The sequence below is a fragment of the Artibeus jamaicensis genome, unplaced genomic scaffold (assembly GCF_021234435.1).
Source record: "Artibeus jamaicensis isolate MK-2021 breed Jamaican fruit bat unplaced genomic scaffold, CSHL_Jam_final scaffold_1964, whole genome shotgun sequence".
NCBI classification, from domain to species: domain Eukaryota; kingdom Metazoa; phylum Chordata; class Mammalia; order Chiroptera; family Phyllostomidae; genus Artibeus; species Artibeus jamaicensis.
In genome coordinates, this window is record NW_026522030.1 from 59,847,148 (window position 1) to 59,991,326 (window position 144,179).

A 144,179-nucleotide genomic window follows, 5' to 3' on the forward strand; every position below is an offset into this window, starting at 1 on the left:
CGGTTATTAATCAGAGCTATAGAATGATGTAAGCATTCAATTACCCAAACATTGCAACTAGGCAATGAAAGCATATCTCCCTATAAAAATTATTCATCAAGGAATATTTGAAAGCTAACTAATCAGATGGTATCCTTCAAAAAAATTTTTGCACATTCGACTTCAATTTACATGCCTTTTGAAATTTTTACTCTCCACAACACTACTTGCGACTAACGCTTTGACGGAACCTCTTTTCACTCAAGAGAGCGAGTGTATATTAGACTGAGCACAGGAGCCCCCAAATGTGTATAAAGACCTACTCACCACACTGATCTTTCCCTTCAACTTTGTTTATTGATGTACTGAACATGAAAAAGTACAAAGAATCCAAACACAAAAGAAAACATGTACAGCCTCTTAAATACTCAACAGAATATATTTTCTATTCCAACAGATGTGAATTAAGTCATACTGTACAACTTCAAATAAATACCAGCCTTACATTTTATTAAGTGCTCTGATAAACACTGTAAAGTGAAGCACAATTTGCATGCCCTCTCATCAATGCCTCGGTTTGCTACAGTAGTATAGGAAAGAAGCATGTAGATGCTGTTTTCCCGTGAGGGAAACCTTATTTTTTTTTAAGTATATACATGTATTTTGTTTTTTAGCTTTTTAGTTTTTTTTTTTTAACGCAGAAGGTTAACTCTGACAATCTAAATGCACCTAAGGATATGAGAAAGTGCTAAGCCAATTGATTTCTGAATAGCATTGAGTGGGTCAGCATGGAAACTCGCTTATTCACTTTAGCACGCGCCTCACAGTATATGTACTGTACTATACTGAAAATTTTTATAACTACAAGTTTAAATAATAAAAAATAAAACTCAACGCAACTGCAAAGATAATGTACAACTATGTTATGCATAGCACATTGCCTGTTCTAAGGGGAAGCACGTGAGCATCTCAGTTTATACAAAAAGCAGGACGTAACTATATAGTTCTCAGTGCATCCTGATGAAGGCATATTGGCCTTCAGCTCTTTTGAAAATTTATTATAAGCTAGATGCTAATCAGAAAATATTTTGTATTTTTTAAAATTTCTTCCATACATGGTAAAGACTTATTTTATTATTTCCCCAAATAGTGGTTTAAGCATCATACAAAGTTAAATTTCAATAGCATACAGATATTTATGATTTTTGTATGAAAAATGTAAGGAAATTTGTTCAAAACCTATGGTTATACTCGTTTTTTTTTACCACAAACATATTTATAAACGAAAATGTAGCATCACCATAAACAGCTGAAGCTAGACTATCTACAGACAAAATCAGCAACAAATCTGATGCACTGTAAATTCAAGTCCTCAGGACAACAAAAGTGATTAAGCAAGACCTCAAGTAACAATGTTAATGCCATTTACAAAGGAAAAAACTGATACAAAAACATTCAAAACCTGAACATCACTTGGCATGTAAGGGAAAAAAAATCAAATTAGCTGAAAGGGTCATAAACACAAGGTCTTATTTACATTACACAAAGCTCAGGTGTTAGCCTTGAACATAACTTTCAAAATACCTTCAAATATATCCAGCTCAGATCACGCTTGCCGATCTGCTGCAGTACATATCATGTGCAACATCTTTTTTCCTTAAGACAAAACAATTCTTCAAACAATACTGCAAGTACATCACTAAACACCATGAGCTCTATCTGAAGGGATTTCTTTAGGAAGAACAGATTTTTTCCCCCATCTCTTGGTAATTTAAATTTCTTGCCTGCTCTTATATATTCTTTTGTAAATTTTTTTTATGTGTTTCAAAATCACAAATCAATGTGAGCCACCTAATAACCAGGATGATCAGACACTCCACTGGTGATTACAAAAACGAAACCAGCAGTGTTTGTTTCCCCCAGTGATTCTATTCCTTTCATACAAAGATCTCAAAAGTATTTTCTACATCATAAATCTTTCTAAATTTTCCAACCGCTGCAAATTTCCTGGTAAATTTTAAAAGCTCACTAGGTGTCATATGAAGAGATTTCTCAAAGTATTCAAGTCAAAATATTTGTTCCAGGACCAGTAAAAAGTTTCTCCAAATTTTCTTTTTTATAAAAATAGATGCTTTTTTTAAACCCACATCAAAGAGGCTCTTATCTCTTTGGCAAGGTACTGCTTTACGAAAAGTTCTCCAGTATTCTTACAATAAGCGTTTATAATGTAGCCCCCCCTTCCCCAACCCAAATCATAATTATAAAATAAATACTGTTTTAACTCCATAAATAAAAATGTAAACTTCAAAATACTTTTCTTAGACATAACAGCAATGCTTTAAATGTAAACAAAACACAAAGCTAATCAGAAAAAAAGAGAAAAAGGGGGGAAAAAGACATAACCAACTGAAGAATTACAACACAAAGCCTCAATATTTACTCACAGGTTCAAGGCAGTTATGTAAAAAGAAAAGAAATGTCTTCCCTTAGCTGAAACACTTTAAAAGGTCCACCTTCTTCAAAGAAGGCAATAGAATGCAATGTGACAGGTAAAAACCCTGTACCTCTTGTCCATATTCAAACATAAAAGATATTTAAGAAGTTTTAATTCAAATACTAGCAATAAAAAATCTCACATATTTCTTAAGATGCTAAGTAGTCGTTTTATCCCCATCTCAACACTGACTTACAAAGACATTTACTAATGTATAAAGTTTCTCTTAACTTGCCTTTGTTGTATAGTTTTCATATATAAATGGACTGAGGACAAGAGCGCATTAGGCTTTGTGCGTTTTGTTGGTCTTAAAGGAGACCTGCAGTACTCTGTCTCCCAGACGGTATCCATTGAGGCTAGCTATTGCCATGGCTGCCTCATCATAGTTTGTCATAGTCACAAATCCAAAACCTTTGCATTTATTGGTGTTAAAGTCACGGATGACCTTCACGTTGGTGACAGCTCCAAAAGGCCCAAACATTTGCCACAGGATACTCTCGTCTGCATCAGGAGCCAGGTTGTACACAAAGATACACCACCCTGTTCCTGGGTGCCCGGGGATATTAATTCCAGCCAGACTGGTCATTCCATCAATGGTCATTGGAGAAAACCTACTGAACAGAACAGGAAACAAGAACACATACACACAAACACACACGACAGAAACATGACGGTTACGGCAATGGACTGGCTTTCTTTCCCCTTTCCCATCCCTGAGTTTTACAGCCCCTCGCCCCCCACAGAGATGTATATAACTATGTATTTGATGATTCAATTGAAGTCTGTGTGTGGCTTGCAGTGACATGCTATACTATCAAGGCGTTAATAAGTTATGAAATGGTCATTATGTGCTGTACTGATTCTCCACAATAACAAAAAATATTACTTAGAACTGGCTTATGGATCTAAGCAGGATTAGGGGGAGCGGTGCAACACATATGTAAACATGCTGTAACGTCGCAATGCAATATAAAATAAACATGGATTTTTAAAGACCGCGTGGCATCCAGTGATAGAGAGATGTTCCTTGAGTCGACCGTGCTTCGAAAAGCAGCCTTTCATTAGGTTGTACATGCAAAAGAAAACCCAACACAAACTTATGAAAGGGGTCACTCCCCAAATCAAAGAAACCAATCACTGATAGGAAGGGGTTATGAGTATCGTGAACCTCTATCATTACCTCTTTACTCCATAAGCCATATTGAGCAGATTGTCCAACCTGCAAAACACACATTTAGCAAATTTCAGTTTTTAATTTTCCCCCTTGATGTCCAAGAAAGCTGGGCTTGTTACTGCCATCTTCCAAGGGGATATCTGTATGTTAGTTGTAATGTGAAGTCAAAAATTGGGGTTTTTCACAGAGAATGGGCACCTGATGCCGTAAGACACTAACTCTTCTGAGGAATACCAGTTTATCTCTACAAGGGTCAGTGTGACGCAGGGAAAATACTGGTGGTCATCCGAGGAAGCCTTTCGGCGAGGCGAGGTGGAGCTTCTGGAAGAGTTAACATCTGGGTCCTCACCTTTCCCCGGCAAGTCCTAAGTGCTACACATATACCCAAATGTCCTTAATACTATTTTAACTCTTGTAACTCTATTGGTTCCTGAGTACACTAAGGCACACAGTTTAAGTGACTTGCCCAAGACCACAGGACTAATTAAATAGTGGTACTCTGCAGTTCACAGAATTCCCTAAATTTCCCTTCAATCTCCCAACTCTGGAGGACTTCTATGTCTTAGAATCAAAGTAGGGCAACAGGTAGAAATAACCTTATACACAAACTCAGCTAAACCTCTCATTTATCCATGTGCTCTGCTAAGGTCCGGAGAAAGACAAACGGCTGGCTCCCCGCTCCAGTGAGCGACAAAGGGAGTTTAGACCTCAAGCCTGATGCTTATTTTAATTCAAGAAGGGTAGCCCTACTCGAAGTGTAAGAAGCCAGGTAGAAACAAACAGATCAACTTGACCTTCTCATACATTTTTTTAAAGTATTTGGGGTGGGCTGGTAGGTACTCTTTTCCTACTTCAAAAATAAAATTGATTTTATAGTACTTGATTGATCAGTTTCAGAGAGTTCCAAATCTCCGCACTACATACCAACGAACTGCATGTGTTTCGAGAGGGTGGGCATAACGTATACATTGCCCCTAGGACCACCATTAACTGCCGCAATGTTCGACACTCTCCAAGTAAGACCCAGGGGTCGGGAAACAATTTTTCTCCCTTTTAATCTGTATGTGAAAAGTGAGTTTGAAAATTCAATGCTTCAGCCTCATAATCTAACACCTGTGGCCTCAAGCAAAGCTACAGCACCCTTTCTGATTTTATAAAAGCCAAAAACACCTTCCAGGTCTTTCAGAACTGGGAAAAGAATCTCCGACACTCCCATCCCCAGTCACCCCTGGGACTTTGCGTGCTTTATAAAAATGTAAAGAAAGAACTGGGCTGACGTAATGCAAAGTGTAAGGGAACAGAACAAAGGATCCTGGTCTGTGTGCAAATCCTTCGTGTCCCACCGCCCTCCCAGGAGCAGGTTTACACTAAGCATCTCCTGACTGAATACAAGCACCGAGGTAACCAACATTATCTTTAACTGCTTAATCCAGAATAAAAGCTATCAGGAGAGCCGGCTGGGGAGACTGTTAGCACATGCGTGCTCAGTCTACACAGGGAGGGGGCTTTGTTTCCTACAGAGGTGATGACTATAGTCAGAGATGCCACGTCTTTATATTCCTAAGTAAAGGCCACAAAGAGTGCAAATAAAGATGTACACAAATTATAAGACCAACCATAAATAAGACGCAGATAGTTTCATAAAACTGTTGGAACGATCAATACAGAATGCATTTGGCATATGACACCTGTAGAACAGAACAGCAAATTGAGATACTGAAGTCTCCTTCCAACACGCTGACAGGTTCAGAGGCAGAGGCAACCTTGTTAATACTCCAAAATAAAGTTACACGACCTCTGCTCATTAATTTGGACTGGGGGGGGGCGGGAATGACAGACTCTGCCTCCAGAAGCTTAGACACCAACCACAGTACAGAGATAAATCTCCTAAGCAAGTTTTCACTATTTTCAAGAGAAGGTGGAAACCTTCTATTCTAAGAAACAACTCAAACTGTGACGAGACTCTGAAGGGAACCAGAATTAGGCAGAGCATTCCCATTTCAAAGCTAGGTGTTTACTCTAAGTACAGAATGAAATGAAGTTACCTGCCTCCTTTCCCAGAAATTTAGCTGACACACTATGGGGACAAACACTCTGACACACAATGACCCGGGGGCAAGTGAAAAAGAAAGTGTGAAGTCAATTCAAGTCAAATAAACATATAAACAGAGATTACTGCTGAAAAAAATAAAACTGTAGACTCCCAGAATAACGGTTCTCAAAACTCCTCCAAAGCACTGACCAAGATCTGCTTGAGATCGACAACTTACCCCCTTATCCAATTAGATGGTATCATCTGTCCTCTGAGAGAGAGAAAAATTATTCAGAATTGACGCCAGTTTCTCCCCCAAGGAAACTGTGGCCATGCAACCAGCACGTGCCTTCAATGCAACTCAAGTGCTGATTTAAAAGGCTCCTTGAAAACTCAAGGTTCATTGAAGCAGGCAAAACAGGCCATTAGACTAGATCACATTCAATACAATTAGAGCTGCTCCACGTGAAGAGATAACAAAAACTTGACTTAAAGTTTAACTCAGATATCATGTCCCACAAATAAACTTAAGGAGCTTAAATGACACTATCCACCAAAATAAATAAGAATGGTTTTATTTGAAAAACTGCAGTCAGTTAAATAACCATGTTCAATCAGTAGTGCTCATGTTAATTCTCTAATTATTCTTATGAGTTGACTGAGTCATAAATTTCACAAGCCCACTTTTAAACTTAACTCTGATTACATAAATTTTAATTTTTTGACTTTAAAAGATGCACATTCCAAGAATACTAAAAGTATCTTTAATTATTATAATTTGTGTTCTCCAATTTCTCTCAATTCCAAGGGTACTGTAACAATGTATAAATCAAGTGAGAAATGTCCTAAGTGTCCACTGGAATGTGACAGACTCAAGGCTAAGAGCATTAGGACAAAGATATTAGGGACAGAATATTTATGAAATGACCTAGACTTAAATTAACAGAGAAGAACAAAATACCAACAAAACAAGCAAGTCCTTAATTCAAGAGTCTTTATATGGTAAAAGAAGATTCAATCTTAATTTAACAGGAGGTGGGGGGGGGCAGAGATTGAGGTAATGCCAGCCAAGTTTGTAGAGGCATCTAAAAAAAGCAACCAAAACCACGTCAGGTTAAAACTGAACTAGAGGAATGAAGACTGCCAGCTTCTTCTAACACTCAGTCTAGACCACACTCCTTCACTGAACTCAAACCAGTTTGAAACTTCCTAGATGGACAGAGATGTTGGTAGGAATGTGAAGTGGAGAATGGGTACAGCGGTTAGGAACCTAAAAGGACAGTAAGACTCTTCCCTATTTTCTTAAACCGAATTTCCCTTACAACAGACAACTTTTATTCTCCCCCCACAAAACAGAATGACAGGAGTTAAGAAAAGGAAGAATTCCTAGGTAAATAACACATGGAGCTCAAAGGTAAAAGTACAGAATGGGCACAATATACATATTTTATAAGCTATTGGATTCAACCATTAAAACATCCTGTAAAGCTTTTCCCAACTGCAAATAAAAAGCACAGGTAGTAACCAGAGGGGAGAGGGAGGGGGATTATGGGGGGAAAATGGGGAAGGGTCATCAAGGAACATGTTTGGAGGACACATGGACAAAGGGTTCAAGGGATGAGTTCAAGGGTGGGAGTTGGGGATGGGAGGATGGTCAGGGGGGGAAATGGAGACAACTGTACTTGAATAACAATTAAAAAAGAAAAAACACAGGTCATGCCAGGAGCAGGGGCTAGGTCAAGGTTGAGAGCAGATACTGTGGTTATCAACAACCTGATAGATAAGTGAGCCCCCGACACGCCTTGCCATTTCAAGGAGAAATTCCCGTGAAGATCCTGTCCCATTTCAGTCCCTTTTTCCAGTCTTCCTGAGAACTCAACCTTAATTCTAAAAATAATTTTACTTAATGGGTTACTCAATTAATTTACTTGTTAATTTCACTTTAACTACCATAAAACAAAAAGCAGAGCTTAAATCAAAAACAGCAAAGTAACAATTTAAACTACTATAGCTTTCCACTAAAACTCAAACTTTTTATACTTTCACAGTGTTAAAATCAACAAGTTCCACAGAACTTTCCTCTATCTAAGCCCCAAAGAGCTCTGCAGTGAGAGATAGCTGGTCTGCCTAGGAAACACATCCAGAATTCCTTCGAGCTTGTCTGTGCTAAATTTGCAGAAAGTTATTATTCACTTAAGATTCCACAGATGAAACCTACAGGCATAGCTAAAAAAAAGAAAAACAGGAAGAAAAAAAGGACTCTGTGGGGTCTCTGTGCAGGGCAAGGTTCAAGCAGCCCCACTCTGCTCTCCCTGTAGCCCATCACACCACCGCCAGCCCATTCCAGTCAAGGACAGCGGTGCTCCCTTTCTGCCATTGGTTTTTTTTTTTTTTAACCTCACAAAGTTAGAGCAGAGCGAACACAAAGGCTCAGTCAACTGGTACCCCGTCATCCAATTCCAAATAGGGCCTTTTGAATGTATCACCTCTTCTCCCAGAGCAAAAACTACCCTAAATAAGAAATGAACACAATGTTTATGGCAAATCTCTTTCTCAGACCTTAGGGAACATAATTGAGTGTTATTTTTAAAGGGTAATATCTGACTGATTTTTATCCCCATTTTTTTAGCACTTTAAATATCTGAATAAAAAATGCATGTGATTTAAGCCCCAAAACACATTACTCCTTATTAAGCTGTATTTGTGATTATATTTTTTGATAATCATTCTGCCCCAAGCAAGGAAAGTTGATATGCACTTGTGATTAAAAAAAATTAACATGGGGTTAGATGGTATTATGGTTGAAGTACACCATATGGCCAAAAATGATCAAAAATGTTCTTGAAAATAAAAACTGAGTGATTTTGTTTTGTGCTCTGTGTAACATCTTAAAGTCAGTGTTCTTCTCACATGCAAATTAGGGATGTTTTTAAATGACTCAGTTTAGTTGTTACCTCAGGATTAGAATAGAACTTAAAAAACTGGAGTATTTATACCTATCTACAAAACAGATTTTTTTTAAATCTAAAGATGCATGGTCATTCTATGGACATACACAGAGGTCTGAAAACTACCACCCACAGGCTGAATCCAGACTGCCATCTGTTTCAGCCCAGCCCAGGAGCTAAGAATGGTTTTGTTTTTTTAAAGTTGTTTTTTTGTTTTTAGTTTTTTTTTTAAGACATATATGCAACGGAGATCATGACCCACAAAGTCTAAAATATATACTAGCTGGCCCTTTAGAGCGAAGGTTTGCTAACCCATATACAAATGTAAAAGGGGAGAAGGATTTGTTTGGAGAAATTTAATGTATTCAGATAGGTTATATACCCTTAGTGCAGCACCTATCATAAACCAAAGTAACCAAAAGCTTGACCTAAAAACTGAAGCAGGAAAATAAAATGTTATCCAAAGAAAGGAAAAAAGGGGAATTGAAAATTGAAAGCCCTGGAAACAGTTAAGAACGCAGCATCCTGTAGGTCAAGGTCTCTCCACCTTGGCACTACTGATGTTTGCAGGTGGATACTTGTCATTGTTGGGGGCTAGACGTACATTACAAGATGTTTAGCTGCATCCCTGGCCTCTACCCACTAGATGCCAGTAGCGCCCTCCACCCAAGTTACGCCAACATGACTGTCTCCAAACACTGCCAAATGTCTCCTGATGGGCAAAATTACACCCTCCACCCTCCTGTTCCCCTGCCCCATTAAGGTTCACTGCTGTAGGTTACTGTCCTTTTGTTCCCACTTTCAATATTAGCAAGAGACACTATCCCCCAAGTAGGTTTCCTCTGTGCCTGTAAGAAAAAGAAAGAAAACCACAATAACAATAATAGCAAACCAGAGATCCTATGAATAACGGCATTAGACAGTGAACGTGAGAGCTCTAAGTTTAATAGCTGGGCACGAGAATGAGACCAGACTTACCTAAAACGCTGTGCCTGCTGAGCTAATGGTCCTGGATACCTTCTGTTTGGAGACTGGTACAGCTGGGAGAGGATGGCCTGATTGGTTTTTTGGCTTGGATTATTAGCAAACTTTACAGTGATTGGCTCTGTGGCACCAGGAGGTTTCTGGCCATTTAGGCCTTTGATAGCTTCTTCTGCCTCAATCCGCTTGTCAAATCGAATAAACCCCACACCCCTTGATATGCCTATGGTAGATTTGGGTAAGGATTTGGGAAAGAGAGAGTGGAAAGGGAAAGGAGGAAAAGAAGAAAGGATACATTAATTGTTCCTTCTCAAGACTGTGTTTTCACTCACATACAACATCTGCCACAAAACCTGAGGAGGAGGAAAGTTTTACCTCACTCAATTTGGCGGTAATTAAGTCTAGAGTCACAATTTTGTATTGTTTTAATGCCTGGAGTTACCTATACAAATAGAATACACGTTATCACATGCCTACCGATAAGCTAAGAAGAAGAGAAAGCGCACTGGTATGTCCATGTTTTCTCTCTCCCGCCTTCCCTCCCGCCAGCCAGCACACTCTCTTTAGTAATGTCAACAGTGCGCCCGAGTTGCATCTCTTAAATTATGGCACTGGACAAGCAGCTCGGAAATGATGGACCCAGTAGCTCCCTTTCTTGTAACAAGAGGAGCAGACCAGGCATTTGCCAGAAAAGCTATGAGAAAAATACATGCACAGTGATAGAAAGATTTACTTCAGCTACATTTTTAAATAAAATTTATCTTAATAAAATCATATAGAACACTGGTCCTTCAAGGAAAATGTCTGAAGATTTTCTGGTTCCCTGAAGCTTCTCCACTGCTTTAAACCAGTTATACTTTATTAGAGAAATAGTATTATATGGAGGAAAAAAGGTAAAAGAGGATCTAGAGTTTAAAAGTAAAATGGAGCCCTGGCTGGTGTAGCTCAGTGGATTGAGCACGGGCCTGCGAACCAGACAATCGCAGTTCGATTCCCAGTCAGGGCACATGCCAGGGTTGCAGGCCGGTTCCCTGCAGGCCAGTTCCCAGCAGGGGACGCACGAAAGGCAACCATACATTGATGTTTCTCTCCCTCTCTCCTTCCCTTCCCCTCTAAAGATAAATAAATAAAATCTTAAAAAAAAAAAAAAGTAAAATGGAAGTCAAACCTCAACACTTTCTGGCAGCCCTTCCGACTGTGCAATGCCCTTCCCGGCCTCATGTTATTTCCACTCTGAGAGACAAGAGTGGGAAAGCAGAGGGATGACCAAATACCTGCCCAGCTTCTGAGAAATGGTAAAGAGAAACCCAACTCATTCCATTTAATTAAGCTTCACCAGGCCAGTGAGGCTGACCACAGCCGGCCACCATGAGACAAGCAGTACAGGGAAACACTTTTTGGCAAGCCAATGGATACTAGCAGTACCAGCTTGGGACTAGTGGCTAGAAAAATCTGCACGATTCAAAGTATGTCACTGAAGACAAGAATGAAAAGTTTTTGAGAAAGAGGGGCTGAGAAAACACACGAGACCATCATGATTTATAGAAACCTGAAAAAGGAAAAATGGCCCACCTGTTTTATAATGAATATTGTGTAAACTCAATTGCTTAGGACTTTATTCTAAGATAGGTTAAGAAAACATTTTCACACATGTTCATCTCAGACAGCCCCTATCATCTACTTTATCTTTCTTATTTAAGCTATGTCCCTTGCACGCTCTTACCACCTGATGTCTGGATAATAAAATTACAGGATTTTTCATTTCAGGTAGAGGGAATAATTTTGCCTTGAAAGCCATGAAGTATAAAGATGAAATGATGACATGACAGAAAATACATTCTTTTAGTTATCTATAAGCTCCTGTTAAGAACCAGTAACCCTGGAGAACTTCACTCTTCCATGAGGAAAGCATCAGTAGCAATGAAATGGCCTCTACACAGCCCGAGTCACCTAAACCAGCAGTCCTCCAGTCTGAGCGTGCATCAGATACCCTGAAGGGACTGGTCATGTGCCACCCTCAGAATTCTATTCATCCAGTTTGGGGAGGGGTCTAGGTATTCCCATTTGTAACAGTGTTCCAGGAGAAGCTGCAGGTGCAGGGCCACACTGGAGAACCACTGCCTAACCCAGTGGGGCAAGGCAGGCCCACCTGGCACCTGAGTACTCAGGAGGGACTTGCAGTGCAGACAAGAACTTTCTGTAACACAGGTGACACCTACTCTCAATTCACTGAGTCCTCACTGAACAGCATGAATGATATGAACAAAATAAAAGGACGCTTTTGTTGATTTAAACAAATCTATGTGGATTTTTAGGCCCGTATTTCTATTTTATGTGATTAGCAGCCTGTGTGACTGTGAGCGAATATGTGAGGAAGATTACGAAGTGCAGCTAAAAAAGACAAGACCATATTTGTACATACCCGACTAGACTAAAATTTTCTCCATATGGCAAAACCTGTAGGCCATTCTCCCAAGCATGTACCTGACGGCAGGTACCACTCTCCACAGAACTCTTTCGTATGGTGCTTAGCCACCTATGAGTCTAATTAGCAGCACAGAGGAGCATAACATGGTTGCTTCTGATCAAATTCAGATCAATGAATTGATCTTCACTTGAAGAATTAAAAGCTTGGCCTGATTTCATTCTGTAGCTAATCCATCCCTTTTAAAAACATGACATGCTACCACATGATGCATCTCTAGTGGTGTTATTATAAAAAAGCGAGACAAAGAAGAAACACGAGAGAGAAAGGACCGGAAGAATGAACGAGGGGAGAGAGAAGGAAGGAACCCCAGGAGAGAGGAACACCTGCCTGTGTCCTCTCTAAACACCCCCAGAATCTCAGCAACTACTTGAGTGCACGGCACTACAGGTGACTGTTCCCCCAATAGAAAAATCCAAAACCAAACCTGTATTGCTAGCTTTTCTTCAAAGGCTTTACAGAAAAGCTTCCTTACATACAAAAGTTTTAGTAAACATACTTGTCTTCTCACTTCAGTGTTGTTAAAAGTTAACACTGGGCATGAAATAAACGCTTCGCATTCAAAATTTCAAACTCACGCATGCTTACACAACACGGCACAGACCTGGAAAACAGCCTTAACAGCAACCAGCAGGGTAGCTGGAGTGTGAGCCTCCCTTGGAGAACTGGGCTGCATGATGCTGCATTAAACCATGCTTTTTATAAAAATAAGAGTGTTTATTAGCACTTTATGAGGAGAATGGGGGCTGTATTCACGTGGCAGCTTGGAAATGAAGATTGTAACATCTGTAAATTTATTACAAGCCATGAAACAGGCTTCGAACCTACACCTTCGGGGTGGAAATGATTCAAGCTCCCTCACTACACTCCACAGTCTATTTTTATCCATGCATATTTATGAACAATGCCAGCAGAAAATTGCATTTTCTGGCCCACATATACCTTTGATGTGTTCTAGAGGCAAGACCGCTATATGGGAAGGCAGAATATTTCACAATCTGCCAGTCAGGAAGTGTGAAAGATGATCCAGAGCAGCTGCCTACTTACCAGTGACCTGGTCAACAAGAATACGAGAAGTAATGATGCGCCCATATTGTGAAAAAAGCTGTTCCAACTCCTTCTGAGTCATCGTTTTCGGGAGCCCACTGACGTACAAATTTGCATCTCTGATAGAGGCTGAACTTGGGCGAGCATAGGAAACCTGGAAAAGGAAAATAAAACATCTACTTAAACTCGATTCTCTTTTGAACCTCAAAGACTGCCTCAAGTTAGTTGTAGCTTTTCCGTAAGAAGTCCACAACAGACAATGAAGTTTTTAAAGCAAGCTCCACACTAACTGTTTTACTCAATGCTGGAGAAATTCTAAATAAATGGGAAATGCCATCCCTTTGGGTGGAGAGAAGGGAGTATTTATCCCTAGATTTGTAAGTTTCCAAACAGACCAAGGATTCAGGCAGCATGGTGCCACTGGTGGTTAACACACTGTTCTCAACGGGGCCCCTTATCCAGGGGCCTGGAACCAATCTGATGGTTAACTTGAAAGACTCTAAATTCATCTGCTATTTCTGTGACCTGTTTTTGAGAGTCTCCCATCTCTGGGGGTGGTGGTGCCATATTTCTAAACAATTTACCCTATTATTATTAAGTATGTTCTTTCACCCCTGAATTCCCACAGATTTAAATAGGTGAATGAGCTGTATCCCCTATCGTCCTGTCTACTGTCTTCTTTAAATTAAAGTCTTTTTAAAATTAAATTAGGATGACACCGGTTCCTAGGGTCACACAGGTTTCAGGTGTACACTTCCATGGTACATGATCTGTGGACTGCACTGTGTGCCCACCACCCAAAGTCAGACTGTCTTCTGTCATCACGTATTCGATCCACTTCACCCTTTCCTTCCCTGCCCCCGGACCTCCTCGGTAACCACTACCCTGCTCTCTGTGTCTGTGAGTTTCAGTTTTATATCCCCCATATCAGCAAAATCATATGGTTCTTAGCTCTTTTCTCACTGATTTATGTCACTTAGCATGCAGTGGAATAGTACTCAGCCATAAAAAGATAAAACCAGTCTTTTTAATCTTGATTACAAAAGATCTTAAGTCTCTTTACTGGCTTTACTTACTACCATTTTATGTACCCTTTCAAAAAGCCTCATATCTTGGAGATACAGTATTCAAGTCTACAGGGATTAAGACAAAAATGAGTCCAAGCATATTGGTTTATAATTAATATTCTTTATATAAACTCCATGCAGGAAGGAACTACAGCAGTCTCTCTCATCACTATATCCTCCCCTCAGGCTCTTGGCACATTCTAGAAGCTAAAATATTTGCTGAGTAAAGTCAACCCAATAGCCCATGGACCCTGCAGGTCCACATCATCTTACTGGACCACAGCATTTAAGGGACAGTTCAGAAGCTCGTCTAGATCTTGCCCAAACTGGAATCCACTGCTCTCTGCCTGTAATCTATCCTTGCCAATTCTCAGCTAGCTCTGAGTCTCGTGCTAATAGCTCTGAGTGCTATTCCTGACCTCATTCTCTATGGTGTAACTGTAAACTCTTCTGGAATACCTGCAAAGATAAAAATTTCACACAATATATCCCCTCTTCCAGATCGCTCATAAAAAAAGGCAAATGGGTCTCATCCTAGACTGACCTAATGGGGTACCATTTTATGATAACTTCTGCCTGCTCATTTCATCTATTAGTACCCACTTTTAATCTACTTCACTGCTTACTTTTTTAAAGTTTCAATTTAAACAGATTTTTATATGAAAAATGCAATATTCTCTCCATGGTTTAAATCATACCCACAGCTCTTTGTGTAAAGGCCTTTCTTTGCTTCATCTCTCCCTCAGGAAAAAAAAAAAAGTCAGGTTGTATACTACTTTATAAAGGTCTTGCCATCTTTCGCCCCTTCCGGAATAGTGTTAACATTAAATACACGCCATTTATGCAGTAAGTTTGCCTATTAACAAGTGAAAATCCACCTGTTGCACCAAAGGCTATACTTGGAAGTCACATTAGCGTTATCCTGTGACTAAAAGGATAACAGCCAGAAGGAACTGGGAACAGTGGTAGAGAGACGATAGATAAGTACTCATATGTGACTCTTTCTTCTCTGTGCCTAAACCCTTGAGAACAATGAACTTAAGGAAAAATGAACTAGGGGAACTATTGTAAGTGAAAAGTAAGAAATGAAGGGAAATTCCAAGTGATCAATAAAACAACTGAAATGGGATCTAGTTTGGAGACAGCTATAGACTAATAAAAACATAAAGCCAACGAATCATTTATGCATTCAGTGAATGTGTACACATGAGGAGCCAATTTCTTTTCTAAAAAAACAAAACAAAAAACGATTCTGTTATTTGGGCAAATAGTCCCACTGCTGGGACTCCCTTGGCATCTAATGGACTTCAGGGCTTTCCTACAGGGACAGCAGCTCTCAGTTCCAGACCTTGTGAATGAAGTGTTCCCTTTATAAAGATTCACTTCCCATGGGCCGCAGAATAAGCATCTATACATTCTCAAAGTTAGAAGGTCAACTTCCAATGACCAATACACCAGGCAACAGAAGCAGGCAACAGAACCATGAGCTCAAACACGGCATGAAAACAGCATCATAGCAGTTAAAGGTAACAGCTCTTTAACCAATGTGCCTGGCCTCAAAACTACTTTCAATCCGTTAAGGTCTGTGAACTTGGACAAATTCTTTAAGTCTATTACCTCACAACTGTGCCATCTTTACATGGTTATTAGGAATAATAAAAAATCTCTAGTGCACATAAAATGCTGAGCACAGAGCCTAAAAATCTAGGTGACTATATTACAAATATTATTTATCTCTACATGCATCTGAAAAATGCAGGTAAGAACCCAGACTGTTAAACTTGAGAGTAACCTGAGTCCATTACTGTGCTCTAGAATAATGTACTCATGCAGTGACATTTACTGCTTTGTGCATTTCAGAGGGGTGTGGGCGGAGTGTTTTAAAAGATATCCTAAAATATATTTAGGAAAACAGGTTTATATTTAGTGCTTATATAAAGCTTTGAAAACACACTTGGGTCAGTTATGTTATCTGCTTTTATTTTTCCTTCAATGTCCAATCTTCATTCAGTTCATACTGCTTCTTTAATTCCCAACCTCTATTGATTACATTTTCTAATTTTTCTGTACACTTGATGCATGTAGGGCCCTGATCTTGAAGAGACTGCCCCTCCCGGGAATAGCTAATTCCTGGAGACTGTAAGTGACTCATCTGCCAGCCCACCTCTGACACACACACCAGCCAGTCCAGAGCCCACACTGCTATCTACTTCACCTAACTCCCACATAACGAACCCACACGTCCACTGCCCTAAACCACTCCAGGGCTAGGTATCAGACAACCGGGGACCTCCCCTATAGCCCAGAGCCCTCCAAAACTATTCAAAACAGCTAATGGTCAAATTACTCACCATACTCTACCCTGCGCCTCCTCCTTTTCTTCCCCAAAGAAAAGGAACCCCCGAACAAAGGGTCCGGGCCAGGCCCTGCCCTCTCCCCACCAACTCCTGACCATCCCTGGTGCTTCTCCACGTGGCCCTGCACGGAGGGCTGTGGCTCCTGTTGCTAGAGATTCATGAGTATAAACTTCCTCCTTCCGAACAATCATTTCCATGTCTGCATCTCTTACCAGACCTGATTAAGACAAATCCTGGGTACAGCCATATCACGAGGGCTCCAAGAACCAGTAACAAGTCTTCTAAAAACAGTGTTTCTCATTAACTTTGTCAACGAACTGGTTCCCATCACCACAGACAGGACAAAGGTACTAAATTGTAGGTAAACTCACAGAGGACAAACATATTTCCATTTGCCTTATACTCAGAGGCTTTTAAGGCTTCATTTGAAAGGCATTTTCACATACAACGTTTTGTCTGTGCCTCACAACAGCACTGTGAGGTAGGAGGTCACGCCTTAAGCTTTCTATTGCTGGGGAAACAGACAAGGTAAATAACATGCCTAAGTAATATACACAGAGTGTTGAACTCTTCATTCAAATTCTGATCTTCTGACTCCACGTTCTCTCTAGTCCAGTTTTTCTGCCACAGTACCGCCCAACAGTAACAGCCAGCTTAGCAGTGCGTTTGTTCTGAGAGTTTAGAAAAATTAAAATGCCTCTGGGTTTTTTTTTCCCTTAAACACACACACAGAATGAAATGAGCACAGCAAAAAACAAAATGGTACTAGAAATTATGTCAGCCAAAAGTTATTTTATTTTATTTTATTTTATTTTTTTAAAAAGTCACTTTTCCCAAGAAAAGGGTGAGTAACCTCTAATTGTGATTAACTAGAGAAACTGCACATCTTTATTAGAATTTTGAAATTACTTTTATTACTTTCTAACTTTCAGAATGTAATTACGTGAGTAATGCACCACCCCGCTCCGCCCCTCCCACTTCCTCCAAAACTTGTAAAGGCAGCTGCCCCTCTCCTAGACCACCATCCTGTGCCTCATCCCTGCAACTGTACTGATCTGTGATCAAAGCAGCTCCCTTTCCCTTGCTCTATTCCAGGGTATCTCTGTCACCAGCATCCTCCCTTCCAGGAAAGTATTTCTTTTTCTTCTTCTTCCACTTTGAATAATTATAAACAGAAAAAAGTACTAAGACCAAAGTAGGAAAAAGACTTGCAGTAGAATAAGAACTTGCACCTTTGGAGATCCAAATACGTTTCCAGACCAAATTTTGCATCTGGCATTTACAAGCAATCTTCAGCGTTCTGATTTTTTTCTGTGGATTTGGAGCACATACTGATGCCTTGCTTTAGTACTCACTTAGAGAACCACTTTTGGACTATTAAGCCTCCAAATATTAAGTCTATCTCTGAGTGGTTCTTCAAGACTAAAGTCCCTTGGAGAAGACTCAAGAGATGGCTGTTTTACATGAATTCTGTATTAGTAATACTTTAGTACAACGAAACTCCAGCATATGTCCCAGTGGGGTCAAAATAGCTACTCCTTCACCAAGTGCAAGCTGTTCTCCAACCAACAACATTCTCTGTATTAATAGATGGGTTTGAATTTTAAATTTTCATTGCCATTTAAACAGGTGAATATTTAATGCCTGAAAGCAAGGTTATGAAATGTCAAAACTACTAAGTGAAGGATCTAATTTAAGAGGCAGCAAGAGAGTCTGCAATTTAAATATTTAAAGATGATACAGGGAATACAACACTGAACACCAATGATAGCAATTTAAAACTGAGGTTTATGCTGGAATTTCTCACAACCTTACAAGTGAGATAATAAACAAAGACAAGCAACACTGAGATTACTTGGGTGGAAAGGAAGGCAGGCAGTTACAAGGACCAGGCAAATAAATGCTCTAGAGTCTAGCCAATGGCTTCTCAATCTATTCTTCACAAATAAGATCAGACTGGACAAAACAGAGATGAAAACAGATACATCAAAGTAATTAGGCATCAAAAATGGAATTGTTTGAAATAGTGTATTTCTCAGAATTAAAAACTCATTTCTTCATCAGCAACTAATACTAATTATACATTAAACATTCCAGGACCGGTAACACATATGAAGAATGAGCTATCAAAACACAAGTTAATCAAAGTATACAGAATTTAAAACAAGGGAAATATTTTTATGTGTAATAATTGGTGCTTTATTACATGTACCTAGTAAAATTTATAATCCCTGTACATCAGTCAATACAAGCCCCCTTAAATGCTTTTGTCCAAAAACCAATTGCTCTCTTTTCTATGATTCATCAATGAAGGATCAGTGACTGGACATTAATGCCAAGAGATTAAGGTGATGAGGTCTATAAACGAACAAAGCAATTCCTTCTTTATTAAACTAAGGGTATTTGAAAAACTCCCACTGGTGAGATCACCATTGAACAACTTCTAACACTTGTCAATTACTGACCTAGGACTACAAACATTCTGAAAATTAGATACTTGCCACTTCATATTTTGTTGAAAAGCTCCATTCAATCTCTCCAGTTGAAAGGAGTGGACAAGGTCACAGTTATGCCTATTTAAACTGAAAGTTAATTGCTGTTCATATGAAAAAATGGAGTCTTGATGGGGCTGCCTGAGAAACGACACTATCAGTAAATGGAAGTGAGCTCTGACTCTGGTAGGCAGTAACAAAGGTCTTGCGACCACATTAAGGCTTTATAGACAGGTGACTACCCTGGGTCCTCCAAAAGAGTGCAGAATAAAATACACAGAAGGTGGTGATCGCTAACCTCAAATCAGGCCACAGACTCCAGTATCACCCAAAAGAAACAGGTGTACTTGGGTCTTCTAAATGCAAAACCCTGGCAGGAACAGGATTCATCAAACACACATCAAGGCATATACATACCACAGCCTCAGATTAGGATTTTTTTTTATTTTATTGATTTTAAAAAGAGAAAGGAAGGGAGGGAGGGAGCAAGTCAGGGACAGGGAGGGAAAGAGGGACAAAGGGCGGGGTGGGGAGAGGGAGAAAGAGAAACACCGATTGGCTGTTGCCACTTATTTATGCATTCACTGGTGTTGTTCATGCCCTGACCCACAACCCATACATATGGGGACGATGATCTAACCAACTGAGCTGTCTGGCTAGGGCCCACGGTCAGGTTTTGCATAAAGACTGGCAGGTTTCACAAAGGGTTGCAAATGACTACACCTGATAGAACAGAGCATACGTAAATAAATCCATCAGAAATTAAAGACTAGCCCTCAAAGAGGTGTTAAAAGGAATAATCACACCTAAGAGGAGGCTTAGAGAAGGTATTATACAACAGGGTAGTTACCTTTAATATGCATTTCAAGACACAGAATTTAGAAAAAGTACATCAATGCAATATAGATACGGAACCTTCCATGTTATTGAGACTGGATCTGTTGACTTGTTAAAGTCTACATAAAGATGGTGTTAATTCAAGTGAGTGATTCAGAGATACCAAGGAATACAGTTGATCATGTTATGCTCTGCTTAAATTCCCTTAGGGAATGTAAGATTAATTTCAAATATCTTAGTCCTTTATGCTCAGGACACTGACTACATTTTCTGTATGAACACATCCAACCTTCAATGTTTCGCAAAGCTTTCTGCTCTCCCACTTCACCAGTTGCATCAAAAGACACCAAACAAAAACTTGGATGGAGGATTTGGGGACCTTAACTCTTTGTTCAGGGTTTCCTTTTATACCAGGGCTACAGCAAGCAGTCTGAAATCAGCAAGTTTCTAGCAAAATGACAGTTATTGGGAGTATGATCAGACGCTTACAAGGAACTACACCAAAAGAGATATTCAAGAAGGTAACAACCTTGGTTTTGCTAAGTACCTTCTTATACACACATAACAAAATCTGAAATAAATCAAAATGAATTATTCCATTATTTATGACAGTTACTATATCCCTTCTACTAGTAATGCCTGAGAATTATTTACATGTTTAAGAAAAATCTAATACTGGTGGGGGAGGGGAAGTTGAAGAGAGAAATATCTAAGAATCCTGAGACTGGTGCTTTACACCAATTAAAATAAAACGTACCTAGAATAGTACTCTCTTAGGTATTAAACGTGCCTGCTTTTCAAAAAATAAAATTGGGTACCATCTAACAAAGTGAAAAAGCAAGTGTCTGTTTTACACGACAGAGACTACCCGGCTTCACATCAAGTTCAAGCTTTAGTGCAACATATGAAAGAACCGTCAAGGCAGCTGCCTCTTATGTCCAGGTCAAAGATGGAGCTCAGAATAAATAACGCTGTAAGTGATCATAGGTGGCATTGTTAAAAGCAATACTGAACCTACAGAATAGCCATAGGAAAACAAAAGTATTCTGGATGAAAGATTTGTACTAAGCAAGTAATCATAAACTAGAGACTTGGAAAATTAGACTTCCTTTTTTTAACATCCTAAACTCAGCTTCAGAAAAATGACACTGAGGAGAATTTATTAAATGCTACCGAAAACAGTTTCATCCGTGTGTATCAATTAAATGAGAGTCCAAACAGACTACCTGGACAGACATCTTCATTTTTTATTGAAGCATGGTAGCATCGCAGACCATGTCTGCCTTTTTCATTGTTGCTTCTGCTTGGCTGCAGTACACATTCGGTTAAAAAAAGGTTCTCGTGCTTGGTAAAGGCAAACAGGGAGTTTATAAGAGAGCAACTCAGAGAAGCCACAAACGCCTTCTAAATTCCTAAAGACCTCTGCACGTAAAGAATTTAACAAAAAATAAAACGCATGTCTGAAGGAGGAGGGGTGGTGGTCAAATCAACCCACCACCACAGTGACTGTGGCGGTGGGTTAGTCCTTCCAAGGTCTGAGCAGGAATCTGTCTATCAACCCCGTTCCATATTCCCACTTCCAGACCCCAAACCATCACTTAGCCCATTAAAACGTTAGAAGGCGATGACACTGAAGTGGCCCCCACAAAAAACAGATGGGCGTTTCGGCCGCAACCAGCAGAGTCCACTCCCACCCTCTGTACCTCAGGCAGCGTCAGCAGTGGTTTAAGAAAGCAGACTCCTTTGCTTTTCACATTAAAAATGAGAAATGACCCTGTATTTATTTGGACAAGTAATCTTTAAAATTTTTAAACAACTGGAAATCATTATTACTGGTGAAGCTCTGGCTACAACAGAGTATACTACAGAGTAGGGGCCAGAAAGTGATGTTCGTAGGAGAGCCTCCAAAGCTAATCAGTGAAAACACGGTGGGTGGGGGTTGCAGCTCTCAGTCCGAGTCCCGGCTCTGCTGCTTACTCTTTATGTAACTCGGGACTAATTTCCTCAGGCCCTCTGAAGCCTTCATTCCTTTATTTGTAATTTGATGTTTGATAGTCCTTACCTCACAAGGACCTTCTAAGGATCAGAGTAATAAAACTGTTAAACAGAGCTGGAGAACCATACTAATACTTTAATCATCATATAATGATTTTATTAGATAAAATCGTAACAACATAGATAATGATAGCCCCTAATATTTATTAAGTGCTTCCCCTGTGCCAGACACTATTCTGGGTATGTTACATATACTAATTCAACTGCTCCTCATGACAAGCATATGAACTGGGTACTGTTACCAGCACCCCTAATTTACAGAAGAAAAAAAATCAAACATTATTATTGTCTCTTATATCAAGTAAGGGGACAAAGAAAGACAAAACCTGACACAAGGAAGATTCATCCTTTTAACAGAAAACAGTTCCAAGATGAAATAAAATAAGGCTTTTTCTAAACCCATGGCAGTTATTATCAAAATTACTTGTTATATTAATTATTGCATTACAATACAATTTCTAATTACAATCTTACAAAGCATGACAGTATTTTGTATGACAATGGAGGATGAGAGCGCACGAAAGCCTGAGGCCTGGCGGAAGCGGGAGGAAAAGCTGACTTACTGTCATGCAGAGGGTCACCACCCAGAGTCTCCAGGTGGGCTGATGCAGAAGGCCTGCTTAACTGCCTACCTGCACTCAAACTACCACGTGTGAAACCCTCCCACTTTCTCTGTCTGAGGTCCACTAGAGCCTAAGTGAGATGCGGGACGAGGAACAGAGGACACTGTTCTATGGAGATGGTAGTAGAAACAATCATTTATATTACTATTTCTTGGAACTTCATGAAATAGTGCCTAATTTAAGATCTGGAGCACACATATGTTTCTGAGTGTGGAATGGGCTACAGTGACCAAGCCCTCAGTGCCTAATGACAGTCTGACTGCACGGTGTAGAGGTACTATTGTAAATTCTTCATTTTAGACACTTTTATTAAATATACTATAAGGACATAAGAGCGACTGAAAGAAGAAGGGAAATCTCAGCACTCAGCGCTCAGATGCGTTTGGGCTGTTTCTACACTGCCAGAGCAGAAGACCACCTCAGTGCCTCCTCCCACGGTGAGAGAATTGCATTTCACTTACAAAGCTTTTAGATTACTACTAGGCTTTAAGCTCCTAGAGGGTATAACACTAACTCTCACATGTATGTCTTACGCACATACCCCAAGCAGGCCCTCCAACACCTGCTGAATGAAGATATTCCATGGTGTCCTGCAAGGCCATGCCTGAAGTACCTCGCAGGTACCATGATTAGAAAGTGCGAGACTTATCCAAACAACCTGGCTTTTTATACTTCGAGGGAAACAATGCAAGTTAAATTGGCTTGGGGGGGGGGGGCGGCGAGAATAGATGTACTCATCCAATTCTTTGAAAGACATTCTGCAGTAATGGCTCCTTAAGGGTTCTTTCAGGATGCTGAAACTTGATCAGGTGCGATCTCTAATGAAAGTCGCCTGTCAAGATACCTGCCACAACATTACCCCCGAAAATGAACTTAAAACATAACTTACGTAGTATTTGAGCACCTAGCATAGCTAAGGCACTGTCAACAGGTTAAAATGCTGAGTTAGGAAATTAAACTTAAAGAAGGACTGCAGGCTAGCCTGGTGTAAGTTGACTGGTGCTGCTTAAGAATAAAGCAACTAGTACTGGGTGCTAATGTACAGAAAAGAAAAAGGTTGTAAACAAGCCAATTTCAGGAGCTTCTGCAAACTACGCTTCCACCTGCTGCTCCATCTAAGGCTTGACAGTGAGTGAGGAAAAGACGCGAAAGAGAGAAAGATGAGAGACAAAGATACAGGCAGATGGACATTATGTAGAACATCACACATAAAGGGAGAACAACAGTTAAATCTTCATTTACTGTAGAAAATAAAGAAGGCTTGACACATCCTTCCTTTGACTTTATCTTCGATGAACAGTAATGCCTACCAGAAAGTGACAAAGTTACACTTCTAATTTTACTTAAATAGTGAATTTTTCCATCTTTGAGCATCTAGAACAGATTTCTACTATTTCTTACAGCAATGTAAAAAACTTTCTCATTCAGCATTTGTGAATAAAAGCCTAAGTATTCTTGGGAGGTGCACTGAAGACAAAGGTGCCTGTCCTGAGCAGCCCTCGGAGAGGAGAAATGGTCACGTGCAGGGAAAAATAAATGCTTTTATGACCAAATAAAACTTGGTGAACAATGACAATGGTACAGGCATAATGAACCAAGGCAGGAGATAAGATTTAAGTCTTGCATATTCAAGGATGAAGAGCCCAGCTGGGCCATGATAAAAATGTCTGTAGGACAGCGACTGCACTGGAACGGTGAGTGAGCTGGGGCAGCTCCCCGAGCCCTTAAATGCCAGCTGAAGCTGTCCTGAGCAAGGGAGCAGCAGTCTGCAAAAATGTGTGTGTCTTACAGCTGTGCAATACGGAGACAGTTCTCCCATCAGAAGCTAGGGGAAGGGAATAGTCAAAATCAGTGTGGCAATAAAAAGCTGATTTAAATACCATCTACAAGTTTCCTTTTTTTGTATAACTAGAAGAAAAACTGCTTTGCTACAATGTTCATTCAGATAGCTAAGTCTTCTTTGACCTACTTACATATACAGTGAAGGAACGGAATGACCCTTTATCTGTGTAGACCCCAAGTTTTCACAGAAAAATTTCTTTTCGATGCCATTTGTAAACACCTTAAGGGAGTCTCAGAGGTTGCCAGGGATCTTTCCAGAACAAGAGATGTGTGTCCACAAACAAATGAATCACCCTGCCCAAAATTCATTCCTATAGTTCTTCTTATAAATTAAATCTTCACTTAAAAAGGATAAATGTAAAATATGAGGCTGGGTTTAATCAAGTTTTCTCACCAATCATTTTTTTTGTAGAAGGTTACTACTCGATGAAGTAAGTACACTTTATAGTTTTCAGATGCAAGTTTCTTCCAAAAAGCACACAACACCTAAAGGCCTATGTGTGCCTTTGGATGAGACATTCCTTCGTGGGTTGATACCTTTCTTCTCCCTGTGCCTGATTAACCCGTTTGGGAAAACCCTCACCTCTGGGAGCACTGCAGAGGCCTCCCACGGCCAGTGACACACCCGCTTGCACCGCACTCCTCCCTCACCCAGCACACATCCAAACGATGGTCACACAGCAAGTGCTGTCTCTCCATCCACACAATGACATCGAGGTCCAGACTACATCTTGTCATAGGTTAGTAATGCTCCAACACTTTGCAAAGCTGCCTGATACAAACTAGATAGTCAAAATTCCTGGTGAATTATTTATCACAGATCTTCCCTATCCCAGATGGCATAACCATGAGTGCACAGACCTAAAAAGCAACTTGCAATTAAACATTTTTAACATTACCTTTTATATCTTTGCCCTTGTAGCGGGGGAGAGGAAAAAAAGTATTATGTATGATGGTCATTAATAACTACTAGAGCACATGGCCTCCTCTACAAACTTAAGACTGACCACTGGTTTTGTTCTGATTCCATATAAGGTAATAAGGCCCTAATGGGATGGGGGTCTTGGAGATGATAATCAGTTTTACTAAACCTTTAAAAGATATGTTAAAATACTATTCAAACTTCCAAAGGAAAATTTCTAACAGTCTTTCTCTTTTAAAGAGGGTATTTTATTTCTGTAATCCCCCTTTAAACACCTGTTATAAAACAGTCTGCAAACCATGCGTATACAGACATACCTCATGGATTATTGTGCTTTACAGATGTGGCGTTTTATATAAACTGAAGGCAAGACCCACCACTAGCAAAAAGAGTACTACAAATATTTGTACAATGGTGTGCAAACCCACAGTATCTCCGAGGCATGCCTGCATTACCAATAAATGACCAAAGCCAAGACTTAGTATCTTGACACAACTGTCAAGTTGTGCATATGCATATCTGTGCATATGCATGTGCATATCTGTGTATGTATATACACACACAAGCACAAAAATGTAGGAAACCAACTCACTTTCTTTTGAGGGCAGCCGGTCTTTGGTAAGCCCAACCAGCACAAACCATATACCATTAAAAAAAGAAATGCCCTAGCTGGTGTGGCTCAATGGACTGAGCACCAGCCTGAGGACCCAGAGGTCGCTGGCACAATCTCATCTCTCAAATAGGCCTAAATAAAAATTAGTATGTGAGATATATATACACGTATCTCATTATATATATGTATGTATCTATGTATAATAATAAAGAGAAAAATTATAATAAAAGTGTTATTATAACTCTCCCCAGAGCCAAAGAAATTTTACCTATACATATTTTCTGGACCTGACGAAAGTTATAAAATGATGAAATATTTATTCAATAGATAATTTAAGAAGGAATAACCCCTGAAATATTACTAAATGTTTTATAACCTCAAACCTGCCAAGATATTTTTCTCTCAACGTGATTAGACACTAGAGAATAATCACAGGGAAAGCTTTTTTAAACGAACTGATTTGCAGGACTAATAGTCTCATCAAAGACGATCCCTCATTCTCCAAATATCTATGAGACACCTGAGCTGTGCAGTCCCCCAAACAGCTTTCTTGGAAAGTAATTACTGTATTCCTACAGCCTTCTGTATGACAGTTGTGAAAATTTTACAAAAACGAAGGGTTTAAGGAAAATGCTGACACTGTGTCCGTCCTCAACTGGACACAATGAAGAGGCTGTGTCGTTCATCTGCCGCCATTCACAGAACTCCTCCAGAAATTTCGAGAGAGGCAGTAAGTAAGGAGGGGTAACCACCTTCACCTTTGTTGAAAAACAAAGTGCTCCCTGCTTCGGACGCGTGGAAGCACCTCACTTCATCTTCAGAGTCCAGTTCCGAGGTATTTAATTACACTGTGTTGGGAACACAAACGGTCTGGCACCATGGCCTTTCCCTGGGTCTTGCTGACTGATAGCATCAATAACATTCACTGGCTGTAATTAAACCGCCAAATAGTATCCCCTTTGCCACTTGGTAAATCAATGTTCTTTAATACTCGGAGAACAAAACACAAAGGTGAGAGGGTGTTTTTAGCCCTCACCTTCACAGTTCATTTGACTTTGTGCGCTAGAGTAGTTTGCAGACGATGCATATTTCACAATTCCCCCAAGACACTGGTTAACGAAGAAGAACTAAAGAAAATCCTCCAAGTTGGGGACAATTACTTACTAACCCGTTTTTGCAAATCTGAGCAGAACAGAGACATTATAAGCCATTTGGCAATAATATATGTGGCTTTCACATAACTTTGGGATAAAATTCAGTTTATAAGTCAAAAGGCTTATAAATTAAGGCAGCATATAATAATTTTTCTTTAAATATTAATAATATGCTCTGTGAGGGTACTGTTATGATAACAAAGCAGATTCCCATTTAGTCCCCTGACTAGAAAGTTCACATATCCAGATACTGGGGAGGGTTGGAAGATAACCATGGTTAGGAGCCTATAAATGAGTAAAAATTTAATTGCACGGCGAAAACAACTTCCATAATCTAAGGATCCACAACCTTCCCAGATCATATAATTCAACTCCCCATCTCCAGACCACAAAATACCCATTTTAAATAAATGGGCCCCAGAAGAACCACACTGCAAATTCCCCATTCTCAGAATCAAATATTAAACGATGTTTATGTACTTGTAATGATAAAAGTATTTGATATTCAAATGGTCTGAAAATGAGCAAATTATCCGTGTGTGTGCAGGGAATGAATGCATTTTTTAAGTAAATCGAGTGTATATTAGAAGTACATCTATTAATCATAAACACTACACATAGTTTATGATAGAACCCAAGAACAAAAATCTTTCTTACATATAGATTTGTTTTGAAACAAGAACCACAGACCTACCCGAGAGCAAATCATTACGGTCCACTTGTTCCCAGTTTTCAGATCAGGCCACTACATGTTAAGAACCACCTTTGGTAACTATTAAATTTCCTTGGTTTCACACTGCAGATAATCAGATACAGTAATTCTTAGTTTTTAAAGATTTCATTTATTTATTTTTAGAGCGAAGGGAAGGGAGGGAGAATGAGAGGGAGGGGAACACCCATCGGTTGCCTCTTGTGTGCACCCCAACTGGGGGCCAGGCCCAAAACCCGGGCAAGTGTCCTGACCAGGAATCAACCAGCAGGAGACCTTTCACTTTGTGGACCAATGACCAACCAACTGAGCCATCCATGCCAGTCAAGGCCAGATTCAGTAATTCCTGATTGGGGTCCAGAAACCAGCATTTTATCAAGCACTCCTACCCTGTGATGGTGATGAACATTCACATTTTGGCAGTCCCTTACGTGGAAGGATTTAAAACAGGTAATCCTCAGATTCTGTCGTGAATTTGGGTTCCCTGAGGAGCTCATAAAAATTACATGTGTCAAGCTCTCTGCCTCACCTCCCACCTCACCTTCCGGTATTGATTTCCTGGTTTCTTCTGAACAAGATAATTTCCCGTTGTCTTGAAAGTGTACATGAATATAAATCACCAACAAAGACAAAAATGTAAAAGTAAAACAAAGCTCACAAAATCAATCCAAAAATATTCTGGGTATCAGACTGGTTGGGTCTGACTCAACTGGATTAGGGAGCCCATCCTATTGGCCAATCTCTGCAAAAGGCTGCTGTGCTTGATTGATTCTGTGAGGCCAGAGCTCTCTAGGCATATGAAGCAGAGGGCTGTCTGGGCAGGGCAGGCAGGAACCAGTGAATTTCTGAACAGTCATTCAAAAAAATTCTGTGGAAAATAAAGAGTTTTCTCAACTGTTTCCAGAACCAGGCAGGTGCTCTGCTTTTCCTTGCCCTGCCTGCTGCTTGCCTGAAGGTCACTTTTAAGATTCATTAGCAGTCCCGGAACCTATGCAGGAAGGATTAAACTTCTCATTCCTATGGGAGAAGGTGACCTTATACTAATGACCACAAAACACATCACATTAGCATGACTTATTGATTTTTTTCAAAATCCACTTCTCTGTAACTCCAGGTCACTAATGTAATTTTTAAAATAGCCAACAAATAAACCAAAGAACTAAATACTGCGACTACTTTCTTCAGAATAAAAGTAGCTTTTTAATTCCTCCCCAACCGGGTTTCTAATACAACTTAATATAGAAGAGAAAGATTGAAAAACCACTGAACATTCTTGATCTTCTCCCCTCTAAAACTAACAGGTCAGCAAAAGTATTTCCACCTCCAGATGTCAAGCAAAACTTGGCAGAATAACTGTGTAGCTTGGTACCATCTCTGCCACTTTGTACATGAAAAAACTAGACCAGGAGAATAACAGCAGAACGCAAACCCAGCACTTGTGACTCCAAGTCCTGCTTCAGTTTTCAAAGTTCTTCACAGAAGGAAGCCGGGGGTGGAGGTAGGGAGGGGGAGCACAGACCAGTGGCAGATTTCCTGTGCTGTTTATAAAATACAGAGTACCCCCCTTCTCTTGCTTGCCCATAAATAGCATGTCAAGAAAGAAACTTCCCAAAGTAAAAACGCCATAGGTTAAGTAATTCTGCTGCAGCACTTATGTCCGAGACCTGACACCAAAGGTGATGCTAGGAAAATCTGGGAGAGGTGGGAGTAAGAGAAAATGCACCACACATGCTTTTCCCGAGTCCACACAAATTTAGAGAGAGACACATTTGCCGTGTTTTTTGAACTAGCATCTATTACCCAAAAGAACCTACAAGAAAAAAATCTTAAAAAATGAGTAATCTTCTATAAAAGAGATTCAGAAAGTTATAACTTTTACTGTTCAATTACCAGTAAAATACTTAAATCGATGTTAACTCACTGATGTGCTTAAATCTGACCTCCAGATACTTGTTTCCTCTCACACTGGAGGTCTGGCGGTCTCAAGTGCTCAGCCTGGAAGACGGCAGGGCTTTCCCAACCGCTGGGCACAGCCTCGCACCCTCGCACCTAACGGAGCTCTGACTCGGAGAGTCTCAGGACACTGAAAGCCCCCAAAGTCAGGTCCCGAAGAGAACATCCAGTGTGCCCCCAGTGGTATCTACAACCCAGTTCTAAGCAACACATTTGAATGCAGATAACGTGAAATGGAAACTAAAAACAATAAAAGCTGCAGGCATCAGCAACATTATATTTCCGGTCCCAGTAGTGAGTACTGTTAGCTCTATCATTTTCTGAACAAGTCCCTTAACCTGAGCTTCACTTCACTGATCAAAGGGAGTATTTGCCTACCTACAAGAGATGACTGTTTCTGAACCCAGACAAGTAAAAGGATAAAAGCCCTAGGAAAACACTACAAAAGCAGATACAGCAAGGAATTAAGTGCTCATTCTTCAGAAGTTAGCACACCTATTTTAACCTCTCAAGAAAGCGTGGCAGGACAGACTGAAGCCACCAAACTGAACTAGTCCTGAGTCATGAATGAACAACAGGTAAGAGCAGCAGGAAAATCAGGCAGGTAAGTGCTGACAGTATCTTCCAGAAACGCATCTGCTGATGCACTTTTATAAAACAGGCAGGAAAGGTGGAGGGATGCTTGGGTAATAAAATGATCTATAAACTCCCTCCAGAAATAAAAATAAAAAGATGGGTTTAGTCAGTGGCTGGGACGATCTCCCACCACCACCCTCCATGGCCTATAAGCAGGGATGGATGGGCGGGAAACAAGCGAGATCACAGCCCCCAGGAACCCTCCTCTGCGCAGGCTCGGCCTGTGCCAACGACTGGGACAAATTATCCACAGCCATTCAGAGAATGCCCAGTTGCTGCCCTCTAGGAACTTTCAAATGTCTCATTTCCACTTCGGTAGGAACAGGAGTAACACAACAGGCCAGAAGTTGAAGCATCCAAATTCCGGACCCTGAGAGGCCACCCGCCCACACTCTCAACCCTATCAGATGAGTAACGATCTCCAGGAATTTTTGTGTTAAAAAAAAAAATCAAAGCTAACAATGGAGCAGTCTATGAAACACATTTCAAATAAGGTCTCTGTAAACTGGACTCAAAAACAGGTAAGAATTTGCTCAGACTGGTGTGGCTCAGTAGACTGGGTGGTCCCAAGAACCAAGTGTTCATTGGCTCAACTGCAGGTTGGGGCACACGCCTGGGTTGTGGGCCAGCTCCCTGGCTGGCGGTACGCAAAAGGCAACTGATCTGTTTCTCTTGCACAGCAACATTTCTCTCCCTCTTTCTCTCTACCTTCCCCTCTCTCTAAAAAGAAGAAAAAGAGAAAAAATTAGATAAGAACATTGAAGGGTTTCTGATAACTAGATGTAGGAATATACTGTTAAACCTTGGCACATGGCTTTAGAAAGCTCCAGACCCTGTGTTTAAAATGAGGTTAGAAAAACATGCACTCGGTCTGTATTTTTAAAAAGGTAAAGAAATAGCTTATTTAAAGTTTCCATTTTTGCCTCCACTACTGATATGCACTTTGTATACATTTTTGTCCATCCATAAACAGAGCTCTGACCTGCTAAATAACAACTTAGGCTGAGATCTCAAAAGTTATTAGTTAACTTGAGACCTATCCTTCAGACTATTACTTCCAAATTTTCCAAATCTGGTCGAGGTAAAAGGGTAAAAAACGACCTATATGCAAGGTCTGAAATAAAGGGTACTTTATAGGAGATGCTTTATAAATGTGTGAAGCCCACACTTCTTCAGAAAGTATCTACACTTTGTACCTTCACAAAAATAACATCAATTTTATAAGCCAAAGGAACAGTAGGGTGGCCTGAGATGCTCAAAGAGATGGGGAGCTCAAATACAAAGCAGACCATTCTCTCCTCCCCAGTAAATTCTGGAGTCCAATTCTTCATCACTGCTGTGCTTGGAACTCTGGTGGTTTTGTCACCGACAGTATAAATCCACGGCTCCTTGCCGTGGTACTCCTACCTTTTATGATCCCTAATTGCTCTTGGGCTCATCGCCACATTACTCCCCAATCCTTGCTCTCTGTTCTAGCTAACTCTATGCGGTTTCCTTAACAGTGGCTTTAAAACTTCCCTAGAAAAGCATGAATTCTTGAGCTCACTGTTATTATCATATGCACTTATCTCAAACCCCCCAGAATGGTGCTGTGGATCTTTTAGCCGAGCATCCATCACGGGACAAGCTCGGAGCCTGGCTTCACCTGCCTTCCGCTTCCACACCCTCTCCTTCTCAGCATCTATAGGATAGTTACCAGTGATTAGAATTAAACCTTACAAAAGAACAATTTATACTGACAAATAAAAACCAACCCCATCCCCAATGATCCTGTACCAAAAAGAAGGCCGAGCTACAGAGGGGTTTCCCAGCACACATTTTACCCTGGCTGCTACGTTTCAGCAGTGGTGGAAGGAAACAGTTAAAACTATTATATCCTCAGGACAGGATGCTGCATTTCATCACTAAGTCATTCTATTTGATAAGCAAGAGTCTGTTATCTCAGTGATAAATAAATCCATTCATTTTATAGATCTAAACAGAAATTATAAATGGAGACCTAGGTCCTGCCCAAGATCACAGAGCCAATTAAATCACATTAGCACTGTCAGGAAGGGTAAGATTTCAGAAATTTAGCTCTATATTCCTCCTATATTAAAGATAAAGTCCATGCTAAAAGGAAAAAAAAGTCTGAGAACATGACATTTACTGAGAAAAGGACAGGCTAGGTAGAAAAAGGTCTAAATTTAACAAAAACTTAGTAGCTTAGAATAAAGGTTTATTAGCTTTAATTAATTTCTAACAAACTGAACACTTAACAAATTATTACTGTTTGTAACTGCTATTGCCCATTTCTTATACCAGAATTTCTCCTATGCGCTTAAATAGTGGTTTAATTCTTTTTATTCAAGAAATCTCCCGTTAATGTAGATCAATTTTTAATTACATGTATTGGGGTAACACTGGTCAATCACATACAATTTCCAGGTGTACACGAGACTGCAATGTGGTCGCCGCGTCCCCTGTGGCGAGCTCACCTCCGGACGCGCAGTTTCCATCTGTTACCACACTCGACGCCATTTCCCCACGTCCCCCGAACACGCCCCTTCTTCGCCCTCTGGTAACCACCAGTCTGTTGTCTGTACCTGAGTTTGTCTGGGTTCGTTTTATGAGTTTGTTTGTTACTTTTGTTCCATATTCCACATGAGTTAAACCATGCAAGGTTTTGTTCTTTCCATTTGACTTATTTCATTAATCGTAATACTCTCAAGAGTATCAATTAATTTTTAAGCAACGGTAAAATTTAGCCTGGTCTACATCTGAATGGTTTTTTTTTTAAGATAGATTTAATTAAAACCAAATTTAGGTGCTTTTTCTATGCCTGGAAGTACTTTCAGACAGGATTTTTTATTTTGAGGGGTAGGGAAAAGACGGGTTCAGAGAGGTAGTACCTATCAATAATGATGAGAAGATCTACTCCTTGAGATAATAGCTCCTACTTTCCAGATAAAATAGGCCCTTTTCCAGGAATATTAAGCTTTTCTAGGCCTGTGGTAGAAGACAGAAGAGTTGGGGGAGATGCCTGAGAGTGAAGGTGACAGTCACCTATTCACGGTGCCTGATATGGAAAAAAGTCTGCAGGTATTTTTGGAAAGGAATGATTTTATCTCCTAATCATAAGTTTAAGTTGGATACCATTAACCTAGGCAAAAGATCAAAAGTACTGGCTTTAAGCCATAAATGTTTCATGAGTATTTAGATTTTATCAACACTGTACTTTAACAATAAAACCAAAATGGGTAGAGAAATAATGTGCAGACTGAACGGAGCAGCCCCCATCACTGGCACCCCAAACAGGCACAAAAGGAAGGATTCCTACAAGGAACCAAAGGGCTCTGAGGAGACCCCCTGACCCCACCCCACCAGACAATTTTTGACACTGCCATGCGATGCTGCCCCACTGATGTCCAAATTGTACACATGCCACCTTTTCACTACCCTCCCTAGTATCAGAAAAACTTTGTAATAATTCACCTTCAGGCACCACCTCAGTATTAGGGGCAATACAAGAGGGTGTACCTGTCTTCAGCCTCCCATACAGTTCAGAGATGGTGTGATGTCACCAGCAAGGTCAGCTGCTGGGACATCACCCCAACCAGAGAACAAAGCTATCCTTAGTAGAAGACAATAGCCACCCTGAGACTTTATTTTGTTAAACACTTCTCCACATTAGGTGAACGTACTAAATTTTTCTAATTTCTAAGCCACATTTATAAAAAAAATGAAGACTGCATGAACTACTTTTTTATACTCTGAATGCTAAACTATCATTCAGCATGCTCAAGACAAAGCATGGTGGATATTCTTGATAAAAGAATTATGTACAAAAGGATCATAATAGTAAAAGCTAAAGACTGACTAAATTTTGCATGGAAAAGTATTGACTTTTTAGAAAATCTACCTACTATTCAAAAAAGGGTACATTTTGGTGGTTCCTAGATGCTGAGTCTTAGACTTGCTGTCACAGATTACATGGGAAGCATTTTAAAAGATTCCTATGTCTCACCTCTGAACACTGATCTAATAGGTCTAAAGTGGGTCCCAGAACCTGTATTACTCACTCACACTCCTTGTGATTCTGATGCAAGAGTTTCAAAGCGCCTGAGGGACTTTGCCCCACTCGTTGCAGAAATACTGAATCTCTGTCATTTATTCAGTACAAGATCCATCTGCCAAAACCCTACTGGGCTGATGCCATTAGGAAGCCCCAAGAGAAAGTGCTAAATAAACCACCTTTCATAGCATTTGATTCACTGTTTCAATATTTGAATAACTAGGAATTTCACCAAACACACTAAATGCTAGGTGCCTTGGAAAAACAACAGAAACTCGAGGAGTACACAAACACTTGAAATCTGTACGTAACGTGTACGTTTAATCTACTGCAGTTTTCTGTAAGAAGGCACAGTCCCATGGCAAGAGTTTTGGTGTGGGTATCAGAAGCCAAGGATTTGAGTCCCAGCTCTATCTTTAACTGCCTGATCTTAGCTAAATTATATGACCAGTCTCGACTTTTTCATTGTGGGCGGAGGGTAAGGCTGAAGTCTAAATTATACATGGGTATCTTCAATCCCTAAACTTGTGTGGTTTCTCATGGGTAAAGAGAGCGTATCTCAGAGAAGGACAAACACCACCCAAGTTGAAACGACCCAGCAGCAACTTCAAGACGTCAGATGGGCTCCCAAAGATGGGACGGCCACTATTAAAACTGCAACGGGCGGGAAAGGGGACGGCGGGAAGTGGGAGCTAGGAAAGCCTATGTGCAGGGGCCAGGAGTGAGATGGGCTTGCAAGTGAAGAGCCAGTCTGACTACCATGGAGAACAGCATGCGGTAAAAATGGTACACGCCACAGTTAAGCCAAAGGATATGGTAAAACAACTGGGAAATACAAGAGAATTTTGAGTGAGAAGTACTATGAGGAAATAGGTGTTTTTATAAGATTATCCTGATACCTTTCTCCAGAGTGGACTGAAGGAAGGAAAAAAAGAGTGAGCTATAGAATAGTGTTGCAGGGAACAAAAAGGAGCTTAAAGGCAGCTTCCCAAAGGTAACTTTGAACACTAGAAGAGAACTGGCTCAAGATGCTGGATAAGAACACAAAACATATCTAATAGAAAATAACAAAAAATACAAGAAAGAACAAACAGACAAAAAAATAATACTCTATAGATTTGGAAAAGGGCCTGCTTTGGCTCCCAGAGAAATCTGGGCCAAACTGAGGATACCAGCTGTTATCTGATATTTCTGAAGGAACTGAATGGGGGTGGGGAGAGAAGTAGCCTGCTGCTTATCCACCCCCCCCCCCCACTTCACACAATCAGAAGAGAAGCAGCAGATGTCACAGTGTAAAAGCCACCAGGCATTACTGTCCTTTCTCCCAAGCAGCCAGGCCCTGAAGAGAAGACCAGCAATGGATGGTCGGAGACCTGCTCTCATCAACTCGTCTTCCTGCAGGCAACAGGAATTCTATGGCCACCTGTTTTCCCCCGCATTTCTGCTTTGTTGTGGACTTTATGGCAAAACAACTGACTTCGAGCAAAACAACAGGCTTACTACAATAAAATAAGGGTGGTTATTTCTGGAATAGTGAAAAGGGTATAACTTGAAATGAGCCATTCCTATCACTGATTCCAATTCCTTAACCACAACCCAGAACCTCAAAATCATACTAAATTAGCAGCAATCCTGGACATGAAATCAAGTTGGGAGGCCCACGAAAATGCACAACAGGACAGAGAACACACAAAATAACCCAAAGGTAACCAAATAGTGAGTGTCTTTTTAAAAGAGTACTTGAATGCTAATTAACAATACTATTAAAAGGGTAATCTCTGTGACATAAATAAAAAGTATGCATAAAAGTATGAACAATTAGAAAAAGCAGTCCAGGCTGGAAAACCAACCTCAAAGCACACCTAAGCCTTTGTGAGCTTAGACTGTATTAGAAAGCTAATTTTTTCCTCAAATTTTGATAACATAGTAACCAGTTCATTTTCCAACTCAAGGGTGAAACTCTTCATACACAGGACATTTTATTCATCAAGAAATATGTAGAACTCTTGAACATCTTACATCCAAGTGTATTTGAGAGCCATCATGTGTATTTTCCTTTAGGTGAGTCACAGCGGGAAGGCATTTTTCCCGGGGGCTGATGAACATAAAGAATGAGATGTCAAAACTACCCAGGGCTAATGAAATACCTTAACCAACAATTCTGAGAGAAGCAACTTTTAAAGCATAAAGATGACACTGCATTTCCAGACGCCTGAAAAAAATGAGCCGAAATCCTCTAGACAAGTCTCTAAGCAAGATGAATGCCACAGTCAGCCTCGACTAACTTCCCCTCACCACTCCAGGCTATAATCTGAGCAGACTTCTTAAATCAAGGGTGGAAAATAGGTTCCAACTTGAGCCAATTGATTGAGGTTGTCTGGAACACTATTTTGAAAAATATTTGGGAGCCACATCTAAACCCAGGGAGAAAGACTGCTGTGATTGATTGGCAATGTCTGCACTGGGCAGGAGAGGAAAATTGATGGCACGTAACTGAGAGTTTGCCAAAGGCAACATCCCTTTTATTTTCTAAAGGAAAAGAAATCTACACTGCAAACTGGATTAACTTCTTATCCAGAGAGAATCTACATAAGAACTTCAAAAATGCATGGAAGCAGAAAAATATCCACAAAATTATAACCTCTGTGGCACATAAGCTCTTCTAGTCTATCTCCTCAAAGCAAGCTGAATCTGCTAGAGTCAAGTCAAAATACAGCCCAGGGACCATATCCAGCTGCCACCTGCTTTTTTTTAACAACCCATGAACTAAGAAAGGATTTTTTTGTATTTTTTAATGATTGGGAAAATAAAAAAGACTATTTTGTGATGCATAAACATTCCATGAAATTCAAGTTTCAGTGTCCATAAATAAAGTTGTACAGGATCACAGCCCCATCTGTTAGTTCATGTATTGGCTATGGCTGCTTTCAAGCTACCAGAGGAGAGCTAAGAAGTTGTGACAGACACTGTGTGGCCGGAAAAGTTAACGTATTTACTGCCTGACCCTTAGAGAACAGGTGTGCCAATGCCTGTGCTAGAAGGATTGGCCTAGAGTTTCCTCAAATTATGTGGCAAGTAACTTGCTATAAAGGAAGGAGATTTAATTCAGTAGGCTTCATAAAGTACGTACCTAAAAAAGTTGCTGCTATTTGTTAACACAGGACTGATTATACAGAGTGCTCCTAAATGCAGTTTCCCCCATCACGCGACACCACCACCAACAAAATTCCACTATTCCCCCCAGAGAAGTGTCTCTGTGGGCACAAGATGAATAAAGGAAAGAACTGCAAGTAGACCTTAAATTTGTTCAATGTTTTGCAAGTAGATATAGCAGATACTAAAATTTTTTATACATACTTTTATTGTTTTGGTTTGAAGTCTCAATCCATTCAGGGTGTTGATAGCTTTTTCTGCATCCTTCGGGTCAATGTAGTTCACAAAGCCATATCCCAAGCTCTGCCCTAATGAAAAGGAAAGGGAAAAAAGCACACATCAGTTCTACACTGCTGATGACAGAGATCCACTTTCCCTTTAGCATATCGTCTTGTCATTAACACCAGCAGATTTTCTCAGTGGTAAAAGAAGTTCACGTTAATTCTTCTAGAAACATGTATGTGATCTTTTTCATCTCCTGTCTACATCTGCAAGTTTAAACATCTGTTAAAACCCAGCAAGCTATGCCATTTAAAGACACACATCCCCCAGGAGTTCCAGCTTGCGGGTCCTGCCTGAGCCGGTGCACCCAGCAGCCAGGCAGCAGTCAGCCTTGGAAACCGTGGGTGCAAGTCTACACGGAGCTGCTGAGTGGGCTTCCCGGGCACGACTTTTTCTGCTTCAGTTCCCTTACCCATCAAATGGGAAGGTGGGAAGCATCAACCAAGAGTGTGTCAGTGTTCTGGGCACTGCATACTGACAAATTACCAACTTTACTAAGTACAATTATTTCAGAGTCTAAAATGGTGAAGAATGGCATGTGTGTGTATTAACATGTGTGTGTTGTGTCTGTGTGTGTATGTACTGGGGTGGGCAGAAGTAGGCGTAATACTGTAATACTGTACAAAGACATAATATGTTAATAAATAATACAAGAATAAGCTGCTTTGTGTAATCACAACTATAAACCTACTTTTGCCCACCCCTCTATGTAGAGAAACATTTATTTTAGAGGAAAGCTTCTTCAAATAAACTGAATCCAACCTTCTAAAAGGGGGTTGATAACCTAGCTGAAGAACACAAGGAGATAAGAACACAAGGATTTACACTAAGGCTGCCCAAGCCCATGAGAACGTATGGGAAAGGGGGAAAGAGCATAAACAAAAGTAACAGAACAGGACATTTCTGCAGTAAGACTTGCTTCAAAATAAGTCTTTTGATGTTGCTTTTCCCTATCATCTGAGCCTTCTCACCCCTGACGCAGTGATGTCCCATCTCTCAAAACAATAAGAAATAACAAGGGACTGGAAACATGAAATGCTCACACAATTAAAGCCAATCCTAAAGGCCTCAATTTTTCAACTAAGGGAGAGTTTCTCAGTCTGAAAATGTTAGAAACACTGGAGAGTAAATGACAAAAATGGACACAGAAAAGGTCAGTCTACTTAACGTCAAACCAGACTTATTGGAGAGTTTCCTGGAATATGCTCAATAAAGGTCCAAATGCTTTTAATTAAATACCATCTTTTATTAATTTCGTAACAAAGTAAGCAACTTTTTTTCCCTTTTAAGAGGTGCCTTAGGTCCAAGTGGCTATGAATACAGGTATTTGGGATAGCCATTCTGGTTACCCTAATGTGGTTCACTGTAACTATACCAAAAAGATAGAGGGGAGGGGGCAGTGGGATGAGGGGGAAGAAAGGTAGGGGCGCGGGGGGGGGGGGAGCAGGCTAAATACACTACCTAATAATCATGAACACTTGTGACTGTATTTTGGAAATCACTATCACTACGTGGGCTAATCACTGCTAGCATTTTTCTTGCATTTTTTAAAGGGGGAAAGCTAAAATTAACTTAGTTCATTATTTTTTGTCACACTAATCATATTTTGTTTTACACATGGTTCTATTTTTTAAAAGTTGCAGGGGAAACCAGTATATTTTTAAGCCTTCAGCCTTTTACTAATTCAACAAACATTTATCACATGTCTATTGCATGCAGAGTGAGTGCCTCCTTTAGAAATGGGCTTCAAATCTTTTATTGCCGAACAGGATTCAAACTGGCTGAACATATTAAAAATATTTGCTCAAGGAAGCAGTTTATGATGAAAAGAACACGGTCTTTGGAGCAAGGCACACGGGGGGTTCCAATCCTGGCTGTGCCACTTACCAGCTGTGTGACTCTGAAGAAGCTACTTAACTTCCTTATTTCTAAAATAAGAAGAATCCCTATCCAATAAGGTTGCGCTAACAGTGACAACAACATTCGCTACCAATGGAAGTAGATCGTTCTGCCCAAAAGATAAAGTGAGAAAAAAATTATGTGTTCCTCCTGTATATTAAGAAGTTTAATACATTCATTTAAAATTAATCAGGAAGATGTTACAAATACTACAAGAAAAGGAAAGGCAAGCCGAACACTGTACAGTTTTGTCTGTTATTCTATGACTAAATAAATCAAATTATCAGTAGTACCAGCATTAAGTGTCCATTTCTCCTATGTAATGACATTACCCTCACACCTGCATTTCAGCAGCTTCTAATCACAGTTCTTTCTCAACCTTGGCTACACAATGAAATCATCTACAAAGCTTTAAGGAAAAAAACCTGATGCATAAGACCCAGTTCCAGAGATTTTTATTTTATCAGTCCATTACAAAGTACTAGTACTAGGTTTTTAAAATCCTGGTGACTCTTAACATGAAGCCAATGCTGAGAATCACAGTTTTAATGGCGAGAGATAATCCAGGACTATAAATGAGGTTTCCAGGAGCCCTGCGAAGGGCCCGGTGCTGCTGGTCTGGGCATAGAATGTGACTCTGCAGAGAAGAGTGCCTTTTACAGATGTATTTTTAAGATGTAAGTAGACGTCTTCTAAAATCATCAAGTCATCCATCACTTCAGAGAAATGGTTTCTTGGCCAGCTGCGGTCACTCCTGAGTACAGCAGTGCCTACTGGAGTTGGGTCAATGGGTAAAGCAAAAAGCCTGTCTGGCCAGTCCTTGCTGCTTAGTGGTCTCCCAGGCTGGCCTCTGAGCTCTTACTCCCAGCCCACCTTGGGCACTCAAAAGCTTGCTAAATGAGAAAATGAGAAGCATGATGGTGCTGTGTATTTAACCAAAGGTATTACCAACATCATCATCACATGGCCCATCCACTTAATGGATCTTTGACCTGCCCCCCTGGAGCAATCAAGGCTAACTATAGTAATGATGAATCAGCCAATTTTCTATTGCTATTAGCTTAAGCAAAGTAAATGAAAATGTATCCGCTGCTAAAAGTCTACATTCCTAAATACACTCTCACAAATGCATTAAAATGTTGGCGTTGGAACACAAAGGAGTTAGAAACCTCACAGACTTTCAAAGCAATTCAAGCCAGCAAATATTTATTGGATGCTTAATAAAAATATCATGGATGATACACCGAGATAGGCAAGACTCTCCCCAATCTCCCCTTTCAGCTGTACAATGTTTTACGGTTTAAATTTAGCCTCCATCAACCATGTGTGATGCTCATAGTCTCCTGTAAGGTAGAAAGGAAATCTGGAGGCAGGCAAGGCCAGTCAGCAGCTTCAAACTAAAAAAGGAGGTAGCAAGTAGTGGTTGAGTCCACGATTCTCAAGTGTGACGGTGTTCTCCACTCAATTCAAACTAGTTTGTATCTGAACCTAGAACATCTTCAATATGCCTGAAGTATAATGAATGCAACAGGCTGGCATTTCCTAACAGGGTTCTATTGTCAAAAAAAGTTTTTTTAGACAGTTGTCCACTGTTTTTGAATTCCCGTTATTTCTTATGTAAATACTGGTTTCACTATACATGAGTTTGTATGCTTTTATTAATTTCTGTGATGAAGTAAATTTCATCTTATATAGTGCCTTATATATGTCAGGTTATTATTATAAGTGAGTACAGATTTTTTAAAAAGCAAACTGCGCCAAGTCAAACACCAATGAAGAATATGTATCTGGGATCTACTTCTTCTCACTCATATCCATCAGCTAGTAACAGTCATAAACCACCAGAGAAGGCTTGGAAACCAAGCCTCGTTTATCCATATCATCTAAATCTACTTTTCAAATCATTCTGAATTTAGAATGTGCATACTGACAATCCCAAAACCCAGAATCACTTCCTTAAAAAATTTATCAAGCTCTACATTTAAATTCCAAATATAACCATTATGGAAATCAACAGGAATATAAGAAAATTCCGAACAAAATGACAAAGCCAAGGCTCCACCACTTTAGGAAGCAAAAAAAAAAAAAAAAAAAGCCTCTGGTAAGTGAAAATGAAGAATACAGTCAACATTACTTGTGCCCACAAATTACCTATAGTCACAGGCTCTTGGGGATTTTGGCCCATTAAACGAAGCCTTGGTCCCTAACAGCCATGGGAGGGACTCATAACTTCCCTGTGGAACACGCTGTGTGAACAGTCACACAGCTGAAGACCTTCGCACAAGTACTCGAAACCCCAGGTCAGTAACTGCACTTCAGCATTTGTATTGTGTATGCCGTGTGTGAATGCCTTTTGTTTTGCATCCTCTTTTTTAACTAACACATTTGCAACAGAAAAGGATCCCTTTTCCCAAGAGACAGAAAAATCACTTATAAACTGCTCTTGGCATAAAGAAAACAGTTTCAGACAGACTGCTTCCATGGTCAAGTGATCTAAAGCACCGAGCTGAGATGCTCCGTGGGCCTCTCAATGGGACTGAGGCCCGTTGAAAGTCACATGGGGGTCAGAGCAGGAAGGGCAACACAGGAAGAGGATCGTGTAGTGACAAGAGTGCTAGTGGCAAACACAGTAAACTCCAATTTATCCCAAACTGTGCATAATTCAAACCAGCAGCAGTCCCTTGCCAACTGCATTGCTTTTAATAGCACACTTTAATTAAAATTTTAATTGCATATTTTAATTAAAAATACACAATCTTCTGAGCCCATTTAATTCAAAGGTCACTTTATTTAGTCTTTTCTATTTCAAATTACTACCAACGTACAGAATATCAAATTGTCCCCTCAGGTTTAAAGGTAGTGGCAATAGACCACCATAATTCTTGATTATAAACCTAGCACATTAATTTAATTTTATCCAACCAATAGTAAGTGAGAAGAACCCTCTCAACATGAAAGGGTGGAGAATAAAATTCTGTATTTAAGAAAAGGTCACACTACATATTTCTCACCAACACTTATTATTCATTTGCTCAACAATTATAGAAAGCCTACTTTTTGGTCATCCCTGAGGGACACAGCAAAGAGACAAAAAGTTCCTCTTCATAAAACTTATTATCCTGGTAAATGGGACAAAAGAACTAGCTCTCCAATGTACTGCAAGAAAATAATGAGCTAAGGAGGAAAAAACGAAGGAGATGAGAGAGGGGACTGAGGGGTCAAGGCTATTATTTAAATATAGTGGTCAGAGTGGGCCTCATCCTTTAAGTAATGCTTGGTCTAAGACTTGAAGGGAGTAGCTCATAGCCTAATGGGGAAGCTGCAGACATAGATTTATTTATTTCACTTCAAGTTCTACCATATAGGTATCACCTCAAGTCAAGTCTCCCAGCTAAATCTGCCCCTCCTCCCTCCTCTCTGTTTTAGCAAGAATCCTCCTGTATTATTCTAATTTGGATTATTGCTACAGTATCCTATATCATCACTCCTTCCCTAGACTCAACTGCAAAACCAGTCATCCTCCATCATAATGCTGTCCACTGATCTTTCCAGAAGACAAATGTGATTGTGTCCTGGTTTCGGAGATCATCTTCGCCTTCTTCCTTACACCTACTACTCCTACACATATACCCTAAAATGCACATTCAGTTTTCCTGTGCCTGGAACACACATCATAAACTGGCCAATTCCCACACATGCTCCGAGAGACTTTCTCTGAGATCACTTCCTACCCCAATTTGTCCCACTCCTTATACACACGGTTTCCTGTTCTATCTAGTCCTTTATGGCCCTTATATCATTATACCTTTATCTTAGTACATATGTGGGAATCTAGTCAATCTGAATGCCTCCCCTTTAGACTCTTGAGCAAGACCAAGCTGAGCATAGCTCCTGACACAGAACACCCTATGACAGATTATTAACTACGTGGCCACTGAATAAATGAGCGAACGAATGAACGAGCAAGCTAATGAACAATGAACAAAGAAGCAGCCATCTGCCTTCCAGGAGCTTATGGTTTAGAAGAGAGATGCCCTTATAAACATGCTCCTCATGTCCCTACATTGTACCAGATGGATTACAGAACAAAGGAAGACAAGATGCTCAGATGTTACAGTATTCTGTTTTTACAAGGGAGTGTTGTGAAGTATATTTTTTTAAATAGTTCCTATAAAATTTTTCATGTGAAAATTTTCTACAAATACCATTTAAATGAAATCTCAATTTAAAAAAAATAATGCCATCTAGAGTAATTTGATAGATTTACATAAATCTGTTTCACAAATCTGTAAGTATGAATTATGGGATGTCAGCATATAATTTTGTTGAAAGTGCTTTCTCTCTAATATAATTAAGTCTGCCGAGACTATTCAAGTACAAGTCAAATAAAATGCAGAGTGAATTCTGTAAAAACCTGGTAGTTGAATCAACATTAAAAGGTGACTACACTGATTGATGTGTATCTATTATTTCATTTAGAGCAGTAGTAATGCTTTATGAAATAAAAAAGGACAAAAGCAGCAGGACTCTTTTTTAAATGCCTTGTTAGCAGGAATAAGTCACTATGGACCTCTTTGACAAGCAAGAGTATTTGCAACCTGGGGTCTAATTAATCTAACGCTTGGGTGGGGGTGGGGGTCGGGGGGAAGAAAATTGAGAACATTTACTGTGTCCAAACACAGCCCCTGTATAAAACTTCACCCCTTAACTAAATAAATAATAAAAAGAGCAAATAATTTGATTTAGAACAGCAAGTTCTCACTTCAAGGGGTGGGGGTAGGGGGTAGATTTTAAAGACAGACCACCCCTTTCCCCCATTTTACCACCTTCCCCCACTCCTCCCCCAAACATACAACAAAGCTGCAAATGTGTTATCTTTTTCAGATGGACTTTCTGTTCTTGGGCACTCGTTTTGTTTGTCTGTTCAGACAGGCTGCACACTGCAACTCTGGCATCAGGACAAGTTACACCAGACTTTACAAAGGAGCTTTTTCAGTATCTTATATCTGATATGTAACAAAACCATGTGGGTATCACATATCAGGAGAAAGGTTTGAGAGAATCTTAGAACAGAGGGAGGCAATCTTCTCTCGTCACGTTTCTCTCCAAATTTTTAATTCCTGACTTAGCCTGTGTCTCCTCAGATGCAGCACACCAGATGCAGTAGGTCCTTCCAGTTAAACATTCAACTAACTCAGATCCTCCTTGCCGTCCTGAAATGGGTAAGGGGCAACCTATGAGGTGGATGACTGGTGAGATCCTTTTACTACAGACCAAACCAGCCTCCCTGAAAGCTTGGAGCACTTTTACCAGCTTCCGAAAGGACATCATCACCAGGGATTATCACAAGGATGGAGAATTCAACCTAGACACTCACATAATACAGAGAAACAGATGGCTCACTCAAAGACTCATCTTCCACCCAAATGCTAATAAAGCTGGCCCAAGACTAAAATGCCCCAATATGTTAAAGTGGGTTTCAGGACTTCACAGCCACATTGAGATATAATATAGAAGAGTTTAAACTGTAACTTGTCTTCTGAAGTCAAAGTAGTAAATAGTGATCATTTGGTAAATATTACCTAAGCAGCCTAATTATAGAGTGAGAAGTTAATGACCTCCACACTAGGATACTTTCTTTTCAAGTTAAATTTAATGGCCATATCTGTCCTCAGATTATATAACTGGTAGAGGTCTATTTTCCTATAGTTCCTGGCCCAGTAATTATGAATCTGCTGGCAATGCAGTGTGACCTTGCTTAAGTTGGAGAAACTGTGGGTTCTTAATACATCACAATTTCAGACAACATTAAGAACTCCCACACAATTCCATCTTAGGCTATTGAGAACAGCAAGAGCATATTAAACCCTCTAAATTCTCCAGTACTGCACATGGGTACTAAGATGCCTTGCATCCAAGACTAGGAAAAGTAGGAATAAAATGGGAAAACAAAACAATTCATGAGGAATGGACATCTTAGGATAAGACTTTAACTTAGCAGGTTCTTCAGCTTGAGAGAAAGTGAGTGACCTATTGCAGCACAGTAACACCTCTGTTAAGGCAAAAGCCAGTTCTCATTACTTAGTGATTTAGGTAGTTGCTTTAAAAGAAAAATCAGCAGTTCTACCTTCAAACACAGGAGCTGCCCCGTGATAAGAGCAAAAGCCAAAAAACTGTCAGTTGGACAGAAAGTCAGACCTGACAGTTCAAAAAAAGTTAGGGCATTAACAACTCTGAGCTAAGGCAAAATCTACCTTCAGTTAAAGACCTCGGTCTGCTGCAATACTCTCATTCCTCTGTTAATTATAATAAACTCCATACAGAAACACACCACACACACAAACACAAAGGAGTTTGTGTGACTTACTTTATCTCCTGCTTACTTAAAAGGCAACGGAGCCCTGATCGGGTAGCTCAATTGGTTAGAGCACTGCCCGATAATGCCAAGGTTGCAGGTTTGACTCCCGGTTAGGACACATACAAGCAAGAATCAACCAATTAATCCATAAACAAGTGGAATAATAAATTGATGTTTCTCTCTCTCCCTATAAGTTTTTTTTTAAAAAGGCAGTGGAGTGGTTCTAGTAATTATCATTTGAGGTGAGAGCAAAGAGGCTCTACTCCACAAAATGATTATTGCGATAAAGAGGGGAGCCGGTTAACAAATGCGGTGGTAGAAGCATCTGCTGTTACCTGCACTGCCAGCTGGTGTCAATCTCCATCCTCACGTGCGTGTGCACGGAAACCAGTAAGCAGTCCATCAAAAAGCAGCACGGCTTCTTAGTGGGTTTTTTCTCTTTGAAAGAGATCTTTTTTTTTTTAATTCAGATATTGCAAGGAAAAAATGTAAAGGTCCTGAGCTCTATAATGAGCTCAGTGGCCTTTTTGAAACTGTGTTGAGTCTCCCAAACTGCTATGGAGAGCTTCCTGTTTTGACCAGAAAATGGGAAACGTTATCTGACAACAAAAATCCCACCAGCCCATGTGAATTAAAAACAAAAGTCTTTGTTAGAGATGATAAATTTTCTTTTTGAACACAAAATTGCTGTTTAAAGATATCTCTCTTACCCAATAGTTAAAGGTTCATCAGCCAAAACTTTCCAATCAGCCAAAACTTTCCAACAAGAAAAGCTAATGAGTAAGTCTGGGAAAAGTCTTTCCCATAAATACTTATAACTAGCTTTCTGGAAGCACACAGTAGTACTGCATAATCATAAATCGCTATGTAATTATTAAATTTAATTCATACAACTAAACTCTGTAAATACACCTGTATCCATTTTACAGATATAAATATGGGAGTCGAGAGATGCTGGTTAACTTACTCAAAGGCACAGAGCTAGCTAGCTGTTAGGTACGAATTTTGAAACCAGAATTGACCTTTCCCAATTAGGTCTTTCCAGCATACAGTTCAAGTGTGGAAATTATTTTCAATTCTGGTCAAGTTTGGAAATTATTTTCAGGCAAAGTCCTGTGCATCCAAAATTCACAACTTTCCAACTAGGATATCCATACTTTCCATCTACACTTGCATTTTTTCTGGTTGTTTGTCATATAATCTATTGACTGGAAATTCAACATTTTTGTCAATCCACCAAGACACTATAAGAAAATAGGTACAGCATCCTGCAGGTGCACAAATCACTTAAACCTTCAAAACAAATGTATCATTACAAAACAGATAGATTAGAGTTATCCACATTATAAAAAGCTTCATTTAGAATAAGATTAATTTACATACTCCCTTTCCAGAAACTCAGAAAGCAATTCCTTTGGCTAAACTGAAACACGTTTGCCACTGCCAAAATCATCTCCCACACAGGACATTTGTCTCGTCAGCGGATCACATTAAAGTGCTTTCATAGGCATAGTGTGGTTTCACAGCTGTAGGAAAGCAGGTGGGATCAATACCACATGCTTGCTGTCCTCTACGATCTTAAGCTCAAAAATTTAAAGCACGGCAGTAAATAAGGGAGATGCAGGCACCTAGAGGACATGAAACACCTACAATTAATCACTCGATGTCACACTTAACCAGGACACACTTGAAAAAGAGAAGTCTTTAGTTAGCTGAAAAAAAGGAGATGAAATACAGGGCTCTCCTGACAGATAAATTATGTTAATATGTATATGAAGAAGAGCTGATCTGCAGAGAAGTATAGAGGTGTTCACACTAAAGGCAGATTTAACAAGTGCTCAGAGCAGAAGCGAGGAAGGGGACTCACCCTGAAACAGGGTGCTTGGCGGGAAAGTTAGTGATAACTCTGGTGGCTTGAATCACTGAGGAAAGGCAGGTCTAGGACCAAGGAGCCCATTCAGAAAGAAGTTGCACCAGCCCAGGAAGGGGACCTGAGCCCACTCCCTTTCAGTCAAGTCCCCAGAAATCTCTAAAAAACAAAAATTAAGGATGAAAAGCCCAACTCAATTCCACAAGTCCATACAAACTGCCATAATCCTAAATGGCTACTAACCTCTTATCTGATCTCACCTGACAAACCCCAGCCCAAATATTCTATGCAAAGCACACACAACATTTTCACTTATGCTGTTCTCTGAGCCTCTGCCAAATTCACTCTTAGCTTAGGAAAAGCAGGATTAACTCAATCCAAGTCTTCTTTTCCCCAAAAATGAACTTTCGGACCAAATACTTTTCTCGTTCAGTGGGCCTTCCAGAATAAGGGCCAGGACTGGAATGGAGGGCAACCCTAAACACCCCAAGAGGATCCATGCTTCCTTGGCATGATAACGCTCTCCTTTTCAAGAGAACTGAGGGAGCAAGGAATCTTTTGGATCTCAATACCCAGAGATAATACAGAGCACCAACCCGACAGGCAGCTGAGGTTATCGATATCTGTTTGGTGGCTGGACAACCCGGCCACCAAGAAACAAAAGCCAGGATGACTGCTCGGGAAAGGCTTACGATTTTCTGAGACCTCTCTTAGACACAGCTGCAAAAACACGTGTCCCTGAATCCTTTTATTCCCTGGTTAAGCTGCCTCTACAAGTAGACAGAAAAATGTTCATATTTACAGTAAGTGGGCAGAAACTGTTGTTGACAAACCTGAGTCTGACAGTTTGTACAGTAATCACAAGGTTATATGACACACGCACATACCTAAGTCCTTCACATATACCTCCTGATATGCTGATAACAAGTCGGAAAAGAAAAGAGTGAGAGAGGGAGGAAGATTAGATCATTCAAGAAGGGGACAGTGGAATGCTTCCTATTGTCAGGGGAAAAAAGTTTCATATAGAGTAAAGGCAGATGAATAGTTAGTTTCACCTTAACTGTGCCACTGATAAAGCATTTTCCATACGCTGTATTTTGCCGTGTATAATGCGTACCTATGTTTCTGTGTGCACTATACATGCGATTACTATACCCATGGTATATAATCATTATACCCATGTATAATGCATATCTTTACTTTTCCCTCAAAAATTTGGGCAAAAAAGTGGACATTATACATGGCAGAATACAGGCCATTACAAGGCTTCCGCTGGGCACCACTCCCCACTGTGGTTCATTTTACTTCAAAAAAAAAAGAAAGAACATAATTAAATTAGTGGTATTTTTAGCAAAGACAAAGGAGGTAAAATTCCAAAGGACATCCATTGTCCCCAGTCGACACAAAGATTTAGGTATAAATAACGTGACTTTCCTTCTCTTTGTGCAGAACATTGTGTTTAGTTTATATTTAATAAAGAAAGACAGTTACCTTTTGAAGAGGGTATGAGGAAAATGTTTGGGTTTTTTTCCTACCCCTTCAATTTAAAATAAGCTCACAAAAGCACTGATTTTTATACTTAGGAGAAGTCCCCAGACCAATTGTGTCTGGGCAGGTTACGGTATAAATGCTGACTATAAAAGAAACCTATTTAAATACTGCAGACACAGCTTCCAGGGCTTCAAGAAACTCCTCTCTGAAGCAGTAAAGGGTTTGAGAAAATCCCAATGGAACATAAGCTACAGAGGAAGCCGAGGTGTACGCAGTAAAAGTTTAAAGGCTGTGGGTCAGCTGGGAATCACGTCTACAAACTAAGTCAAACATGTACCTTGACAAAAATAAATCTGCTTTCGTTTTTGCTAAGGGACAGCTATGCTGCCATCCACTCTGAGACCACAAGCCATTCACCCGCCGATGAGCAGACGGCTCCTACACAACGGTCCAGCTCCCGTGACTGCCACGTACCACACAGGAGCATTTCTGCCTAAGTCATATACTTTAAAACCTGGAAAGATTAGCTACTGCAATCCTCTAAATTTAAAATTCATACAAATACTTTGATTAAGAAGCAAATGCTTACAAAATTCTGCCTAGACAGTAAGTCTTTAGCAGACAAAGTGGTGTTCACATCAGCATCACAGTAACCCGCACACCCAGCTGGGAAGCGCAGCAATGTGAACACTTGTCTTCCACGGACGGAAGAGTAAACTGAGAATGAAATATTGCAGTCATGCACTCCACGGCCTAGTACAGCTGACCACTGATCCTAACTCTAGGTTCATTTTTCCCCATGAAACGAGAAAAATCTTTTTTAAAAATTTACTACCATTTTATCACGTCAAGTAACCATCAACCTATCATAGTAACAGGGTGGAGGTAAAAAGGATTTTATTCAAGAAACACCATATCAACTTCATCTTCAGAACTTTTAAAATGATGCTTGCTTTCATTACTGAAGTTGCTTGATTACTTGCTTGCTCACATATCTGAGGCTCACTCTTTGGGAAGGGTCTGTGTTTTCACGGCGCCAGGTAAATGATACTAAGGATGACCACCTGATGTGGGAGGTGATTTCTATAGACATAGCTTCTCAGCTATTAGGGCCGAATTACATGGCAACTCTGCAAACACATTTCAAGACTTGCACCAAGGCAGGTGGCAAAAGGTATTTTATTCAAAAGAACCTTTTTTTTTTGCCACAAAGTGTCCCCTGAAGGAAAGGGGACAGGCATTTAAATTTAAGGCTTTCTGCTCACTAGCCTTATTATGATGTTAAATGATCCTCCTCCACGAGAAGAGCTGGGCCCAAGTTGCTGTCCACGGACCCCCATGGCTCCACCATCCCCAGTGTTTCAGATACATTTGGCCCTGAGCATCAGAACTAGCCACGGTAAAGCACTCGCTGCACTACACTGTAAAAAGCTACACAAATTGCTAGGTGTTCAATGACAAATACACCACTCAAATGGAGATCTCACTAAACCTGGTCTGTCAGCTCATCCCAATGCTCAGTAATACCCGTTAATGTCTAAGGAGCTTTCCCATTTTGTTGCTGACAATTTCTTCCTTGCTATTTATAAAGGAGCAAGGAACTAAATAGTAACATATTACAAACTAATCTGCTTTATTAGGGGAAAACTTGAAAAACCTCATGCTCCCAGACCCCTCACTTGTTAAGCCCTATTCCCAAATATAATAAAACCGATGAAGTCAGTGCTTATTCTAGTTCTCCTAATACACACCAACATTATTAAGGTATTCCGTTTATACCTAGGCTACCAATCTTATTCGCCTCAAGCAAGATATTTCTGAGCAAGAAAACACATATACACACTGTGACCAGGAGCTAAGCTGATTTTTACGATCCCCAAAGAAATGCTGTTCTCTGAATGCAGAATCTATAGCCCAATTAAGGGGGTGTTCCAAAGATTTTCTGTATCATTTGCTAAAACCTGGTGATATCCTGGCCAGGCCATCCCTCTCTCCAGCCCCACACCATGTTTTTTTTCTTAAAGCTACTTGAACAGATAGCCTATTCTAATCCTTCAAGCTTGTATAAACATCTTAACAGGTTGCCAGGTAAGCACTTAACACTGATGGGATATTCCTACAAACAATTACGGTTATGATTCTGCATCAGTGATGAGCAAAGAAACAAAACTACTGTAAATAAAGATAAAGCCAAATTTAATATATTTTTTTTACTGTCATTCAATTATGGCTGTCCCAAATTTCCCCCTTGCCTTCCTCCACCCAGCCCCTGGCTTTGCTCCCACAAGCCATACAAACCTGGAACACGCCCTATCTCGTCTGAGCTCAGAAGCAAAGCAGGGTAGGCCCTGGTTAGTACTTACTTAAGTGGGAGAATTTGATTGTTGACAACAAGAACTGAAAACTGTCCTCTGCAAAACTGGTACTGATGATGTATATATACCACTGACTCTATAGACAGAAGTTTAATGCCTCTAAGCACAGCTACGCCCCCATGTGACTAGTCACCAAGGGTTTTACTTAAATAATGACTAAGAAGGCAGAGGGAATAAGTGTGGGTCATTTGTAGGTAAAATCTGTTTTCCGCAAGGTATGTGGCTCTCATAAGCTGCTACACACACAATAGGGGTCACCAAACATTACTGACCTCTTGAGATTAAAAGCTAGAGATAAAACATCCTGGAAGAACTATTGAGTGATCACCGAAAATGCCACAGATGCTAGTCATCTCAGCCACTCTTCAGGTGTTTCTTGGGAAGGAAAGTAGTGACCATAAAACAAAACAAAATGGGGGAGAGGTCACAAGATGTTACTTGAGAGGGAAAATCAGTATCTTCATTGCACCTACTATTTTGCATAATTATATCAAAACTCTGGTTTCCCCCAACACCGACAGTGTGAATCAAATGTGAGTAGACTATTTGAAAGAAAGTGATTTGATTTTCAAAATGCACATACACACACCTCCCAAAGCACAGACAAATTCCTTCAACAATAGCTTTTGTTCTCCTCCAAGCTGAAAGTATTGGGGGCAAGTAAGCAGTCCGCTTCTTCGGCAGTTTATCCACCACAGCTGTGACAAACAGGTTCAAAGGAAACAGTGTGACCCTACAGACACTGGAAAAAGGTCAGGATGCCAACCTTGAGGGCTACTCGCAAAGAAGAGCCTCTACAAAAAGTCAACTGTTTTGTTAGAAGGGAAAGACACTCCTTAAACAACAGCCCTCAATGACATTAACAGAGGCAGAAATCATTCCAAACAAATGAATAAAACTGCACCTTTTGTTCCCATTCAGCAGAACTACATCTGAATACCCAATAACTCCAGAATGCTCTTCTTCTTCCACATCATACATACTTTAGACAATCTAGTTGAGCATACAAGGTATTTGAAGTGCTGTAAAGGACTAGACATTCAAGTTAGAATGATACAGGTGTGAAAGGTAAACAACTAACTGGAAATGTCTACAACCTGAACCAGAAAAGAGCATAGCCTCTCATCTGGATTCAAGTAACTTCCTAATGGAAAACTCTCTCCTGAACCAGATGTTGGTGACTCCGGCAATGACCTTAAAGCTATCCAGAAGACGATGCCTGAAGCCTACACCTTCTATGACAGGCCAGTACGGAAAATGACAAGTTCAAAGCAGAGACTTCTACACAACTCCTAAGTTACCCTCTTATGGGATAAAAAAATCAACAAAAGAATCAATAAGCTTACTTTTGGATGTGATGAAAAGTCAACTCTTTTGACATAAAGAAACAGAAATGTGAATAACAATGTTTTTCTGTAGAGTTCTAAATTATACAAAATATAAAGTGACTCTAGCTGACTAGCTGAAGAGGCACGGAGGTCTTCAGGATCAACGGGGCCTGGGAGGCAGGCCATCGGAAGTACCAAGAACCACCACCACCTCAGAGCCAGAACAGAGGTTCTGATGAGAGACATGGCCATCACTCTTACCCCTCTATCACTTCCTAGGAGTCCAGGTCCTGGAAGAAGATACCTAACTGATTTTACTTAGGCCCGGTACCTGTACTAATGTAGGGACAGGGAGGACCTGCCTGATTGGCTTCTGGAATTACCCTCCCACCAGCTACATATTAGGAAAGAGAATTCCCCAATATGGAATAGTCCTAATAAAAGACTGAGACAATTTTCTCTTAGATCCATAAAGGGCCTTACAAATTTTTTCATATAAACTTTAAAAAAAAGTCTCTCCTACTTTTGTTCAAATAAAAGACTGCATCAAAGATTAACCATCTAACAGAATAATCAGCAAATCATTCGTGAACCAGATCATCCATGCATATTTGAAACACTGCTTCTAAATCTTAGCTCAAAAACAAACAAAGTCACCTGTTTAGAACACTCTGCGCCCTCCTGCAAAGTATGCCCAGGTCCCTCTACCTAGCCTATTTCACCTCAGCAGTCAAGTGCAGTGTTTCATGATCGATCAGTATTTCACAATTCAGGATTTCCTCCACAGATAGTCACCACCTTGGAATCCAGTCCCCTTGACATTTTCTGGCAAGCCCAAGATCTTTAGACAAGACAGCCAAACACGTGGTTCAGATTTTGTCCCCTTCACCACTGTTCCCAGACAAGACCTTACAGCCCTGAGGTAGACCTTCCTTAGCCCAGTAAGAGACCTTTGGAAGCCACCCACAAATTAGGCAATGGAAACAAGAAAAGTCTATATAAAGTCTGAATTAAGACCTTAAACCATAAGAAGTATCATCTTTATTATTTTAAACTTACACAACCTGGGGGAGGCTTTTTGCTCTTCAGTTGTCAGTAGCCAACACAATAAATACAGTCACTAAGAGTGAAATGTTCCTGCAGCCAGCAGGCATTTCGCCGATACCAACAGAGAAGGCAGGAGGCCAAGACATGAGACCTAAAATTTTAAAGGAAGACTGCTCTACTCAGTAACACAGAATCTGAAACAGTATAAAGGCAGAAATAGGCCACAGGCCACCTGCCTTTAAATTCAACCAGTATCAGCAGCTGTCTCCCACACTGCTTCAGGTAAACGCTTAAGTCTTCCTTTACTACAGTAATTGTCCCTGAGGTCTAAAAAAAAGGACGCCCCTGGTCTATGAGGTTTCGTTTAGTTGATTGGTTGGATAGCTAGTTGCTTTTTTGGTAATTTTTTGGGGGGTGGGGTGCTGGGGAAGGGGGAAAAGGGAAGGAAAAGCTACAACTACTGAAAAGACTTTCTACTCTTCGCTCTCTGGCACCTCCACTGCAGAATGGCTCTCTGCCAAGATTTCCAGCAGGTTCTCGACAGAGGACAGTGATGAGAGGTAAACAGAAGCGAATCTGTTGCTCTTTGTGCCCCAGGACCCCACACAGACATTCTTTCCCGGGTGCTGTAACTTCTCTGGGAGAAGATGAAGTAGGAAAGTGTGAAGACTTCGAGACAACAGGAGAGTAAACTACGTGGGTTCTCCTTTCTTACTCTTCCGTCTGAGCCCCTGCCTCTTCCCCCGGGTGGCCTGCCATTTTGCTGAGTGAGGCAGATTGGAGTCAACTTCCAAAAGAAAATGAGCCTGAACCAGGTGGCCAACTTCAAAGGCACAAGAGTCCCAGCACGCAGGCTGCAATGTGATGGATGATACACAAATTCACTATTTCAATTGCATATTCCTTTTACGGGGAAAGTGGCAAGAACTAAGTTTGAAGACAAATCAGCTACTTATTTTAGGGGAGAGTAGTTAGCCTATAGCCCAAGAAAGAAAACTAGTATCTCCTGAAACAATCGCCATGATTTACTTTTCAAATACTGTGACATTCATATAGTATATGCTTTCACTTTTTATTCATGGGGTATCTACAATAAACAAATCCACAGAGAAAGAAGTTTCCAGAAGCTGGAGGTGGGAAGTTACTGTCTGGGGCATCCAACCCGTGGCCCATAGACCAGATGTGGCCCAGAATGACTATAAATGTGGCCCAACACAAAATTGTGAATTTACATAAAACATTATAAGATTTTTTTGTTTTTGTTAGTGTTTGTGTATTTAACCTGTGGCCCAAGACAACTCTTGTTCTTCCAGTGTGACCCAGAGATGCCAAAAGGCTGGACACCCCTGGATAAGTATAGCATTTCTGGAAAAGGACAGTATTGATAGTTATACAACATTATGCACTTAATGTCATTTTAGCTGCACACTTTAAAATGGTCAATTTTATGTTATGTACATTTTATCACAATAATCTTTTTAGTTGGGTGTAAATCAGTGTGAAGTTACCTGGCCATCAGTAGTTTAATGTCACCTAATGTTATCAGGCATGCAGTCCAGTAGTTCCCAAGCATAACACAAAGCCAGGGCCAAATTCCAGAAGTGACTACCCAAAGCCAATCTCCTGTCTATGACTAAATCAACAACCCACCCACTGCTAATTACTACAATGAGTGTCAAAATGGCTTTTTGTTTCTTAAGGCAGTTATTTGTTAATTCACGTAATGTGTTAGAAATGGGGTCTCACTGTTAAAACTGAAGGTATTCGAGGTATATAGATGGGCTGAGTTAGTTTAGCGACATGACCCAGTGCTGTACAAAGGGATGCTTGCACCCTTATGGATAGAAACCCAAAATGTGAAATGGTCCTGGGGCCAACCTGTTCGGGATTTCTTTTTTCTTAATATTTTATTTTTTAAATATTTTATTTATTTATTTATCTTTAGAGGGGAAGGGAAGGAGAGAGGAAGAGAAATATCAATGCATGGTTTGCCTCTTGTGTGTCCCCCGCTGGGAACTGGCCTGCAACCCAGGCATGTGCCCTGACTGGGAGTCAAACCGGGGTTGTTTGGTCGACAGGCCTGCGCTCAATCCAATGAGCTACACCAGGCAGGGCCAACTTGTTTAGGATTTCTTTTTGCAATTATTTAACAAAAAAAAAAAAAAAGAAGAAGACAAGAGGGCACACATGCCTACCTCTGGAATGGTGTCAGCCTCAAGTGAACATTTCATATTAAGTTATCTGATCGAAGCACCATAAAAAGATCAGAAAGCTAGGACTTCATCAAGCAAAGTAGTTACAGTGATCACTGTGGGCCTGCTTGCTAAATGTCTGCATACATGGCAGAATTTGGTCTTGAAAAGAAGCTAAGCTTCAACGCCTCACTCTTTGCTTCCTACTTTCACCTACCCAAAATGACCTAAGAGGCATATACACTAACTATCCTAGGTCCAACTGCAGTATTTTCACCCCTCATAAAAAGGGGGGAATAGGGGCTCTTAAAGGCCACTGTCCTACTCTAGAAGCCAGCAAAGAATATTCGATACTGTCTTTAAATTGATGGCTATGACACAATGAGGGAGGACCCAAAAACTCAGTATTTATTTATAAAAAATTGCATATTTATTCTTACATGTTTAAACTTCAGACACCTTCAGAGTACTCTTTATTTGATGCAATACACCTATTAAGACTTCTTCCCACTGCTCAAAACCATTTTTTATGCCTTTTAGTGTTTCTGCTGTTTTTTGTTTTACCTCTTCCACATCAGCTAAATGTTTCCCTTTGAGGACTTTTTTCATCCAGACAAACAAAAACAAAAGTTGCTCAGGGAAAGATTTGGGTGAATAGGGAGGATAGAACATAGGGATCATGACATTTTCGGTCAAAAACTGCTGACCACTCAGCGCAGTGTGGGCAGGTGCACGGGTAAATCACTGACCGTGAAATGGGCAAACCTGCTGAAAGAGTCGTCAAAAAAATTTCACTGAGGCTGAACACAGCCTCTCACAACCACGCCAGCTGGCCCACTGATACAGATGGGTTACTAGAGCACTCACCTAGCCTGCACTACAAGGTGCCCACCCTCCAGAAAATAATTCCATTTTTTTGGAGGGGAGAGTCTCTACTTTGTATGTTGTTTTCAGAATTCCAAATAACAAGATAGCAAATCCTCAAAGATTCCACAGTGTGCCTTTAAGTAAATAGCACCTTAGGTCCTATTTTTAATGTTCCAGAATATGGAACTGAGGGATATAATACATGGAACACTGTCCTGCATTTCTGCAGTCTTCTGATTTTTGGCACTTACAAAAAGAAATGTATTGATGTAAAACAGTCACAAATCATTATTGCCAACTCTATATTTTAACCCTATTGTTAACAGGTATAAGGGTGTTCACCCCTAAAATAAAGGCCCAGCAATACTAAGAATATAAGAGTCTAAAAAGAAACCTGGTTTAATTAATATCATTCTGTTTGAGAAGGTAATAGGCTATTTGCACTTCACATCAAATCCTTTGGCACTATGTTTTAAGAAGAGCTAACTTAGTAGTTATGTTCACAAAAAAAGAAGTCATAGAATTCTAGAGCTAGACAATGATTCAGAAATCGTAAAAAAGAGCTCCTTTATTTTATGACAAGTGTCAATCTGACGCACCACAGACGGCCTAGTTAGATACACTTTAACATGGACTAAGAGAAAACTGTAATTTATTTCAAAGCTCTTAGGGACTAGAACCAGAGTAGGGAAGGATTCAGAAAACACTGCCTTGGTGTTAGTTGACCCAATGTCTCCTTAAGACTGAATTTAAAGCATCAAAATATAAAGAAATAAAGTTGTTCCCTCAGGCTCCAGTGACCTTGAATCCAATGAAATGATTCTGGTTTACTTATTTATATGCACCTATGCCTCCTCTGAACCCGCTTTAAAAGGAGAATTTGACTTTTTCAGGATAAAGCCTGCAAGTCAAACAGGCTGCGAAGAGTCACAGAGCATCTACACATCTACTCTACAAGGTAGTAAGTAACCAAGATCTGTCACCTCAAATGCAAAAATGCAAATCTTAGTTGAGTGTGAGGGCAGTTTGATGGTGGATTACAGGACTCGTAAGCCTCATACACTCCCCCTTCAAAATCAAAGTGTTATATAGAAAACAGAGCTCCAACAAAAAGTACAATGATGAGAAAAGAACTCATTAAGAGCTAAAAATAAACTCTAATTCACAATATGCATAAAGACTTAACAAAAAAAAGGAAAACAAGATGCAAACTTGCATCTGCTAAGTTAACCCTGCCCTCATGGAAATCACCAGCCCTTCTTAAACCAACTGAAATCTGTCAAGTTTGTGATGACTGAAATAAAGCAAAGCTCTAAATGTTTTCAATGAATATTTCAACGGAAAGAAAACAAAGGGAGAGCAACTTTTTTCCCTAAGTCCTCTGACCTGCTAACACAACAGGAATACTGGGTTTCTTAACAATCAAACATGCAGATCTCTGCATTTCCCTAGTTGCACATCTTATTTTACGAAATCAGAATATTTCGTGATAGGGTTTACAATTTATATTAAAGGGGTATTAATCTTAAGAAAAAGATGTCAATAAAAGTGAAAACAAGCCTCCAGTTATCTAACCAATACATCATGGCTCAACTTAACAACTTGCTGACCTTCCTGACCAGTAACAGTCCAACGGGGATGCTCGGCTGACAGCACCTTCATGTTTTAAGTCGAGCTCACTCATTCTGAGTAACATTCACGCAATGCACACACAGCAGTAGCTCCACACTCCAGGGGTCGGTGTAGTATCATTGATTATTTTTCTGGGCTCTCAAATCCTGACTTGTACTTACTTCCTGTTTTACTTTGTCCCACCCCTAGAAAACCAACTGTGTTAGTCAAATCACTTAGAAAGCAAAAGACCGAAAATTCACTTTGCATTCTTTCTACATCACAAGAAACTAAGAATCCTAAGACAACAGATCTATTACCAAAAATCAGTCTGCGACTGTCAAGTAACCAAGTAAGTATTAACTGTTAAAAAGGGGATGGGAGAGGGTGAGAGAACCCCTGTGTGCTAGGAACTTCAGGAAGAACCTCTAGTTCAGACTCAAATTACTCAATACGAGACTACATTACAAATAAGTGGCTAGGCTGGGATTTGAACCCAAGCGTTACATGTGCTTTCTAGGCTAAAACCTCTAAAACTAGTGCAATCAGGCCATCTCCCTAAACAGGGTAGAAGATAGGTGTTTTGTTTCGATGAGAACTTGACCCTGAGAACTTGATCCCAAGCAAGGCAAATAACTCTAGAGTACATAGGGGTCTAGTAAATCCTATTACCACTGCATTCAAGTCCATGTCACATGGAAAGATGTGAAGACATGCTTATAAACACAATGCATACTAAACACTGCCATCCTGCTTTTTTTTTTCCCTTGAAGGAGACATAAAGAGTGAGAAATTTTGCTCTAATTTGGAACAATGTAGAATGATCATCCTTCAATTAGTGAAGGATGACATCTGACGTGAGAGATTACTGAATAGTTAGATCAAAATAGGCGGTTTTAAACGGAGGGTGTTTGTGCACAATACTTGGAAGAGCTGCCACTGCGGCTCTGCAGCTCAGAGCTCCTCAGAAAATAAGTGATGACAGATACCACTACCAATAAAAGGGACACCCGGTGGTGTTGAAGCACCGACATCCCAAAACTTCAAGAAATTAACCAAATACGTTAACGAGTAAGACACGCTAAATGAGCCACCGCATAGGCCTGAAAAACGAAACAAGAAGTAAAATGACAAAAAAAATAAAAATTAAGTTGACCTTTTTGGCTGGAAAGGCACACAGTGAGGGCTTCACAGCCCTCAAACCCAGTAGTCATAGTGCACGCCAATGAGAGTCAATTAACTTCCCACAACCACAAAAGAAATGGGCAAATTCTGAAACACCGCTTTAGCTCCTGCGATCAGCTAGTATTCTGTTCAGGAAATATTTAAAAGAAAATGTTCCCGTACAAACAAAATAAAAATGCTTTGCTCTCGTCATAATTTAGAAGTTAAAAAACACGAAGGCTGCTGTTCGCATAGTGTAATAAAATAGGTAAGGGAGTAAAAGAGAATAAAAACTATCCAAAGCAAAGCAGGCTTATTTTGCACTACATCATGAAATTGATGGGGAAGGGGGACATGTCAATTTTATACCTGAGGGGAAACAGGATTTCAACATTCTGTAGATTAAAAAGGGAAGAAGAAAGAAATCCTGCATCAAAATGTAGCTGTTCTTTATCTTCTCCCATTAGGTTCATCTGCTTTCTCCATTTTTCCATCTCTACTATGATAGCCAGTAAATAATTAATTGAAAATGGTTTCTAACTATACCACCGATCTTCCCAAAGCAAAAGTAAACAAAAAACTAGAACAAACAGTGTGAAAGCTCTGGAATAGCAACTACCACACAAGCACTCCCACCTTGCTAAAAAATTTAAGGGTAGGGAGGGATAGCCTTACAGAAGAACTTAAACTGTATTTTATTTTCTACAAAGTATACATTACCAAAGTCTGTGTTTTGTATCAAACTAATAAAGGAATAGTTGAAGGCGTTCAAATCACCTGGCAAGACAAATATGGTCATTCTAAAAGTCCCAGTGACAAGAGCTAAGAATGTACAGAATCAGAACTCCTAAGCCTCCTTTAGCCAATAGGTTCAACCTCATTTTCCCCAGTAAATACTCTTAAAAAGCTGTTGGAAAATGTGTACCTAGCTCTTGGGAGTCACAATACTTTTTTCATTTCCTTCTAATGGAATAAAATATAAAGTAACACAAATATCAAATCAAGAAATCAGAGAAACAAAAATCCAACTGATTTACAAATTAATCAGTAATGGTTGTCTCAAACTTTTCTATATCCTCACAATAGATGCTTTTTTCTTTCCAGCAATTAGCCATTTAAGGTTTTGTCACCACAGGATACCCCAAAGAAGAAACTTTCTACTGAGGTTTGCTGAGAGTTAACTTACTTCATGGTGAAGGGCTCCAGAATACAACATTCCAAATATGCCAATCTGGCAACGGATTATTTCCAGCTGAAGGCAATTAAGGAGCAACGGACACAGGAACGGTAACTCTGCCGTCTCCTTTTTTGCGTAAAAGCAGGCCACCAATTTCCCTGTGAATGAAGGCACCCCCATCCTCTCTCCTGTACCAGGAAGAGAAAGTAACTCACCACCAAAATGGAGACCCAGAAACAACATTCGCTGTAACAGCTTGGTGTACTCCATTACTTTCCACCACATATGTGCTCGTCACTTCTCCACAGCGCACTGTGCCTCGCAGCTCAAACCCTCTCTCCTTTGCTAAAATGGAATATAAACCCCCAAGTCTAACCACTTCTTTGTGTTTCAATGATTTCCTGTGAACTCCAATGCACTGATGAATGAAAATTGTGTGCCTCTTCTCCCTTTCATCTTTTCCTCCAGTTTTAACTGAGATAAAATCAATATATAACATTGCATTATCAGCCTCTTGTTAGGTTCAGTGACTGATTCCCCAAAGGGCTTGCTTGCCCATCATAATCACCTGGGGAGCTTTCTGATGATGAGATTCCCAAGGCCTCCAGAATCTGTGTTTAATTTAAAGACTCCGTCAGGTGAGAATGTGCAGCCACATTTGCAATAGCTGGGCTAGATTATCCAAATTCACAACTACAGATTATAAAGTTCCTAGAGAAGGATGTTCATTTTGTGGATCCCTCAGTACTTGACTCCCAAAAATCTCTCCTCCCCCTCCTAGAGAAGACACACTCACCAGATGATGACCCTCCCCCCTGTACAAGGTTAATGCCTCACTATAAATCCATCAGCTGGCCCTGTGTTTAATTATTCAAGAATTCTGACCTCCCAAGAGGCAAGGAGGAAACATCCCAGGAAAGAAAACGAAAACCACAATTCCGGTCCCTGCTCTGCCACTTAACAGCCACATGGTCTTGGACTCATCATTTCAACAAACCTGGCCTTTCATCACCTGTTAAGTGAGAAAGTTGGCTATGGTCACCTCAAGGGCTTTTCTGACTCTAATGCTCTATTATTTATTCCTTGCACCGTAAAACCCATTTCACTCCTGTAAAAGCAGCATCAGCAGGTGTCCAGGACACCGAAGTGCATTTAAGAACTTAAAGGGATGAACCCACAACACAGCTAAGCTGTGCAAGCAGCAGTGGCTTCTCACCACGAATGCCTATACATAGGGAACAGAATGAAGCATAAAGCTGGGGAAAGCCCAGGGAGAGCGACTGAAAAACAACATGATCAACAGAATTTAAGCGATAGAGAAGGCTGTTGTATTTGCTACTGAAGACATGTCTTAGGATATTTCCCTAATTCTCATTCTATCAAAGTAGTGACAATACCAACATAATCTAAAAATCACATACTCTCTTTTAGCACTTAGGGAAGAGGCATACAGTTTCCTAACTAGATATTTTTATACCTATGATACAGTCTCCTAAATCAGCATTACTTAAGGAAAGATTTACATTTTTTTCCAAAGAATGATCCCAGGGTTTTCTTACAACCCAGACAATTAATGCTCTCCCCTCCTACAAAACTGAAATGCAAAGAGCTGGCCCAATGGCTCCCTGGGAGGAAGGATACACTGGATAATTAGAGAGGGCCCAAGGAACTCAGAACTTGACCCTAAAAATGTGTACTGAGAAACTGTATAAGCTGGCTAATGCTGAACACCATAGGGCAGGATCCAGTCCTCATGAATTCGTTCAAATATTTCTAGGTATATGTTAATAATAGCTTCTTATAGAAGATATGTCCTCTTTACAAAGTGCAACCATTCAAAAACCAGTTTTAGAAATCTACCATTTACTATTTTGTTCAATACATACAAAGAAACTCAGAATAAAAAAAAAAAACACCAAGGAAATTTATGCTTGAAGCTAAATGAGTCAGACCTTTCTGAACACTACTTTATTTAACCCATACAGAGAATACGATGTCAGTCGGCCAAATGGAAAAACAGCATTACTAGAAGAGGTCCTTTATATTCAGATTTGCCTACTCAACTTTTGAAATTTAGAGTTCATTATCATGGATTTTCATTTCATGAAACATGTTTATATTTTATGGATTATGAAGAGGTTATAAAAGAATTTTAGGTTGTCTGATAACCAGTTAACAAAAGATTCCAAAAGCTTTTATAGCAACATTTCCAAAGGAAATCTAGCGTGTGGGGGGAGACCTTCCAAAATGACTTCTGTGGTCAAAGAAGGCTGGGGGACTGTTAAGTCAAACCGGTTTCTCTTCATAGCAGGGTTTTAGCATAGTTCTTATTATGCTAACGATCTGCAGTGTGGATCTTCAATAGGAATCTATGGAAAGCAGAATTTCTCAAACTTGTCTATCAATGTATGGGGTTGGCCATAAAGCTCACTTAGTTTTTTTCTGTTCGATGGCTCTAGTAGTGCTTAGCTGTCTTTAACTTCATTCAAAATAATTTTGTTAAACAGCTGTCATATCACCATGCATTATAAAACAACTGATGAAAAATGAATTTTTGTGCCGCTATTTTAATACTAAAGATGGAAGAAAACACGTAACATTTTCAACATATTATGCTTTATTATTTCAAGAAAGCTAAAAACACAACTGGAATGTAAAAAAGAGATTTGTGCAATATATGCAAAAGGTGCTGTGACTGATCGAATGCGACAAAAGTGCTTTGGGAAGTTGCTCGGTAGTACTGACATTCTGGCCAAATAGTTCTTTGCTGTGGGGCTGTCTATGCATCACAAGATGTTTCGCAGTAGCCCTGGCCCCTACTGACTGGCGGGACAGAGCTGACATACTCTAAATATCTAAACCAATAAAGTTATTGGTGAAAATGAAATACGTCTTTTATTCTACAGAAAAAACTAAACAGATTTTTTGGCCGACCCAATAACACTTATTTTGAGGACTATTTTTTATTATATATCATGGGATGAAACTTAGAAAACATCTTTTGACACTCATGCTCACTGTTAAGTTTTCTTGGGTACTGCACCTGCTTACCAGAGATTTTAAACAGAAATTTTACCATAGTTGAAAATGCTGTTAGCCCCCCTTTCACCAAAAAGACAAAGGTGGGGGGTAGGCCTGGGGGAATGAGAGAAATGAACAACTAATGTTAACACAGTTGGCAAGCATTTGTTGAAGCATCTTTTCTTTTTAGTGGTAGGGACAGGTGCTCAGCAATCAAATCAGAAAACACGTCCTCACGTCAACAGATCACAGCCTGCATGCCATTTACCACACAGTCATTTACATCAAAAAGTTGCAAACTTCACATAAAAAGGATGCTGTTTTGCTAAAAATAATAAAATAAAACTTAGTATCACAGCAGAAACATGTAATAAGAACCTTTTATTCTCTACCTTTTCCAACTCTTTCAAAAATTGTTCCTTTAAAAATTTTACCTATGCTGTTTACACAAATTTGGGGAAAAGATTTTGATTATCAGTATTTAAAAAAAGGACAAATCTTCCTGTTGATATCATGGTGAACATCTAAGTAACATAATTAGTTAAAATACAATTACTCAGCATAGACTGATGACAACCGAGTGTCACTTAGTTTTTATTTAATTTACTTGACTCCAATGACTAAGTTCTCTCTGGGAGCCTCAAGCTGCTGATCCAGGAAATACAGCTGTGAGGTGGAACGCAGGTGACTGCCCTAAGAGCTCACCTAACTTGGAGAGAATAAGCACTGCTGTCCTGATAGAAGAACAACTCAACCATCTCAGGAAAAGTCACAATGACCTCAGAAATTACCTTCTGTGACCTTGTCCTCTACCTCATTTTACCAAGGGAAACCTGAAGCCAAGAGTTGACATGTCCAAGGGTCATATGACTGAAGTTCTAACTCTGGGACTGACTCATCACACTGTCTGTAAGTCTCTTGTATTCATTTCAAATATTTAGTTTTATATTTTGTTATAAGCCAGGTAAACCACTTCGATGCACATCATCACCCAAATGTACCGCCACCATGGTGAAGCTATGGAGCCTGTCTGCACGAACTCCATGCATCGTCAGTGCCGGAGAAAAGCCCCCGCAGAAAGCAGTAAATAATGCTTCTACCCCTCGAACGTGCTCTGCATTGGGTTCTTGCTTATTCTAAAAATTTAGGCAATTCTTACAAAATACCAAGAAGACTGTCCACTCCCTAATATTCAAAACATAACACCCATTATCAAAGGCCGAAGGACCCATCCTCACACTCCTGTCTGTGAGAGGGGGACACGCAAACACCCTCCTTTCCTTGTCGAGGACAGAACGTAAGACCTTGCTATGCTCAAACTCTATCAGTGCAAATACTTATACACTGATAATGTGAATATTTCCGTTTACTCTGTTCGTATACATCATAAGCAGAAGGACTATACAGACTATGAGAAAGGGTATTTAAAGAGGTTCTCCCCCCAAACACAGTAATATTCTCCTTATCATCTCACTGCTGAAATGCTAAAGCATGTAAGCTCGGGGAAGGAAAAACTAAAGGTTAACATGACACTTGCTGCCCCAAACACATGCACTCTTAGAACACTTTTCAAAGATGTTATTATCAAGCTCAGAGTGCACAGAAGTCTACTTTTAATATATACCACCCATAAAACAATGCTCTGCTTTAAAAGGAAAACAAAATTCTTAAAACTAAGTTTCACACTGCTGACAGAGTCCAGTAACAGAGAAAATATCCAGATGTGTAAAACAGCAGCACAGTGATATGCAAGGAATAAACTTGTTTTCTCACACCTTTAAACACTGTCCTTTAAATATGAATAAACTACGTAAAATTCCGTACCTGTTATTTTGTCTCTTACGAGCTTACAAGACTCTATCTCACCGATGCTCCCAAAAAGACTCTTTAGTTCCTCCTGTGTCATGTTCTGAGGAAGGTAGTTGACTATTAAGTTGGTCTTGCTGTCCTCTGTGTTCCCAGAGTCAACTGGTGAGGAGCAGTTGTTGTTTATGGTGGTTGGACCATTGGCTGTGTTATTGCAAGTTGGCCCATTAGACAGTTGTGTTTCCATGGCAGCAATTACCTGCTAAAACAGAGAAAATAAAAAATGTCAGAATTCATATTTCACAAACTATATTATTAGAGATTCCATCCAAAAACTTAAACATGTCACTAGAACACAAGTCATTTTGCTGAAATCACAATAAAGCTTCAACAAATGCAACACTTATGCTAATTTTTACTTCATATTAAGCTATTCAATTAAGATCATGGTTATACTTACACATACATATTCCATACATGCACATAAGCACAATTTAAATCTTAAACATTCTCTAGAACCACATTCTGGGTCTATTCACATACCCTTACTCACCTGCAGTGTCCACAGACTTCAGAAAATTTAGGATCAGAAAATTTAGGACCAAAAGGCAGAGAATTGATTCCTAACTAAAAATCATACTAGAAAATAAAAGTGCTTAACATGCTACCAAAACAAACCAAAAAATGTTCTACCTAACTTTGAAGAGATTTTCAGTTTGCCTAAGAACTGCAATATTCTAAAACTGACAGACATCCATTAACTGAAAATCAAGTAGCAAAAATACTTTAAAAAATATAAATTTGTCAACATGTACTGTTTTGGTTACATATTGAAAATGTTTTTGATTGACAGTATCTTAATACCCTTACTGTTCATAAGAAATAAGAAAATATCATATGTTATATGTTAGGGAATGAAAAGGATTTGTAGGATAACTTGGGAAAGAAGCTATGAGTACTTAGTGTACCTTGTAGAAGCTAGCAAGCCATTTTTGTCAAGCTTTGCAGCTAAAGATCACCAACAAGGCAACTGATCTAACACATCAAAATAAAATCCCCAAACCATTCAATATGGTATTCTGCTTTAACTCTGACCTTAAAAAAAAAAAAAAAAAACTATCCAGTCCACTACACCAACTGTGTAAATATGTCAACTTTTGCAATCAGACTAGCCCAAGTCATTTTCAACTGAGCACAGAAGCCTGTTGAAAAGGCATCTATAAACTCCATATACAGGATAAAGAGAGGCAAATGGCCTCAAACTGTTCAGGCTACTCGAAAAATCACAAGAAAATTTGGGTCTAGTTTCCTAAAAATCAATCCTGTGCTCTTTGAGAAAAACAGTCACAACCACAGTCCCAAATTTTCTAAAACCATCTTTCAATAGCTATCTACTTTGGGTAGCCAAGATTGGGGGGAATCCAAAAACCAAGGCATCACTGAAAGCATTACCCTTCATCCAATACACCTCTCATTTCACCAAAAAACTTCTCAAAATTGAACATTCTGAATTGATGGGACACTAGTTTTAGGGAAGTTTCAACATATAAAAAGCAAAGAATGTTAGACAAAATTTAAAAGGCAAAGCAGAGGGAGTGTTACAGAAAAAGAAAAGAATAAAGATCTTTTAAAAAATATATTGCCTAGGAAAAATAAAAGGCATAACACTGGATAAGTATGTAGGAAGAAATCTCTGCTGCTGAGAAATACTCTTAAAAGAACGCAGCACAAGACAGACTGAAACTGGCTGGACAAGACTCAGTGCTATCATGATTAAAAATGGGAGGCAAATCCAGAGCACCCATGCAATACAAAATAACCCATAACCCCGTGAGACTCCGTTTCCTTTTCAAATAAATGGGTATTTATTCTACCAGCTGCAAGCTACATTTCTAGAACAAGTATTCTCAGAAATTGCTAAAGGAACAGAGAAAAATAAAGAAACCTCTGTACACCTGCATGAAAAAAATCTGACACAATTCAACATACACATTTTATTATAATTAACAAATTTATCTGAAACTGAGAAAGGGGGTTTCAGATTTCCTAATAAATCATAACTGTTCCAGTTTGTAGAATATTAGCTGTGGGTCACTTTCCACAGCAAAATTTGTGTGGGATTAACCTTTGCCCAGCAGTTATGAAAACAATGAGCTGCAAGATGAGAGAAGCCAAAGCCAATTAAAACAAATCACTATTCAAAAGTTAGGGTACGTATCTGAAGAAATGAGGTAAGTCTCAAATACGACATGTGAACTAAAGCTCACTGGGATAGCATTTGAAATATAAAGTGTTCACTGACTGAAATTAGCAGGATTTAGCAAGGACAACAAACACTCCTCACTTAATTGCACATTTATTTCAGTGTTCAGGTGGCAAGAATGAGCTCCTAAGCCAACATTCAAGTGAACAGCTGCAGTAGGCTGTGTGCACTGAAAATTACAGCATCTCTCAGCTATAGGACCATCTGCTCAGAATAAAATGATACTAATGTGCTATATTTTACAAATAATGCATATTCCATTGATAGGCTCAACACAACTGTTCACAGAATGCAAACTCTTTCAACAGTTACTGGGCAAATAATTTCTAGCCAGATTTACAATTTCAACATTTTTTGGAGCATCAGGAATTGTGAATAACTTCAAAATTTAGTAACCAAAAAAATACATAGTAAACAGAATGTAAAGAGTTACGGTAACTTAGTATTTAGACCATACCAAAACTTTTTTTGTTTGTTTTTTTAAAGCTTATCACTCTTTTCTTTGAGTCTGCACTAAATCCTAATTTAGATTATAAAAAGAGACAAAAGCATGGTTCTGGTGCTACATATACCACTATGGTTAAAATTGCAATGTGCCTTATGTCCTAATGACGGCCATACCGTACGTAACAGGCTGAATGTAAGAATAATTCATTAGTATGCCAAATGAAAAGTTCAAGTGTTTGGTATGGCCTCAGCACTCCTGCAACATGCTAAAAAAAAAAGTAGCCTACAGAATTTAAGAAAAATCCCACAGACCCCAGTCCAAGGCTCTGCTGCCCACGAACCACTTCTAAGCAGAGAAGCCACATCACACAGTCTGACTGCCATGTTAGTTTGGAGTTGCCGTCTGCAATATGGACACAAAAAGTACCGTATGTTAGATGAGCAAGATAATGCAACAAATCAGTTTGTACAAAATTTACAGTGATTGTATTAATATTCCCAGCACGTCCATGCAGTGTGGCTTAATTGAATTTGAGGCAATTCCAATCTAATCTTTCCAAATTCATTTTAACATGTAGTTTTCTTGCACAAATTAAGCATTTTAAATTAAGAGCCTGATTTCAAAACAGTATTAACTGGTTACCTGGGCATCTATCCTAAAGAACTACCTTAAACCACATCTCAAAAAATGTTTTTAAATAATAATAAAATAAAGAAAAACACTGCATGCTGTCCTATCTCTTATGGATGTGGGAGAAGGGAGGAAATGTGAATGACATTTTATTGTAAGAAAAGGCAGTCCATGCAATTCATAAGTGAATGCTTTGCACAGAAGCACTCTTTCCCCAAAATATCAGAAAGACATTAAGAGAAGCCATATTTGCCCACACTGTTACATTATACTATAAATGATCTTTAATCCTGGGACTGAAAATTAAAAGTAAATCGGAACCCTGTGAGGTTATTCTGCCACAGTTTCACTGAGAATTGTTCACATATACTGAAAGGCAGTAAACCAGCATCCTTCAATTGAAATAATTGGACCAATAAATAGGATTGTTTGAAGTAATGCTTATATAGGATGTCAGCTTTGTCCCTGAACAAAATCAAGTGAACATTTTTTAATATGTAAATTGTAAACCCAGCACGATTTGAAATTAGTGCTGCTATGAGGCCTCCAATATAGTTAATGGGCCATTTACCACTTATTACAACTTGCCCGAATACAAAACAAAGCCACCGACATTGGCTTGAAAGCCAAAGTTTACATTTTAACCATATATGCAGATGATTTAATGGTCGACATAATATTCAGAAAAACTCAAGTTTCTGAAAAAACCAATGGGCAACAAAAGAGAGCCGAGAACAGTATTGCTTGCGTTATTTATGATGGTAAAATCTTCATCCTTAGAGTTAAAGCTGGCTGGGATTTCCTCTTGGTGTGAGTGATGACACTGGTAACATGTAAAAATGGGTCCCATTTTCTGGCATCTGTGGAAGGGTTTAACCATACTCTCTACAGGGTGCCATGAGAATGTTTTATTCTTCTTCCCTTCTCCCACTGTTACCAGAGAATCAGTCTGATTCTATGTTCTTTATTTAAAAACAAAAAAAACAACTTATAGTTGAGCTGAACCTGTGAAAGAATAAAGTGCTTTTAAGCCCAGAACTATTTTGACAATAACCTAATAGTGGTTAGACTATGTAGGTGGAATAGGTGGGGGACCACATCCAACAGGTTAAACCAAGCTTACATTTATGTCCTGAATACCCTTGGGAGTTAATATCTAAACACTCCTCATTACACAAAACCTCAGATTCAAATTTAACGGCCTCAGTCCATTCTATTCCATAGGAGGCGACACTAATGAGCTAATCTAGCGACACCCCTCTTTTCTGAAAGCCCCAGGGATGGGAACAATCACTTTATTGTACCAACTAGCTAAGGGAAGCTGTGTATGGAAAATGATTCTTCTGCACTTTTACATTTCAAGGACCCCAGACAGTTTCTCTGCTTGAGGCAGACACACACCTTTATGGGAAGTTATAAATAAGCTGCTCACATGGCCCTTTATGCTGGCCAACAATTCAGTTACTAAAAATGTAAGCTACTTCCCCTTCACTTAAGGACGGGCAATTCTGCTCTACTCAATCTACCACAGACAACTGGGCTGTGAACTATTTATAGATTCCACTGGCTCTGAAACTCTTTGGAAGGGGGAAAAAAGGCCACATTCCAATGACACAAAACCATTAATTTTAAGGCTGAAAAAAATCTTTCAATATATGTTCATGTCTCAATTTTGACATCAATTGTGCCCACTGAGACTGCTTTTCCTCCTGTTATTCTTCATGCAATAATTTATGAAGTCACTTTGGCGCAGATCAATCTAGAATATTCTAAACTTCCCTGGGCTCCAAAAGAAAATGGTGAGATGTTCGTTTGGTGTGGCATGATTTCACTGGGGTGGGGGAGTGGGCGCCTCCGAGTCTTCACACTCACAGTTTTACTTCCATATATATCTATAGAGGCATTTTTAAACTGTATTGTTTTTCCTTTTACTTAATTGGCCCTCTGTGTACTCTAATTTCTAAAGTTTCTTACAACGGTAGATTTTAGAAGAGCAATGCTACTGCTTGATTCCTCACATCTGGGACCAAGAGTTTTCTAGTCACGTGAAGAAAGAAAAAGAAAAGCCCGTATTTTCCCATCTTCCTAATAAAAAATTCCAAACACTTCTTTACTATTTTCAAACCTCTGAGAGACAGACAGCCATCAAACAAAATAAAGTGCTAATCAAACACATCCTAAATATATTCTGAGGATTCTCATTGGGAACCTTATCTGCAATGGAGCTTTCCAAGACCTAGACCCCACCGGATTTGGGGACCAGACCTCTGAGGGTCAAAGTCATACCAGGACTGCTGAAAGGGCCAGGACTCATCCCCCTGTTGATGCCTGTCTATTGGCACCAGTCTCTTCATTGCTATGGCTACCATATTAATGCGGGCCCTGGCCTCTCTGAGACCCCTGAATTCGAACGTCTAAAAAGGTCCCCCTCCTCGTTCTAATCCACACTGACGCTATTCACACGCAGATTTTCCTAAACCCTCAATAGCCACCCTCCACTCCTGCCTATCAAATTAAGTGCCAACTACTCAGTATGAATAATCTAAACACCTGAGATCCTCTACAAACCCACTTATTCAAGTGCCTAAAAATCTGAACCACTCCACATCCCTCAAACAGCTGCAGTTACATTCAGAGACATATGTCCTCTGGCTTTGCTCCTGTGGTTCCATCTACCTGAAGAGGCTCCAGCCATATCTACCCCACATCCATTTCAGGGGTGTGCAGAGAGTAAACATTCAAAAACATAGGTAAGAACATGAACATTTCCTGTAAAAGAAAACTGAGGCATGAAAGGGTAATCGCCTCCTGAAATGCATGCAAACTTGGTAGCTTGTTTTGCTATCCCATCTCAAATATTTCAAATCTGAGGTAATTATGATTGTGTATTTTCAATTTCTGGCACACCCCATCAGCCATCCTTACCCACCAGAATCCAAATTCTTGTGACATGGCATAAGACAGGAAAACAACTTTGAGTGATCACTTGTCTATCTTTTATATCAAGAGCTTAACACATCAACTTGCCAACTACAAAAAAAAAAAAAAAGCTGGAAGCCAAGACAAATCCAAAATCAGGGGACAGACATTCTCCAATCCTCTGGCCAGCAGAATTTTGGAGATGTGATATCTGAAATCTGGATCTAACTTGAAGAAAATGGAGGGAGCAAAAGTATATGTGGAAAAAAATGAAACAGATGTCAACACCAAGGTGTTTAAAACTGCATCATGACTAAGTGAGGGATTTCGAATACTTTTAATACAAACTAGAAAGTTTAAGCAAACATAAAAGATAACAGCTCTAGAAAGACTCAGTGCTAACACCAAGGGCAAACATCTCTCTCACACTAACAAGGTCCAGCTTGGGTAAAGTGACCTTGGTCTGGATGCCTATTTTGCAGCAAGAGGGTTCTCAATCCCTCAAGCAGCCCTGTACCAGGGCAGAATCAGCACCTGGGCAATGCCTTTCTTTCCTCTGACCACACAGAAGTCATTTTTCTCAAGTTTAAGAGCAAAACCTACCTAAATAAAGACAGCAATGCAGGCCAAACAGCATCTTCCTTTGGGGGCAGAGGGCTAAAGCACTCAAAATAATCAGTGAAGAGCTTACAGGTGAGAGTTGGATAAGCAGCCAATGGAGCCATCTATCTAAGCAGACACTATTCCTACAGGATAACATTTTCTCTCTCCTACCAAAAAAAAAAAAATGGCATTCTGAGGATGCATTTCAGCTCTACTGAATTTAGGCAATAGCAGAGTCAGCCAAGCCCTAAAATCGTGGGGCTGATGTTATCAGCTACAGGAATGAGCCATTGGTTTGTCTTCTTTAAAGCTCTTCAGTTTGCTTTCTGGTTCCTAAAATTATAAAGGTTTGTGGTTTTACACTTCCTGGGATTTCCTCGATCTTAGAATCTGTCACCTCCCCACCCCTTTTTAGCTGCCTCACCTGCTCTATGCATTCCTCAGCCTTGTCAAAGTCAGCTTTTGGGCCTTGGGGCGAACAAGGGTCCAACAGCTGCAGGAACAGAAGGGAAATGTTCTTTGGCAGTGGATGCTAACATTTCTCTGTCTCTTGGTCCATTACAGCTCCCAGACAAACTACCATCTTTCCAACACCAGTATTTCTGAGGTTCTGTAGTTCTAGAAGTGGCAGGATTATAAACTTCAAGATTAGAGAGTAAAGCAAATGAGTTTAGGGGTCCCAAGTCCTTCCCTTCTCTCTAGATTCACTTCAGGCATCCATGCTGGGCAACAAGAAAGTAAAGATCTGGTGAGAAAGATTTCCTCAAGTTTCACACACAGTTCCTTCATCCAGGCACTTAACAAAAATTTGAGTGCAGCTCCCATGAGCTAAGGACTGTCCTTGGTACATGAGATACAGAAATAAAGAAGTATCCTGGAGCGTACATTTGCAATGGGAGGTGGGCACAGCAGACCAAGAATGAACATACTAAGAAAATAGTACATTAGGTGGAAAGGTGTACTTTGTCATAACAAAAAAATAGAAAGCAGAGGAAGTGTGTTGAGAATGCAGAGTTGCAGGATGAGCAGTTTCCAGTATTAAAGAGTAGGCCTAATTCTGAAGGTAAGCTTTAAAAGCCAAAATTTGAAGATGTGAGCCAGCTGCTATAATAGGTACAACACTGACTCCTTGGACTCTCCATCCTAATCCCTGAAACCTGTAAACACCTATGTTACATGACAAGGGATATTTAAATTGCAAATGGAATTAAACTGGCTAATCCGATGACCTGAGGTGGACAGATAACCCTGGATTATCCAGATGGGTTTAATGTGTAAATGGAAGGGGAAGGCTGGAGAGTCAGGTGTTGGAATGAGCCAGGTGTAAAAAGTCTGGACCTATCATCACTGACTTTGAAGACGAAAGGGAGTCACCAACCAAAAATTGTGTGCAGCCTCTGGAAGCCAGAAGGAAAGGGAACGGGTTCTCCCACAGAGCCTCCGAGACGGAACGCAGCCCTGCCCACACCCAATCACAGGCCCGGGAGAGCCACTTCAGGCAACTGTGACCTTCAAAATTGTAAGGTATGAAGTCTGTACTGTTTTAAGCACCAAGTTCATAGTTACTTGCTGCAGATGTAATAGTAAACAAATATGTCCCCACAGGATAGCAAAAGAGTGGCATTCCAGGCAGAGATGAGCCAGGGCGAAGCTGGAAGGAGCTCTAGAGAGATGAGTCTAAGAAGTAACAAGGCCAGACCACAAGGGGGTAGGGGTATAAGAGGGAGGAATAAGTTCTCTTCAAAAATCTTAAGGTCCCTGGCTGGGTCTGAAGACTAAATTGGCAAAGACAGGTTAACTGGAGAAAAGCATACAAATTTCACTGAATTTTTACATGTACGTGGGAGCCTTCCCAAGAAAATGAAGACCCAAAGAGGTGATTCTAGCAGGAAGCACGTATACCATTTAGGAAACCAAGTTCTGAAGAACTGAAAAAATAAAAGGGTGAAGATGAGGGATTATAAAGTAAATTTACTAAGGTTTGTTTGTACAGGTTTCTTGGCCCTTAATCCTCTTCTCTGGTGACAGGAACGTCTTCTTTCCTCCTATTACAAAGAAAGTATCTTCTACCTGGGACTTTCAGGACCTGTTTGAGGGCAGAAGGGTAAGGGAGGCGGGGAGTCGAGTCCAAAGGGACTTCCTGCTTCTGCTGTTTTGTCTGCCTCCTTCAGCTAAAGACATCCAATATGCCGAGGTGCCATATTTTGGGACAGGGTGGCCTCAGCCCCATCAGAGGCCACCGCAAGAAAGGAAACCACAGAGGATTTCGAGAGAAAGAGTTCCTCCTATGAAAGTCAGTCTCGGGAGGACTCAGCAACCCTGGAGGCTGGAAGACCAGCGAAGAAAAAACGGCAGTAATCGAGGGGTGGAATGAGAATGACTCCAACCAGGAGTGTGTCGGAGGGGAAGAGGATATACCCCGAAGGAAACTTGTTTCTAATATGCTCCTTTAACTGCCTCAGTAAACTGTTTAAATTGGTTTAGATTCCACTTGCTCACACTCAAACAAACCACCAATGTGTTTATTAATTTCTAAGCACTAAGAATACAAGATAATTAAGCAAAGAAAAGCTTCTACAGAAGTTGTGTCAAAGGGAAAAAAATCTTTAAAAAAACCCAACATATGAAAAAGCTGAATTTGTATTAAACGAAGAACTCGGCAAGTGTTTCACTTAATGCAAATGTAATTTTTTTAAACCAGAGCAACTTAAAAGATGCAACTGATACAGGGTGCAGCTGGGGGGGGGGTGACCCCCAAAAAAAGATTTGGAATGGTGTCCAGAATTCAAAGTGTATAAGAATATTGGAGAGACATAAGATGCCCTCACCCCCCCCAAGGGATAAATGGAGCCAGGCCATTGAGAGCTGTTTTGCATAGCAACAGTTTTGCAGCTAACCTCTAGAATGATTATTTAACATATCTGTAACTTTAACTGGTTTCCAGATATGTTAAATACTGTGGCCAAGTTTGGGGCAGGTGGGGGGGGGGAGAGAAGGTAGTGGCTGGGACTCAGGATGTAACTAGGGGCTGCGCCCCTGAATGAGAGCACCTGCGAGAGATCTTGGAAAAGATGGGCTCCAGGACATGAGGGGATAACTGCCCAGGTGAAAGGGAAAACCACGCAGCTTTGCCAGCATGGAGGTCCCTGCAGCCAGGTGAAAGGGAGAGCCACGCAGTTTCAGCAGAGTGAGAACCCCCTCTTGGTGAGGTGAAAGAGGGAGCCATGTGGTTTTGGCAGGGTGCAGACCCCCTCTTTCCCAGGTGAAAGGGAAAAACCACGCAGCTTTGCCAGAATGGAGATCCCTGCAGCCAGGTGAAGAAGAAAGCCACATGCTTTTGGTGGAGTGCGGACTCCTGCAGCTTTGGTAGAAGAGGCCCACGCCGCTTTGGGGTGCCCCCTTTGGCCGCGGGGCCTGAAAAGCAACAGAGACTTTGACTGGAACTGGGTACAAAGGACTCTTGCCAGTGGACCATGAGAGGGTACCACAGTACTTTGGATTAACTCGAGATCCTGCCTGCACGGTGACACAGCTGACGGTGCCAGCGGCCTGCAACACAGATGTGTGCTCTTTTCCTGATTTACGGTACCTGGAGTTGGGACAGTGGGAGAAGGGAGAGCTGTGTGGGTGTAGGTATGTACCCTAAAGGACTTTGATATTTTAGTGGCGGCGTTAGGCCTGAATAGCATTAAATAAACATTTTGTTTCCTTTTCACAAATCTCTGGCATTGAGAGATGTCTTTCCAACTGGTGGCAGACAGAAGAGCCCAGTAGATATTAATTAGTATTTTGTACTTGGGAGGGGCCCCTGTTGTACAGCAGTTTTCGGCATCCCTAGGTGGGCCGAATATTGTATTGTCCCTCCCTCGGACCTCTTGTTCGGTAACACAACTACAAAACAGAGTATTCAGAAACTGATTTTAACCTATGAAGCCCCATTAAAGCTGTCAGAATACAAAATAAAATAGCATCTCAAAGTTCTCCCCAAACGTGTAAAAACAAAGCAGATGAAAGTAATGAGAATAAGTTACATTTTGTGAAATGGAAGTAAACTTTAAAGTCTATATTCTTCAACTGGCCCCTTGATTCACCTCCACAGTTGTGATGGCTAAGCCAGGGGTTAACTCAATCTTGGTTACAGGCCTGAACGCACTACCTTCTGGTGATGAATCATTCCAACCTCATTCTTTCATTCCAACATCAGTGGGCCTAATTAATTTCCATGTCATTATTTGGCCATAGAACCTAGAAAAGGAGGATGGGTGTAACAGGAATAAAATCAACTACTCCCCCAGTTTTGCAGCAGAGTTTCCTGTTCCGTAGAGGCAGATGAATTTGAATTGCTAAATTAAGACAGCTAAAGTAGTAATCAACATAGAAATGGGATTAACTTCACATTCTACAAAAGTCACAGCTAAAGGGAACCCCCTCTGGGTAGTACAAATTGTGAAAGACTGATTGAAAATCCTCAAATTAATCCCAGTAGCTGAGTGTTTTCATTAGGCAGGTTAAAAACATAGGTCCTCTGTAGGGTACAGACAAACACACTGTCACTGTCAAGTTCCAAAAGAGAAAGCGTGCCTCGTCTTACAGGGACCATAAAAGACAAGGAAGTTTTATGGTCACCAATACCAATTTTAACTCACAGTGTAATAAAAGACTACAATACTCCATTTGGCCAGTAAGATTACTTTACTCTTCACTGTCATTTAGTGGGAGTTACAGATGGAAAACCAAAAATTAACGTATACCATAATAAAGTCAGTAAAATAAAATGCAAGCAAAACCAGGTACATTTCATTAATAATGTAAGGAGGCTACAGATCTTTCTGTTGAACTTCAGAGAAAGTGAAAATAAACAGAGGTCTGCCCTGGGACATATAAAATCTTGTAATTAAGTAAAATCCACTGTGGAGAGAGGAAAAGGCTCTCCCACCCACTGCAGGAGCGCGAACCTTGATCACCACCGACAGCAGCCTTACTCTCTGCAATGTGATCACCTCAAATAGAAATGTACTTTTCTTTTCAGTTGCTACTTAAAGTCCTGAGATTCCCAAGAGATACCTACTTTTGATTCAGGAACATGACTAGGAATTATTTAGAATGGAAAGCTGGAGGTGTTAACAAACAAAGTTCACACTAAGAACATTTTATTTCCTTTGGTCTACCTCTCCTCCTTCTTCCCCAAAAGACAACTTTTTTTAAACTTCATTCCAGACAGAAAAAAAAAAAAAACCCACCACGATACCACTGGGTCTTCTTATGGTAATTAAGCTCTTGGTTATTTACCGCTTTTCAAGAAGGAAGGAGGGTGGGGAGAACCGGCATTCAATTAAAGTGTTATTTTTAGTCCTACTGATTCCAACTGGGGAGGGGTGTGAGGGAGAGAGGATCAAGAGGATTTTTCTGGATGATCTGCTGCCTAAAGAATGTGTTTAAGAGTTAATGCTGGAAAGGAGGGAGGGAGGGAAGGAGTTAATTCTTCACAGCTCCGGGAGAGCCTTTCTTAGCCTCAGACCCTGCTCGTTACACCCACGGCAGGCACACACAACTGGTCTGACAGCCTGGCTACCTCTAGTAGGGAAAGGAATTAAGTGCTTAGATTCCCTGTCAGGGATTGCAACATCAACTTCCTTCAGACTTCTCACTTCGAAAATTATCAGAATATACTAACGAAAGCACAATTTGAACAAATGCTTAAGGAATTCTAAAAGTACATTGGGGCAAGGCCACCACTGTATAAATGAAAAATGAAGTAAGGGTGTGAATATATATATATATACCTATTTATGTATGTGCACACATATTTCCAAGACTTGATGCGAAGCAGTACTCAGCTCCCACAGAACTGGGGAAAGGGGACACATATGTAGTAACAGGCTACATCGTAACATAGGAAAATATTTCTCAAGACTCATACTACAAAAGCACCTGGCCTTTGAATTATTTGCACATTGGTTAAGAGGGAGAGGGGCTAAAGGAGTCTGTGTTCTTTCAAAGCTTTAATTATATACATATAATTTAGTAATATGTGAAAGCACTTTACAAATTCTGAAGTGCCAAGTGAATACTAGAGGCTATTATCACTACAAGACAAAGGAAGATGCCTCTTTCAGAATGTTACCATAGAGAATCTGCTTATCTGGCTTTTAGGTGAGGCTTCTTTATTAGCCTTTTCTTTTCCCCATGTCTAAATGGACAACGAGGGTGCAGAGTTGTGTTGGGAGCTTCTCGACGGAAAAGAGTACTGTGGCCAGGAAGTGCAGGGTGCAGACTTGCTCAGTCATGGCTGTCAACTCCTGTGCGGGGCGCCTGCAGCAGATGCTGTTCAACTACATTTAGCACACAGTCACAAATAGTGATTAAGGAGGACAAGAATTTTTACTTCAAGTGCTGCAATTTTTAACCCCAGACCTCCAAAGACTATTTAAATATATAGGATACCAATAGCCTAAGTGTTTCACATCAGAATTTCAGCCTTGTCTATTTAAATTTGCCATACTTTAAAAAGGACACCACCACCACCACCTCCCCACACACACACACAGTGCCCGTGCTCCACCCTCTCCAACTTAGTTTTGTCCTACTCAGCTGCTCAGCCTCTTGGGATCTTAATATTTAAGATTAGAAACTGCTACACCTCACTGTTCCTTTTGCTAAGAACTCCAAGGATGATACAAGCATCTTCTACTTATATTTAGATTCATTAATTCAACATAAGGAGAGAGCACAGTAGTCGCACTCGTGACTGTACTCTGAAACCTAGACTGGTAACATGCACACTGAGATGTATCACGTGGTGTCACAACTTCTACAATTCACACATCAGGGAAATGACCCACACATAGCCAGACAGTCTCCTCCCATTTTTCTCCTATCATAATTTTCAAAATGACCTGAATTTAAACATTCATTTTCTAAGTGTGCCCTTCGGTTTTAAGATCATGTTTAATTAAAAGGAAATAAAAATAAATAAGGCATCCTCCTGAGCTCTCTGAACCAAATCATAGGATTTGAGTATCTTTTGCTACAGGAAAGAGGTTCAGATTATTTACTGCCTCTTACAGAATTTAATGAAGCCTACTACCTAAAGCAGGGTAGGAGAAAGCATTTACTGACTCCTCATTCCAGGCAAGTCCTCAAGCTAGATATTTTACAAACAAAATCCCACTTAATCCTCTCATGTACTATGAGCTATATACAATACCTTAAGTTTACAAACGAGTATTTCAGAACTTGAAGAGTACAAACATCTATTAAGTAGAGAAACTGGGCCTTGAAACCAGTGCTGAGACTGTCTAAAGCCTCCTAACTGATCTCTCCGCTTCCACCCTTGCTCCTTCTCCATTCCATAGCTACAGCAATCTACCCAAACAGGGGCCAGCATCCCACAACCATTTCTCTTTTTAAGACCTTTACTGACTTCATGCTGCCTACGGAGCAACAGCCCGCAGTCAGGCATCTGACTTGCCCTGGTTCCCACCTCCCTCTCCGTGGGGCGTGCCTCCCTCTCCACACTGCGCACAGGAGGCTCTAACCAGCCTCCAGTGGTTCCTCCCAGGCCCCGGCTGCTTCCCACTGTTATTCACACTCGTTTCCCCACCTGCATCTGCCTCACTACCTACCACTCTTCTCCTGGAAACAGAGGCATCCTAAGTACTCAAAAGGAGGTGACGCCTCCAGGAAGCCTCCTGTGGGCTGCTTAGATGGGTCTCTGCGCCCCAGTGAGCCCATACACTGAGCTCTGTCACATCAGCAATAAATGTGCACAAAGATCCACCCGGGGAAAGAGCACTGATGCCATGACCTGCAACAATTCAAGGTAGCAAGTAAAAAAAATCCCACTTATTTAAGGGGTTTTTAATGTGGTTTCCATTCACTGCCAAGTGAGAAACTTTCCACTGCAACTTGATCTCCCTGGAGGAACCAAAGTCGCCACAGGTGATTAATAAAGGGGGAGGGAGCTTTTACAGTAAGTAGGCTGTCATTCCCCACCACTGACACATCCAGATATACCTACTAATTCTTGTATTATCTACTCAAACTTCAAGTTGAATCAACATTAAAAAAAAATTCCCAGCTACAAGCCTTTGGTTAAAACAACATAAGCCTCAGGAAGGAAGGAACAGAGGGAAAACCTGGAGTGATCTACTGTTATCAAATCAGTTTAAAATAAGCAAAACTGCCCTTACTGGTATAGCTCATTGGGTTGCGCATCACCCATAAACCGGAAGGTCAACAGTTCAAATCCTCGTCACCAGCACATGCCTACACCTAGGCTGCAGGCCAGGTCCCTCTCTGGGGGTGTGAAAAAGATGGCCAATCCATGTTTCTCTCCCTCTCTTTCTCCCTCCCTTTCCCTCTCTCTAAAAATGAATAAATAAAATCTTTAAAATAAACAAACCTCACCACCACCGTGAAAAACCGAGACCACACCCAAATGTTCACCTCTCTCCCTTGCCAACCCAGCCGAGGTCTCAGGACGCTGGAAGAAACTGCCCAGAACCAGAATAGCAACATCTCTGATTCCGTGGACATAACAGTAGAAAGTTGACAGACACTAGGAAAACGAGATGCCCCAAACATGCTCACTTCACCACTCGTGCTGCTGCTCCAGAACACACCTGCACGCAGAGAACTCAAAGGCTCTGTACACATGGCAGTCTGTAAGAGCCTGCAGTCTGGAACAACAATCTCTCTGGGTGACTTGTGCTAAATATTGTGCTTAAGGAAAAGATAAAAGGGCAGAGTCACTGCTGCTATGGAAACTACCATATCTAACTTAAACATATGAATGCTGGGCATATACATGAGAAGGAATCATGCATTTTGCTTCCCGACGTTTAAAATACCAGAAAATAATAGGAGACTGTACACAGCTTTCGCATTTAGACATTGAACTGAATTTCCACCTCATTATGAAAATTTGAAATTACAAAAAAAAACCCACAAGCTTAAGTTTTTCTGATTTAGGACTGCTAAGAGTATCTTGGTATCCATTTCCTCTATGCCTTTACGCCATATAAAGAGCAAGTTTCTTTGGAAGAACCCCTCGATGTCCTGCCTAGTGTGGCTCAGTCGGTTGGAGCACCATCCCCTGCAGCAAAAGGCTGGGGGTTCAATTTCTGGTCAAGGCACATACCTAGGCCGCAGGTTCCAGGCCCGGTCGGGGTGGTCATGGAAGGCAACCAATGGATGTTTCTCTTTCTCCCCACCCTTCTCTCTAAAATCAATAAAGATATTTTTTAATTTTTAAAAAAAAGAACCCCCTCAATATTGTAGATTTAGCACATAAATAAATGGCTTGGCAGTAAGTACCTAGTATTTTACCACTGACAGGGCTTTCCGAAGTGCCTACTAGGTTACCAGATCATATTCTAATCTACAGCAGTTACAACTGCTGTCTCTTTCAGATCAGCCTAAAAGAAACTTTTTCCATCATCTCCTTTTATCTCAAATGCATCTGGGAGGGAAGGATCCTCAAGGCACTCTTGAGACTATAGTGCCAAACCCAAATTTCTCACTCTTTTTCTGTAAAGAAAGCAAAACTACAAGAGATCTACACAAGTTCTCTTTTAGACATATTTTTTAATTGATTTTGATTCTCTAGTTGAGAATCACCAAATAACCAAAGCAGAATGGTTTAGATATGTTATTCTTCTGGTCCCTTAGCACCCCCACACCAAGCATGTTTTTGTGAGATTAATTTTTTGTCAGGCCATCGCCCAGGATTCACAACACAGCGCTGGGGACAGCAGGACTCACAATGGAGCTGAGGAAAGAGGATACTATGTTTTATTCTCTATTTGGAGAGCAAGGCTGGGGAAACGGAATCGTCCTGGTAGAAGCAGGAGTCAATTCTGAGCAGACAAAACTCCCACTGCACTACAACACTCAGAGTGAATTTCACTGCTACCAGGTCCAGAACAAACGATTACTATGCATCACTGGCCAAGACGCAGCATCATTTCACCAAAGTAACTTCTATTCTAACTGAAAATGACCCACACTCTTGACTTGCTGAGACGAAAGACAGCCTCCTATACTTAATAGCGACCAGAATTCAAACAAATGATTCCTCTTATTTACCTATCAAGGTTGGCTACACATTAACAAATACCTATTCAACGTGGCCGACAGAAGCACCAGCCATGTGGCTGCTTCCAGCATTCTTCTGGGGTACAGCTCACCACACACCTAGTGGCATGGTGCACAAGACCCAGCAGTGGCTCTGACCCGTGGGGAAAAAATTGAGAGAAGAGGAAGCATGAAGAGGGAGGAAGTCAAAGTCTTCCTAAGTATTATGCCTTCAAATAAATGGCAGAATCTGATAACCACAGCTAGTGAAACCAAAAATAAACGACGACGAAAGATCACAAATTCAAAAAGAAGTGCCAGGATCACATGTGAAAGAAGGAGTAAGGAAAGGTACCAAAATAGTGATCAGTAACCACGTAAGATCATGCACATGCCTCTTGGAGAAAACAGACACAGAAGGAAACAAGCAGCCAAGCCATGAATGCTCTTCGAGTTTTTCAGGCCAGAGTCACCGCTGGAAGCCACAAGGCAGGTTTAGTCGATCCAATGACTTTTTTAAATATTAGTGAGGTTCAACATTTAGAAATTTACCAATTTCACACTTAAGAAAACATTACTGGCTTCTCTTTAACAAAAATAAAAAATAAAAACCCAGAGACACTGGCCACAGAGGCCACATTCCCACAGAGCTATTAGCCAGCAGGCTGCCCTTCAAATGGATCATATTGTCTAAAGTTCCCCAAATACCAGCGAAGTTCACTGCTGTGCCTGGATGCCCTGGTTCCTGCAAGGGCTGGATCTCAAGTGAAACATCATAGCCTGAAGGTCAAACATGCTGAAGGGTGTGTGGGTTTTCTACAGTGCTGGTAGAGAGGTTCAGAAGACCAGAGTATTGACATGTGGGTGGAGGGCAGAGACAAGAATTCCACAGCACAGAGGTATAATTAATGAAGGGCTAGAGTGCGGAGAAGTAGTCTTAACTAGTTTTGACATTTATCATATTCATCTAAATTCAGGGGTTTTTTTTTTAATTCTTTTTAATCCTCACCTGAGGATATGTCTGTTGATTTTCAAGGAGGAGGAAGGGGGAGATGCGGAGAGAGAAACATAGTTGGGTTGCCTGCCGTCCGTGCTCCAACTGGGGATCAAACTCGCAACCTGGGTATGTGCCCAGACTGGGAGTTGAACCCACAACCTTTTTGGTGTATGGGACGACACTCCAAACAACTGAGCCACCCAGCCAGGACTAATTTCAGAATTTTTCGTTTCAGACCTTAATCATCTCTGAAATACTCCAAGAAATAACCATGACAAAAAAGGAAGCAAAAGAGCATCAGTTCTCTATTAGTATACATCTTAATAGGACTGCCACATACATTCATAATGCACTCTGCAATGAGATCCATTTCGGCATGGTGTGCTACTGTGGGTTGGAGCAGGAAAGCAAGCTTGTCCACACAAAGTACATCCCTTCTGGAGGCTGAGGAGAAAGTTAATTCAGACGTAAACAAATACTTTCATACCAGAAAGTAGGAGGATCTATTAAGCGCTTCATCTCGAGGTTTGAGGAAATGGGGGGATGAGGACGGAGCACACAGAAAAATAAAGACCACTTTGCATGTTACACCAGAAGCCCCTGAATTAACATAAACAAGCTTCAAAATCAAACTCTGTAAAATCTGTCCCTGGTGACCTACCAAAACGGCATTTTTAAGTAGAACAAAGTTTAAGTAGGGACGGAAGTGTGAAAAAGAGGTCTGTCTTCAGACTTTTCTGGCTTCAGCTTCACCACAAAAATCCCCATGAAAATCTGCTCTGAAAGGATGGAGTAGGCTGTGGGGGGGGGCAAAGGCAATCAATCAGTCCCTGGGCCTCAGGAAGTGGGGCCTAACGACTGGCTGCTTTCTTCACTTGCAGGTGACCCCTCCGGGTGGGAGGTGGCTGATGAAATGAACCAGGAAAGGGTAGGCTGCATGCATCCCTCCGTAGCCCCAAAGCTGCTATTTTGTTTCAGGTGTAAGTTTTCAAAGCACTGCAAAACTGTCCACAGGTCCATTTGGCAATATCAGAGTAATTACAATTTTGTTAAAATCCTGAGGTAAATCAACTCACCAACCATTCTTCGCAATTCTCTAGGATAGAGAGAGGTCTGAACCAAGAGGAAGCAACACCACCGCCCAGTGCCCAATACTGGACTTCCAAAAAGCTTCTGAGATGAACAGTCTTTCGGCATTGCAAATTCAGTAATTTCAACAGAGAGTAGGAGAGAACGATACTTTTCACCTCTCCTCATTAACTAAAAAGCCACAGCTAAAAATAAAAAGCCTGAGGAACTCCAAAATTGAGAGTTTTATAGGACATGTTAAATTATTCTCTATCAACTGCAAATCTTTAAGGTTGCAGAATATTACTTTAATGCTATTGATTTTTTCCCCCAGAAACCATGGTAATTTTCATTTAAAAACTTTCTCATGAACTTTTAATCTCTGCTAAGAGAGAAAGGAGGTATGGAGTCCTAAACATGTAGAACGTACTGCTCACTCTGCAAAACCTCAAATGCAATTTAGTTAGCTACATTCCCTCTTCTTCCAGGGTTGTATTATACTGTGTAAACTGGGAACAAACCAACACTCGCCATTACACAGCAGTGTGTTACTGTTATCACTTCATTATTTCTTTACAAAGCCAGTATATGATATTCTAAAGCAAAGTAGTCAAACAGAGAATTTACTGAAAAGAATCTGAATTTTCACATGTTGTTTAAATATAAACACCAAGTATTTAATGTTCTCTCCTTGACTCCTGATTACAATTAACCCTTAAGATAGGTTTTCAGCCTAACAAATTGAGGGGGGAAAAGGCTTTCTACATATGAACACCCACAATTTGACCCAAGTTCGTAAGTACTGAGACCTTATGCATATTTGTATTATCACTTTCTCATATTTTTGGCCCATTTATACTTTGCCCTTCTAACAATTCACTCTAGAATACTAGAGTTAACATTAGATGAGAGGTTACATCATTAAGTTGGTCCACACAATTCTTACTATATTCTTCATTAAGGGCCAACATTACAAAAGCAAGCGCATTCTATCAGTGTAAACTCAAATCGAAATTATGTGTAACACACAGCACCTCCCAAGTATAGCTACTATTTCCCATATGTAAGATTTCAGAACAAAATGCATCCATTTGTATCAAAATGAAGGCTTCAGTTCGGTTCTTCAGATGAGTTAAGAGATGGCCAGGTAAATCAAGGTCAAGAAAAAACAGTTCTCAGTAGTTCGTAGCATGCAAGGTCAATCTGGAGTTTAAGCTTTCACATCAACCAAAGTCAAGGTAACAGATCTCAAGGGTAAATGTCTGGTTCCCAAGTCCTAGTCTAAGAGACAACTCATGAAAATATGGAAACAGAATAAGAGTAAAAGCCCACATGAAGTAAAGAAGCTGGCTGCCAGTCCTATTCATATTTCTTAGTAGTTTTGTGACCTTTGACAAATTTTTAATGTCAGTAACCTCCCTTATTTATAAAGTATAAGATTTTACCCCTCTGACTAGCAAACAGGGTTTTTATAAGAGTTAGAGTAAATAATAGATGAAAGAATGGCTTACAAAAATTGTAAGGCACGATAGAAAGTACTGTTTCTCAGACACTAACCCTGCGGACTTCTGTGCAATCACTACCTCCTTCCGACAGCACATTTCTAATGTATGCCGAGGTCAAGCTGTTACAATGAATGTAACTCGGGAAATTCAAGTTGACAGAGATACACATACCCTCTCTCGCACATAGGCTAGGCTGCACTTTCTTCCCTCAAAAGGAGGGCCATCTTCTATCTCAAACTTACAGAAGAATATTCGGCGCTTGCAGGTAAGTTCCAAGTACCAGAGATATAAACCACCAAAGCAGAGAAAGTAGTGTACTTGAGTTTGTTCAATATAAAAATATTTAAACAGACATCTACTTTAAAAAATGTAGCTAAATAACTGATGATCATGTTCAGGTACCAATTTAAGAATCACACACTATAAATGCCCTACAATAATTCATAAATAAAGTATATGGTAAAAAATAAAAAATAAAGTATATGGCAGGCATCTGCTCAGAACCTAGCATAGTGCTTAACACAGGGTTATGGTGTGGTCAACAAACTGACTAACCTGTGATTAGTATTAAATGTTTCACATTCTTGAAAGAGTATGATATTAGGCCATTTTAAAAGCTAGAACTATGAACTAAAATTAAGCCTGAAGATGATTACCATTTACGTGCCATACCACAGGAAGAGTATAATCTGCCGATGAGGAAATCCTACCTGAATTTACTGATAAACTATTTACGAGCCTACAAAACAGATTGGGGCACAAGAAGAAAAGCATACCATATATTTTTCCGGACCATAAAACGCACCTAGGTTTTAGAGGAAAATAGGAAAAACGATTTTGAAGCAAAAAATGTGGTAAAATACTTAATAACATAAATAACATACTACTTCACCAAGGTAAATGTAAAGCTACATTCGGACTATAAGACACACCCCCATTCCCTCCCAAATTTGGGGGTGCATCTTATAGTCCGAAAACACTGGTAACTGAAGAAGGAAACTCCACAGCACTGAAGGCCAAAGTGGCATCGGAAGGGTGGGAGGAAGAAAAGCAGAAAGAGGCCAAATTTCTTCCATAGCTTTGAACGTTATCTCCTCAGCCCTTTTTTCTTCCCTCCTCACTTCCCATCTCAGCTACTCAAAGGGCCCCTCATCGCCTCCCCCATCTGAGAACTCAGCTGGATAGCCAAACACCCCAAGATACTAACTTAAATATTTGGCTACAGAGAGGCAACCATCTCATCTTCTAGGCATCCAACAAAGTCATACCTCAAAAGAGCAGAAAATATCTGGAAATTTATCGCAATACTTGTGAAAGGTAGCCAACCTACACCCTCTGGAGGGTAGAGTCACCCCACACCCTGACGATCCATTTGGCAGAACTAGCTTTATCTCATCCGTTAACCTTTACTGCTCAAGTAACAACAGACAAAGTTAACATAAAAAACGTTCGAAGTGCCAAGGAGGGAAGAAGCAGCAAGACCTCAGCCTACAACCTAGAAGCTGTTTAAATGGAGTGACTACAAGCAAAACCAAAGAAGTTAAATTGAAGAAACACACAATCTCCGACAGTAAGACAAACCTGTACAATAATGAACAACTACAAAGTGGCCATGCACCAACTTGAAAAGAATGAAGTTCATTACTGAATAAAAGGCATCAAGGATCCTTTGAGATAAAGCTTTCAAATGAGGCTTAAGTCACATCAAAAAAGGACATGGAAAAAATAGACATGCCTCAAAACATCAGCACCCACAAAGGGTAAAGACAATCACGGCCACTCTAACATTTGCACAGCTCACGACCTGCTCTGTGCTGCACGCATGAGATGACGTGGACAAGGAGTTCCACTTAGTGTCCAGCAGAGAACAAAACACACGCAGCACCCCAACACAGGGCACAACCTGGGGAGTGTGAGGAGGGATTACATCTGGATGATGGGGAAAAAAATTAAAGGTTCAGACAACACAGAAAGGGCATATGCACTAGGATATCCACTGTCATACGTTCAAACAGGATGAGCCACACATGGGTTCAACCACTAAACGGACGCCATACTATGACCGTGCCCAAGACGTGCACTCAGCAGAGACAGACACTGAACAAACAAAAAAGACAAGTTAAATATTTTAACAATATTATAGCTGCCCTTGTAAGTCAATTATAGTCAAAAGGAAGTATTTATTTTTAATTACATACTTCCCAATTCTTACATTATATTGTTTTACAAATAGTATGGAAATAAATGTAACAAGGGGGCAATGCCCTTGGAGCATTGCCCAAATTGGAGCTACTGTAACTCATCCCTCACAGCTTCATGTCTGATTAACCCAAAACTCCCACCACCAGCATTAATCAGCTATTTACAGTAACCTGGGCCTATTCTGCCCGTTAGTAGTTGATCAAGGTCCAGGCCAACCTATAAACAAACATTTCTATAGCATATGACTAGGCTCAGCCCAAGCAGAAGAACAGATTAAAACTGGAGCAGGAATACAATAGGAAAAAACAGTTCATCAGTTTATAAAACTCTGCATAGAACTAGCACAACCCTGGGTCCTGCTCGAAGGTGGCTTATCTCAGCCTTTTCACTTAGCTTACCGTCCCCCGCAAAAAATAAACTGAACCTAAGATATTCTAGATCCTTTATGGCCTCAAAGTCACCGGATGGGGTCACACTGAACAGGAATTCTCCCAGAATGCTGACTGATCTACTGCAAGAACAGCCTGACTGGTCTTCACTGATGCTAAGCTCTAGTTTGGACACCAACGGTCTCAAGTGAGAGGTTTCTAAACCTTTCCAAGGACATCAGAAACACTTATATCTATACCAGAGTATTAATCTGTTACTAAAGAAGAGTCACCTCCCAGAATTGCCATGAAAATGTGCATTATGTGCACTCAAAGTAACATAGAAAAAGAAAAGCAGTTTAAAAACACATATATATTAGTCAATGTCCATTTACATATACAAACACACACTAGGAAAGTCAAGGTGAACTTAAAGAAAATGAATGCCTCATTACATAATTTTATCAAAATGATGCAGGCAATAAAGATCTAAGTTTATATTGATACAAACTACATATCTCAGACTATCCCAGGCAAGGAACTCCAATAAGGCTTATTTCATACCAAGATTTATAAGACATGAATGATTTAGAGACATACATAAACCCTCACCTACTCCAATGATATCAATCCAAAGGTGACTACTGACATATGAGAAGAACAACAATGGGGGTTTTGAGCAGAGAGAGTCTCTTTTTACCTTCCTCTCACCTCGGAAACATGCAGTTCCTAAAGGATATTAGCAGGAAACTTGCAGTGGTTTCAGTAACAGTCTTTAGTGAGAAGGAACAAAAGAGAAAGCCTTTTAAAAATCCAAGCCACTGAAATTCTAAAGTGACACCCACATGACCCAGTTCACTTTTCTATTCAAAGAATTTTGATGCTCTACATGTATCTATTTTTCTTTGGAAGCTTTTCATGTTTAATATATTTTAAGAGGTATGCTTTTACTTAAGCATACAATGGAACAAAAAATATCATTGAGGACCTTGGCTCTGTAAGCAATTTCCAAGGGGAGAGACATAAATTCAAACATGGGGGGGAACGGCAGTATGCAAACGGCAAATGTGAGAAAAAACATGGGCATCTGAAATGGAAGAAGGCAACGGTGCATAGGGTGAGAAAGACAATAGCTATTGTAAGTCTAACTTAGGGTGTGCCAGGCAATGAGCTGAATACTGCAAGTGGCACTACTCCCAGGTGATCCTGACAACCTAAGGAAATGGGTAATTTTATCCCTATTTCTCAGATGAAATGAAGAAATGGACTTAGAAAATATCAACTTGCCCAGAACCACAAAACTTGTAAATCCAGGTCTATCAGACTGGAAAGCACATGCTTTTTGAATCATATCAATAAAACAATGAACACGCCCAAAGCCAACCAAGCCTTACCACAAGCCGATTAAATAAGAATCTCTCATAAGGGCCAGACACTGCTTTTTTTAATGTACCCCATTTGATTCTAATGTGCAGCAGGATTGAGAGCAACTGCAAATAGAAAAACAAGCGGAATGTCGGCTGGGTGGTGCACAACAGACAAGAGTCTATTAGTCAGAGACAGGAGAAGGCATTCAGTATTTTGGAGGGCGGGGAGAGGACTGTGACCATCAGTGAGGTCGAAAAGGCAGAGGCAGGCATCCAGGGAAAGTATCAACACAGCAGTGAGTAAAATAGCAGAGAAAAGCTGACTGGAATTTTGCTGAGAGCACAACATATAGGCCATATGTTTTAAGACTACAGTTAAGGAGGAAGACGAAATAATCTTTATTACTAGGGTAACAAAGGGATATAAATTTTAGGAAGATTAAAAAAAACCATTGACTAATCTGAAGCCAATGAGCATAGACACAAAATACAGGAAGGGACAGATAATGAGCAGGACTTGCTGAACAATCGGACACAGCATAATAGTTACCACCAGCTCCATGGTGACCTTTTCTAGCATTCACCATTCTAAGCCTCGAGTTCCTCATTTAGAAAACAGAAGACTACTGGTCAAGACGGCAGTGTAAGTCGACATGGTTCACCTCCTTCACATAACCACAACAAAATTACAACTGAAATACAGAACCACCACCGCTCAGAACAGACAGAATTCGAGTTGAAAGGAAGCCTGACAACTACAGAATTAAAGAAAACCACATCCATCCAGACTGGATGGGCAAAGATGCGGAACAGGCTGGTTCCACATCCACATGTGATAAAAATTCAGATAAAAATTCAGGAGGCATATTTCAAGAGCAAGGAGTCCCAGCCCCACACCAGGCCTCCCAGCCCAGGGTTCCAGTGCCAGAAAGATAAGTCCCCATAACCTCTGGCTGCAAAATCCAGCTGGGATTGAGTCAGTGGAAGAAAATGCTAGAGCCCCAAGCAGTTCCTCTTAAAGAATCCACACACATGGATTCACTTACTCAAACTCACTCTCTCTGGGCTCTGGTGCTGAGGTAGCAGTTTGAGGGGTACCAGTGGCATGCAAGGGGAGGTTGAGGTGTCTGGCATTGGGGCAAGCAGAGGCCACTGTCCTTTTCCTGGGCCCTCCCCCCACAGAACCAGCAAGCTGGTGCTGTATCTAAAATCCCATCAACCTGGCCAACACTGTTGACCTCCCTCGGATATCCCCAAAGACTCCTCCCATCCAACTGACAGGCCCAGCCAAGCTGCTTTTCCATATGAATAGCTGGTCTTCCTCATCCTTCACAACTTCCTAAAATCCTCCCAAACAAGCAGGTGGCCTCAACTAGCAGCCTAGATTCACAGTTTGACTTCACCTGGAAATCTCCAAGCCCAGCACAAGTAGCAGCCATCTCAGATTGCTTTATAACTCGGGCAGGGTGGCCCCAGGCAAAACACAGGTAGGAGCTGATCTTGGCCTGCACCAGCAGGAAAGCCATGCCAGTGCACCCAGAGGGCAGCTACAGACCGTATCAGAGCACTACCACCCTGCCCCTGCAGAGCACACCCTCCATGGAGGGTGGAGGGTGGTGGTCAGTGGTCACAGCCAATTCTTACAGCTGAGTGGCCTGGGTAAACTGTTCCCATTGATCTGCCCACAGCAACCAATGCTTAACCACAACAGGAGGGTGTATTCAGCCCACATGAAGGACACACCTCGAGTATTCAACTTGGGTGATAGAGGAGGTTGTGGCACTGGACCCTACAGGACACCTACTACATTAGGCCACACTACGCAGACAGGGAGTCACTGCTACCGAGTCCATTGAAACAAACACAGAAAGACTGCCAAAATGAGGAGACAAAAAAAACATGGCCCAGATGAAAGAACAGATCAAAACAAAAGAACTGAATGAAATGGAGATTAGCAATCTATCAGATGCAGAGTTCAAAACACTGGTTATAAGGGTGCTCAAGGAACTCAGTGAGGACCTCAACAGTATAAAAAAGATCTAGTAAAAAATGAAGGACCCACTAATTGTGATAAAGAACAATTTACAGGGAAACAACAGTAGACTGGAGGAAGCCAAGAATCAATTTGGAACATAAGGAAGCAAAAAATAACCATTTAGAACAAGAAGAGGAGAGAATCAAAAAAAAAAGAAAGACAAACAAAGACAGTGTAAGCAGCCTCTGGGACAACTTTAAGCAATCCAATGATCATTTCATAGGAGTGCCAGAAGGAGAAGAGAAAGAGCAAAAATTTGGAAATCCATTTGAAAAAATAACGAAAGAAAACTCCCCTAATCTAGTGAAGGAAATAGTCATGCAAGTCCAGGAAGCAGAGTCCCGAACTGGATGGATGCAAGAGGCCCACCCCAAGACCCGTCATAATTAAAATGCCAACAGTTAAACATAAGAGATGGGAAGGTAGGTGTGGAAGAACGGGTGAAGGAATTAAGAAGTATAAATAGGTAGTTACGGAACAGCCATGGGGGATGTAAAGTACAGTTTTAGGAAGGGAGTAGCCAGAAAACTTACACACATGACCCATGGACATGAACAGCGGTGGGGGGACTGCCTCAGGGAGTGGGGGATGCCGGGTACAGGGGAGCAAAGGGGAAAAATTAAAACAACTGTAATAGCACAATCAATAAAATGTGATTTTAAAAAAGAAAATAGGCATCTCATCTTGCTAGGAATGAGTAATTCAAATATAATAGACTCAGAACTTCTGTATTCTAATAAAGTACAGTATAAGAAAAACAGTATCCCAATATTTTCCCTTCGACCAGTACAACTTCAGATGGCTTTCACAGTTTTAGAGACCCAATAAATGTATGAAAGAAGCTTGACCTGTCTATTCAGTTTCTATTTTCACTTACAGTCCTCTGTACATCAGGCCAGGCTACATTCAGAAGCTGGAGGCAGCCATAAAAAATATATCAAAATTTTTCCTAAATGGTAAAGTGGAATGTACATTCTGGAAAGTGAATGTCATTTCACAAATGGCTGGCAAATTTATACAAGGGATATAATAAAAGTATATAACTTGTATAAAACATACACAAAATTATATATTAAATGATATGCTGTAAGTCCTCAAATGAATTCTCGGGGCCAAATAATATGTAGGAAACAAATTTAGTAACGGGATCAGTTAAACTTTCAATTACTAGTCAAAATAACTCACACAACTTAAAATCTGACACCTGCCAAATGATACATCTTGGTAGTCTGTAAAATTTCCTATTTAACTTTCATTTCCATATACCTTATTTTTGTCTTAAGATGATTTCCCATACGCTGAGTACATAATCCTTTAGCTAAGTGATCTTTAAATTCACACTCTCAATGGCAAAAAAAAATCCCAAATAATTTGCTATACTATTATGTCCAGCCATTATGATGGAAACCTGCGTTGCTGCCTGGGGTGTCTCTCTTTACCCAAGAAAATAAGCAAGAGGGGAAGGAAGGGCCAACATGGAAAAATAAGAGTACAGCTGTAAAAAGAAACCACTTCTCATACACATCTTTTAAAGCCTTTCCAAAGGATAGCTTACAAATGAGAAAAAGGTATTTGAAGTTGTTTTTAAAAGAGCTATGTTCTTTTAACCCTCTCTCAGACCTAAGAGGCAAATTTGTAATTCCTGAAACCGGTTTTCAAAAGGAGACAGCTATAATGCTTGGATAACCCATTAAGATATAAAATGACAGTTGCTGCTAAGAAGGGGAAAAAGAAAGCTTTTCAGTAAATGAGAAATTTTCTCTGAAACCATTCTTTGTCTAGAGAAACACTCTTAAGAAGTGAAGAGTCCTACTGCTGTTCTCTTGTGTGCTGGAAATGAGTAGATCCACCAGTTATAATGAAGGGAGGAATCAGAGAGGGAATTCTGAAACTAAAAAACACTCGTTGTGAAAAGGGTTAGGAGAGAGAGGGCACAAACACGGACCGAAATGCCTGCAGACCTGCACAGGCCCTTTTTCCACCCTGTGCCTGCACAGGGAAGACAAAAATACAGTTTGGGCTCGGAATGGATTTTCCAGTTAGGATTAATTACAGGCACGTCAGCTGCCCTGGGAGTTCACTTTCAAACAAAATGAGGCCACACTAAAAACCTGACTAAAGGAAATGAGATAATATCCACCTCAGGCTCCATGCCTTTCTCACAACTCAATGCACCGACAGCTGTCAACCTCCACCTAAAGAAAGCTGAAAAAAATCTCACTGCTTTCTCCTAAGAGAAGAAAGCTAAAGGCTGAACCTCTGATGGTTGCCCTGAAGAGAGAGGAAAGCAACAGTTGAGTTAGGGCAGGGCCAGTATTATAACCTGACTAGCTAATACAGTCATTGTTAGCCATGTAAGCCAGACCTTTGGTTGCATGTTTTACATATTGTGGTTCCATTGCTGATTCTAAGTTTGAAAACCAAGTCCTCATTGAGAAGCTGTGACTTGCAGATGTGTGCTCTGGGCAACTAAGCAAAGGAAACAAATGCCCCAAACTTCACATCTCTCAGCATTTCTAGCACAAATATCACAGGTACCATAGTAAACACCTGACCTCTTAACGTTCTCCAAGTAAAGGGGGCCCAGAAGGTCTCAGAGCTGCACAGACACTTCAGCAGATGCTGGGGAAACACAAGCTGTTGTACAGGGTGAAAGAGAATAAAATCTCCACATCTGAAATGCCTAATCCCTGCGGTGGGAGCAAGGAGCTTTGGCCTAGTTGTAAAGATCAGAAAACATTTCTCCTCTGCACTGAAGAAGAAAAAATAAGGATAGGCGACCCAGGCAGAAGAGACGAGTTTCTCCTCATCCCTAGAGGAATCAAATACCTTCACTCCTATGCTGGACTGAATGTATTCAACAAATAGGGGTTTAGGGGTTCAACAAAAATTCACTTGTTGAACCCCTAAACACACCAGCGTTACTGTATCTGGACATAGGTCTTTAAGGAAGTAATTAACACTAATGAGGTCATAGGAGTGAGTCCCTAATCCAACAGGGCACCACATAAACAGGGAGACCCCAGGGGAAAGGGCTTCTGAGGACGCAAAGAGAAAGCAGCCAGTGGTCTACAAGCCAGGCAGAGAGGCCTCACCAGAAAGCAACCCTGCCAGCACCTTGATGTGGGACCTCCGGCCTCCAGAACTGAGAGAGAATGAATGTCTTTTGTTTAAACAACCCAATCTCTGGTGTTCGGTTACATCAGCCTGAGGAGACTAATATAACCCCAAACCAGTTATTCTTTCCGTTATCTTTTCTTGCTCATGCTGTCAGCCAAACTTCGCAGACTCCTGGGAGTTGAACCTTGGATTTATGTATCTTCTGAACCACATCCCCTCACTTCTCAATCCACAAATGCTCATTTTTTTCCTTCACTACCACCAACAACCACATCATCCACCCTTCTGTCTCCTAATTCCCATGACACCAGGGCAAGCTTATCACTATTTATACTATTTCCTATCTGGACTCCCTGACCTACACCTAATTCCAATCTGGCTCACTTCCAAGAACATCTCATTCTACCACCTGCTCAAATACCGCAAATTGCATATGTCCAGACCTGCATCAAAGGGCCCTTTTAACTTCCTAACAATTTACCAGCCCTAAAGTTTTCTCACAACTTCTCAAACACAAGGTCAAAATGACCCACAGCCATATTGTGAATAATCTCTCGCATTTTCCCACTTCCTTGCTTTTATTCTCAATGTTGCCACAACTAAGAACGTCCTCCTCTCTGCTCTCTTTCTTCTTTCTAAATGGTGCCTGGAAGAGAGAAGGTGCTGAAAAACACCATCCACTCACAAGGGGCTGTTGGCAAAACCTACTACCCCAAAATGCTGCTCTGCCACCCGATGTGTTTTCTTCAAATAGGCTTTTTAGGCCCCACCAAGGCAGCATGCACAAGATAGGAAAGGTAGGACAGTACCGTACAGTAAAGAAAACAGGAGACGAAAATCACAAATTTCATTAGCAGACCCATGCATTCTGCATCCAGATTATTCCTGGTTTGAGAGCAGGGGGTAGGAAACCCATGAGGCTTCAACTGGTCCTTGAAAACACACCACATGCTCTACTTAGTGTCAGTGATATGTAACTTTTACAATACAGAAAAATTTCAGCTCCATATAAATACGAAACGGAGTTATCGTATTTAAATGAAATTCTGACAGTTTTCAAATGAGAATTTGAAAATTCTTCCCCTAAATGTTATCATCCCAGGCATCACAGAAGGTGTAGAGACCATGAGGCACCCACAGACTCATTGCCAAGTCCAACCATTCCTCCTCTCAAATCCACTGCTTTATTTCCAAAGCCACCACCGCCTATATTCCAGCAATAAAACTTGTAATGGAATTGCTCAGAATTCCCCAATTTTCAATGATCCCCTCCCTATCGATTCTTCAGAGAACTTCACAAGCCTTCTCTACCCTCTTTTTGTGAAGACATAACTGAGCTTCAACACCTACACTAGCCGCTTACTGATTATGATCACATAAGTGAAAAAAAGACAGTAATGTATCAAGATTTCCACAAACTGAATGCCTGTTAATGTTAAATACTCCCAAAACAGACTCTGTCCTACTCACTGGACTTCCCACCTCCATACTTTACAACTGCTATTCTCTCCACTTGGCCTTCTCCCCTCCCAGTCCAATTCACCATAAAAACTCCACTTACCTTCAAATCCCTCCTTCCCTTTAAAGGGAGTCCTCCAAGTGCTTTTTCCTGGTAACCTGACATGGACTGTATCACATACTTTTACGACCCCACCAATAATAACCTCACCTGTAAGTGGTAGTTTTTATGTAGAGACCTAACTAGCATGGAGACTTAAATTAAAAGAGCCTTAGCTCTTTGGCCCCAACTCAAATCAAAGTACCCTGTAGTTAACAACAACCAGATATACCACAATGTCACTGTCAAGCCCACCAAAAGCACCAAAACTGCTGGATGAGCTTCTTTCCCCTCCTAACTTAGCGGTGAAAGCACAGAGATACAATACCAAGCAGATCTACAATCAAGGTTCAGAGCAGAGGCAAACTCACAATACAACGTTCAGATACTTCACTGACAGTTTCACATTTTCTCTTTTCCTGGAACACCAAGTGCCCAAGAGGGCTGGGCAATCAGTTTCCCATCAAGGAGGGAAAAGAACCACCCACTTTCAAAGACAGACTGACAGTTAAACACATGTACAGCAGGCTGTACACACTCAGGCAGACTGTCGTGCCAGAGTTATTAAATACTTCCGAGGACAACAATTTTTTAAGAGGTGAGAAGACATGCTCTAATCTATACTGGAGAGATAGCCCCCTTCCCAAATTCAAGGCTTAATAAAAAAACTTTCAGTTTTAAAAATTCCTAGAGTCTGTGAATTGCAAAATACCAACACTTCGAGATGAAATAATTACATTAGTCAAACTAGACTAATTATTAAAATTATGCAAAGCTCTTATAATCAATTCCTAGAATTTAAGAGAAATCATTCTAAAATTTAATCATTCTAAAATTTATGTGGTTAAATGCAACTTAATCTTTTTGGAACTGGTACACCAAAGCACTTGGCATTTTCCCCTAAAATCTGGTTACAATGTCCTGACCAGTAGAATAAAGGTAAAATATGGCAAAGTAAGCATTAATATTTCCACCCTTTATCATTACACTGATAAGCAAAGAAACAGGACCATACGTGGCAGTTATACATAGCTCCCAGAAAAATAAAATTTAACAAAAGCTGAAAAGATTAACACCTCTTTAATCAAGGTTTTCCTCTTATTTGGTCTCTCATACACACACAGACTTCAGAAGACACCTGTATACACACCCTACAAATCAATAACTATCCCCCAAAACCCTTGCGGGATTAAAATAACATTATTGCTCTTTAAACATTGAAACATATTTCCAAGCAGCAGTATTTTCAAAGCCAACAACCCTGAAAAATAAATTAAGTCCCTACCTTCTCAGATCATAAGAGTAATTGGCTCATGACAGAGTAATTTATTTGGCTTGTATTTTATAAAAAGAGTTTCTAAGAGTTCAAGATCCTACCAGTGATCATTTAGGACAGTAACAAGACAGCCATTTAAGCACCGAACAATAATAGGTTCATAGTCACTAATAGCACACAAAATGACCCTAAAGAGAGTAGGACTCATAAAATACAGAACAGCTTATAATGGAATTCAAAATCTCAAGATTCCATGTATTTAGGAAAGAACATTCCTTTGTTCATTACACAGCTGACACGAAGACAAGACATTTAATGGCAATGTGTCTCCTCTCAGAACGCTGATTTATTGCTGTTTAGCGTTTCCAGGAAAGTATTTTCAAGATTTAAGCGATAGTTTTTAATACAGACTCCTCTTCACAACCTGCTCTATGGCACCACCACTTCCTTACAGATCGGCCGGGAGGGAGAATGCTTAAATGAATGCTTAGCTGATCTACTTATCTCACTATTTTTCCCACCATGTTGTAGCATATCATACAAAGGAAGTGCATTCATTTTATCCTCGGATTTTCTATTGAGTCTTAATTTTACAGGAAACGTAACTGTGAAGAGGAAAATACTTCAATCAAGGGAAGAATGATGAACGGTCCAGGTCCTACCACAGAAGAAGTGCCTACTATGAAACACTGGTGTCGGAAGGGTGATAAAAGTAAAAGCATAATTCTGGTTCGAGCCTCAGTCTCTGGGCTTTCACTGGGCTATTAAAGTTCCGGGTATTTACACATGTGGAAGCCTATTACATATAAAAGCTTCTTTTCCAATAAGCTCTGGGTAACTTGCTATCTCCATTTTAAAAGCCTCTTCTGCACAATTACCATCCATTTGAATGGTGATTTGACCCACACTCTGTCCTTTGAGACACTGCTTAAAAAGGACTCACCTACTCAAAAATCAATCTTTGCAATTAGATGAATACTTAATGAAAGCTGAGATCATCTTGATGAAAGCAAAATACTGCCAAAAGACAAAAACAGCTGCACACTCTAACGGTAAACCCACGAAGTTGGCCAGATTATAATTCTGCTATCTAACAATTATGGTCCAAAGATCTGTGAGTGACTGTACTTGGTATGAGTTTCTGTAAGTAAAGTATTTAGGGTTTATTATCCTCAGGTGCCTTGACAGCATCATTGTCAAAATTTGTGTACAGACTTGGCTCCCTGAACAAGAAGGTATAATTGTAGTTCTATAATTAAGTCTCTTCAAAACAAAGAGTAATATCCAAAATATGTAAAAGGTATTGATAACAACTGCACTTGCCTATGTCTTGTGTAGGTTGCCCTACTGATTCAACATCATGACCATAAAACACAAGGGAAAAATTTAGGTGTGCTTATCCACTCACATGAACTCTATTCTCTTTATGGCCAATAGGAAAATGCATCTGATAGATAGCAAACCATAAAGGATGAGGAATGGGATGATGGTAAGCAAAACTGGTTGATGCTGCAGGGGTGCCCAATCTTTTCACATCTCTGGGCTGCACTAGAAGAAGAACAGTTGTCTTGGACCACACATTAAATACACAAACACTAACAAAAACTGATGAGCAAAGAAAAGGTTTTAAATAAATTTACAGTTTTGTGTTGGGCTGCATTCATAGCCACCCTGGGCCACAGGCTGGACACCTCTGATATCCACAAGCATGACGTGGAGTCCATTTATCTAAGTGAACACAGGTTGAATTAACCTGACCTTTATGCTTCAATGCCCTGATTTACATTGTCCAATGGATACGATCTACCCAGCTCTGTCCCAAGCTGCTAACAACAGGATTTGAACAGCTGAAGTTCTGAAGAAAAAAATGAACCAAAATCCAGCAAAATCCTACTTTTTGTTGAAACCCAAACATGAACATCCATCCCGGTTATATAAAACAAATTGTAAGCATTTTTAAATGCGAGCGACAAAAGCACGTCAAAAGAGAACTCTTTTCTAAAAATAATTAAATCTTGAAACATAGCCCGAAGGAAAGGCATGATCCCCAAGTCCCTAATACATCACACGAGTGGTGTGAATATAAATACACACTAGGTGCAGAACTGTGTAAGTCGTCTTCAGTTACAAGGTTAATTTCATGTCATACACATTTAAATGAGCCCTGAATGCCAGGCACTGGGACTGGAAAAGTGAAAGTTAGGGTGCTAGGTGGGGGAAGAAGATAATGACAGAACTAATAAAAGGCAGGAGATGAGAAAAGATGAAAAAGATGCGTAGGATTTAGGATTTCCATAATGAGGCATGTGACCGAATGAAAAGTGTCGGCTAAGAATTCACTGACCACGCTCAAGGAAAAAATATTTGCCTAGCTCATAAAGTGAACACTGCACTCGGGAGAGTGGAGAGCTTTCCTGGAAGTTCCTGAACCCCATCCTGCAGGGAGCCCCTGAAGTGACCAGGCAGGAATGGCAAATCCAGGGCTCTCCTTTACCTGTCTCCTGTGGGCAAGGCTCTAATTCAAACGGGTCTAAACCCTGTGAGGTTATTTTTAATCCAAGCAGATAGTTCATAAAAATCAATGCTTAAAAGTCACAAAAGCCGAACAGTACTCCAACTGATCCACAATTTAGGTCTAACACCTGGACACAGGTTATTCTAGTACTGTTAAAACTGTGCACTCTGGAGCCAGACTGCATGAGTTCTAATTCTAATTGTGTCTGGACTGTTTACTTAGACCTCTCTGTGCTGTGGTTTCTTATCTGTAAGAGGGGGAGAGTTTACCATCCACACTGCAGAGTTCTGAGAACTTGAGATCAGTGCCCAGCCCAAAGAAAAAGTTTCCAAGTGAGCTAACACAACCACTTCTACATCATGTCCTTTTGACATCTGACTGATGCTATTATAACATTTCATATAACATGAAGGAATATTGATTAAGTAGCCTTTGGCGGGGGGGAAGGAGACAGACATATTTTCCTGTTCCTCTCCTTCCAAAATCACAAGCTAAAGGCAATATATCTAGATGAACACAACTCCTTTTCAATCTGCCTTGTCCATTTTTCCCCTAAATGGCTTCAAATGGTTAAATGGTTCCCAGGCATACACATGAAATTCAAATTCATTATCTTAAAAAACTGCTTTAGGAAACCCAGCAATAAAATCTGCTATCATCCTTTTTTTATGAATAGATATAATTACAACCTAATAGGTATCATTTAATCAAGGCCTAACAAGTAGGTCCTTAAAGCCAAAACCTGATCATTTTCTTCCTTGATAGGTGCACAGAATTTTCTCCCAGGTGGTGGCCATGTGAAGAAAAGGGTAGAACTATTAAAAAACTTTATCATAATGGCTTTCTAAAGTACTACTTATTACCCAATTATGACAGGCAATCTCAGAGTAGAGAGCCCTAACACAATCTCATAGCAGCTTTTAAAATATTCACTTCCACCTCCAAACAACTCCACACAAAAAGCCCAAAATATAAAGTAACATATTTAACTTTCACCTACTACTTCTAAGAAAGAAAATAAAACCACTGGTAACAGCATCCACCCCTTCACTTGGTTTTAACATCAGCAAATCAGATCTTGAAAGGAGAAAAGCAACCTATGTCTGTCTCCCATTCCACATGGATACAAGAAAACAGAGACCCTGAGAATGATGTGCCTGTTCTAACACTTTCAGGGTCAAGGCAAGGCTAGAACCCAGGTCTCTTCTAGTACAAAACAAAATTTTGAACTCTACCCTCCACCCCACCCTCTGAGTGAGGAAAACAAATAATCTAGCCGGCCTACATTCCCCAGTCTGATCACTGCATCTCTCACATTTAATTACAGTATCTATCCCCACTTCCAGCTAAATAAGATTAATTCTTAGTCACTGATGCTTAATAGTAACTCCTGTAACTCCAGGCAGCCAACACCCCAGTTTGAAAGGGATGCAGATCACTAATTAAGTGCATTATCTATTGAGAGCCTATAATTGCCTTAACCGCACCCAAGTCCCTTCTGGCTACATAGACTAAGTTTCTTTATAGACCTAGTACACCAAACAAGAGACACACAGTTGGGCAAGAAATCTATTTAGAATTAGAGAACCCTGAAAGGGCTCTATTTATCACTGAAAAGAGAAATCTAAGCTCTTTAATTTTCCATTCTCTTTGCTTTCCCAAAAGCTGTGAGGGGTCTCCCAAATGAATATAAGCCAAGCCTTCGCCTTTCAACTTAGTTGTTCAAGGGCAGGGCGGGGGGTGGGGGGGAAGGGCATAGTGGTCTGTGGGGCATAAGACATATCTGCTCTTTTTGCAAAACATGAAGGATTCTAACTATTGCAGAAGTAAAGCTGTAAAGTCAAATAATCCCTCATAAAATAATCATATGAACACTAGGCAAGTATCTTCAGTTTTCCAAAGAATTCTAATTCAGAATTGAAAAAATACGTACCGTTACTGAGAGCTTTACTCTAGCATCCTAATCAACCCTTCATCCTAGGTATCATCATTATTCTCATTTTAGGTCAGTCAAGAGCTTTAAAGATTGGAGGGTTTGGTGACTCGAGTAAGAACCCGGAGTTCTTAACCTCAGGTGTAATCATGACATTGTAAAACTGAAGAGTTCCTGTTCCTTCCTCCCAGCAGCACTGACAGGTGTCACCAGGTTGTCAGGTCATGCCAGGGCCACTTCACAACCCCACCTAGCGCAGCAAAGAGCAGCTCAGCTGCAGTGCAATGAGCAAAGGTGGCGCACTTCTGTGAGAATCTGCAACCTTGGGGACCATTCTCCCCCAGCCCTTTCCTCCCATTCCTCACTCAAGAGGAATGAACTGCAGCCCCCTTTGATTCCTTAATATACCAATGCAATTTTAAAGAGGCTTTCAAAGACCCTAGGTCCTCATGTTTCCTGTTAACTTGTTTTAATCTAGGTAGTATAAGAATGGAAAGCTACTTCTGATTACTTGGAATCCACCTCAGCAAATGAATCTAAAAATTAGAAAAACTGAACTTTAGTTAAAACTAAATCAAATAATGTTTGAAATTCTTATTCAAACAGTTACTAAGATCTGTCTTCATTTGACGCTATGGGTACCTTGAAGGGCAATGAACATGCTTTCTAAATCTCCTCAGAGTATCTCCTCGGTTTATGAAACAGAAGCCACAGGAAAACTGGCATTAATATCCTCTTCCTGCTCTTCCACAGCAAGTGGGCTTTTCAGATTAGGGATACGTTCCACACATACACCAATAAACCTTACAGTGGGACCCAATCTTAAGCCTAAATATTGTGAATTGCATAGCAACCCTTGCTTCCTTCCACTCTCACTGTTCATTTCAATTTGGAAGGATGTATGAGACACAGATGCCCTCCAGACTCTCAAAACAGGCCTTTGCCTTTAGAGACACTCTTACCCAGAGACACTTGAAATATGAAATATAAACAAAAGAAACACAAAGGCATCTCAGATTTTATTTCTATCTGTATTCATAGAGTTAAACTGACTGCTGCCTTATTTTTTTTAAATGAGGCAGAAATTTTCTGTTTGAAGATTTCACTTTTTAAGCTAGAAATGTCCTAAACTAAAAAAAGTGTCTCTTATGTTGAATTTAGTCTGAAAGGAGTAAGAGTTCTGCTACCATTCACTCAATAAATATTAAGCTCTGGTGTATAAGGAACCATCACAATATAAAAGTGTCTCTTTGCCCTCAAGGACTTCAGAGTTTTCAGAGAAGTTTCTCACAACCGGAAAGTGCAAAACATCAATAATCCTCACCACCACCATGTGCCAGAGGTACCCTAGCAAAGGAACTTCAGTTTTAAATACAAATCATTATCTTAATTTAAAATGCTAGATGCCACTGGTATAGGTACGCCTCAATCGGGGCAGAGATAAATTATAAAAGTCTCAATATTTGAAAACGTAATGCTCAGAAACGTGTTGTCCAAATTTTAAATGCAGAAAACATCTAAATGAGCGAATCTGAAACCTGAAATCAACTTTAGTAGAATATTAACTATGTAATCACATATAGAGAAATAAATGGACACCCACTCATCACCACCAACCCCACTTTGCATTTTAAAGGGAAGAAGCTGCTGCATTTTCTTCTCCCAGCAACCTGGCATGGTCAAGTGGAGCCCTGCCTGACAAAAGGTGATTTGGATGATATCTCACCTTCCTCCTTCCTACCCACCTAATCTTATGACTAATTAGGGGAGGAAATAAATGCAGTGGGAAGTTTTTGTGTTGTTTTTCTAAGTGCAGGTGTCTTCAACAGCAGGCAAAAGAGGTTAAGATTCTATATACACCCACAGTACCATTTAGTCAATTTCTATTTAAGAAACAAACTAGGATAATGAAACCAATAGAGGAAAAGAGAATGCTTAGGTGAACTACTCCAAGGTGCATTTTTAGCTCATGTGACCTTCCAAAGTGCTCCAGATATGTGCATATATAGGTGTGTGGGCATGTGTATTTATAGAAAGTGTTGAGAGCACTATTAAAAACACATGAATAAATCAGAATGCTAGTGCTACAAGTAACTTCTGAGAGCCAGTGAACAGCCTCAATCCTCCAGGAAGCAAAGAACTACAACCTAAGACTTGGCCCAAAGTAAAACTTGCTGGTGACCGCACTGATCCCAGCGCTCCAGCCTTCAACATCCAGCACCATCAATTATTGTTATTAAATTCCCACCGGAAGCCATTAGTCCAAACAGCTCTCAGAGTTGGGGTGTGGGAACCCCTGAAGGTGTCTAACACCTTTTCACAGATCCAGGAGTTCAGAAGAGCACTGTTTCTCTCCCATTCTCTTGTAACGTACCTCAGAGCTTTCCAAAGGTTGTATGATCTGTGACCTCTGCTCCTGCGTTTGACCTGGTGCAACATGAGAATACGGCTGGCTTCTACTAAGCCAGATATTTAAGAGATGAAAAAAATGTAAAACCATGTACTCTAGAAGCACTATTTCTTTTTGCTTTAGGAAACTATACATACCATTCATTCTTTAAGTATTATATTTGTTAATATGCTATGGTTTATTATGTTTTAACTAAACCTATTATTTTTAATTTCTAATACACTGAATATTGATAAACATACTTTGGTTTAGAAAATGCTTGGCAGTCTCCTGTCCCTCCTATAAAGACGACACAGGACGCCAAGCAGTAGTTTTTCGTTTGGTGAATTCTACCACTCAGACGCCAAAAGCACGTTGCTCCTTCATTCCCAGGGCTGCTCTCACCCTAGCAACCTATGCCCTTTCTTTCAGCTTTCCTCACATCAAGCCATCCGACAAAGTCGTTCTCAATCTGGTTTCCCTTAAGTTTTCTTTCTAATACTGCCATGCTCCAAAGGCTTTACAACACCCTTCACCACACAGGAATGGGAAGATTCTATCCTGCGCTGCAAGGCCCTCCAGGAACCAACCATCCTCTAACAGTCAAAACCATTTCTGCAAGACACTACAGAGGACATCATGCTTAATCCCCACCTCATTCTCCTAGGGGAAAAAAGTCTCCCTCCACGTACATAAAACCTCTCCAGTAGTGCCTGCTCATCTACCTGGTTTCATGAACGTTTTCCCAATTATGCAGCGGCCCTTACCAAACCCCATAATCAACTCATCCCACTCCCTGGCATTGGGCAGACAACTACATTTAACTTAAGGATAAATAACATCCATATCCTACTGCTGCTGAACTCACAAAGTCAAGTCATAAAGTTCGCTCAATAATGACACTGAACACTAACTAATAAACAGTTTAGATGTAGAGACTACTGAGAATCTATAAAAATGCTCTGAAAAATACAATGGGAGTTATCTTTTCAAGTAATTAGTAATTATGTGTTAATATTTTTAAAAACTAAAAATATGCATGTAATGCCAACTGCTGAACCTTACAAAGTGAGAGGTGGAGGTCTAATTCTTCCACCACATACCCCAGAGGTTAACAGGTTCATCAACAATTTGAACACTTTCAAAGTGCATACAAATGTGTACAAATACAAATAAGAAAAGCAAACACACAGAGACAGATCTTTCTATAATGTTCTTTGCACCTTGCTTTTTACATTTAAATATCAGCACACACAGAATTCTTTCTTGACAGATGACTACATAATAGAGACATACCCAGATCAACTTAACCAAACTGCTACTGACAAGCATCCTTTACTATTTCAAAAAATGCTTGCAATACCTTATACAAGAGCCAAAATATAAACTTAAAGACTGAAATTGCTGGTTTGTAATCTATTTGCATTTTTAATTATGCTAGTTGCTGCCAAAAAGCCCTCTAAAAATTGATCAATTTATAGTCCCACCAGGGCATTGCCTGCATTTAAAAAATAAAACAGAAATAATGCAGCAGTGTAGAGGAGAAGAGACTGGGAGAAGAAAAGGCATGTCAGGAACCAGCCACAGGTCTAGAGCACAGGTGGCAAACGCAAGGCCCCAAATCCAGCCCTCTACCTTGTTCGATGTAGGCCGGCACCTTGTTTTTACCCTGTGGCAGTGCTGAGCTATCCCTTAGCTGTTAAAGAGTAGTTACATTCATATAGTCCTGAAATTATATATTCGGCCCTTTGAAGGCAACTGCAAGGCTGATGTGGCCACCAATGAAAGTGAGTTTGACACCCCTGCTCTAGAGTAACCACAGGCTGGCACCAGTCTTAAGACAATTAGCAACACATTTCAGCATGGGTTTCACGTGTATGAAACAAGGGTGTTGGTCAACACCACGGGTAAGGATTCCTCCAGCTCCGGCGTTCTCCGATGTCCTTGAATTTGCTATATATAAGAAATGCACATTAAACATGAAGACAAAATCTGTATTCTTTTGGGTTGCCCTGAAGTAAGGAAGTGTTGGAAAGTCAAACTGCTGCACTGGGAAAGTATGCTCCGACATTCTCCAGCCAGGAAGGTTAAAATGCAAGTGAAACTGACACTAGAGGAAATGGCCACCTACGAGAAAAGATAAAAAACCATTTCAAAAATAATGAGAGGATTATTTTAATCACTTGGGGGGTTTCCTAGTTTAAGACAAAGCTGCATCTCAGTAAGAAGAAATACAGCTAACTGGCTATTACAAGTGAGGCCCAAAGCGCCCTGACGGTAACTAATTAATAAAAAGTCACAAACGTCCCTTTCAAGTTTACCATTTGAAAGACTGAATGTTAACAGGAGATATGATTTGCTAAACTGAACAAAAGGCTTCAGTAACAAGAAGTGACAGGATCACAACCCTGCTGCTGATAAAATGCCAACACACGCGAGGCCTTCAATGAAGAAGGCCTGCCCATTGAACATACCGAGGCCTTAAAATGAGTTGCTTTAGCACAAACAGTTCTACATCAAGGCAGGCCTAGGACAGACTAGATGGAGCTGCTGCTGTACCCTGGGCTGTGTGTGTGTGTAGGGACCAGGCGTAAACTGCGGGAGTAGTCAGCACAATAGCCCTTCTTTAGGTCCTCCTGTGATTAGAGCATCCACCTTAGATCTCAACTTCTCCACCTGCTTTAAAAAACACTTGGTGTTGAGCAGAAAGCAGCCGTTCCTCTAACAGCGAGAAATGGTGTCACGCTGCTATTAAATGGCTGGCCTGGAGGTCATCCTTAATCCTGGCAAACACTGCCCCTTTGGTGCAGTCTTGAAGCAACTTTTTTTTTTTTAAATATAGCATACTTTGAAGTTTATAAAACAGATCGTAAGTGCATGTAAAAGGAGTCTCCATCTAAGCGAAGTGGTAACAGAAGCATCACGCCAGATCTCTTGAGTGATCCAACTAAATTGTTCAACTCACCAGGTAGGAGACTACAAATAGATACGGTCAATCCTTAACTACTCACAGAGATGGATAGAGAGAAACAGCACTGTTAATACAAAAGATATTTTAAAATATTAAATTAACTACTATAAGCACTTAATTACTATGGTAATTAACGTCCATAAAAAGATCAAATCACCCGGTTTAATTAAGAATTGTGATTAGCTCTAACTGGTCAAATGTGTGTATTATGCATGGCAACCTCACAGCAACGGGAGTACCAAGACTGAGTACACTGAAAACGATTTTACATGCAGTATTTACCACCTTCGGCATATGTGATTTTATAACTTTCACCTTTAGTTTAGAGAAATAGGACCTAAACTCAAGAAATAAAGTTGCAACACAAGATCACTGATATCAAGGAGTTTCCAATGTACTTGAAAACATTTAAGTGTCCTAACAATTCAAAGGAATTTAAAGAACCATTAGGGTAAGATCAGATACGCAAGTCAATGGGAAGTTATTACCCCAGCCCTGGGTTTCCTCACCAGCCCTTCCTCCTCTCATCCCTGCGGTCCGTGGGATGCAGAAAGCAATGTTAGAATTCTCCTTTCCTGAACTAAAACATGTTGAATATCTCCCTAAGTCGCCCCTTATCAAGAGTGGAGGTTTTGTGCATATTTTCTATGGCTTCATTCGGCACCTACGGCACAAAGGAAGTTGAGAACCAAAAGCTGTCAAGAAACAAAGTCTAACTATAAAAATGCTACTTCCACGTTAAACAATTTTGGGTGATTAAACTAATTCAATTGATGACAAACTACAATTCTGGGTGACTTGGTAAAGTCCTCTAAACTAAACGAAAAGCTTTACAGATATTCCTCAGTGTTTACCACCTCCATCAATATACTAGAAAATGCTATCAAAAATATAAATTACACCTCAACATCATAAAAAGACAGCAAATGAAAAAAGGCCCAAGGGAAAAGAGTAAAAGACGCAGATCTCACTCCTGGATCACCTATCCGTGCTGCTAACCTGCAGGTGCAAACAGAACTTTCTCAATTGATAGTATCTAACTTTCATCGACATGTTTTGCATTCCAAACTTCGAATCCAAGTGAATTAAGCAAACATTTCTTGAATTTATGCTACAAACAAGTAGTACACAAGATGCAACAGATAAAATAAACAAGACAGATGTCCCCTTTCTAGGGAAGAACAAGAAAATTCTTGAAGAATACACTTTGCATGTGTATTCTTCCCCTTCCACCCTCCATCCAATCTGTATGACAGTTAAGTGGGAGAAACAAAATGAATCAATAACAATCTCTACTGGGTGAATATTTTATTGATTGAAGTTTGGACATCATACATCCCTGTAAGTACCTGAGCTGCAACTTTTTTTCTCAGAACAAAAACAGTGGTATTTCTAAAAGCCCACCAGATTTTAAACGCACTAGTTTCAGAAATTCAACGCGTTTAAGGAGCAGCTCCTACGGACTCTCTACTACAGTGAGCTAGGGTTATCTAAATGTCACTTCACCAGGAATAGCACTTACAGTGTTTTGAGCTTTTTTCTTGGTTTTAACAGCATCCTAAAATAAGAATGAAAACAATGTCTTCATTCTCTCACTTATAGAAAATAACCAATCCAGCCCTCGCCGAGGGGGCTCAGTTGGTGGGAGCACCATCCTATAAACTGCAAGTCTGTGAGTTCAATCCCCAGTCAGTGCACCTACCTGCTTCAAAGCCCCCGGTACAGGAGGCAACAGACCAATGTTTCCCTTTCTTTCTCTTTCTCTCTATCTCTCTCTCTCTCTCCACCCCCCTTCTCCTCTCCCTTTTTCTCACTCTAAAAGCAATGAAAAAAATGTCGTTGGGTGAGGATTAAAAAAAAAAGAAAAGAAGAAAATAACCAATCCATACTTCATATGCTTCCAAAAAGTAATCCTGTAAGTCAATACTGCCAGCTGGCAACAGGAAGATAGGAAGACACCAGCCTGTGATGGAATCCTTCCAGAAGTCACCTAGTCACCAGCCTAAAATAAGGCAAAATCAGAATCCTAGCCCTGGGGAAACAGGTGGTGGGCATTCTGCTGGGAGTTCTATAGGGACCCGCGTGAAGCTTTCCAAAAACCTGTTTACAACACCCCCCCCCCACTGAGGAACCAAACTACAAGGCCTAGAGTTGAGATACCGTTGTTAAGTTGCCTTTGGATCCATCTCTGGCCTTAGCCACCTTAAACTACAACCTGAACTACCAGAGATATAAAGAACATCATTCTGGAGTCCAGGGTAAAGGGTACCGAACTAGGAGTCACAGACCTAGGTCCTACTTTCCCACTCAGGCGGCTGAATCCTTGGGCAAACTACGTGACCCCAGAGCCTCCTTTTCCTCATCTATAAACGCATTATCCCAGGGGGCTGTGGGAAGGTCCTGGAAGAACAGAAACACTGGCTGTCACCAATGTTACTAGAGTTAACACTGCTTGTCTCCTGGTTCCCTCATTTCAGGAGGTGTACCTCCTTCAGTTATGGATTCCACCTGGGGTTTTTTTCCTAACAGCAAGGTTTTTCGGCAACTAAAACAGGCAGCTTCTTGCAGCCCCTCCCAATATACTGCCAACATGACTGTCTAATGCAAAAATCTCTTACTCTAGCTGCAGTCTTAAGAGGCAATAATTTAGAAGTTACTTTAGAATTTGTACTTTTCTTCTCTTGATCACAAATCCACGTTGTTCACCATGAAATCAAACTTTGCCCCCTACTGTCCATAAAACCCTGGTAGACAGCCAAACTTCTAACGAGTCCAAGGATGCATATTATTCCCCAACGAGTTCCAACGGAGGGATTGAGCCTCTCCATCAACCCGAGGAGATAAAGCAGGCATACAGAACAGTCAATCGCCTTTCAGAAGGAAGAAAAAGTAATGCAAATGTCATTAATGCAAAAAAGCAACAGGTAGACATGAGAAAACCAACCACTGGCAGGAGAAAGCTACAATCAGCAGCATCCTTGAGAACCCATGCTCCTGGTAGATGTGGCCTTAGGCATAAGGAAGACTCAAAGGGAGCTGCGGATCAGCGCTCTTAAAGGGCACTGCGACTTCAGATCTGTTAACTTTCTTCCTGCTACTAGAACTATAACTAAGAGGGAAGGAGCTAAAGAAATGTTACTATCTTCGACTTTTTTCTAGGTGTTTTGAAAAATGTTATACCCAGAGGAGGTTCCTGGCACATCAGGCTGTCAAGAGAATACAATTATGAGGGAAGGATTGAGAGCTTCATGTAGTTCCACATATGTGCCTGGGATCCGTTCTTCCTAGAACAGCAGAATTAAGACAATCGCAGTGGCGGGTCTGTCCAGGCACAACTTAAAACTTGACAAGTTCTACATTGCATAAATATTCTTCACCTGTGACAGGCTTCTGGCAAACCAGGAAGTAGTTACTCCTACCACAAGAGAGAAAATCAAAAGGAACAAAATGACAAGAGAGGAAGGACGGAGGAGAGACACACAGAAACTAAGCAAATAAAGGTATACACACAAAAATGACCAACAGAAGCCAAACACTCCTGTTCCCAAAGCAATACGCAGGGACCTGGCCATATTTCTAACGTCCAGAGTACAGAGATTATGTCCCTTTTCTCAATTCCTCAAATGCTATTAAAGCTCCCGGGTGTGGAGGGAAGGGAGGGAAATGACAACCTTTAAATTATTTTCTCCCTCACCTCCTTAAGCACAAAGACCAAGGGCTATGAAGTCTGCCTTAGAAACTTCTCTAAACTTCGCTCAGTATCTAGCTCTTGGTAATAACGTGTGAATGAAGTAGTTAGGTAGCACCATTTTCCTGGCTCCTGAGCATAGACCCAATACAAACAACTTGAAGGCCCTTTAACAAAATTAAAAGAAAAAACTTCAGATGAATTTGGGAAAGGTCTAGACCAGCCCACATATACCAAAGCCTTTCTTATCACATAGTAGCAGCTCTACAATAACACTTCTCAACCTTTAGGGAGACAAAACAAAAGGCTTGTTTTTTTTTTTTTTATCAATTCTCAATTCCCCACCCCCACTCAAAAGGAAAAATGCAGATGGCCTGGAAGCCCTCAGCCAGATGCTCCAGGGCATATCAAAATAGCAATCCATTCTCTAAAAGAATCATGTAATCACAGAAGATGCTTGGTACCAAGGGTTCTTTTAAGTGTCTCTTAAAAATAAGTTAAAAATATACCAACTATATGTAGAAAAATACACAGTTAAAGTAACTTTTTAAAAATAAGCATACACTTTCACTCACATCCTAAATATCAAAAAAAAAATTTTTTAAATTTAGCTGGGCTGGAGACTGCACCAATTTTTTAAACTGCCAGCATTTAAACTCCTATTCTTCTGAAGGGTTTTGCTAAGATGTTCAATGCAGGGCACATTCTAATTCCTCATTATGACAGGGCCTAGCACAAGTGGCTGCCAGGAGAGAAGGGCTTTAAAGGCATTGTTCCATCCTCAAAAGCTACATTAGTGCCGGGTTGATAAAACAGATCTTCCTATCTGTTTGCTAAGCTGAACAAAAAGTTAGCTAGAAATGTAAGTGCTGTAAGTCACCAAAAGGAAGGCTCTACACTGACATTTTCTACCTACTTAGCATTCATCTGTATTCATCTCACTAGACATTAACACATACCAAAGTTGCTCTCTGCTATTCAAGTTGTGCTATTATGCTCAGGAGTAGATTAATAATATCCACCTTCCTTATTGGAAAATAAAATTACAGCACTGGTCCAAACACGACATGTGGAGCCTCTTTCTACTTCTGACGCACCAGCTCGCTCTACTGCACAGGTGGGAGAAAGCTGTGCTGAAGGTGCCCTGCTGTTTCTGGTGAGGTAGGGAAAGGCTGAAGACTGAAAAAAAATAGGGGGGAGAGACAACACGTATAAACCTCACACCTGGTAGCCTCTCATATCAGCCTTTTTTTTTAACAGCAACCTGAAGGGAGAATGTCTTTTCTAAGCTGACATTATCAGCAATGAGGGTAGCATGTGGGCCGCCGGCCTCTTTCAAACAGCTAATGACATCCTGTTAGTTTTCACAGCACCAAGTAACTTCTGCTGACCCCAAAGCATCTCCACAAATACAAGCAAGCAACCGGCAGGAAGAAATCCCTGCTCCCAATGGGGACAGGTCTGACATCCCTGGGGATAGGGAAAAAATAAGATCAACTGATGGAAGCACATCTCCTGTAGAAAGGAGAAACTGCCTTGCCACCAGGGGATAAGGAAGGAGAGGTCCAAGATGAGACTTCTCTAACTGAAGTATAGGAAACTACAAGATCTAAATTTGTAAGGGGCAACCAAACATTTGCAAACACAAAAGCAAACGAATATGATGTCTTAAAAGGACCACCTTTGTCTTTAAATTTCAGCAAACTTTTTAATTTTCATTGCTTGCTGAAGTACAGCATGAGAGTTGCAAACTCAAATACCCGCAAAGGTCAGGCAGTAATTTATTCTGAAGGCAAACAAACCACGCCGCGTATAAATGCTGCAGCTGATGAACATGGGCTCAGATCCTCACATATTTCCCCGCACCTAAATCAGCAATTCACTACTTTTTTTAAAATATGGTTTAGACCAAATAAAACAGCTGCACACAATATGCAGCCCATGGGCCACTATTTTGGATTTAGAATAAAAACTATTTGTCCACTTATATGTTTCTCTCCTTCGTCCTCTAAAGAGCAGCAGTTCACTGGGTCAGAGAAAACACAGTAGTTAGCCCCTTTTATACACAGGGTTCTTTTATTCCAAGAACCTCCAGTGGATGCCTGAAACCACACACATTACAGGACCCTGTAAATACAGTGTTTTTCCTATGTACATGCATAGAACAATTATAACAATAATACTGTAATAAAAGTTATATGAATGTGGTCGCTTACACTTTCACCTTTTTGTACTGTACTCACCCTTCTGATGATGACGTGAGATAATAAAATGCCTTAAGTCGAGAACTTTCACCTTTTCACTTGAAGGTTGCACTTTATGACTTCCCTTTGACATATTCGAATTGCCACCATCACTGCTCTTGTGTTTGGGGGCCATTTTAAAGTAAAATAAGGATTAACTGAACGCAAGGATGGCAATGCTAACACCAAGGATCTGATAACCAGATGGCTACTTACTAATGGGAAGAACGTATATACAGCATGAGACGCAAGGCAAAGGGATGATTGACATTTGAAGCAGGATGGTGTGAGATGTCATCATGCTACTCACAACAGTGTACAACTTACACATGTGAACTGTTTATTTCTGGAATTTTCCATTTCATGTTTTTAGACCACGGGTAACCAAAACCTCAGAAAACAAATCCCCAGCTAAGGGTGCTGTATTCCTCAGTGAGTAAAATGTAACGCAATGCTTAAGAGCCAGTGCAAAAGTGCAAGCGGAGTAAGAAGCAAAGGAACGAGTGAGGAGGCTGCACAGGACCCGGAATTGCCAGGGGAGAAGTGGAACTAGCACAGAGCTCAGAAGTGCGGACAGGCAAGTACAGGACGGAGGGCCAGCACCGGGAAGACAGGGAGGCTGTGGGCAGCTGGAGTTTCTTGCAGAGGCAATGGCAGGGAAAAGTGAAAGTCCAAACACCTATGACCTGATATTTGAAAAAAGTCCATGAGTCATTCACAGTCATAGGCCAGAAAGGATCCCAAGGGTTTAAATGAAATAAAGCAGCAACCGGTAAGTAGCACCTAGGGTAGCAGACTCAAACAGAAATAGGCCTTACCTGGGGATAGGTTATAAAAACTTGCTCACTCTATAATAAAGCCCTTTGAATATTTAGAATGTTCTGGATAGCTTTTCAATAAAGGTAGGCGATGCTCACATCACCAGAAGTACCTCCGACAGAAAAGCAGCCATCAGTGAAATATGAAAATCTCACTTTTGAAAAGTAACTCAGGGAACTCAAGATCAAGTAGAATCAGTTCCAAGAGTATTTCCCCCACCTTACCCAACTCACTAAATTTATTTTCAAATATACTGTGATTTATTTGCTTTGAGAAATACCTCTTGTACTTCTGATATGCACGAACAATGCCTAAAGAACAAAAACGCGTTAAATTAAATATCCTTTAAAAGCTAAACAAGTGAGCAATTTCCAATACCTGACTCGACAGGGCATCCATCAACAACTTTCCACGCGGGAGGTTAGAAGGCGCTGAGGCAAGCAGGAGAAATAGTGTGTTGCTATGTGAGCTACCTATCGTGATATATAGGAATAAATCCTTAATACGAGAGTAAACAAAATCCGAATCGGGAAAATACAGACTAATGTAAATGCTTAACTTTAAAATTTTAATTTCTCATTGAAAAAAGATGAAAAATTTAAATTAAGACATTTGTATTCCTGGAATGTTAGCTGGCTAAATTCTCATAACTTCATAGCTATTTTTAGCCTTCTTTATATTTTCAAGAAAAAAAAATGCATTTAAACGTCCATTCCAAATTCCATCATCACAAATATATTAACATTTATAACTATTTCCATACTGAAATGTTCAAAGTCACAGTTCTCCGAACACCTCCCTGAATTTTGGGAATTTCCTCTTTTCCCTGGCAGAAATAAGATGGTACGTAATAAAGAATTGCTAAAAACAACAGTTCATAAAACACACTGAAGGCCAAATATGTAAATCCTCATCAATCTGGACCACCTATTACCACCTCCCAACCAATTCAGTAAACATCGTCATTTCAGTGTCAAAAATCTCAACATAACGCTCATCTTCACCGTCCTTCAGATGTGGAGGGCGCTGTTTCACACTCAGAGAAAGGTTAGGAATTCAAGAACACAGGTAGCTGTGTGGAAAGCAGGCGACGGAAACTTCAGGCTCCCAACCCAGTATTTTCCACCTGGTTCTGCTAAATTAAGAATTACAGCCGAAGTGACAAAACCTACTGAGGCAAGACAACTCAGCAGCTGAACTGGCAGCACTGTACTCTCAAGAAGACCTTACATGTGTAATGTTTGTTTACAAAATCAGAATAGATGTTTTAAAAAACGACGACGAGACAAGGACGCTCAGAGTCTTATCCTGGATAAACACTAAAGGCCCACACCACTAACACTTCAGCAGATAAGAGCCAACCTGAATGACTTTACCCTGCTGCCACCACTGTAGGAAGATGATTCCAATTTTCAAAGTCTTATTTCTCAAACGAAAGCTCATTTTAACACTCTTTATTCCAGATGGCGAGACAGTAAAAATTGAATGAAAATTTCCATGTATGTGCATTTCCCTAAGGAGAAAGGGTCCACAGCTTTCTTCAGAGCCTCAAAGACACTCAGAGCTCCTCAGTATTAACAAGAAATCTCCATTTTACAGTAACTCTATAATTAGGAAACACAGGAAAGCTAAGAATTCTGAAACAACTGGTGCCCCAGTCTCATAAGGAGATAAAATTAGTCAAGAAAATGTCAACTGAAGCTCGAAATGAGTTTGACCGCTGCTAACTATAAAAGCAAAATGAAATAAAATCTCACCCTGAAAGAAGCTAATTGGTTTGATATTTATGAAAAGGAAATTTTTTGATATTCCTTTAATACAGTTTCAAAGTTACTGAAATAATCTCCATTGATGGACAGCTCACAACAACAAAATTTCTGCTGGAAAAGAAAAGCTAGTCATGTAAAATATAAACTTTGTTTTTGTGAAACAGACTCTTTAAAATCAAGGGGGAAAGTCTCATATAAATGTATCACTGTATCACTGAGAGTTCAAAATTTATCTCATCTAAAGCAAAACCTTCAGCATGTTTTTTAACATATCATTTTACTATAACTGTCTCATGATAAATAAGTCTACTGAGAAAATTATCAATTTTTTTTAAATAAAGAACTTCCAAAAGGGGGGTCTTACCTGTTAAACCTTATTTGCTATTCATTTTGTCTGAAATTGACTTAATAGAAGTCAGTAACACAGACAAGTACAAGGAAAGTGGGAGTTTTAAAAAACCCACATGGTTACTTACAATTGATGAGACAACCTTCAAACTGGTTTGGTTTTAATCCCACACAACCCAGTCCTATGATCTTCTTGGTTATTTTACCTATGCCCTCCTTCCCAAATTACCTATCCTTCTCTGCATGAAACGGATGCAAAATCTAACAACCCAAAATCCCTGAGAAAATAAATAACACCTTTATCAAAAACAAGTTATTTTTATATAAACCAATCTCTGAAAATTTAACATTGGTATTCAAAGACGGGATGCCTATATAGGAAGTCACCAAGCACAATGTTTCTCACAGAAGAGTTACCTTCAGTTTTGTTTTACACAACAGTTTCAAGGCTAAAGGTATAAAAAGTTATCTTCCCTTAAAAAATAATTCTCCTCTGACCTAACTAAAACTAAAGTTATGGTATACATCACGCCTACAAAAAGCCGTATTTGTTTATTTCTTATCAGTGATTTGTTTATTTATCAGTGAAATATTCCCCAAATATTCCATAAAACCTCTATAAAATTGTACTACACTAGTTCCTATTTTTAGTTCAGATTCTAAAAGTTACCAATCCTATTTAAAGCATAATAAAACATGCATCTTTTAATACACAAAAGCCTTAAAACAAAACGCTGCTTTTCGAGCTTAAGTGCCTTTCTACTTAGCAAATTTATATTGCTTGAATTCAGGAAAGAAAAAGCAACTAGCACTGCAAAAACTAGTATTCTGAAACACAGAAAGAGACGATAAATCTTCTTCCCAATGAACAACACATAAAATGATGAGTCTGGCACTAAAGTACATAACATGTGGGTTCTGTGAGTAACTACAACCAGTGAAGATTTCCACACTTGTAAAATGAATTGGACAAAATAAGTGAACCTTCTATGCATTTAATGTCCTCCATTGTGTTAATTCAGGAGTTGGGTGTGGCATCACCAGTGCATAAAGCCTTCAACTTCAAACTGTTTTAATGTATTAGTACAGATCAACAATACTGGCAACTGAATATTAACAAGCAAAAAGGCCTCTGACCAGGATAAGCAAAATCAAAGAAAGGGGTCCTCCTGTCAAAGAGGGTGGGGTTACAGGTCCCATGCCCTAAAGCGACCCTGCTTCCAACCAAGTACCCATGATACAAAATACACACACATCCCTCTAAAATTGGCTTAGTGTGATTATTAGCCTGTCCAGCTGAATATCCAAAGAATTAGAAAGAGCTGGAGCAGACAACCATGGCAGGTTTTCTACAGGGTGGCACACTATTCAGCCCCCCAACGCTATCAAAAAATAACCTGACCATGCTAAGTAAGTACTGCAGGTCTCTAGCCTCCCTTACTTACAAATCAATGTTACTGGTGACAAAGGTGGCAATAACAATGTAGTGGATTTAATATGACCTCAAATGAGAGCAAAAAAACGGACCCTACCATGCAGACCAAGAGATCAAAACGGTAAATGGTAAAGTCAGTCTTGATAGGATGCTACACTTCAGAGAATCCAGTCCTTTGGAGGGAGGAAAAACATGAAGAATGGTAATTTGCCACTGCGGTGCTCCTGTACCATCCTAACACCAGAAAAGTGTCACAAGTTTTTATATGGTTTTTTAAAAAATGTTTCATCAGAATGAGGAAAGGTTGATCACAGCTTAGAAATCAGGATATTCTCCTGGATCACTCTGTTGGGTCCGTAAAGAGAACTGGGGACTTGCTTCTAGAATAAAAGAGAAAGAGAGGTGGAAAGGCCAGTATTTTTTTTTGAAAACATGATCATGTTAGCAAGAAAAGCACTGACGGCCAGAATGGCTGAAGGTGGTAATGAGGATTCAGCCGGGAACATCTGCCTATGTACAAAGACCCAAAAGGCTGGATTAACAAATGGTATACTAGAAATGCCACTTAGAACCTTGTTCTTCATAACCCACCGGGAGCTGGGTCTTAAATAAAAGCAAGAAAACTCAGAGAAGGAACTTGAGTCTCTGAAGAAGCATTACCCAGACCAAACCAACAAAAAATCCAAAACTAGAAAAGAAATTCTAAGAATGAGCCTAGGGAAAAAAAATAAAATGAGGTTCCTTAGTAAGTAACAGACGTGCCTGGCTGACACTGACCAATTTTGGGTACCTGTTCTATTAGAGAAGGGTTTCAGAAAAACTAAAATTCTCTGGAACCATGAAGAGTATGTACATCTTAAAAACAGCTGACCTGATATGATTGGTAAGAGCAAACACCACAGAACAGAGGAAACACTTAAAGACCCGGAGCGAGGGGACCCATAAATGCCTAAGGCTGTGTCTTTGAAGGAGAAACTAAAAATCTCATTCCCTGAAAGGTTGCACCACAAAGTTACCCAAATAGGGTACAAGGGGCCAGTACTGATCACACAAACACAAAACTATTCTCTCAAAAAGAAAAAGAAAAAAGCAGAGGAATCCTAGAAAACTGGATGTAATGTGTTTCTTTATCATCTAATTTCTCCTACCCCACCCCAGCCATTATCTTCCAAATGTTTATTCTTGCCTCCTCTTCCCCTCCCCTCCCCCATTCCCATGGGCACTTTTGGTATGCACCACACACACACACACACACACACACACACGCACACACACACACCTGAGCAGTGTTAAATCAACATTTCTACAAACCTCTTATAAACAGATCCAAAACAAATGCAGTGACATTCCAATCCATCCAACAAAACAAGTCACCATTTTTAGACCCAAAGGTCCTGATGAGAAAAGTAGATCTGGAGAAGCTTTTCTAACCGCTCACCAAAATGGAGACTCCAGGTCGGCTTCCTCAAGAAAGAGCTACCACAGCACAATAAAAAATTCAAATGACACTGGGAAAATGATGGAGAAAATTGCCTTCAAGGGCAGCTAAGCAGTATTTCAAACAAATCGATTTTACATAAGGGCATGGGGAACATCCCAACTGGCATTCGAGTGATTTTAAAAGGACTCATTTGCTCTAAGTTTAAGGGCTGCAATGCATTTTTAAAAAGAATTATTATCGGTAGGTTCACCAAAAACTTAAGTTTTAAAAAAGGTCTTTGTCCTTGTCGGAGGTATTTTATCTGGCATTGTGAAACACCAGTCTTTGGGGTGGGAATAAGGGAGATAAACAGCCGGTAACCAATCCTTCTTTCCTCATATTTTCAGAAAAGATGAAAATTTTATCCTAAACAAAATCTTTTAAAATGCTATTTTAAATAACCATCTGGTCATTTAAACTACAACTCTTAGCTCACATCGAGGTTTCCAGCTCCAGCCCTCTAGGATAACTAGTAGGCTTTTAGGGAACCGCCTTGGAAAGGCTGTTTGCTGGTCACTATCACGACCACTGGAGGAGCACCTGCTGGTGAACCGATGGCTGGTCCTCGAGGGACTCCACCAGTGTCACCAGTGAAGGCACACACGTAGGTGCGCGGGGCTGCAGCTGGCCAGCGCTACTCGTGGAGCTGAAAGCGCAGCTGCTGCGACCTCCACGAGCCAGCCGAAGCCGCCAGAGCCTGCCTCGCTCTAGCTCCTCCACGATTCCTGCCTAGCGCGCTACTAGGCGCGCAAACCAGGAAGCGACCTCAACAAGCGATCTCACGCAGCCGTGCCCGGCCTCACCTAACACCTTGCAAGAGGGAAAGAAACCCAGAAGATACCACCTCCTCACACTGCTTGGCCGCTCGAAGTCTCGAGACACCCTGGGAGCCCCAGGGACCACGCGGGAGGAGGCGCTGTACCAAGCAGACACGCCACCATACACCACCTGGCTGGAGTGCACACAACCTCCCACAAGCCGTGGTTGCCGGTCCACCACAATTGTGCCTTTTTCTGGAAAAGCCCCTTCCCTCCCCCCTCCCCTTCCAATAGGCTCACCTGCGTCTGGGGGCAGCTCTCCTCGTGCTACCGCGGTATTGGGCACGTCCACGCCAGTGCAAGCTACCCTACCCGGTGCAACCGGCCTCACTCAGCTCACGCCGCCCCCAACCTGCTCGTGCCGACAGGAGGGGCGGTGCCACCTCGCTAGGCGCTAGGCGCGCAGTTCTCCGTACTCTCGCCACAAGGGGCTGAGCTCTAGGAACTTCCTTCGCACAACCTCCGTCGCCGACACCAGCGTTCCCGCCCAGAGCCCGGACTCCGCGCTGCGCACGTACAACCCTTAGCCTCGTGTCCTAAACAGACCTGGGTCAAGACTCCGCATGCCCACTCTCCCAGCCTCCTCCCCCAGTTCCCACAGCACTTGCCTGCTAGGACTCTCCGAGCTGCAGCTGCTACGGCTCACGCTGCTGGTCGTCAGCACAGCCACGGAGGAGTCACTCCAGGCAGACTCCGCTGAGAGGCGGTGGCGGTGGTGGCGGAGGCTGTGTGTCCCTGTGCCCAGTCCCCAATCTTGCGGTGGCGGGAAGGCTGACTGGAAACCGGCAAAACCCCCGCCCCACCCGCGTCACACCGGGTACCAGGTTCCTCACCCTGCTGGCAGCTGCCTCAGTGACGCCCAGGCGCCGGCGTTCCCACTGTTTGTAGCCAGGCGGGGAGGAGGGGCTTGCTTGGAAGGCAGCCAGGAGGCGGGGCGGCGAAGCGAGTTCGCGGGGCGGCGAGTTCGGTGGCGCGAGCCCTGCCCAGCCGCCCCGCAAGTAGGAGCCTCAAGAAGACACCCAGCCTCGGCTGTTTGTCTCCGACCCTCCTGGCTTCTGATTTCCAGCAAGATCACTGACTGGGTTCCCCTGGCAGCGCGAAGAGAGCTGCACACCCATAAAAGGCAGATTCCGGGTTCAAGTTTGTAAACCCCGAATCTCCGGGTGCTAATAGAGAGCCAGAGTGATTCTTGCGGGAGTTACTTTGATAGAGATGTATCAAATATATATACATACAAATGCACCCATATACTGCGAGCAGAGTTAAAAAGCTCTTTTTCCCATTACTTTATAGCCAAGGGGCCTGTCCCTGGGCTTAAACCCCTGCTGCCCATCTCTGCCTCTTTAGATGTAACCTGACGCTCAAATAAGCCCCAAATGCCTACGCGTGGTGGTATACTCTGCTTCATGCGCAGAATAGGATACACTGCACTTGGCTATACACCTGCTGTTCACTGCATCCTTCCAACATCCCCCACGGAAGCTCTGAAATGGGCAACTCTTCACTAAGTGGGCGTCCCATTGCTGCCTCGCCTTGGCCCGCCCCCACAGCCAGGTCAATCGCTTTTCCCCGGAAAAACCTGTGCCTGTCCTCAGAATCAGCCCCTCGACTGGGAGTTAAAACCAACCCGAGCCACGCAGCAGGAGCACGTTCTTACACCTGCTCAACCGCTTAATTACGACAGCACCTGTCCTGTTGGTCGGTTTGGGTTATTTGTTTTTATTGCAAAACCTTGTCTTAACCATTTCTCCTGAAAAAAAAATACGTTTAAAAATATGACCTCTCATACCTACCTGAAAACGACGTAGGAGGTAAGAGAGGAACCGAGAGGAACTGAGCAGTGGGCGACTGAGTCGCCGCAAGAACGCAACGGAGGTTACAGCTTCAAGGGCATGATGCGGGTTCGATGCAGCAAGGTCCGCTAAAGGCGCCCAGCGCTCACTCCCCCGCCCCCATGTGACGGGCGGAGCTGGGGAAGAAGGCGGGGGACTCCTCCTCAGGGCGGGTGCTGGGAAGGAGGCTAAATTGCCCCCTTGTCAAGTCATGCATAGTAAAATAGTGGGGCTCAACTACCAACCAAATGAAGAGAGACCACCCTTCGATTTGGGGAACCTAGACTGGGGACATCAAAAACAGCTAATTGATGCTATATCAGCATTTCGGTTGTCACCTCAAATCTATCTGCAATTAAATGACCTTAATTGACTTTGTAGGGGTTCCTGGGAAAATTGTTGAAAGAGTCTTCGCCTCTATGACCTTCCTCTAAAAAGTTAATTATAATATTCCCATCCTAGGCAGGCAAGATTGCTTTTAAAAAAAAAAAAAAGTACATTTCCAAACGTTAGACAAAAATGGGCCTACCAAATTTGCCAATCCAAGCCCAAACCTCTTAGAATGCTCTATGCCCTACTTCCTGAAGCTAACTTCTTGAGTTATGAGAAAGCTCTCTCTTCAGTTTCACACATCTTCCAAAACACTCCTATCTGTAAATGTTGAATTATCGCGGAGAACTCCAGACCAAGTTAGCTTCATAAAGTGGGGTGCCCATGAGGGAAGGAGAGTCCAGGAATGCCAGGTGTAAAACACTCAACATTTTTGTGTTTTGTGGATTTATTTGTTCAGATGCTGAGAAATATTTCAGATGTCCCATTTAAGAAGCCATTTTGACAAGGAAATCTTATGAGACCAAACATTCCCCAAAACAGGCACACTATTTCCCTGTTTAAAACTGATTCCAATTAGGAAAATAATTGATTTGGTTACTATTGTCTGCTCTGTACCCCTCCCCCCATTCTAAGCCTGTATTTTGAAGATTGCTGTGTAGGCCTAAAAAAATAAACCACCTCCATCTCCCTCCCACGCCCAACATACAGAGGATGAGTGTCATAAATAGGAGTGTGGGGAAGGGCTGAAGGTTTAGAATCTTAACCAACAGGAGTGTTTGTACCTGAGTAGGGGAGGGGAGTAAACCCATGCATTTCAGGGAGAAAGTACAGAGACATTCATTGCGGTCAGCAGTGTTAAGAGAGAATACTAAATGATTGACTATTTCTCTCACTCTCTCCACAATAAAGCCAGCTTGGTAATTACCAGAGAAAATACCCAGTCTCTACATCAGTTTTGCTAACTCCTACTTGAAAATGGAAAACAGGGAACACATCCAACCTCCAATTTACCACAGTTGTATAGCTCTCATGTTAATTCTTTACAGACGTGAAATAGGTGGGTCCGTAGCAACGTGCTGGGCATAAATTAAGCAACAATGGCCACGCGAGGTCCCATTCTCCGCGGAGCTGCCATGGTGGGCACTGCCACCTAGAACATAACATCAACAGCCCCCCAAAGCCTGGAGATGGCAGAGTTGAATGTGGAGTAGGCAGGCCACGCATTGGATTTTCCAACCCGAAGGATGGGTGCGGTGAAGACCAGGGGAAAAATAACAATCCCAGGCGGCTTTGTACCTTTTTCCCATCCTCTTCCTCAAGCGCCACATGGGCGCTTTCGCGCACGCACTTACCCACACTCCCTCGTGCCAATAATTTAAACTTCTCTCTCAGGCAAAGGCAGCACCTCGTTAGCTGCCACCGCGATCCCCTCTGCCCTCCCCATCCTGCGAACACCCTCCCCCTTTCCCACATCTACCCCGGATTCTCTCGTCCACAGGAGAAAGCCAGTTGGATTCTCCTAAACCCTTGGATATCGCAAAACTTAAAATGAAGTATGTGTTTTCCCAGCATCTCATCCCCAACCACCTTTCTCCCGGTGGCAGCTTAACAATAGCTATTCGAGTAAGGGCGGGGGTGGGGTGGGGGGGGTAAGGAAGGGAGTGAGAGCTGTGCAGTGAAGCTGGCTCCTGGGGTGGCTGCAAAGGGACGCCCCCTCGCCCCAAAGGCGAAGTCGGCGGCGTAGGACCAAGGACAGGGCTTGGAATACACTTCCCAGCACCCACCACTGCGAGGCTCCCAGGCAGCCGCCACTCCACAGACACAGCTCCAAGGATCTTTCTTACTCTTTTCTGAACAAAGGGAATCTCATAGCTGGCAGACGCTTAAGAAGTCGGCCCTAAATTGGCTGTCTTCTTTTAAAAGTGAATCACGGTAATTGGCTCCCATGAATTAGAGCCCGCACACCTAGCAATGACGAGTTTTGACAGCTTCTACCCACCCCAGCCGCAGCCCAGTCAGTCCCAGCCCTAAGGCGGCATGTACTTTTTCAGACAACTACAACTCGCGCTGCCTGGCACTGCATATAAAATCCGTCTGGTAATCCCATTTCCCCGGCACATGCTATCTGGTTGATGCAATTAAGTCAGGGGGGTTCGCAGGTCTAATCTGCAAGTCCAGGCTTCTAATTATCCTTAACGGCACTAAAGCCTCTCCAGTCCTTCGGCTGCTTTGCGAAAGTAGAGGTATGCATCCCCCCCAAACCCAAGTTTCCCCTCTCTTCCCACGAAATGAACTTCCAACCTCAATCCCGGCGCTCACTCAACATCTAGCGCCCACTGTACCCCTGCCCTACCCTGGCCACATTCACCACTTAAGTTCTGCCACTGACATTTGCAAATACTCAGTATGTCAAGCATGCCTCCACCGACTCTTAAGTCTAGGTCTCTAGAATTAAGAAGCAGAGCAGTGGCTTTGAATGAAACAAACATGTGCAATTTAACTTCATATTCTCTATTCCGCTCACTTACAGGTTTTCTGGGTTTGCCAGCGCATCGCTGAAACTAATGATTTAAAGAAACCAAACCGAAACTTACCTTTCTCCCTTAAGGTTTTTGTGTATGTGTGTTTTTAAAGTAACGGTGCAGTTCTCCCAATAAGGATGAGCAAGAAGCTGCTGGATAGTTCTCTTAAGACCGCACGAAACCTAAACTGTGCTCTGCTTAAAAGAAGCAAATCAAAAGAAATGCTTTCGACCCCGAAGTCCAACGCTAAAAGAAATGGCGAAAAAAAAATATATTAAAGGGGAGGGGAAACTTAAAAAAAAAAAGAGTTTAAAAAGACGGATAGACTACCCTCCTAAAGCCGTTCAACTAAACAAAAAGGGGCAAGAAAAACAAACGAAGGAACAAAGAAAAGAGACGAATGAACGTTTTTTCAAAAAGACGATGTCTTTCTCCTTGTTGCTTTTTAGTAGGTCGCTACAGGAGTAAGCTGCTGCATCTCTAACTGAGAACAGAAATAACCGGGGAGGACGTCTTAAAAGGGAGGTGGACTGGACCACAGATTTATAGCACCGTATCACCAACCCCTTCTCTGCCTCCGCACTGCCGTGTGTGCAGCTGCTCTGCCAGGCTCCTATCCCGGGCAGCACGCGCGGAAGTATACGCCGAGTGGCGCCACAACGTAACTTGCTCATCTCTCCAGGATCTTGATTGGTCTAGTCGCTTCCATTGAGGCTGCCCAGGCGAGAGCCCTTGATGTGATTGGTTAGGAGCTTATGTCACTCTCGAGAGCTCAATGGAGTCCCGTTTCAAGGTAAGTTGTGCGGGGCGGTACACACTTAATACTGGCGGCGAAGGGAAATGCAAGAAGCAAAAAGAGATGGGGAGAGAGCAACGTGGGAGGGTTGGAACTGTACTATCAGAGTTTGCGATATGGCACGATCTCCTTTCCTCCTAAATCGTTCTGCTTCCGAAAAACTCGTTTCGTTTGCCATCACTGCCTCATCTATGCCACGTTTCTTGGTAGCATTTAACTCTGTCCGGTATGTATAAGTCTTTGAGAGCTCCCTCTTTGATCTGAGTGAAAGGGATGAAGGTACATCCATTACTTGCCCGCATGCTTTTCTAGATATGTGTTAATTTTATGTCTTTCTCTATTTAAGGTATGCATACTACAGCTCTCTTGTTTATTAAAATTTTTAAAGCATCCTTTTACGATAAGGATGAAGTCAGAAATGCTTTTAAATGAAGCTGCACAATTTGAATTAGCTTTCACTTCATATTAGAACAGAAAAGTGTAGGATAAACATCCGGTCCAGGAAAAGAGGTACTGAGCTAAGGTCCTTCACTTTGAGGTGTATGATGCCTCTCAAAAGGAACATCTGTACATAAAAGTAAAGCAAGGCACTCCTCTGCATTTGCTGGTGTGCATTTCTTGGACCACACATGTATTGCTGACAGGAAAGATACTCAAGCCTTTATCTGGGTTCTTTCTCTGATCATTTAGAAAGTTTAACCAGAAGACCAAGTGCTTCCAATGCTTCTGCTTTATAAATGAAGACTACTTTATTAAACCCCATATTTTGATATCATTAATGATGATGAAAGACAGTTTTATTCATGGTATTTATTTCTTACTCCAAGTAAAAGTGTGGTCCTCAGGATCACCTTGATATCTAAGTCAATGTTCACTTGACCTCCATTCTTTTCCAGCTCGAACTTCTCCTTTTAGTCTTGAAAGATAGCTCCAGCTTCCTAGACAGTACTTAGCGTTCTTATGCGATGTAACATATCATATCTAGGAGCTCAAGACTTTCTAAAAGGAATCCCTTTACCTGTTTATTTACTACTAGTCGCTATCTTTAAGAATGCCTGAAAGAGGAATCACAGGTAAGAGTTATAGATTGCAGAAGGGTTGAATGGGATGGAGGGCAGATGGACAAAGAGTCACAAAGCAAAGTAACTGAAAAGTGAGAAGTGAAGTAGATCAGTTTCTTGAGTGTCCTTGAGTGTTGATAAATGATTAATGGTAAAAAAAAAAACAAAAAAAAACAGAAGACCTGTTTATCTCCCAAGAGGGAGATAGTGCAGTATATCTGAGTTGTATTACTTTGCATGATAATAACTGGAGATTAGAAAAGAAGGCCTGAATCTGTACTATCTTATAACTAGCACTTATAATTACCATGTCCTAATCCCTGCCCCCAGTTTTTATATAGCATCAGGCTTGTGTTCCTAATTTCAACTTAAAACTATTTTCTAGACCTGCATGAAACTCATAAGGAGAAAAGCAGTTTGAAGAAATGGTGTCAATGGGCTGAGGGAAGGAAAAATGAAGGGAAAGAAAAAGGCTGTACCTTATCTAGAATAGTTTAATCACTGGATGAGTAAACAGTTGGAAGACTGGGTTTGTTGTCATCGTCTTTCAAACTAATCCCTTCATCCAGCTCAATACAGAAAAATACAATTTGGATAAATGTCTGACTCTTTAGTCAACACTTATCTATGAAGTGACTTGTCTTTTCTCCTTGTTAACATGCTCTTAATATTGAATTAGTTGCATGTGTTTGTGCAATATTCTTAGCACTTTGAAAAAATTACCATTAACTTACATTTACGTAAATGTGTTCTAACTCAGTGGAAACTGATACTTAATTTTATCTTTTGGTGCATTTTTGTATCCACAACAAAGATTTTGTAGATTACAGTGGTATCTTTTCCAAAAGGATTAAGAGAGGGTGGATTTGGAAAGCTGGGTGTGGTGTAAAGTGATGAAAAACTAGCATGTGTGTTATGTAGTATTTAAAAAATTACATGGAAAATGGCAAACCTGTGCATTCATATGCAGAATTCTAAATTTTGTGGATTCGGTGTCTGTGCTTTTATAAGTTTGGGAAGAAGAGCAAATATTTTTCAAAGTGTCATTTTCAATGTATTGTTATTTCTCTGGAGGTAAAATTGAGTTAAATTGTTTAAGAAATTGAAAATATCTTAAAATACTAGTGTACTTCCTCAATAAAGTTTTTCAATTTAAAAACTTAAATGGATAGATTTATTACAAGTAACATTATTTTTTCAACTTTTAAAAATAACTGAACACAGCCACTTTAAAAGTTGAAATGCTATCTGTAAATTTCACTTTGAAATTCATGTTGACATAGCCTGAAATATTGATACTCTATTTTGCAATTAATAGTGTAATGGGTAAATATCACACTACACCTTAAACCATTGTAACCCACCCCTCTTCATTCACAGTCATATAAAGAATTATCCACAGCATCATAACTTGCATTAGAAACATGTAAAAGACATTCTAGCTATGATTGTCTTGTTAGCTCTGTTATATCTTCAAAGTCTTTGGCATAATTTTAAACTGCAGTAGAGAAGGGAGAGATCTAAAGAGTCACGGAGAGCTTGAGGGAAAAGTTTGATGTGGAGAACACTGCCAAAAGAATGCTTCTCAAAGCCAAAAATATATCAATTTAATTGTTTTTACATAATGTGTTTATAAAGGGACAGTCATTAACAGAAATACTCATAAGGTATTGTGGACAATGTCTTTTAAGATAAATAACCCCCTTACATTAGTGGGGGTATCATTTTTAGCATGCTACGAGACAGGGCACTGTAAACCACTATTGTAAATTTTTAAAAATAAAGTACGTAAAACAGAGAGGTTATTTAAGTGAATTTACAAGGTTAAGCTTAGGGAGATAGTTTCAAACATGTATCCTTCTCAGATGAATAAAAATATGACTTCCTGTGTTAGCCTCTTGGACAAACGTTTGTTGGGGTCTGTGGCTCATAATGTTGGGTATGGGGCAGTTTAATGTCTGTGTGAGAAATATAGATATTATAAAGCTTGATTATCACGCTTTTATTTATTATACTTAAAGAAGTATGTTAACTTTCCTTCCACAGTTTAGAAAACAGAACAAGTTATCAAGACAATTGACAGCAACATGAGTTTAGAACGTGGCAACCGGCAAGAGAATAAGGCAGGAATTAGCACCATGGACAGAGTCTAGCCGACTCTGAACAAAGCTTTGCGAAGCCTCATAGTGTTTTCTGTCCCTCCCTGGAGACACGGAAACTGCTGTTCTTGGGAACGTTTCATTACACAGACCTTAAAGATGAGGCTGTCCTACTCCAAAGAAACACGTTTACTTTGAATTAGGCTGCCTTTTGCTAGGACCCGGGCGTCGCGACAAACCGCCAGGAGGGTAAGAGCCCCGAACTCGCTGCTCACCCTCCACTGTCCTCTTTTCGTCAGCTCCCTTGCTCTGGTAAGACTGCTTGTCGTCAGAGTGGTCAGGCAAAATAAATGCAAAGCCAGGTAGTCATGCGAAAGTCTACTGAAGCTACTTCACAGTTTGTAATCCTCAAAATTCCCAGCGAGAATTGCAACTAAAACACCTGGCCGCTCACCCTTGCTCCCCTCCCCCAGTTCCTCCCGGCTCCCACCACCTCCTTAGGGGCAAAGGGGCAAAACCTTTTATCTGAAGGTTGGGTGGCCTCCGAAACTATTTTGTAAAAGACCCTTTATATTGCAAACATTTTCCATTAGGGACAGTGCTAGGGGTGGCAATGAGAAGGATCACACCCATATTTGACTTTCTCTTTACACTTTGTCTTTAAACTCCTGTTTTGAGGGAAAACACTAAAAAGAGCAGACTCAGAGAATTCCCCTAAAGCTTGAAGTTGCTGTTTATACTTAAAGACACCTGAATCGTTTATTTAAATATTTTTTAAAAATAATCTAATTTCCTGGTAAATCCTTACGACCAGACTAGATTGTCTCCTACTCCCCTACCCCATCTCCTCATACAGTTTTTTGTTTTTTTTTTCCTTTTTCTGGGCAAAATTTGTAAGAGATTCATTCTCCTTAAGGTTTTTTGACTGCAGATTCTCAGACTAAGATCTGTCGCACATGCCTTACAGGGTCTCAGAAGATATATTTGCAGCTTCGGATCCACGATCAATTTTGTAAGCGCTTCTAAAAACATCCTCAGATTTCTTTTCCTCCCCTCTTGAACTCCGTAGCAACTTTTAGTCAGATAAACTCCAGTCCTTCAGAGCATGCAAATGGAGGTGTAGCCGACCAGGTAGGTGAGCTAGGAAAGACTGGAGGTGAGAAAGGGCACATAAAAGCTTTGTGTCCCTTCCTTTCAGGGATGCTAACAACCTTCTCCAAGCTTCCCCCCTGGAGCCCACACATCTCATGTAAAATTAATACAAGTAATTAAAAATAGCAGTTTCCAAAGTTAAAGGAAACCATCTGTCTCAGCTGGTGGCAATCAGTCATTTCGCTGGCCCCTTTACCCGGACCTGGAAAGAAACGGTTTTTCTGCTTCCGATGCACGGAGGCTCTTTCTTATATTGAAGATTTATGTTTCCACTTGTGTGCGATGCACGTCTAATTTGAAATAATAAAGCCGAGCTGAGCAACCAGTCAATCAGAGCTATCAACTGCGCTCGGCAAGTAGCCCTGCCCCCACCTCCCTCCGGTCTCTAACCTTTCCCTCCTGCCCCCCTCCTTTCTCCTCCCTCCTGTGCCCTTTCACGCACTAAAATCCCCTCCCCCCAACACACACACGCGCGTGTTTAGATCAAACCCTTGCCCACAGAGCAAGTGACCGCACCGGGGCATGGGGACAAAGGCGGAGTTTGTATCAGAAGACTGAGGCCCGGGGAGACACAGCGGCTAGAGAAACAGCTGTCTTATCAGCCCGCTGCAGAGATGGAGATGGCTCGAGAGGTCCTCAACAGATAATCACTTGAATAGGTTTGCAGTGCGCCAAACTTCACGCTTGATAAGGCCAACCCAATGTAGAGAGCAGCCCAGATCCTGCTCCATTCTGTTTTATCTGGGCTGTAAATTAAGAAATTGAAATTCAGGTGGCAGAGGCAGCAGTCTGCTGATAGATCGCTAAAGTAAACTGTCATTAAAATGCTTTCAGTCGGCAGAGAGGGGGCGCCTGGAATGGGATGTTTTGTTTTGTTTTGCTTTGCTTTTTAAATGGGGGGAGTGGAGCGGTGAGAGAAAATGCCCACGGGTTTAAAAAATTACTTGGGGAGGGGAAACTTTGAGGAAGTGTAGGAAAGGGACACAGCATTTTGGCCATGATTTCTAATAGTAGCTACGAGGCACAAACAATTTGAAAAGTATAAAGTTGTGTCAAGTTTGGTGTAATTGAGATTAAGGAACAACTTAAACTAATTTGATAGAAAATAGAATCCTGTCTTTATCCAAAGATGGGCCAGAAGAAGCTCTTTGACTACAGTATTAGAGACCGAATCCAGATGAACTTTAAAGTTTTTCCTTTGCGCCCTGGCTGGTGTAGCTCAGTGGATTGAATGGGGGGGGGGGGAGGTGCTGTAAACTAAGAGATTGAGGTTCGATTCCCAGTCAAGGCACATGCTTCGGTTACAGGCCAGTTCCTAGGAACACAGGAGAGGCAACCATACATTGATATTTCTCTCCCTCTCTCCTTCCCTTCCCCTCTAAAGATAGATGAATAAAATCTTTTAAAAAATTCTTCCCTTTGTTGTAAGAAAACCAGGTCAGCCAGATACAGAGGAGTTACAATCAACTTGAGGTTAACTCAACATTTTGTTGAAGTGATAGAGCCACCAGAGAAATTTCAGGGTGATTTCAGAATGGCTTAAGAAGTTGGTAACCACAGAAAAGAATCTGCTTAGCTACTTACAGGAATAAGAGTTATATATCATCCCTCCCCTTTACCCAGGTAATTACTATGGGCTAATTCAGGAAACAAAAAATTCCACATATTTAGACACTACCTGGTTCTTACAGCACAGTGTATATGGTACTCTTCTGTTGGCTTTTATGAATATGAGGCATGAAATTCTATGTATTATTTGAATAAATGTTTCACAAAAAAGCTTTAAATGTATAATCATCAGAGTATAGCCAGTGACCTTCTTGTCTTGATTCACTAACTGTACTTTGTTCTTTCTATACTTGAGTAGATTGTAAATTCACTGATGTGCATTTATGAGAGTGCATAATTATGAGAGGATGCATTCCATTTTCCACAACATCATTTATATTTTAAGTTTTAGCAACATTTCTAAAAAGGTATCTTCAGTTGATAACACATAGTTAATTCACCTTTAGAAAATCAATCAGTTTTTACTTTGTTTAACCCCAAAATGTTGAGCAACGTCAGAGTACACTTAATTGACAATGTAAAGACTGCTCAAAACTCCATGGGATGAGAAAGAATTAAAAATGAATTGTAAGGAAAAATGATGAGAAAAAAAATGTAAGATGCTAGTCTATGTTTCAACATTTATTAAACTATAGTGCTCTATTAAAAAAAACAGTTCATTTAAACTTTGAAGATGCTGTCTGATTGCTCACATGGAAGCAAAGAAATATGCCATAACATTTCAAACACATTTACTTTGAATACTTATGTAAAAATCTTTCATATCTTTCAACACAGAGAACAGGTTGTGGTGTTTTGTTTTTCTTTTAAATTCAAGTACATGGATGAATGAGTGCTGTATGTATTCTTTTAACAGGAGAAAATTTATTTTTATATAACTTTTCCCTTCCACACCACCACTTTCATAATATTTTCATATTGGTTAAACAGTGGCTATTCTATACACATTTGAAGAACTATTCTTTTAGTGAATTTTAGCCTTTCAGGCTTTATTATACTATTATCTTCAGAAAGATCATTTTCTGCTTGTTACAAATACACAAGCAAGTTTGAATTGCCAGTTGTAATGAGCCTTAAGAGGCTATGATTTTTATTTTTGTTTTCCTCAATTAAATTGAAAATCTGCATGCAATGGACAGCTTAAACTCTTCTTTATCAAAATAGGTAGGACTTTTTTAAAATGAGAATTTGCATAAGGGTTAAAAGATGCACTCTCACCAGGCTTGAAATGTGAGAATTTTATAAATTTACATTGTAACACCTCAAAAAATAATTTAAAAAATAAAAATTTCATTATTTAACAAAAACATTTTATCATGAATTTATTCTAAAAACCACTCCTGTCTAATTTTTTGCACAAATGATATATTTTATTTCTAAAGACATTGCAATTCACTATGAATGATGAAAAATAAAAAATCCAAAAGTGCAAATATTTTTGAACAGGATTCTCCATTATTAATTCCTCTTTGGAAATGGGATAGTAGATTTTGAAGGCAAATTGTCTCTCTATGATGTATAAAGACAAAAATATTGGAAGATTTGGAAATATATAAAAGTTGTAGTATTTTTGTTTAAAACTGATTATTACTCTACTACCAAAAAAAGAAAATCAGACTACTCATTGTGCCCTTTCAGATATAATATTTATACTCAGGTGAGGGTCAAATGAGGGATACATTACCACCTCCTACTTCTAAACATTTATTCCCAATCTTTGACAAAGGCCCATTTCAGTTTGATTCAAGCAACTTGAGTGCCTATCATGTGCCAGAATAACACAGTTGGATTAGAACTAAATGCCTAAAAGAAAACATTACTTTTTAGAATATCCTAGTAAAAGGAAAATGTGGGAGGTTCAACTCAAACTAATGTGTTGTATAAAAACTTTATTACTTATCTTCTAAAGCTTTGAATAATATCTTTTTATAAGTTTTTAAATAGTATAGATTGTCAAAAATCAGTCTTTAAATAGAAACTTAAGTATTACTCTCCTATGAGTGACAGTTTTGCAAATGGTCAGGAGTTTGGGGTTTTTACTTCAGACGCTGCCAGATTTGAACCTGACTGCGTCACTATGCAACCTTAGACAAGTTACTTTATCTCTTATAAGCCATGATTTCCTGATCCATAAAATGGTGGCAATGCTTAATTTAGAATCACTATGAGGTTAAATGTAATCGTGAGTATAAAATAATCAAACTTCCTGAGATGGAGGAAGCAGTGGATATATGGTAACTACAATTATGAGAACAGAAATGATGATGTAACATCTATTTGATGATGCCAAAATTAGAATTTGTTTTCATATGCTCTCAAGTATTTTCATTTGCTTTCATTAGCATCTTCCTTGATAAATCTTATGATAAATACCTTCTCACATTTTTAATTGTAACCAAGTTTAAAAGGCCTCAAAAGGCATAAAATTTTCTGTCTGCCCTGTGTGGCTTCAATATATTTTCCAATACAATTTCATGATTTACCCATAAAAAGTTGTGGGTCTTCAAGAAGCAACTTAGTCTGAGGTTCCATTTGATTGATACAATAATAAAGACACCTTAGAATTTTATAGTACCTTTTATCACAGAAAGCTCAATGCACTTTTACATATTTATCATTGTAACCCAGAAGATAGGAAGGACATAAATGATTTCTCATTTTCAGGGGCATAACAGAGGCAGTAGGAATTTAGGTAACATTTGTAAGATTCATAGGCTGAGAGAACAGGTTTCCTGAATGTCAGCCTTTCCACCATGTTTGCTCTCTTTGGCATTAATTATGACCATTGTTACTTTAGTTAAGCTCAAAATTTTAGTGTTTGGCATTAAGTATAGGTTATCATTTGGTTAATTACTTGCAGAGATTAAATTGCATTGAATATATATTATCCATGTCTAATCAAATTAAAACATTTTGACTTGATGCCAAGACACTTTTGTTATTCAAGTTTATATACATATATGTGTGTGTGTGTATGTATTCTTATTTACAATTGTGTATTAACTCTAAGGTAAGATTTTTTTAAAGTTACTATTCCTTCATGGCTTTGAAAGATGTCAGTTTCAATCTCCTTATTGCTCACCTCTCCCCAGCCTCATTTCCTCTCTCCACATATATTTTTATAGGGTATTATATTTATTCCATTTACATAGGTTAACAGTACTTTCTGCTTTCGTTTTCTATTTCTTTGGTTGTCTGCGTTTGAAAAATCTATCAAAATAAATATCCGGAGGAGTACAGAAGTAGACTGTGTAAAGGATACAAGAGAATATGCTTTTTATAATAGTTTTTTTATTTGTTTTGAATGCAACAAGTGGAAATAATGTCCACTTGACTTTATAAAACATATAATATCAAAAGAATACTAAAACTTCCTTATTGTGTATAGTTTTACAGTTCCCTCCTGGGCTTACTTAACTATGGATTAATATAGCTGCAGCTATGATAGATAAAGAAAGATAAAGAGTGAATCTTAACTTTTGGATGTTTAAATTCATGGGTTACAATGGAAAAACAGATAATGTTTTTATTTTAAAGTTCAGTAGGCATCTCTCTGTATCCTAAATGTATCTCGTATTTGATAAGATTGACCTACCCAAAGTCAAGCCCAATGTGTGACTGCCAGACTGGGATGAGGAAGTGTAAGGAGCACCAAGAAGACAGACACACGCGCCACGCAGAACATCCAGAGCTGTCTTTACTGCCATCTCACCCCAACCCCTCTTCCTGCTGATGTCACTGCATGGAAAATCTGTTTCTGGGAATTAGTATATTTCTGTGCATTTTAAGGCTGAGAAGACTGTTTAATAGAAATAATGTTCTGTTCTTTTGGTCACTGTCATTCTGGTATGAAATATTAGAGAATATGGTAGTTAGTTTGAAATGTCAGTTTTTGTAAACATGAGTTGGAAGATGTAATATAAATGAATGGTGTTACAGACTTCTTAAGCTGTTTGAGTAACAAATAGACATTTCCTTGAATTATTTTGACACAATTTACTGTGGAATTTCTTTTTTTCTCTTGCTGATACTTCCAGATTCTTTGTGCAGACAATAAAAAGAAAAGCCTTTCTTTTCTGTCAGTGCTCATTATTTAACTGTAGAACACTGAGGTTTTCTAGAATACTAATATTTCCTAGATATAAAATGAATATTAAAAGAGAGGCGTGTCTCCATATTAGTCATATCAAAAGGATACATGAAAATTTGAGCTCTTTACAAGGTTTTTATAAAAGAGAAAAATATGAATATATATTATGGTGTTTCAGTCCCTAGCTTTAGAAGGCATTAATATAAGTTTCTTTTTTTGGTGTGTGTGTCTGTGTCTGTGTCTGTGTCTGTGTGTGTGTTCAGAGCAAATGAAATGAAGTTCAGAGATGATAACTGCAAAACTCTGGTGGAGACCAGGCCCACTGTACTGGAGGAAAAGGACTGGAAAGGCACAGGCTATCAGACTGGTTATGTATTGTGGAGTCATATCACAGAGTGCTTTGAAAGCCAACAGAGAAAAGCACTGACATAAAACTACTGGGTGCAGGATATATGTATTGACAAGTGTTAATTTGGGGCATGCCAAGCAGGGAAAGACTAAAAGGTACAGGAATCAGAATCAAGATATAAGGAGAGTTAAGAAGCTTTCTTTTTTAAACTCTGAGACTCCTCAGAATGAGATAGCAAGGGTGGGAACAAATACAGATGGAGGCAGACTGACAGGTATAGAAGAGGGGTTTACACTGACACTGGTGAAAGTGTTTAATGGTCAAAAAGTGATAGGGTTCTGAACAAATAATACTTCCAAGCCAAAAAGCCCTCCCCCTAAAGCTATGAGGACGTGACACCAGGAACCGGAGCTTGTCAGGCTGCATTTTGCTTAGTTGTGGATGTCTCTCAGACACTTGGTGCCTAAGGTGGTGGGGTGAGGGGACTTGAGACACGCTGGCTAGGATAGAACACGTTGTGGCACTGAGCTAAGATTCCTAGGCTTGAAGGAAGCAGACATGAGTCCTGGTATTTTTTTCTCCCACAAATTAGCTCATTCCCTTCAGCAACTCATTGACTAAACCTGATGATTCCCCAGAAGACTGGATGAGTAGTAATGATGATGATGGGTAACAAGTATTCAGTACATACTATGTGCTAGGCAGCATTATAGTATTCTTTATATGCATTAAATCATTTCACCCTCTCAACAACCATATCATTTTAAAGATCAGGAAACTGAGGAAGTTAAGTAATTTACCAAGATCATACAACTAGAAATGGATGGATTTGGAATTTGATCCAAAGCAGTCCATTTCTAGGGCCCAAATCTTTAACTGCTATTTAGTAGATGACCTCTAAGGCACATTCTACATGCAAAATTCAGTAAAATTCTAAAGAAATATAGCAGAAATTAAAGATGACATAAGACTTGCATGAGAAATAAAGCATTAAAAAGAGGAGATATTACAATTAATATAAATAAGCTATTTTTTACAATGAAACTAATACTCATGTCTTGCCATGCTATCTATTGCTAACAAGTGGAAGAGAGAGAAAATGATTGTTAAACAATCTGCTTTTTGAAAATGATTCAGGTCAAATAAGATTTTGAGAAACATCATATATGATATCCCAGGAGAATCTAACCTCCATGTAATACTATTTCGGGTTTGAGGAAAGTTAATTATTTAGCTTCTGTAAATTTTAATTTTCAGAAGTCTACTCCATAACCATATAATAAAGTTGTAAAACCATTAAAACAGATATTTGTATTTTAATGACCTATAAAGATTTTCATGAGATGTTGTTGATTGTGCTCAACATCCTGAAAAGGAGCTTCACTAGAAGAACATTGTGCAGTGGCTATTTTGAGGTAATGGGAGTAGGACTTATAGTCACTAATTTTTTTAATGTTTACTGCACTATTCAGCTTGTAAAAATTCTGAGCATGCATTCTTTTTTATAAATCAGAAAAACAGGTAGTTTTGTGTTGGGGGTGAAAAATCTCTACAGCTCAGGGGCTCAACTTCAGCTCCGCTTGCCAGCAGGTGGAAGCAGGTGGTAGATACTAAATGGTAATAAGCACCAGTGACCTCTTAGAAGACAACTTAGATTTTGAGAGAGGACAGACTCATAGCCCTGGGGCTTTACAGTTTATAATGAAAACAGTATCCACTTACAAAAACAAATCTTGCAATTTAATTCCTAGGAAAAATAAATCTAATAGAGCAAAATGACAAAAATCTCAGAAACTGCTTCACCAGTTTCTTAGAAGTATATAATATCAGCTATAACTCCTCTATCCAATTAGAATTACCTAATATTACTCATACATCAGGGTATCACCATTTTCCTTTACTTCCTGCCTATCTGTATTAGCTAAGGGATTTTTTCATTTAATTAATCATTTATTTCCTTTATATATTCTTTCCCACAGTTGCTAAAGAATCTCATAAAAGGAACCCTCACTCCCAACTAGCAAAGCCCTTAAACTGATTTGTTTATACTTCTATGTCATTTAATAAATGAAAATCATAAAACAGTAAATAATTATAATGAGATTAAACAAAACCTGGCTTCCTGACAGGTACCATTTAGTGAATTGCTATTTCAGTGCCCTAAACCATCACCTGAGTTAATTCAATTTTCACATTTTTTTTTTACTTTTTGCCTTTAAAATCATTCTTTAGAGAATGAGAAACTGGCTCACTATTTCAACACTACAGGGTTGTGCAGTCTGCACACCCTCAGTTATTGACTTTGCCATTTAAAAATATTCTAGCATTATGACTAAGAATCTAACAAGAGCTACACGCAAATATTATTTTACATTATTGTAAAATAAATTTATGTGTTATATTATTGTAAAATATGTAAGTTAATAATTCTACTATAACAAACTATCTTATATGAATATTATGATTAAACATGTAGTAGAGGTAGAACTAGAAAAGGAGATACTAAAAATATCAAAATAAAGAAAATTTATTTGTAAACATGTGTTTTAACATGGCTCTGTTACTACTATCCTTTAAGCTCTGTAAATTGTGAGTATATGTTATCTCCTAGACATGAGTTATGATCATTTGGAAAAAAAGTGATTTGTCATAAACAGAGGACACAAAGTGCCGCTGCCCTAGCTCCTGCACTCATCTGACTCATGGCGCGGTCCCGAGTGATATCAAACCAAACATGACTGCAGCAATCAATTTTCATCCAATTTATTGGGCATGAGTTAAAGCCAATTAAAAAACCATTTTTGGTGCAATTCAAGGGGAAAAATGTATAAACCCATGGAAAACAGATTTCAGTCCTGGACATGAGTCATCACTACTCTAAATAATGGTGTCAGCCCTAAATCAGAAAGAGCAAATCCTAAAATTGCACATTCTGCACTGGAACCTTCATATAGCAGCAATGATTTTATACAATTATAAATAGTTTTAAATAAGAAATTGACCTGGAAGAAAAAGCATGCTCTTCTAATACTGTCTCATTTCTGAGTATTTTTTAGCCGTGAAATTAAAAGGTAGTTTATGGCAGCTCCTGAGTTTCTGAATTAAGAACTGAGGTAGAAAGTCATCTGTGACCTTTATACAAAGAAAGCAAATCATTTTTCCTATAATTTTCAAGTATCTTTTACCTATTAGACCACATCTTCTTTCACATGAATACAGTGGCTTAAGAGATTCTTTTAAGGCCATAAAATGAAACAATCTTTGTGCACACCGGCTAACCATGGGGTAATCAAAGCAGCAAAATGAAAGCTTCTGGGTTAGAAATTGCACTTATAAAATACAGCCACACATTTTTAATTTGTATATTAAAAAGGCCCTTTCTAGTTCGAGGTTGTAGCAACTCAGTGTATTCAAGCAGACCTGAATTCTGGTTCTGTCTCTCCCCTGCCCTTGGTATTCTACTTTAGGCACATTGCTGACCTCTCCAATCCTCAGCTTTCTCATTGGTAAAATAAGTGTAAAAATAATAATAGCCACCTTTTAGGGATATTGTGAGCATGAAGTGAAAAAAAATATTTGTCAAGTGCTTAGGGGAGTGCCTGACAGAGTGAATCTTCAGTGAATGACAGAACCGGGAAGATGAAGGACCAGTAGTTCCCACACACAGCTGGGCATCAGTGCTTCCACCTGTCTGTGGAATTGTTTTCTTTTAAAGTATGAATGCCTGGTCTCTACCCTGGGAGATTACTTAAGTAGTTGTGAGGTGAGGTCTAAGCATAATGTGATTGTAAAAACATCCATGGGTGATTCCGATGAACCATTGATTTAAGGCAAAAAATAGTACAGATTTTTCAGCTGCTCAGTTAACAAGGAGTTAAACTCTCGCTTGAACTATTTTCGTTTGGCTCTCTGCTGAGCAGATTAATTGGAATAATTGTCTAATTTGTACTTCGTATTTTGCTGAAAGAGATTTAACTGGGAGACTTTTAAAAGATTTTATTTACATTTATCTATCTATGAGGTCACAGAGCAAGCCTGATTTTCCACAATTTCCTGCTCCTATAATGAAAGAAGAGACCTGTGAGATAGCCCTGGGAAATTACAGAGTCATTTCCAATGGCATACGTTAGTGCTTGCTATATCTTGTGACTTTTACTTCTATTTAATAAACATAGGCAGATAAGCCAATACTACCAAATCAATTTTTTTTTCATTTTATTTTCCTGTTGCATTAGTTCTTTCTAACTGTCCTATTTCAAGATAAGCAAGTAGGCTTTTCAGTGATAGAGATCAAGGAGTGCCGCACAGTTAAGAAAAGCAACTGTCAGAAAAACCCGTCCGTATTTTGGCCTGACATGGCCACCCTACCAGGCAGTCACCATGGTATTTTAACAAAAATGACTGCATTTTCCTGGGAAGCGACTTTTACATATTAAGTAAAACCACTACACCCCTTGATATTTTCCCTTGTCATGAAGTCTGGCAGTCCCATGACTGGGCTTGACTTTGAATGGGTCAGTCTTATCAAGTTGTAAGATACATTTAGGATACTATCATACCACCAGAGTGGTGCATACACTTTCCCTGGATCTAAGAATGCAAATTGCATAGACTACCTAAGAGCTTAATGAGATAAAATACTTATTTTTCTGGCAATATTCCCCCTTTCAGGGTTTAGAAATGACTTTATAGTCTAGATATAGTTCAATATCATGTATTGGTGAACTACTGATAGATCAAGATGTTGATCAAGGAGTTGGTAGAAGCAGAATCTTGTTTTAAAACTGTTTTGGAACTTTTATATTTTTATATGACATATATAAAATGAAATTGTAGCATTTATCTTTCTTACTAAATGAAATGGTAGTATTTTTTTCTTACTCCAAGGGATTAATGTAAAACCAAAATAAAATTACGTATGTGAAAACTGGAAAAAATTATTGTGGCATAAGAATCGAGAGGAATGTAATTACCAGTATGATTATTTATTAACATATACAACTTATAGTAAATTATCCAAAAGCTTTTCAGAAACATATTTCTTTTTCTTATTAAGTAAACTTTTTTTTCCTTTTTCAATATGATTCCCCAAAAGTTTCAAAGTCAAGTTGTAAAATAACAACTCTATGCTGAAACTTCGAAAAATGAGATTACCAAAAGCTTGCAGAACTCTTATGGAACATGAAAATCTGTAGAAAAAGTGAAACCTTTTATTTTATTTGTTCACAAAAATAATGTTTATGTAAGTCTAGTCTTAGACAATTGATTTCTAAAATGTGGCTCTTTGAAATTTTGAAAGAGAGAGCCCTTTCAGAATTTTTAATTTAACCAGCAGAGAATTGCTTTCTCACAGCTGGAAGTTGAACAGCTGTCGACTCTGGCATTCTTCTATCCCTTTGGTTGAGAGTTCAAGGACCCTCATTGCTCCATCAGGAAGATAGTCAGCAATGTACTCGTTCAGAAACATGTTCCAGTATCTAACTCAATTCCGTAGGACTAGGGAACAGATAACTCAGAGCTCCTGGGTCACCCAAATGGGGGAAGATATTCTCTCAGTTAGGGAAAACCATCCTCCATAAGAATGTGCTTTCTGAGCCAAGGGTAGATCACAAGGCTCAAATGATCACAAAGATTCCTTAAAGGACTTTTGTTGTTAGTCAGTCTCAGGATTTGGTACCTTTTCGAATTTATCAACATCTCCCATTCTTCCCCAACCCACCCTCCCCACCTTTTTTTTTTCCTACTTTATATAGGACATTTCCCTTTCATTTAGGTTGTATTTTTTAATCCTCACCTGAGGACATGCCTATTGTAGACAGAGGGGAAAGGAGGGAGAGTGAGAGGGAGAGGAACATCGAACCGTGACCTTTCAGTTCTGGGGTGATGCTCCAATCAATTGAATCACACTGGCCAAGGTTAGGGTGTATTTCTGAGCCTTTCTTAGTGAATTAGCTAATTCCTTTTTGAATTTACAGGAAGAAGAACAAACAAAAAAAAGAATATTTCAGAACAGCGGCCATTGCAGTACTATTTATTGTATCCACTAGAGGACTCTGCTCTGGATAGCTCAAAATAACTCTCCTCCTCTTCCCTGTGGCCTCTGGCATTTTGATGCTCAGCTAACTCTTGAGTTGGGCCACTGGCTACATATCAGTGTTAGAATGAAAACATTCCCCCTACTTTAACACCTCCTGCTAGTTCAATAAAATGATGTTTAAATAACTGAACTGGCTTCAATGAACTGTACGTGCCGTTTTTCCCCTGCTTCTTAGCTAGATAAAATGGAGATAATTATGAAGTGGATGAGCAGGTTTAATGAAAGCCAGTTTCTTTTGGTATACTCCTGAAGCAGCAATCATCATCTGTTTGGCTTTTGAAGAGCAACAATTATAATCACTTAAACCCCCAAGGGGAACAAAAATAGAATTTACATTAGCATATAAAATATACAGCTGGATTGGGCAAGCCTATAAAATTCTGGGGAAATCATTCTAATCTGAATGCTATTCAAACTCACAAGTAAAATGAGTTCAAGAGTATTTTACATGCTTCCTTCCTATAAAATAATACATATAACAATGTTGAGAGGGTTTTCCTAAAAATGAACACAAGGAAAGAAAAAACTGTTGCCAGGAGAGAATCCCAGCAGGAATGGGCTAAACTGTATTATCAAGATAGCAGAGAGCAAAATGCATAATGATATTCACGTGAGGTACTCATCACTCGGAAGTGAAGATTTTTCATGCATTTGGGAGTTTCAGAAAGGAAATAGGGTGGTTTCAGTCTGACCAATGAGAAAACTTAATCATAAATAAGTAAAATTTCAGATTAATAGTACTATCTTCCTCCACTGTAAATGTGAAACAATACAAAGGAAAAGTGAAATCACTTAAGTTGATACCCTATTGTTATGAAACAGAACTCTTTTTTCTATTTTAAAACATTTTCATATCATTTCCTCCAGAATACCTCTTTCTTACACCTATTCTAATTTGAGCCCGGATCATAGGCAATCTCTCTCATCATTTATGTTATGTAATTACTTTTGCTTTTGTGTGTCTTTCACAGTTTGCAAGATACTTTTTTTCCTTTGCTAGAGCATAGAATAAAAATGGAGCCTTTGCTTTATCCATTATGCTACTAGCAACAAAACACTAACATAATCAATACTATTAAAGGCTTTCCCAGCTGCGCACATTTGTCAAAGACAGTGCATCTGAGAAATTACACTAATGAATCTTGAAAAATTCAGCATCCTACAGAGAAAACTTGTTCTCCTTCATCGTAAGTACGTATCAATATGTAAAAATGAGGAAAAATATATACTTCATCTTTTTTACAGTATTTGAAGGTCAGTATTACTTTTTTTTTAATGAAAAAAGTCAATATACAAAGCTTCACCTCCACTGGAAAGAAGCACTTCCTGAATTCTCACAC

General features: G+C 40.2%; 1 protein-coding gene across 2 annotated transcripts; it reads right to left on the bottom strand.

Moving 5' to 3' along the window:
* Window positions 1-2,381: 2,381 nt before the first annotated feature.
* On the bottom strand, window positions 2,382-121,241 carry ELAVL2 (ELAV like RNA binding protein 2). Of its 2 annotated transcripts, none has more exons than XM_037125751.2 (7): window positions 121,180-121,241; window positions 66,114-66,357; window positions 37,812-37,915; window positions 13,141-13,294; window positions 9,606-9,831; window positions 3,654-3,692; window positions 2,382-3,084 (listed from the first exon to the last, which is right to left on the bottom strand). In XM_037125751.2, exons 2-7 carry the CDS (start codon window positions 66,340-66,342, stop codon window positions 2,757-2,759), a joined length of 1,080 nt encoding a protein of 359 aa, XP_036981646.1. In that variant the 5' UTR covers window positions 66,343-66,357; window positions 121,180-121,241; the 3' UTR covers window positions 2,382-2,756. The 2 variants fall into 2 exon arrangements, with proteins under 2 accessions (XP_036981646.1, XP_036981645.1); XM_037125750.2 differs by having other exon boundaries at window positions 2,382-3,087.
* Between the last annotated feature and the right edge of the window lie 22,938 nt (window positions 121,242-144,179).

Coding starts and splice junctions, on each gene's coding strand:
- ELAVL2 (XM_037125750.2), bottom strand. CDS start 66,342: ATGGAAACACAACTGTCTAATGGGCCAACTTGCAATAACACAGCCAAT. Junction 13,295..37,811: donor TTCAAACCAAAACAATAAAA/GTATGTATAAAA, acceptor TTCCTTTTCCAG/GTTTCCTATGCTCGCCCAAG. Junction 3,088..3,653: donor ATGGCTTATGGAGTAAAGAG/GTAATGATAGAG, acceptor TGTTCTGTTCAG/TAGGTTTTCTCCAATGACCA.